At 40.2% G+C, this 144,179-nt stretch overlaps 4 protein-coding genes and 4 non-coding genes across 12 annotated transcripts in view; 2 read left to right on the forward strand and 6 right to left on the reverse strand.

The window, feature by feature from the left end:
• Positions 1-5,799: 5,799 nt before the first annotated feature.
• LOC115375795 (D-beta-hydroxybutyrate dehydrogenase, mitochondrial-like) lies at positions 5,800-8,678 on the reverse strand. The gene is made up of 4 exons (XM_030075342.1): positions 8,324-8,678; positions 7,930-8,082; positions 7,661-7,794; positions 5,800-6,235 (listed from the first exon to the last, which is right to left on the reverse strand). Exons 1-4 carry the CDS (start codon positions 8,676-8,678, stop codon positions 5,870-5,872), a joined length of 1,008 nt encoding a protein of 335 aa, XP_029931202.1. The 3' UTR covers positions 5,800-5,869.
• Positions 8,679-10,663: 1,985 nt separating this feature from the next.
• Positions 10,664-81,068, reverse strand: LOC115371394 (type I inositol 3,4-bisphosphate 4-phosphatase-like). Of its 5 annotated transcripts, none has more exons than XM_030068750.1 (27): positions 80,967-81,068; positions 66,147-66,255; positions 49,011-49,324; positions 47,881-47,925; positions 47,576-47,694; positions 46,880-46,996; positions 46,433-46,512; positions 45,340-45,451; positions 44,518-44,608; positions 42,475-42,622; positions 41,059-41,189; positions 40,149-40,253; positions 39,034-39,142; positions 38,210-38,227; positions 36,454-36,640; positions 35,350-35,565; positions 34,664-34,805; positions 33,860-34,033; positions 31,966-31,998; positions 30,930-31,102; positions 29,271-29,394; positions 28,972-29,039; positions 28,034-28,233; positions 27,204-27,301; positions 26,275-26,387; positions 25,950-26,104; positions 10,664-13,392 (listed from the first exon to the last, which is right to left on the reverse strand). In XM_030068750.1, exons 3-27 carry the CDS (start codon positions 49,114-49,116, stop codon positions 13,260-13,262), a joined length of 2,997 nt encoding a protein of 998 aa, XP_029924610.1. In that variant the 5' UTR covers positions 49,117-49,324; positions 66,147-66,255; positions 80,967-81,068; the 3' UTR covers positions 10,664-13,259. The 5 variants fall into 5 exon arrangements, with proteins under 5 accessions (XP_029924610.1, XP_029924627.1, XP_029924618.1 ...); XM_030068785.1 differs by lacking the exon at positions 10,664-13,392 and adding an exon at positions 14,716-21,750; XM_030068767.1 differs by lacking the exon at positions 38,210-38,227 and having other exon boundaries at positions 36,454-36,637.
• Positions 81,069-82,412: 1,344 nt separating this feature from the next.
• Positions 82,413-98,576, forward strand: LOC115375309 (sodium/hydrogen exchanger 2-like). Its single transcript, XM_030074729.1, has 13 exons — positions 82,413-82,893; positions 83,175-83,500; positions 84,154-84,291; positions 85,723-85,973; positions 87,743-87,960; positions 88,653-88,852; positions 89,384-89,473; positions 92,942-93,012; positions 93,485-93,652; positions 94,708-94,813; positions 95,656-95,772; positions 96,035-96,119; positions 96,708-98,576. The coding sequence occupies exons 1-13, from the start codon at positions 82,611-82,613 to the stop codon at positions 97,121-97,123; spliced, it is 2,469 nt and encodes an 822-aa protein (XP_029930589.1). The 5' UTR covers positions 82,413-82,610; the 3' UTR covers positions 97,124-98,576.
• Positions 89,759-89,832, reverse strand: trnat-agu (transfer RNA threonine (anticodon AGU)). Its single transcript has one exon. It is a non-coding gene; the product is annotated as a tRNA-Thr (tRNA).
• On the reverse strand, positions 90,387-90,460 carry trnat-agu (transfer RNA threonine (anticodon AGU)). The gene has a single exon. It is a non-coding gene; the product is annotated as a tRNA-Thr (tRNA).
• On the reverse strand, positions 92,364-92,437 carry trnat-agu (transfer RNA threonine (anticodon AGU)). Its single transcript has one exon. It is a non-coding gene; the product is annotated as a tRNA-Thr (tRNA).
• trnat-agu (transfer RNA threonine (anticodon AGU)) lies at positions 92,802-92,875 on the reverse strand. The gene has a single exon. It is a non-coding gene; the product is annotated as a tRNA-Thr (tRNA).
• A 36,308-nt stretch (positions 98,577-134,884) lies between the features above and the next one.
• The window catches only part of LOC115374305 (inactive dipeptidyl peptidase 10-like), a 54,046-nt gene continuing 44,751 nt past the window's right edge, over positions 134,885-144,179 (forward strand). Inside the window, exons 1-3 of the mRNA XM_030073164.1 lie at positions 134,885-135,000; positions 140,119-140,233; positions 141,635-141,730. Of these exons, the coding sequence (XP_029929024.1) occupies positions 134,944-135,000; positions 140,119-140,233; positions 141,635-141,730 (268 nt within the window). The 5' untranslated portion in view covers positions 134,885-134,943. The remainder of the gene's footprint in view (positions 135,001-140,118; positions 140,234-141,634; positions 141,731-144,179) is intronic.

The raw sequence follows: 144,179 nt of genomic DNA on the forward strand, positions 1-144,179 counted from the left end.
AAAACACCACCCCCATGTAAGCAGAAGACGGAAACACAGCCGTCCTCACAGTGAGCACTGTTGTTGCTTTTTCACAGACAAATTTATTGGGTAATCTTTGGAGTTGTGATTCTTGGAAAGTGCACCAACATGGCCAGAGATCTCTCCGTCAGAACTATCAATCCTGTATAGCAAGGAGCATTTCCTCTCTGGCAGCCAGTGCTGGTCGGGGGGTGAAGCTGTATCACCTGGAGAGTTGCTAGGGCTCTGGCCAGGGCTAGCTTCCTCGCCAGTGTCACCAGACTCAGGTTGGGTGCATTTAAAACATCAATATTTTGGCCTGAGTATCAAATGTTTGGGGTTATCGTGTGTCCATCTTTGGTTTTAGGCGTAGTGTCATAAATCAATCCCTTGTTCTCTGTTCAGGCCTGTGGGCAGTTGTGAACAATGCCGACATCTCTGATTGGGCAGAGATAGCACGGAGCAACACAGACACCATTAATTTTAACAATTTTTATGGCCCATGTCAACATTTTTGGCTGCACCAGGTCAAACTGGTCAAATGTGATTGATTTTCATATATGTATTCATAATAATTTTCCATGTAAAATCACTTATTTTCTGTTGGCACTGAGCTTGAAATTACTGATATTCTATATTTCCTGAACGCCACAGGGCAGATGGATTGCATTTGTGGGCACATAGTAGAAACTCTTGTGTTTAATAAGATGAAGAGATAAAACTTTATTGACCCCAGCCGTGGGGAAAATGGATTATTGCAGCAACAAATTAACATGAGGAAAATGTTTGAAACTGAAATAATACTTTGAAAAGTTTGTGCCATACTGTTTTTTTGTTTTATTTATTTATTTTTTTTGTTCCTCTTGCTGCCGTCTCAACAAAGTCAGTGCATTTAGAGATTACTGGTCTCGTTTTCCTCCCTTCAGAGGAGGCCATTTGCTGAGATCATTCTTGTAATGTGAGAAAAAGCTTCCACAGAGCAAGATAATCCACCACAATAAACAAAAAAGGCCTCATTTGGTTTGGCCAAAGTCTCCAGCTCACTGTCAATCAGCTGACAGCCACAGGAAGAAATGAAGTGGAATAATCCCTCAAAAGCATGTCACCTTACAACCTGAATGGTCACATCTGAGTCTTTTCATCCCCAACAAGTGAAAATCAGGGAGAGGACCTTGGATTGTTCATCTAACCGTCCCTCTATCCATTACAGTCAATTTCTGAACCTCTGCTGGCCTGTTCTGGAGGAAATTTGGGGAAAAATGGATTGTGACATTGGGGTTGGGTATTTTGAATGATGCAGGTTTACACTGATATCCAATATCTTCAGAACAAAAAGTCCCCGACCTTCAAGAAGCAATATTTCTAACATACAAAAAAAAGTGATTTACCAATTGCTGGGGACATCATGGTCTCTATGACATGTTATTTAGAGCTAAAAGTATTATAATACTGTGAATACACAGTTTCAAAGAGGTTTCCTGGTTTGTACAAAATCACTGCATAAACCTGCGGGTTCTCCTCGGGTCCTCCTGAAGGCTGATCCAGTGCTGAGGTGCATAGCAGGTGCAAATGATGTGGATGTACTAAAGATTTCACAACCTCAGGGGTTTCCCAGAATAGTCGCCTGTCTACAATTTTAGCTCTGTGCAGAAATGAACTGCCTGGATTGCCACTGTTTTAAAAAATCCGATAAATTCATTAACTTTATGCAACATGTGGACATTAATGTTTACTGGCCGGTGCTCACAATCGAAATCCAATCTTGTATTTCCAAAGTTTGATTCGATGGAGCCATAACGCACATACTAGGCTTAATGTCCATTAGCGTCATGAATAGCTCTATGGCTATACATGATAAATACATTTTTTAGCTATTACTCTAAACATGTAGAATAACTGATATGGTCCTTCAGGTTTTTTGCATTTTGGCCACTATCAAAACAGGAATAATTATTCAAGGATGCATGAAGCAAACAGTCCATTAGCTGCTTTTATGACCATAACATAAAAAATGCAAAAACAGTTAGGCCACACAACACTTCCTCTGCCGTTTACCTTTTTTGATTCTTTTAAGTTCTTTTAGGCATGACATCCGGCCTTTAGAGCTCTGAAATGGAGGGTGTGATATGTATGCCTAAATAAATAAATGCAGACATATTAGAGGTCAGGAGCAAAGCCTCAGATTTACAGTAATTATGAAACATTCCTTCTTCATGCCTTCATTATATCGTGCATAGATTACTGTAAGGCCTTCTGTTACTGGAAAAAGCCCCTTGCCTGCCTCCAGCTTCAAAGTGCCGCTACTAGAGTTTTACATCAGACATTTGTTGGATGGTCCGTTATGGATATTCTCTGATTATTTCCATTTTAGATTGGCTATATATATATATGTGTGTGTATGTATAATCTCCACCAGCAACACATGATCTCTGAAAAAAAGGAGGAGAGGAGGAAAAAGAGGATATACATGTCATGAATAAAGCCAATACATTTCATTCTTTATAGAAAACACACATTAAAAGCTTCAACAGAGTTACAATAAGGTTACACATTTTTAAACAACAATTCAATAAGTTGGATTACTTATAGGTACATTCTCTACAAACACAAACTCAAGTCCAATTCATCATTGAGACAAAAGTTGGTCCCAAAAGTTTGGAGTTCTGTGATCCAAAAGGCTTCTCGCCTAAGAAGTGCCTCCTTTAGATCACCCCCGCGTCTAGGCAGGGCTATTTTTTCTATACCACAGCAGCTAAAGGCGGTAATTGGATGATTAGTCTGTTTAAAGTGGACTGCTACTGGGTTGTCTGGATTGTTGTTGCGGATGGCTGAACGGTGTTCTGCTATTCATACTTTTAATGCTCTTGTTGTCATTCCAACGTATACTTTAGAGCAGCTACATTTAATCAAATAAACAACTCCTGTAGTAGAGCATGTGATTACTCCTCTGATTTTATATTTCTTACCAGTTGATGGGTGCGAGAAGGCATCACACCTCGTTGTATAGTTACACTGTGCGCACCACCCACATTTACATTCAATTTTTAACTTTCTGTAATCAACATTACAAACACTCATAAGGAGTTCAGTGTCAGAGCCTCAGCACCCAGACAACAAAACAGATCTTCTTTAAACAGGATTAATATCAGTTATAGAGATGTGGAAAAATAAGAGTAAAAGGAGAAAAAAAAAAGGTTGATTTTTTTTTTCAACCGAACAGAACATTTTATGTGCAAGTAGAGATGAAAGTAGAGGACAAGGTTATAGTTTGTTGGGAAAGCACACCCATCCAATCAAACAATCAAACAAAAGTGTTTCTGATAGTTGCTAACATAAATAACATAGATCAGGGGTGTCAAACTCATGCCATGGAGGGCCAAGAGGCTGCAGGTTTTCATTCCAACCAACAACTCCACCAGGGGGCTATTCCATGAAAGCAGCTAAAGAAAGCTGCGCTTACGTGATATAGCCTGGCTTGAATTAGCGTCAACTTTCACTAAAGCCTAAACCCGTTCCACTAACGCGATTCAGCCGCGTCTAGTCAGCGCTAATTCTAGCCACGTGTGAACAAGCCTCAAGTGCGCGCGTTCACGGGGCACATAAGCAGCCCAGAACAGTCGAGTGTCAAAACGAAGATACAACTGTCTCAAAAGGAGGGGAAAAGGAGAGCCTCGACATTTTCAGCGGCGGAGCAGACACTGCTGATGGAACTATATGAAGAATATAGAGAAATCATCACAAACAGGGCCGGTTTTTGGCATAGGCGATATAGGCAATTGCCTAGGGCGCCATCTGCTGGAGGGGCGCCGCTAGTGGCCAGGGGGGCGCCGGAAGCAGAATTGTTGACCGGCGCGACACCGTCGGGATATGGAAATCAAAAAACTGGAGAAGGAAGTAGGCTAAGTAGCCTATAAATTTAAACACAACAGAAAGCCATGGTTTGGACTGTATTTAATGCTTTCATTCTTTGTCTTCACAGCTTGAACAAAATGACGATTATTGAGTTTGTTTTGTTGTTTTTTTAATGGTTAATAGGCTAAATGATTTCAAAACTTAGGAATTTACATTACATATGAAATTATAGGTAGGCTGCATGTAAAAATCCAAATATAAAGGGATCATTCAAAAAGTGGGATGACCATGAATCCAATTGGGATTAACTGAAATATGTGTCCTTACGTCCCTCACCTGTGTCAACTAATCTATTGGCTTCGGGCAGAATAGAGGCGGGTCATCGCAAATTGCGGGTGGGAAATAAAATAAGACGTCTTTTTTATTTAACCTCATGTTCTTTTCAACCCTTTTATGTTCAACGCTTGTTGTTGCATTTGATGTATGACTTGTGCTATATGAATAAAATTTGATTGAGTAATTGATTGTTTATTCGGTTGATTTCGGAGACTGACAGTGATAACACATGATTTTCATTAGGTTTATTTTTATTAAGTAAACACGTACATTCATGCTTGGTCACATTGTGGGAAATAGGCTAAGTCTGAATTTATATTTCCGAACACGGACATGGTGTTACATAATTAAATTTGAATTTAATTAAATTGAATATGTGATGCCGCGGCAACAATATAGACGTGACGGAGCCGTCATTTGGGGGTCTGTTTGCGTCCGTCGGACATTCTCTGACAGCAGCTGAGCTAAGCCTGGCTGTAAGCCGCCACGGAGCAGGCTAGTTCTGCTGACTAAGTTGCCATGGTTATTGAGCTGCAACTCATATAAGCCACTTTGATGGAACGGAACTCCCACTTAAATTAGCGAGACTCATCGAAATAAGCCAGGCTATCCCGTTAGCCAGCTTGATGGAATAGGCCCCAGGTGATTTCACTGATCACCCTACCTCCAAACAGAGAGGCGGGACTAATCAGTGAAATCACATGGTGGAGTTGTTGGTTGGAATGAAAACCTGCAGCCTCTTGGCCCTCCATGGCACGAGTTTGACACCCCTGACATAGATCCTCCTTTTATTGGCCCATACTGAAGAGGCAGTGTCTAAAAGTTTCACACATGCCAGCAAAATGTTTTGTTTTATCGTCATTTCAAATGGTGCAGAACAAAGACACGGCAAAGACTTTGAGTACACCTCAATCTTTATTTGGTTTAGTCGACTTCCACCGTCATTGTATTTATACACCACTTTTCTAAAACAAGGTTTAGGATGCCGATTTTGACTCTTTTTCACTGATTGAAACAATGGTGAACAAGAGAAGAACTGGGCAGTTATCATGACTCCAGATAATCCAATTCCCGCCCACTGTGTTTGATTGACAGTAGAGCTCTGGGAAGTGCAGCACGAAAACACCACTGTGACGGGCAGCTCACTAAATTTCAGTTTAGTACCCCAGTGCCGTTTTTTTTTTTTTTTTTTTCCTTTATCAGATGTAGACTGCAGTTTCTCCCTTCAAGTGAAATAGTCTTTTCTCAAAAGACACAAGGCTTTTTGTCCCTATTACTGCTGCTTGGTTGATACACCACTTAAATACAAAATATAAGTAACAGTCAGGGTGTGGCTGTAATGCGTGATAATGAGAAAAAGAATGACGTGATTTGTTAACAGTTCACAGTTTAGTCAAGTAACAGTTAAGCATTAGGCTCAAATCTATGAGGCAATATTAATCTTTAATTTTTAGTAGCACTACAGTAGGAGAAGTAGTAACATGTATTTATTATCTCCACCAAATTTCAAAATGTGTGCTTGTAAAATAATCACAGAAGTCACAGGATAGTAACAAATGCACAAACAAAAAACACTTGGTTTCTCAAACTGTTCACTCCAATAAAATGCTCTCATTATGCTATTGCAATGGCCCAGAGTCATAAAATAATAAAAGGCTTGCTGGTGACTGAAGTAGTTTTTCTACTGAGAATAAAGCATTGCTTTTCTTTTGTTGTACATGGGGCTGAGGGAAAACACAGCATCAGCGAGAAAGGTGGGAAGATAAGGAAAGGCCTTAAAGAAAAACATATCAGTTGTGGAGACAAGCAGGTATCTGTATTTAGGTCGTGGTGATGTGATGGCATGTACCATCGCATCAACAACCGAGTCAGCATTTTTGAAGCCGGCCTTGCACGTTGAAGTGAAGTAGTCATTGGCCAGCTCAATGTAACTCTGGTTGAACATTTGCTTGTGCTCTTCATCAAGTTTTGTCCAGATGTCCTGAGCCATTTTCATCCTCACAATATTGGTAGCTTGGCCAAAATTACCTGGCTGGATGATGCTGACCTGAAAGGAAAGACAAGAACAAAAAGGCACTCAGTACAGTACAGGCTTAGTCTGACCACTAAGTTCGCTGCTGGAAGTGATGGCCCTGTTTATGCTAAGCCACGCCCCACATCCCCGCCAGCTTTCATCATGTTACATGAATGTGTTTAGATATGATGATCCTGTTTGTGTTTAGCCCCACCCCTTTTAGGCAATAATGTTGTCATAGGACACGCCCCTTTTGGCCAATGAGTGGGGAAAGCTGGTTATTGTTTTGTGATGTTATGTGGATATGGTTGCTATATTTGTCTGTGCTAAGCCCCGCCTCCTGCCCCCTGGAAGCTGATTGGTCTGAAAGGATAATCATTTCTTCTTTGACTCATGACTAGCTTCCCCACTGGAATTTTTCATCAAATAAATATGACGGCTACACTTTAAAACTAGCTTAACATGGACAGATTTTTTTTTTTAGCAAACAATGACACTCTAAATAACTAGTCAAAGAAACTACGAAGTCCCTAACAAATGGTAAATCACCTTTTTTTCGGTTTATGTTTGAAACATTACTTCTTGAAGCTCAGGGACTTTTTGTCCTTTTGGAGTTGCTGGGGTTTCAGTTTAATTTTAGGATATTGGCTATCAATAAAAAAATGCATCATTCCCCAAATGTTCGTCAGATTTGACATTGCAGTGTCTGAGATATTGAGCATGAAGCTTAGGGCCCTGATGGCCTGGTGGTGGCGTAGTTCTGGGCCAATCAGGTTTATATTCAAAATGCCCAACCTTAATGTCACAATCAATTACTCCCCAAAAGACTTCCTCCAGAACAGGCCAGCAGAGGTTCAGAAATTGACTGTAATGGATAGAGGGACGGTTAGATGAACAATCCAAGGTCCTCTCCCTGATTTTCACTTGCTGGGGATGAAAAGACTCAGATGTGACCATTCAGGTTGTAAGGCGACATGGTTTTGAGGGATTACTCCATTTCATTTCTTCCTGTGGCTGTCAGCTGATTGACAGTGAGCTGGAGACTTTGGCCAAACCAAATGAGGCCTTTTTTGTTTATTGTGGTGGATTATCTTGCTCTGTGGAAGCTTTTTCTCATATTACAAGAATGATCTCAGCAAATGGCCTCCTCTGAAGGGAGGAAAACGAGACCAGTAATCTCTAAATACACTGACTTTGTTCAGACGGCAGCAAGGAGGAACAACAAAAAAAAAAAACAGTATGGCACAAACTTATCAAAGTATAATTTCAGCTTCAAACATTTTCTTCATGTTAATTTGTTGCTCCAATAATCCATTTTCCCCACGGCTGGGGTCAATAAAGTTTTATCTCTTCATCTTATTAAACACAAGAGTTTCCACTATGTTCCCACAAATGCTTATTCAGTCACTACCAGGATTTGTGTGTGCCCTCTGATTTGTATACTTTGTGTCACATTACCTCAACACCAAAACTGGCCATTTCAACCCTTAAGCAATCTGCAAATGCCTCCAGTCCTCTCTTTGACACACTGTAGGCTCCCATGTTCAGGCAGCTGAAAAATGCAAAGATGCTTGACACATAAACCATCCGCCCTGTGGTATTTGGGAAATACAAGATATATTAATTTCAAGCTCACTACCAGAACAGAAGATCAGTGGTTTTACATGGAAAATTACTATAAAAACATATACAAAAATCAGTGACATTTGACTTGGTTGTAGGCTTACCTTTGGAGGCTCGAACCATCGGTAGAAAAGCAATTGAAGTCCTGATGCAGCCAAAAAGGTTGACATCAACCATATGGCGAAAATCTTCAATGGTGCTCCATTCTATCTCTGCCCAATCAGAAATGCCGGCATTGTTCACAACTGCCCACAGGCCTGAACAGAGAACAAGGGATTCATTTATGACACAGCCTCACAAGTGAATTAATTTAATTGAGGATTTTTTTTGTTTGTTTGTTTGTTTTGCTTTGTTTTGTTTGTTTAATAAATGGAAAAGTTAAACTAACTGCACCTCACTGATCAATTTCTAACTGGCTTCAAGAGAAATATTTTGAGGCTCAGTACAACAGAAACTGTTTTAAGGACGGATATATTTCGCAGACAGTAAATCTCTCACCCTTCTCTGGTAGATTGTCCTGGACTATCCTCTTCGCCTGCTGCACATCGTCATCACTGGTGACGTCCAGCTTGAGGATCTTCAGGTTGCTGGAGCTTTCTCTTGACAGGCTCTGGGCTCCGGCACCTTCTGGAAACAGGCAACCAGCAAAGACAACAAACCCTTGGGTGTCCAGATGCCGAGCGAGGTGGTGTCCGAAGCCACTGTCACAGCCCGTTATCAAGACTGCGCGGCCAGAACCATCCTGTATCTGGCCTCTACGACGGCGGGAAACAAGGTTGGCAATGACCAAGAGAAAGACGGCAGATGTGGAAATGATGCCGATGATTTCGCTGATGGAGAGATCTCTGGCCATGTTGGTGCACTTTCTAAGAATCACTGTGGAAGCAGTATGGATTACCACCACAATTTATATGTGAAAAACAATTGTGAGGGTGGCTGTGCTTTCTTTTGCTTATGTGGGGGTTGGTTTTCATATTCTACGGTTGCATGTGACTTAAAAAGCCACCTCCTTCTCTTAAAAAAGGCTTGCCCATGTAATTTTGTTTTTAGGAGGATGCAAAAACCAGGACAGTTAGTCCATTAATGGTACTGTGAATATCCTTGTGTTGAGCAATAAAAAACCGCCAAAGTGGAACATGACTAAATCAAATTGGTTGCAGGATTGCAAACTCACTAACATCAGAGATGCCTTTCAGCCCCAATGTCATGCCTTTGAAAGATGTGAAAGCAGGGCCAGCCCTGGTCTTTTTGGAGCCCTAGGCAAGATCCGGACATCCCCGGATGTCCCCGCCCCACATCAACCCATTTAGTGCTCCACAAGATCCCTCAGTGCCTTACCCACAGACAGTTCTCCATTTCATAGCTTACGCCACACCACTATGTCATGCAACACAGCATAACAATATTTGGATGGCCTTATAAAGTTGGATATTTTTAATTAGGCTGGTGACGTTTTCAGCTTCTAATAGTCTGTGTCAGCTTGAACCCTGGAGATGCCACTTCCAGCTATATTCTTAAATGAACTTTATAATAGCCACCCAAATAATGTTATAATTATCTTATTTATAATTATAAATATATTAATTATAGATGGTTTACAATATATTTGTGAACCATGTAACAAGGTATCATAATTCATATAACAATCTATAGACAGTTTATAAACCGAGCATTAACCATTAAGGATTTTCAGTGTTTGACAAAATTTTGGAGGAAGGACCCCTTAGACCACCCCACATAATGGCATGCTGCATCACAATGTGGCTTGGCAGCCTGAATGCTCAGGACTGTACCCTGCTTCTAAGGACTGTAAAGGCAGCAGAAAAAAAAAAAAAAAAATCACTGGTATGGAAATTACCACTACTTTGTAACATTTACACCACTTGCTGCAAAAGGAAAGCCCAGTACATCGTTAAGGACACCAGCCACCCTGCTCAGGCTCTGTTCTTGTTCCTTCCATCTAAAAAACCTTACCAGAGCATCAAGTCACACTCCACCCGTCACAGTAACAGTTTCTTTCCACATGCAGTCAGGTCGCTGAACAGCTGAAGCCCCAATATGTACCTCACATTGTTAACTTGTACTGGATATTGTGTATAACATATGAATTCATTGGGCACATAGCCTATATAGGTCTGTAGTGTTTTTGGGATGGTGTGGCCATTGTGTTAAGGCAGTGGAAGCCATAGCACAAGATTTTCATTGTATCACGGGGGACCTCCAGAAGCCATGACCAGGGGGCCCAGACCCCAGACTGATAACTGCTGCCCTATGTAGCCTTTTTGTGTTTTTACTGCAAAACCTACTGCCCTTAAATTTGAAAGCTGAAGGCTGAAATGAAGCCAGCAGTGTAGCGTTTGCCAAAGCTGATGTGAAATGGCTGCTTGGATTACAGAGAAAATGGAATCTGATCCAAATTGTGTCAGCTGTTTTTTCGGTCCAGTTCTCCAAATGCCATAATGTGTGTTTCTGTTTACCTGGAAAGCATATATCTGTTACCCCTGACATGCCCTACAAGTAACTTGAAAATCACATTAGGATGAGAAAGACTCATGACCCTGTTTCTCACACTGCGTAATGGCTTAAACAGATTTATTTGCTTGTGTGGTTTACATAAAGACAGCATTTCATAAACTGGAGGAAGAAGGCAGAAGGAAATCATCCTTCATGAGGAATCATGAGGAATCATCCTCATGAAGTAGGTTTTTGGTAAGAAAGTGAACAAAAGTTGATCTCTTTTGCCAGTTCAGTCCAACAGATGAGATGTTGTGACAGTATTTTAGCAAACTTTCATTTTAAAAGCCTTAAAACAACAACAACAACAACACAGAAGAGTGATTAGCCCACAATTTATGCATTTATTTCAGCATCAGATATTGATGAGAAGTATAATTTGGACCTTCATGGTCCAAATTAGAAAGCAATACAAACCCAATTAAAATGCCATGTGTACTATATGTTGACAGATTATAATGTACATAAATAAAGAATACAACTTACAGATACAGCGATAAATGTATTTTTCTGTCACTTGCGGTAGGATTGCCATCAACATTGAGTCTGACGGTGAGGTTGCATTTCACTGAGGACACGTTACAAATGATGCTGCTCAATCTACAGCAAATGTCTTTATCTCTCTCTCTCTCTTACACACACACACACACACACACACACACAAACAAAATAGAAGTGAACTTGACTTTCATTTGTATGAAATTCCCTGTAAGAACAGTAATGTAGTTGTTAAAAGCACTTGTTGCTTTCTTTTGTGTTAATATCTGACATTACAGTGCAGTGGTACCAGGAACACAGTTCAATAAGGGCCTCACTGGAAAGGAGAGGAGTAATGCTCCCCCTTTGTGGTACAAATACATCATTACAGAAACAATGTGTACACAATGAAGGGTGAGGAAAAATTATGTTATTAAGTTGCCTGTGTTTCAGAACCTAAAAACATTGTGCCTCTGCCCTCAGTGAATTAAATTCCTTTGTATGAATTTCCATAAGAATTTCTCAGCAGGACTTGGTCAAGCAGAGCTGGCTATAACTCAAATTTTGCAATGCTAATACCGCTCCTGCTAGGTCAGAACTGATACTGGTCCAAAAAAATCCACATTTCCAATAGCCCTCTGGTTTAAGTGAAAGTATACTGACCATCTACAGTGGTATTTTCTGTACATATTATCTGCTTTAATTACAATCAGGTTATATTTCAAGTGATCCTCCTCAACAGTAAAATAAAATAGCCATAATAACACATAAAAAAAAAAAAAAAAAATCATTAATTTCTGATGTCATAAAAATGAATTTTGGTGCGAAAAACTCAACACGGCAGTAACACAGTGTGCTGTAGTTGCAGTTTGTTAATTTCCAGCCCTAATCTTGTGTGTAAAAATAACAAGTGGTTTTCATCAGAAGCAATGAACCCAAACTGTATAGAAACAGCAGAATATGAAAGTATAGACGGTAGGTTTCATCATGGAAATGCTCAGCATAAACTAAATGCCTGTGGACACACACTGCAAATATTTCTGCTACAGTTTTATTTTATTGCAGTTTCAATTACGTCTCATTCGTTGCTGACGCAATGATCGTGCTAACATGAATGCATATGTATTTTTTATGTTTGATAACTGCTTGTGTTCGATCATCTATGTTTGTATGCAATATAAATATCCACATACTTAAGTTTTGTAAAACAAAACTGTCATGTGGATGTGTAATAAACTAGAAACTTGAAATCAATTTCCACTTAAGTTTATCTCATCTTGAGCATTTCTCTCCATAATTCTTTCCATTTTTGCAGAGCAGCTAAGTTGGGGTGCATTCTTGCAGCTCACAGTAAAGTTTTTAAAGGGATACCTTTAAAATTTCAGACTGCTTTCAGGTGTGGGTCGTGGAGGAATGGAGAACCCCTCCATCCTTTCTCTCAATGTGTTGTAATGCTTTAATGATCACCCAAGGGAGCGCCTCTTTTCGCTAACGCCACTCCACAGATGAAATCTATACGCTCAGCTACGGAGCAGAGCAGCAGCTGGTAGGCATTCAGTGTCTTGCTTAAGGGCACTTCAGCGAGGCGAACGTTTGAGGACATGGGGGCTCCTTTTGAGGGACAGTCTAAAAAAATGACTTGGCAGCGTTCCTGAAGCTCACCTGCCAGCTGAAGGCTGGTGGTGCTACTTTGTTTCAGTCTGCACTTCATTTCTAATACTAATGATTAATTTTGAGGAAAACTGAAGAATACATGAAAATTATCATAAACAATGTCTCATCCCTCTTCAGTTCAATATTTCTAATAAACAGAGGTTTCAGTCGAATAATTGAACCGTGCTTCAAAAGGCATTCACGCCTCATTTCAACAACAACTCAAACGTACAAAACTTTTTTGTGAACATTTCAACAACTAAAAACTAAAGATTTGATATAAGGCCTCTTAACAAAACAGCCTATATGCATAAACATAAACTGGTTGACATGGTGTGAAAGCAGGGAGGTCCCCAAACCACAAGATGAGTTTTTGTTTTACATTTTAGCCCATTTTCCCCTGCTGTACACACTTGTTATATTGTCATTTTAAGCTCTGATTTTATTCAAGTCTGACCTGAAGGATTTATCTCACTGACTACTTATTTTTCATAGCACTTCATTATTTTCTGATTGTACAGTAGAACTTGTCTGTTTTTAATGAGGTTTGGGTGAGTTGATACCAAACTGGCTGAATCTGTCACTCGACCAGGAGTGAGGATGCCATCTTCCATTTCTGGAAAACTACTCAATCTGTCCTTATCAAAGCGCAGCCATCCAGAACACAGCATCAAACTTTATCCAGTCAGATCTCGACCTTTCAAAAACAGAGCAGTCGCGCTGTCCAACGCGCTGTCCAACGCGCTGTCCAACGCTGCAACCTTCTCACAAGGCGCTCTACGCGGCCCAATCAGGTTTCCACCTTCCCGTAGGTTCCGTCGGGTGGCCGGTAGTGTTTGGGGAAGGCCTTGAGCTGCAGGGAGTTAAAAGCGTACTTTCGACAGCCGACGTTCTTCATGGTGTTTTCACGTCTGCAGCCCTCGCTGGAGACAGGACAGAAGGGGTGGGGGTGGGGGTGGCATTCAGCAAAATGAGAGCAGTAAAATAAACAAATAAATAAATAAAAGAATAAATGATGGTTGGTGTTAAAGAGGCAAAGGCTAAGATTTTGTTTGCCCATTTCCACAAAATTACAGTGTGTGGGAGTTTAATGCTGTTCTTGATCAATGATTCATCCATATGGAAAATAAAATGTCAGCATGCACAATCTGATTACCGCACACTGGGGCACAAACTAAGGGCAGGGCAGCAAACATGAGAGCATGGAGCTTTGAGGAAGGCCAGCAGGGCTTTAGGAAAAGCACAGTCGTCAGAATACAATCAATTATTAAAAAGTATATGAAATAAATAAATAACATATGAAAAATTGTGTTGACAGTCTTTTTTCTTGGCAGTTTTCTGTTTTGTGATGTTTTGGAAAAAGAACTCCCTTAAAACTCTTTCAAGACTCTCCCAACCCCTGGACAACTTCTCAGCCTGAAGCATTCATTGCATTCATTTGCTAGCTCACTTCTCTCTGTTGTGAAAATGTGACTTTACTGTTTCTGTCAAATACAGGCCACTTTAGCTCAAGAGGAGGGGTGGAGGGGGCCATGCAAGAGGATATTGGCTCCTCTTGTCATTTCTCAATTTGTACATCGTCAATTCCTTTACTCACGTCTCTTCCAGCAGCGATTTAATAAAATGGTATTCGCTCCCTCAAGTCTCATTTCAAAGTGCCATCAATTACTAATCTGCAGTTGTCATGTTGTTTGCCAGACTGTATGAGTGTTTTTTATTTTTAGCTTTCACTCTTTGAAAAGCAATCTAGATGTCATGAGGTATTCTAAATAAAGGAATACAAGGTGAAGGTGACTTCTCTGGGTGACAATTACAAGTAGTGGAAGCCGGTGCTCTGCTGGTGTTGGAGTGCGTCATTAACATCCTGTGTGTTCCTGGCCTGCCACATATTACACCTAACACACATGAGCAGCCCGAAAATATTTGCTTACTAACATCTAAAAATAGTTCAATGATCATGCTGATGGAAAAAGCCTTTTTTCAAGTGTCAGTGAAAAGTAAGAGTAATTAAAAGTGAATTATTGCCTGGGGGGTGAAGTTAAAAATTGGATTGGGCTACTGCTATGCTTAGTCAGGGTATGGTCACAGCGACGGCCATTTTAACATGCTTCGTAAAAATGCCTTCGCAAAAGCCTGTGGCAGCTACACCGGGTTAACTTCCATATTCCAGTTTGTGGTACTGCAGCTATTAACACTGATAACATCACCACTTTTAGCAAGCAGCAACAACACAAAATATCCTCAAGTTCTGCAAGCTACAGGGTTATTTTGTTTCAAATGTAACAATGCCAATGGAGGATGGAGGAACGAGGAGACGAGGAGGCACAAAACAGAGAAATGAGAAGTTCTGCTGATGTTGACAAAAGTTAGTAAGGGTCAAGAAGAGTAAATGAAGAAAAAGATGCCAGATGAAACAATGACGGAAAACAAGCCCTGCTGGTTCAAACATGCAAAACCAATCATACAGATGGAAGGATAGATGGACCAATGGATGGATGTAAATGGACGAGAAGAGAAAGGGAGAAAAGAAGGAAGGAAAGATGGGGTACAGATCCAGATTTTGGATACCTGCTGGGTAATAACCACTGATTTCTCCTGGCTGAAAAACAGATCATTTTTATGTGCGTCGTAACATACAGTTTGCAATTTAGTGAATTTCTATCTAAAGCACCTTGAAGCATTGGTTGCTCCATCGGAAAACCGATGTAACCCAATTTCAGCAATGCATTTCCTTGAAAATAATCTTCATTTATCACCACAGAACTTAAGAGGCAAAAGTGAAGAGAGCAATTTTGTGTTTTATGCAAGTCAGTGACACACTTGCACAGATGTGGGAAATGTTTGACGATGAAGAAATGAACTTTAAAAACCCATCAGATATTATTTCACTGTGTTTTTATATTCTGCAGGTGGAAACAAAACAAACCAAAAATAAACATTTATTTAATAGCACGAGCCTGGCGATCACGACACACAGAGTGTTGGTTTTTCTTGGGTTTGTGATACATTTAGTGCAACATGTAATACACAAGATGACATGACACGGCTACAGCTCATTCTTTTGGGACATCGATCGCTATTGAGTCTCAGAGGAAAAGCACTGATTACCAAGGGCTGCACAGGATCACATTTTAGAGCCGAGTCGACTTCATGGAGAAGGATGTGGCCCGCTGGATGCTGACCAAGCTGAAATCCATCTTTAGAACTTAAGTATCTCCACTTCATTGTTTTGTCCTATAAAGTCACTTTCTGTAAAAAGCAAAGCTGTTCAATTTACAAACTCACCAAAGGAAACTGGAGTTGCAACTATATTTATCCACCAGACTGACAAGTTATCGATCTCCTCTTTGACCCCCAGAACCCACAGACCTGGTCAGCACCAAGGGCAGCCTCCCTCCAGAGCCTCAAAACTGTTCATTTACTGAAACAACGTCCCATTAATGTAATAAACCTTTAGCAAAACAGCAATTTGCAGTTAATACAGTAGCATAATAAGTGTTACAATTAACAGAATATCTATTTTTCCAGCAAATAATATTTCTTATATTATTGGGTTTGTTACATTAGGAAGGTTAAAAAAAAAAAAAAAAAAATCAAACTTTTCCATCACTTTTTCATCAGCTTGTAAAAACAAAAAGACTCAATCTACAAATTGAGAAGAAAAACAACAACAATAGTAACATGATTATTGTGTTATTAACTGCAGATTGCTGTTATGTAGATGTTTGTGTTAATGGGAAGTTCAATACAGTAATAGCCACGGGTTCACAATTGTTATGAAATAAAATTGAGATTTATATGAACACAGAGAAATCACACAGACACATTTAGCTGAAATCACACCTGCTATGATATAAAGTGACAACAGCATGGCAATTTATGGCAAAGGCATAATCACATATAGATATATTATTCTCTGCTTTCGAATAATTAAAGACAAAATTTAGCAAACATTAGTGTTTAGGCATACAAGCATTTAAATACAATTTATGTACAGCAATATAAATATATTCTTTGATCCATTTTGATTCTTGGGAATACACCTTTGTATAGAAAAAATAGGATTAAAAACTAAAGTAACACTGGTATAACTGACATTGGGTATTTCTCTGTTAATGGGGTGGTATAAGGACGCTTGATAAATCATTCGGGAAGCACTTTAGTGTAATTACTTACCTAAGGATAATTACCTCTTAAATAATTACTAATGAAATCATCAAGAATTAATAGAAATCATATCATAAACTGAAAAATGTCACCCTAAGTGGATTTATTCTTGAAATAATAGAGTGTTTTTAACATTTGACAGAGTAAATCTCATTTACTCCTATCACTCTGGCTAAATGTTTTTGACTATTTTACGACAGCAGGTGGCGCCACTGATAGATTACATATTATAAACGAACATAACATCCCTGTGCCCCCGCCCCCTCTTGTCATATCAGGTAAAACAGCGTCAAATAAAGTGGAAAGGATATCTTCTGTCTTACAGAGGTAGTTCTAAACAGGAGCGCTCATTAATAGAATAGACGAGATACACAATAATTCCTAATACAAAATCAAATCTCAATATTTACACAAAAGATACACAACAGTCAAACAAAGGTTTATAGTGCTGACCAATAAAATCCTGCAAGTAGCCAAGAAGGAGGGTTGCAAAACGTTATATATTATATATTAATATTTATCATCAAGGAGGATAAAAAAGGATATGGAATATTATTTCTGCCCCTCATCACTCCAGCGGCTGTGACGATGTGTGTGTGAGTGTGTGTATGTGTGTTTAGGGGTCACAAAGAAGCATGGTAGATTCCCAGAGGAAGTTATTTTGGTCTGATCCATTTCCTTACTGGGTCAGTCTAAATGAGACGGAGCCTCTATGTTCACAGGAGGTGCCTGGTGTGTTCATTTAGTTTCACAGATGTAGGTAAAAATATTGATTTCTGGAAGGCAGGTTTCCAGAGTGCGAAGCGAACTGAGGGCCTCTTGTTGTCCAAACACTGGACTGTAACATATTTTCCATTTCCAAATTTCATCTTCCATTTCCAAATCCACCATCTCTGATTTGTAAAATTGTTTTATTTATTCATTTTTTGGTGAGCCCATTTTCACTCCACTATCTACTTCTACTCCAGTTAGTGATAAATTTTCTAAAACGGTTGTTGACAACTTCTGGAGATGTTTTCACTTTCTAATGGTGAGCGTTGAGGCATATGAATCTTTAGAAAGCTATCAATCAGCTCAATCAGCTCTTAGATTGTGAGGGACTGACACCAAAACCTGACGTTTTAGATTGCTGAGAATTTGTCTGCTATCTGGATGATGAGCCACATCATCTACATTTAGCCAGTTATCTCTAGAAAGAAGAAAAATACACCAAAAAATTTAACAGCCTGACGCAATAGCTGTTATTTTAAGTGTGTAAAAATGTTTTAGGGTGGGTTTTCCCATTAATTTTGTCACTGAATTGAAAATTTTGGATGGTGTTTAAGATAAATGTTGATGGTGGCTAGGTAATACGACTGTGAGCTGGTCCATACATTTTTAAATTTTAAAATTAATGTACTGTAGTGTATCATATTTGAAATGACAGTTGGTGCAAATGATGGCAACTGCACAAAATGACCCTGCTGCATTAGAAGTAAAGTGCATGGTTTGGAAGCAATGTGTCTGCATGTATATTATGTGTCCTTATTTCCTAGTGTAGTTACACTACGTTCACTTATAACAAACAATTTGCCATTGGTGTGAGAAATATTCACCCTATTTCGCTGTACTGCCACTTGAAAGCTCCTGAACCAAGTCAAACTGTATTAAGGAAAAATGAATTTTCACACCCTACTGGTGGATTTATTCTCTTATTTTAAGGGCAGAAAAGGATTAAACAGATTAAATGCATTGAGGTGAATATTTTTTAGTAGTATATCCTTATTCCCAGGGCACATACATGACTGAGAAGTGAACTGGATTCAGACTAGGATGTCACATCCATCCTGGTCTAACCTCTTTGGAAAGAGAGATCCTCCAAAAGCAGATTCATCTGACAGAAACCTGACTGAAGCATTTGGCACAAGCATAAATACATTCCTCATTCACTCATCCTACAGCTTAACTGCAAACACAGTGGACTAGCCACACAATCTATCAAATAATATCACTTCCTTCAATCTAAGAAACACAACTCTATAAAGCTAATAAGTGAAAAGTTTACTGGCTGGCCTTTGAGTATCTAGTCACATCAACTTATTACAACCACAAAATCAATGTCTGAGTAAATGTAAACAGATACTGATCATTGATAAATGCTCTATAGTGTGAAGAACCTACAGTGCTACACTGCATAATCAAACACATTTCCCCTGAATATCCTACTAGCATACATTCCAAAATTAGCCAATTAGAAATTGCATCCTAAAAAACACAAAGATTGAACTTTGTCAATTGGCGAGACAGAGTTAATCTTCACTGCATTGGCAAAAGAGATGGAGAGCAGATTTGGGTTGAGCTACTGCTTCGAATGGGTTCAGATGCTTTTCAGAGGTCGACTCATCTGGTCTGGCTGGCACACTGGGACCAATTAAACTGCCCCAAAGGTGCCAGCCGGGCCCCGTTCTGCCCTCATGGCAGATGAAAGCAAACTCTCAACTGGAAGTATTACGGCACTGACAACATTAAACATATTACTGCTATTACCAATGAACTGAACTCATATAACAGGACCTTTTTTATAACATCTGCAGCCCCAAGGCATCTGACACTTTAATTATGTATTTATTTTTTCCCCCAAACATAAAATAGCTAATCCAGTGCAACCATGTTTGACTAAATCAGGGCTTTACATGAACTGCCTGAGGACAAATCAACAGCAAAGCTTTGTATCCTTCTGAGGCAGAATCTAAAATGACCACCAAAAAAAAAAATAAATAAAAAAATAAAAAAAATCACTGAAATTATTTATAAACTTTAATTTAATTGATGACTTTATTTATTTATTTGTTTGTTTATTTTGAGGTTATGCTACAGTAGCAGTACTGTAGTCACTTGTTGGTAGTCCAACTGCATCTTCCAAGCGTATTAAAGCTGAGCATTTGTCATGCTCTTTTTACTGTAAATAACTTTATAAAAGACAAAGCCCTACACATTGCTCTCCAGTTGGGTTATTTAGATGATCCTGTGACCATCCTTGCAGAAGTGATTCAGTACTGATCCCTGACAGATCAATACAAAATCTTGCCATGTTCCTTCAGGGAACAGTTTATTTATTATTATAAGACAATCACAACTTCATTAGAATGGGCTGAATTTAGTTATATAGGTCCAGTTGATGTGTCTATATGAGATCAGCTCATTTTAAGTTAAAGTAAATAGGGTTGTAAATGCAAGCAATATGCAGAACTTAATTTTATCAGTTTATCCATTAAAGACACATTGTGTGCACATAAAACAAATCAGAGCTACTTCCAAAATAAAACATGTATCAAATCCAAACTTCTCCGAAAAATCTCAGTAAAGGGGGGGGTTTGTTCAGTTTTACAGCCCTCTTTGTAACGGATGTATCAGGCTGCATATAAACACAGTCAGTGATAATTACCAGTAATATCTGACCCAGATCTGCTGCAAAGTGCATTGGCTAAAGTAGAAGCAAAATGTCTCCCTCTGCTGTCTACAAAAGTAGGAAGACCTAAAGAAACACAAGCAAATTTGGCCTTAAAAACGTAGCAAAATATAAACTAAAATATGTTCTATTGATTTTGGCACCAAATAAAATAGATTTCTTTCTCTTTGCTCTAGCTTGTAAGGTAAGTGCAGCTGCACATGGAAGACAAATCAAGCAAGCTAAAACATGAAGCACAAATAAAAGAGGCTGATCTTTCATGCACAGCTTATGATATAAATTCAATTTTCATCCATTATAGTGGCTACTATTAATAATAACCCTTTTCTGAAAACACAATATATGTAATCTGCTTATTTATACATATTCACAACTGAGACACAACTTCTGCTCTAAGTTTCACAAATTTACAGCTTTGTAGTTCACACAATATTGATGTTGTTGGTGAATCACAGGGTGTCATATTATTACAGTGAGAAGTAAGGCAGGAAACTCGCTGACAAGGTCAAGTCACAAGTGATGGTAACTGCACATCTGAGACCTCAACGCCACTTTGTTGGTTAAAATCCAGGAGATCACAGATCATAGAGCATGGGACGGACTCTAGAGAGGGTGTCGATCAAGAAGGTCTGACATGCAAAAAGTCGAGTATCACCAGTGTTTTTTCTTTTTCCAATTCCCATCTGACCAATATTTTTTTTAATATATCGACATAAACCACTTGTACACACAGGGTTCCTACATGTTTTCTGTTTGAAAACTTTTCCTAGACCTCAGCTTCACAAATGGATTTGAAGATTTTGGTCCGATGCATGCGGATAACAGGATAAATAGTGAATATGACTGTTAATTAGCCACATACTGTATATAGCTGAAGATTATTCATGTGAAATGACTCACAATATAAAGTGACAGCAGGTTTAGAGCCTCATGACGTGTCATAAAATGTGTCATATGTGTGATGAGACGTAACTATTCTACCTTCCTTTTCCGAGTTTTTTGTTCCTGTGCAATTCCCAAACTTTTCAACCCTTTTTCTAAAAAACTTCTAGACCTGTGCAGGAACCCTGGAAATACAAATGAATGACTGTCTGGCTCACTGCCAGACAATCTCTCTGTCTCTACCTCTATCTCTCGCTCTCTCTAACCATGCATCTTCCTGCCTGTCAACAGGAAAACAAAAGCATAGTCAATAATCAGTAATCATGATCCATGAAAGAGCTTTGCCTTGGATTTTGGGGACCAGAAGGTGTGTACAGCCCTTAGTTTGGGTGGGATGGCGTGCACATGCTGTACAGTAGTGTGTGCACGCATTACAAACACATTGACAGGATGATTGACCGCACATCTTCAGAAACACCCTTGGGGGATCCATGTGGACTATTCTGTCCCTGGTGTATACTGTCCACACACTCGCTGGATGTGCGCTTCATTTGCGCTTTTTGTCCGTTTTCTCCACCGAGTTGTGTGAAGAGCGGCGGACATTCAGCTGCAGCGGAGCTTGGCCAGGAAATAGGCCACGCTGAGGAAGATCCACACCACCAGGAGGTTGGGGCTGAGGGCCAGCAGGGGCAGCGAGTAAAGCAGGCTGGGGTCCAGCCGGAAGTCGCGCACCGGCAGCAAGCCACTCAGGTTCTTCTGGATCACCCCCTCCCTCGTCCCAATGCTGCCGAGTTGGGGAGGAGGAGGGCGCAAAAAAGATGATGGGAGCGGAAGAAGGAAGGTGAAGGGGGATTGTGGAAAAGAAAGAAATGAGGAACAAGGATGGAATTGGAGATGGAGAGGGGGAATAAGGAAGGGGAGGAGGGGTGGGAGAGAGAAAGGAGAATGAAAAGGAGGGAAGAAAAAGGATGCAGGAGAGAGGAAGGGGGAATGAAATGTAGGTGAAGAGGGAAGGAAAAGAGAACAGAGTGAGGTGAAGAAAATGGGGCAGAAAATAAGGAGGGAGAGGAAGGGAGGAGGGGAGAGATTAGAGAAGGAGGGAGGGAAGGACAAGAGAAGAGAAAGAGTGTGGGAGGAAAAAGCAAAGCAGGGTGTGTCGCAGCAAAGCCAAAACAGACAGATGGCATGTATCCGTGCATGGACATGGATGACATGGCAAATCATGAAGCAATAGCAACAAAACACAACGGCAAAGAAGCCACAGCCATAATGACAGTCACAAAGGAGGGGTGTTTTCATGGAAGCGGTATAAAGGAATACATCAAAGAAAATGATAATAATAAATGATATATCCAAGTCACAAAGTGGAAAAATAGAAATCAGATGCGACCGAATGGAAATGAATCATGAACGAACCAAATGGACGCAATCCCAAATCAACGAGCCAATTGTACAAATGAAAAAAGTCAACACACGGGAAACAGAGGAAGAGGAAGAGAGAGAGAAAAAGAGAAAAAAGAGAAAATTAAGAAAGATGCTTACATCTTTGTGAAAAGGAAAGAAGGTAAGAAAACACAGCAATGGCTCTCCATGTTTCATTATCTAAGACATGGGGTGAGGGGGGAGGAAGAAGAGATGGAGGGGAAGAGGGTGGGAAGAGCCTCTTGGTTTCAGTTGTGACAAATGAGAGAGAACTAAAACCCAGCTCATTAGCATCTAGCGTTCCCCATCAAAACCAATGGGTAGCACCAGCTGCAAGCTAACCATAGAGCTTATGGTTATAAGTACTTATTAATTGCAAGGTTAAATGCTAGTAAATCTAACATATGCCTTCTTGGATTCTGCACAGCGCCTGGCACAGAAAAATGACAGACTAAACTACAAAAAGTACTTTGCAGGCAGACACTTCAATTCACAATTTACTATAAGGGCTCAACCCAAAAGGGACAAAAGGGTTGAAATAAGGGTCACGTGGAAGGAAGGGGAATCCCCTACAAGCATACAGCTTGGTAGCGTGGCACCGAGCCTCTTCCCAGCATGCATCACAGTTCCAACTCATTCCAAACTGGAATTAAATTCCGCAAAGTTGTCAAAAAGGGCGCTTCATGCTCAAGAGTCAGCTGATGAGGGAGGGGAGGGTGAAGGAGGGATGCAAGAGGAAAAGAGGAGAGGAAGGGTGAAGAGATACGGTGTCATGCGAGGATCTGTGGAATCTGTGTTTATCTTTATTGAGCACAAGTGCAGCAAAACAGTTCCTATTACATCTTATACATACAACATTAAGTCACATAAAAATCCAGCTTTAATGACATATAGTGGTGCTTCACACCTACACATGACACAAAAGATTACAAACACTTGAACAAAGACTCGTACACTTGGCAGTACATGTATGGCAATGCCAGCTTGCCTCTGACACACAGTATTGCAGGGTTTCTTTAAGGGGCAAGAGTAAAAAAAGGATCGATCACAAATATAGAACAAATACCACTGATTCAATGATACGTGGTCAGGTAAGATTTCTGGCTTTTTGCCCAGTGACACATGTATTATGTCAGTATTTTGTATCATGATATATTAACTCTTCCGATGTTTCTTCTGCATCTGTACTCTAACTAGCTGGCTTCCTCTGGTGTGAAAATGTGACTGTATTGTTTGTGTCAGTTACAGGCCACCGTAGCTCAACAGCATGAGTTGGGTTGGGTGAAGTCTGAGTCGGAGACGTGTGTAGGAGGGGATGATTACGATTAGTGTAGAAATTCATACTGGCTACCAACAGATGCCAGTAAAGATCATAGTAATTAATGCATCCATGAACTTTTTTGACCAAACTTTTTCACATACCCTGGGAAAAGCTTCCTAAATATTTGTTCAAATCTAAGGCTTTTTGTAAACCCATAGCAAAGCCCTTAATATGTTCGAAGGATGAATTTCCAGGAACAAAAGTTTTTTTTTTTTTTTTAAATTCAAGCACAAGACAAACCTGCCCCGATTTATGTTGTTGTTTCTCTCTGAAACAGACAACTGAATGAATCTGAACTGCAGCAGTCTGAATGCATTAAACCACACTTCTCTACACACAGTATGCAGTTTTTTTTTCAACTTTTTAAGTATGACTTCTATTCTTGTTTCCTAATTCTTGTTAACTTTTATGTTGTTTGTTTCTGTTTCTTGAACCTGAACTGCTTTGTAAACCACAGATTTGATAAATGTATCAAATCAGATTTGATAAATGTATCAAATCTGTAAAGTTTTTTTATGCTGAACTTCGTCAGTGTACTCTTTCCTTCTTCATCTGCAATCGTTGGTGAACATGACTTGAAGACTTTCTGAATTGTTAGGATCCAGTCCTAATTTTGGTATACATCTGATCCACCAAGCAGCTCAGTGTGAGGTGGTAGTAAGCAGTGCAAGCCAACTTTAAAAGTCAATATTGCACTGAAACCCTCTAAACTCCATATAGACGCACCTTTCTAAGAAATTAATACCTTCCATGAACATTTCTGTATTCCCTCTCAGCAGGCAGGGTCAGAGGACATTGGGAAGAGGATTGAGTAGAGGAAAAAGTAGGAAGGGATGAAGGAGGATGTGTAAAAAGCAAAGGTGATGGTGGGTCAAGTGCTCCAATGATTCAAATAAAGAAAACATTCTCTGCCAGCTGGCTAGCAACTCAGACAGACTCTCAAACAGCGTAGGCTAGCTGCAGGTATACAGACAGAATAAACAAGAAAAGACAAGGCAGCTAGCCATCGACAGACAGACAAGACACAGCACTGACTCATAGACAGACAGACAGGCAGATGTTAGACAGACACACGGACAGACCAACAAGCAATATTGCTGGTGACGGACATTAGTGGTTTATGGGCATCTTCACATTTGAATTCCAGCTGGTTACTTTTCTCCACAAGCTCCTTGTCACATTTTGGGGTGGACACAAGTTTCAGCATTTCACCGGAGCTCGTAAAAAAAATGAGTTTTACTGAGCCAAGCTGTGTAGCTACTGTAGCTACAAGCCAGAGGAAGAGAAAAAAAAACAAACCAGGAATGCATACAATGCAAACAGGACTTGATTAGCAAAGGTAGATTTCTCCTCAATGTGACAAGAGTCGAGACAAGAAAAATAACCAACTGAATTTCATAATGTTAATGTGCTCCTTTAAGATGAAGGAGGCAGTTCCAGATGTGTCGCCACAGAAGAAGCAGGCCGTGTGATAAATTTTCAAACCAAACCTGGGCAACACAGTGAAGATTTCTACATGTCTTCTGTTTCGAATTTTATACATGTTAATACATATCTTCTTCAAGATTTTGGTCTGTGTTGCAGCTAATGCAAGCTGACTAAGCAAATGTTAAGCTTAAAGACAATCTGGCAGTCTGGGGGTTGCAAGAGAAATTTTGAGATTGTTAGATGATTTATGGAATAGTCAGAGAAACATGCTTCTACCATAAAAAACATATAACTGTTATTTTTTCTTTTTGTAAATTTAGTCTTTATTGTGCAGTACTGAACACAGATTTCCTTGGAAAATCAAATAAAATGACCTGAAAAGGGAAATTCACATCTGAGCTAGACTTTTCACTGGCAAAAACCACCTGAAACGGGACACTAACATTACAGCGACAAATACCACAATATGTGAAGTAAAAGTGGATTTACTGTTTCATGTGTCATATCTGGAGTAGACTTTTTGGCACATTTCTTTGACTTTTCCAGATAGGGGAATTTTATTGACCTTATGTATTCATTTAATTTGTATTAACTATGAAGACTTTCCAGACTTGTTCTGGAACCCAGACAGTGAATGAAAGCATTTTGAATAGTTATGTTTTCCACGTGAAACATTTTGTATACTGCGTTCTGAAGAGGACATGTAAAGACATGTGGCAGCCCTGATGAAACAAAGTTGAAATCTTTTTTGATGCCCAGGTCTGGTTTTAATGATTTGTACTTTTGACTCAGACAGTACGATGGCCTCCTACCTGCGCATACAGTCGAGGGCCTGCGTGAAGACCTGCGGCGCCATGCCATGTTCGTGCTGCAGGATCAGGCATTGCTCCAGCGTCACCGACATGGCCGTTCGGTCCTTAGCACTTTTGCAGCTGGTAAAGCGCACACCGTTCAGCCGGCGACAGATCTGACAGGGACGTTAAAACATGTTGACAGATGAATATCAGGCTGAGGGAGACCACAAAGTCACATTCAGCAAGTCTTTCCCTGCGGAAATATTCTTGAGAAAGACAATGAACTCATATCTATTTACGTTTTTTTGCCCCAAATGTTTTTAAGTAAATAAGATCCTTTTACCTCGGCGGCTTGCCAGAGGATGTCCACATTCTTATTTTTCCTGGCGTGGACGTTCTGCCCCAGAAACCTCAGCAGCTCAGGCAGACAAGTCTGAGAACGAGACCTTGGGAGGCCTGAGGGATGGGAAACAGGTGATGTGAGAAGAGAGGAGGAGAAGAGGGAAGGACAGAGAGAACAGAAGATTGGGGGAGAGTGAGACAGCTGTGCTTACCATTCAAACAAACTGAGGATAAACATTGTGGCTTTGTTGAAAAATCACAGAGAAGGTCAATTACTTGCAGCACTGATCTTACTGGGGTACACTGGAGTTAATATTTAATATCCACAGGTAACAGACCCTTTTTCACAGCAGCCATCTGACATGAACAGCAGGGTAAACACAGGTGTTACTGATGACATTAATGAAGGTTCAGGTCTTGCAGAGCCAGGGTCCTGGTAGGAAAGGCTCTGCTTCACTTAATGCAGCGGAGCCTTAATTAACATCATTAGTAAAACCTGTGTTTACCCTGCTGTTCATGTCAAGCAAAAACAAGTGACTGCAATTTTCATGTATTTCCTTTCATCTTAAGTTCAAGTTACGTGCCTGTTGACTGTGTATTTTAATTGTATTTCGGGCTGGGTAATAATTCAATGCTATCGTGATACACACTCAATGAGAATTCAATGAGAATAACATTAATATAGTAATTTAATATGTGATTTTGCACACATGAATTTACATTGTGATATATATTGAAAACAATCCATATGAGTGCATTGATACTATTACTTAACTATTCTCCCACTCCATTGTAAAATTACCTTAATAACAGACATACTTTTTTACTTGTTCATGACAAATGAACTTCTTGGAAGTGTATGTTTTTTTTCTACAACATCAGGAATATAACTACAAGTAGATAAAAACAGATATCCATTTTTATACTTACAGTCCTCAGGTAGGACTTCTTTAAACTGCTCATAATAAGAATTCAGTCTCGCCAAGCTCTCCAAGTTAATGATCTCCTGGAGGGAGGTGTCTCCAAACCTGAGTGACACACACAGAAACACACATTAAAACGGCTTAAATTCCCCAACTGAGGCTGTGACAGAGAAAGTTGAACCTGCTGCCAGTTTTTTTGGTTTGTTTGTTTTTTCACCCACATCACCTCTTCAAGGGCCAGAAGAAATAGAACAACAACAACAACAAAAAATAAAATAAAATTTGGTCCATGGAATGCACAATCTAGCGACTTCAATGATTTGTGGATAGTGACATCACCTCAACTTTCAAAGATTCAAACAGCTCTCTCCTGCTGCCACTTGGGGTCACCCAAGTGCAAAGTTGCCTAGTGGAGCTTTAAAGGACCCTGATGGCACATTTTAGCCTATTCACAGCAATTTAAACATACTTTGTTTTGTTGTAGATCATTTGCCAAAACATATGTTGGTGATTTATTTGTCTAAATGTGTTTTTTCCTTCCAGACAGACAATAATTTCCACTCATTTCAGTGCTGTACAAAAAGATGCTTTCTTGAGAGAGATAATCCATCACGTTGAACATCCTCCTCAGGCTTATTTTCTTATTAACAAACAATAGGGAACTGAATATTCTAAAAAGGTATGGTATGGTTTGGAAAACGGTTGTTTGGGATGTTAGGAATGCATGTATTGTCGTAAATAACACTAAAGCAAAGACACCAGTATGGTCCTCTAACATCCATCCCATCTTTCCTCCAGCTCTCTCTCTCTCTCTCTCTCCCCTCCTCCCTTGCTCACTTCTCAGCCAGAGTCTGCTGCTCATTGATGCCGACGTTGAAGTGCACCGGTTGCACCCGGAGAAGCATGCCGTTCTGGATCTCCCGCGGCAACGCATCGAACATGGTTCCTGGCAGCGGGATGCGAACGTTGAAGCCGTCCCGGTTCCCTGTGATGACGGGCAGCATGTCGGGGGCGGAGCTGCCAGTCGCTTGGGTGACCTGAGAGAGACGACCAAACGAGCAGACATATTGTGCCTTACTATACATTGAGTGTTGAGTTTGTTTTTTTTTTTTTTATCATTATTTTGAAAGACGTGTAGACAGTTTTATCATTTTGTTATTTTTAATATTTCTTCATGTTTTCGTAAGGCATAAATCTCAAGTTGTTCTACTGTTATGTTTCAGTAGGTTTTGCTGATAGATAGTACTGCTGCTATTTTGCACATCTTCTTTAGAATCCATACTTTTTATCCCTGCCTGTGTGTGTCTGTGTGTCTATCTGGGGCTGCTCTCAGAACCTGGGCATATCAGCCACAGTTTTGATTGTGTGATGAAGACCCTCTTGTGGTTGCAGTGATTCAAAACCTTTGACAAACATTTGTTTTCACTACTTTCTACAACTGGCAGATATCTGCACACCTCTAGTTTTGCATGACTTCATTTGCTATATTTTTCTTTATATCCTTTACAGCAGTATATTTATACTTTTATGATGTATTCTCATACCTTTCACTGCTGCAATGGCCCAATTTCCCCAGAGAGCTCCTGCAACTTTTATCCAATCTAATCTAATGTAATCCACATTTTAGCATCAGTGGCCTAAATGGGCTCAATGGGAATGTCAATGCAGTGTTTATCCAAAAGACTCATTATTTCACAATTAACTCAATAGAGTAATTGTGTTTATGTAGAATGCAACATACAATGCAACAGTTTTCTCATTTTGCCTGCTCTTACTTTAAAGGTGACATTGCGGAGATCCATGATGCCGATACTCATATCCTCCAGCATGGCCAGCTCCTCCCCTGGAAGCACACACACATCCATGTGCACACAAGCACACACACACACACACACACACACACACACACACACACACACACACACACACACACACACACACACACACACACACACACACACACAAACAAAACAACAGGTATAAGTCCCATAAAGGCTAGAGGAGACATGGGTGATTGTATTTGATTAGATGGACCCGTATGTGTGTGTGTGTGTGTGTGTGTGTGTGTGTGTACCGTAGGTGCTTAGCAGGGATTCGAATTGTGCCAGCAAGCCGATGGTGTAGAGCTGCCGAAGGAATCCGTCGTCACGGAGACAGTTCCTCAGCTTGATGATGAAGCCGCAGATGAGGGCGGTGAGCTGCAACAGCACACACACGTCAGCGTTAACAATACACACATCAGTATCACTAATGACAACATGCATCATCATCAGCGTTTCACACAGACAAAATATTTTGATTCAAAGTCTCTTGCAATAAAATTAATACGTTTGGATACAAGATAAAATCACTTGCAAGTTTGTCACTGTTTACAGGATAAAATACATATCATCAACATGCAATAGTGCTATGAATGCTTGTTTGCTGTGTGATGGAACACAGTCACACGCAAGACATTATGGTGTTGTTGTTCACACTGTGTATCTGCATGTGTGCCTAATTCAAATCAACATAAGCTTTTATATTTAGCTGCTGTCAGGCCAGGCTGCTCATGACATTATGTAAGTGATTGCATGTTGTGGGTTTCTATGCATCCATGTGAGAGGGATGTCTAACAAACAAGTTTTTGCAAATCACATTGACATACCTTATGTAACAGGCTGATATTATAATAATTGCATCAGGTACAGTATGTGTGGGCACAGACTTCTTTATGTTATTTCTTCCAGTACTTAAAAAATGTGTACTTAAAAACAATATGTGAGAGAAGGAATGAGTTGCTAACACTTAGGAGTTTGTCAGTACATAAATGAATGAGTGAATGAATGAATAAATAAATAAATAAATAAATTCATAAATCTCTGATATGCACCTTGATTTGTAGCAAAGGAATGCATCCCAATTCCAAAATATCGGAGGTTTATTAGTCTATATTGTGATATGCATTTTTTTTTTTTTTAGAATTATGTCTATGTACTGAATAAGTGTGAAGTGCAGCATCATATATGATGACTACTTTTTTGGTAAGGTGAGTAGGTAATCCACTGACCCTCAGTATTTTTTTAGACAAAGAGTAGAGTCCCAGAGGTAAAAGAAAAGATCTGGGCCAACAGGAGAACAAGTGTGGCTCAAGTACTACTCGGCTCCCTCTGAGCTTACATCCTCTTTTTAACATTGGCCTATAGAACTGCGGTGTTCCTGCCAGGCAGCACTGGAGTGTAGGAGTGTGTGTTTTAGAGCGGAAAAAAGACTCCTCTTTCTATAGCGTTTATACTATTTCTTAGTAATTCACTCTTGTCTCATTACTCCGACAGTGGTCATGTGCACATTGTAAGGCTCAAACATTTGCACTTGTTATTTTTGTTCACTTGTAATTTTTGATGATTTGAGGCAGAAATGCACATCCAACTAATGATGCATATATTAAAAAAATCTAATTTGCACTGATAAACACATAGAATAAGTCACAATACAATACATTGCCCTTACAGTGCTAAAGTGCGTTGATAGTGACGCTTCAAATGTCCCATCTGTTGTACATGATGGATCCTTCAAATGATGCATCTGGAAAGTTTGGGCCTCTAGAGACTGACACTCATTATTCTTATGCACTCGCTATGGATTGCTCAAGGTAAGAGCGCCGTCTAATTGCTTAAAATGCAAATATAAAGTTATATTAGTCAGTATGTGCGTGTGTGTGCGTGTGTGTGTGTGTGTGTGTGTATGTGCTGACCGTCTGGCAGAAGACGACGTCGCGGCGGTACTGCAGTGACAGGTCCATGGCTATCGTCGGGGCGCTGTCCTGCATCAGAAGGAACACCATGGACTTCTTGGCTTTGTCACTCATCATGGCGACACACTCGGTAAGCGTGGTGAGGAGAGGGTACAGGGCCTCACTCCATTCACCTGGGAAACACACACACACACACACACACACACACACATACACATTTGTATACTTGTAGAAACATGTATACAGAAACACATACAGATATATTTTGATGAACACAGACAGGGACTGGATAGAAGATTAGGGCACTAAATAGGGGAACATACAGAGATACATAAGGGCACACACACAAAAACATGTCCAACAGTGACACACATGCACACGCAAACAGATGGAATTCATGCCTCTTCTGCATCTCATCAACCCACAATCCAGTCAAAATGCTTCTTCGATTTATAACTCTGGGTGCCATTAAGACTACTGGAACTGAATGGAAAAATGAAAGCGAAACTGTATTGATAAAGTTTAATATGTTATGAGTTGGTATGAAAACACTGATGCCATGACAGCAAACAGGTGAAACAGAGGCTGATCATTTAGCAACAGGGAAAGCAGAAGCGCTGGGGTTTAAGGCTGATGTGAGAGAGGGAGAAAAAAGTAGTGCACTGGGGTAAAGATTCATTAATTAGAGCTTAAGCAGTATCTTCAGTTTATGCCCAACAATTTTACAGATACAAGAGTGTTTGCAAATTTGACTAAGTATTAAGGTCTGCTTGGGGTGCATGATTGCAGAGGTTTTTTGAGTGGGCTAAATAAAAACTTTTGGAATAGTTTTGCCTGCGGTATGCCAAAGTATCTGGTGAGGAAAAACAGACTGAAATCAAAAGTATTAAATCATCATCTTAACTTTTTAATCCAAGCCTTTATCTCTCCCCGACACTGATCCTTTCAATTAATCTGACAGTACTTTTGACCCAGGGAACCAGAGTCCCAGAGAGAGGAGAGAAGCATGGTGAGGGTGGAGGGGGGCAGCTCTTACCTGGGTATGCCTCCTCAGTGCTGGGGCTTCCATCTGGAAGAGGGGATGGAGGTGCAACATGCATGATTAGGGGGCGCTAGAAGCCACAGGGCAGCAAAGACACACAGAAATACACTGCAGACCTGGGTCAAAGCTCTATCCGAGAAACTTCAAACACAAATCACATGACTTTAGGACAGACTGAGCATGACTGGCACAGCGGGACCTAAACACCACAAGATACTGGACAATATACTGGTGCTTAAAAGAAACAGTTCACCCAAAAACAAACACTTTGCCATCATACACTCATGTTAACCGAAACACTGGTGAGGCTTATTTGTCAATGTAACACACATTGATTTGAAGGCAACATCTACTTACTTCTATGGTGACAGATGATTTGGTGCATCAGAAGAGAGGAAGATGTAGCAGCTTCAAAAAATTTGGATTACCCTGTCTGGAGTAATTTTATGGAAATTTTTACGTTTTTTTTTTGGAAATGGTCTCTATTCACTCCAGTTGTTTTGGAGAAGGCAGAAATTAAGGTGTACTGGCCAACTGGCTGTGTGTTAAAGTGAAACAAACTTCACCAGTGCTTCAACTGACATGAAGGTGAGTGGTACTTATTTTCAGGTGAATTATTCCTTAACTGGTGACTTGTCTTTCAGTGTCTGAATGAATTTAGCTGATCTTCTTTGGCCACTATTTTCTCCTGCTCAGCAGTGAGCATCAACAGCTAACAGTGAGAACAGGGGCTCAAAAGCTGCACTACATCATTCGTGTTGCTCAGCAACACAAAGTTTGACAACAGCCTCCGGGTTGCCTTATGAGCGTTAGCTGTTTATCCTGTAGTAACAGAGGTTGTTGTTAAAAAATTAACATGGGCAGGCATGTGATTGCGATGAAGAAGAGGACGAGGAGTGTTTTTTGAAATGGACGATGTGGCTGCACGACTTCCTGCTGGGAAAACAGAGCGCTGAGAGGTTTATCGCTGCCTGTGTAGTGTCTGTTTGGAAAGCTGACACTGGAATAGTTTGATGTGCTTGTTCAGCTTGTGAATACCCTCTGTCCACCAGAGGGTGACACTGATAAAGTGCAGGGCTTGCCTCAAGTCAGAGTGCTGCAAATGCACCAAGTTCAATATGCAAAGCACATAATTTGGAGATGAGCATGACACAACCAAACAACTGAAAATAAAAATAATTTAAAAAAGGTCTGGGTGTGTGCAGAAAGTGTCCTTCATATGTCTTTTCCAGAACAAATCACAATTATGGAGGCAGGTGTTCAGTGTCTTGCTCAAGGACACTTTGACAGCACGCACTAATAGATTCTGATTGGCTGTTATGAGGTTCCACCCCGTGACCTGCTGGTTAAAGGACACCCTACACACTGGAGCTGCCACCAAAAGGCAGCTTCAGTGAAAGGGTGAAAGGAAGTGTTTTGATAGAAATTTAATCCAGGTCCAGCACCATGTACAGTAAGCACAAATCTCAGATACAATAGCTGGCTGACAGGCCGGCTACATTCAGCCCAAAAGCAACACAGCAGCACGTTGCTGGCGAAGCTACAGGATAAAATGCTCTTTTGTCATTTTCTGGTCACAGCTACAGTTTGTGATATCATGGACTTTAGACAGGGCAAAAAGACAGCAACGAAGACTCTACACAAAGCAAAATGCTTAATAAAAGACAGTTTTTCTATAGTTGATGAGGATGAGTCACTTAAAAAAATACCTGTCTTGTTTGGAATAAGAAAAACTATCAAGAGGTGAAGGAAAATAGGTTTCTCATGTCAACATGACTCAAAATTATACAAGACTGAACTGAATTAAATAGAAAAAACAGAAAGAGAAGTAGGGTACAAAATGATGAGGAAGAAGAAAAAGAAGAAGAAGAAATAAAATTAAACCTACAGGCTTCTTGTTCAGGGTCGGGACGGCATGCAGAGGAGAGAGCGGGCACAGAGGATGAGGATGGAAAGGAAGGTGATGATGATGGTAGCGGTGGGAGGATTGATGATGATGGTGATGAAGATTCCTGTTGTATACTTCCTGGGTTGATCCAGAAGGCTCGTGTTCTCCCGTTACCTTTCACAGCCGTATACAGCAGCATTATTTACAGAGCTTAAAATGTCCTATGTCAGTTGATTTATGAATCTAAATTGAATCTATTTTCATTCATTGCTATAATTTGGACTTTATTTTTCATTCAGTTCATACAAAATGTATTCCATCTGCTATGTCAGGTCATCATTGAACTGTATATAATGTTAATAACTTCTATATTTATTCACTTTTTATTTCAGTTACTGTATCTAAATTAAAATTAATTATAATAAATTATTAAAATTGCATACTGTCAATCCATCATATAAAACTGAATTTCCTTCACATAACTTCTTATACTGTTAAAGTGTAAGTAAGTATTCTAAAAACCACTAAAGAAAAATCTTCATACTACTAGTATAAAAAACATAATGCCAATGAAATATATTTTGTTACTGGAGGGGGTAGGGAGGGGAAAAATAAATGCATCACACGTTTATTACACAAACAGTATAATAAACACTAAATAAATGAACAATTTCGCTACAAAAAAGAACTGTGTGTTGCCTTACTGATCGAGCAAACAGTATAATGCCTAGTTAGAAAAAAAAACTGTATCTTGCAAAATAACTAAAAAGCTTTTATTTTTACATGTGTGTGCTTGTGTATCACCTTTCTTACTGACGCCGCCCTGCTGGTCAGGCTGGGTACTGTCCACACAGCTGTCAATGGGTCTCCTCTCCTTCTGCAGCAGCTTGTCGACGCGCTGGATGATGCACTCCAGAGATTTGTCCACATTCAGCCACACTTTCTCCTGAGGAGAGGAGAGGAGCAGAGAAATTTACATTGTTGCATTCATCTTTGTGCCTCAGGCTCACATTCATACATGACATAATGCCAAAAATAATACCATAATACCATACCAAAGACAAAATAGCTATTCAGAAAGGGAAAGCAGAGGAGAGAAGAGACATACAAAAGATAAGACAAACAGTATCTTTATGCAAACCAGGCAGCATACCACATTTTTGTTTAACAAAGATTTACATAATCTAGGCAAATGTAAAAGTCAAGCTTGATTATACAACTGCAAACTCCTGCCTAAGACTGCCTGAAGCGTGGAGCCACACATGCAAGGCACCAATATTTTTGACTAGTTCTGGCATAGCACAGGAATTTTATTCAAAGTCTGCCTTTAAAATAAAACACAAAAAAAACAGTTATTCAATCAGTAAAATAAAATGATTTATGACCATTTCTACACTTTATTTCACTCCTCTCATGGCCCCCGTGAAGACCTGAGGTGAAACAGGGGTTAGAGGAAAACTGAACCTGAAGAGTCCAGGTTCTATACTGACCCACTCCTCCTCATGCCAGTCTGCATGAAGCGAGGATCGGCTGTTGCGGCCACTCCACTTGGCCAGCAGTGTGTCCTGGTCGTTACGAAGGACTACTTGCTCTGAGTCGGCAGAGGGAGACGCTTTGGAGGCAATGTACTCGGGTCGCGCTGCGTTCAGGGCCTGGATGGCTGACGCCAGGAGCTTACAGTCACACACTGTCACCAGCTGACGAGTCTGATGGGGAGAGAGGCAGCTCCATGTTTTTATGTGTATGAATCATCGCAAAACAAGTCATCCAACATTATATTCATCATTTCATGAAATCAACACCTACTTAACAAATAAATGACCACTGGGATTAAAATAAAACACATTATGAGTTTTCTATCATAGCGCTTCATTTAAGTACAAGGATTCCATACATTCTTCGTCATGTTGACATTATTCTCCTGTTGTATTCATTCCAGGTCTGTTTCTACATTGATTTGCCAATTAAATTCCAAAACTTTTCCATGACTTTCCATGATTGTTTTTATGTATTGTAACGAGTCAACTGTAAAGGACACCTTACAACTAGAGGGTGGAATTGCAAGAAAAAATAAATATGCCTCACAGAAACCTCCTGACTCTCATTGGCTGATTGGCTACAAGAGCTGATTTCGAGGAAACAAAGATATCTTAATTGTTCTCTAGCTCCACTTGTCACAATTTAATAATTTTTGAAAATCTCCATGACTTTTTCAAAACTTTAGGGACAGTTCATCGTTTTTCCAACATATTTCCAGGCCTGGCAACTACATTTTCAAATTGTAAGCCATTTCCCGGATTTCCATGACCATAGAAAGCCTGTGGATAAGACCAACAAAACCCACTAAATTTTTATTAAAATTAAGTTTTATTTACAAAAAAAGTGAAAACAAAACTGAGAAAACAGAAAGGGAAGGACATTGACAAGAACTATCTTAAGATTCTGTTCTGTTCTATTCTATGCTATTCTGTTCAGCTCCATTTCTATCTTATTCTATCCTATCCAATCCTAGCCTATCCCTGCACCCCTCCCTTCTCTATTCTATTTATTATATTCTGTTCTATTCCCTTGTATTCTATTCCCCAATCCCTCACCTTATCTGCCAGAATGGCAAGCGTCCTCTCCAGCCCGTTGGCGGATCGCTCCTTGGCGGCTCTGGAGAGCCTCTCGGCGTAGTAGCTGACCTGCGTCTTCAGCGTGTTGATGTGGGCGATGATCTCTTTGGCTCGCACGATGTCCTGCGGGATGTAGACGATGGACTGCGAGCTAGACAGAGCGCTGCTGCAGAGGAGGACGAGATACAGTGTCAGGATGAGAACATATGACAGCGACCGACGTGTGTGTCTTAGTAATGTGACATTTGACTGTTGTGTCTTAAAGCCTCCAATTGAGAGCCATGTCAAATGTTATTTTACTGGGGGGGAATTATATTTATCATTCAATGTTTCTATTTTGTTGTGTGGAGAGCAACAACACACAAGAGTCAAACGTTGAAGTGATACCTTGACAGTTTGAATTTCTGCAGTATCTTTCTTCACCAGACACCTACAGGATGATATTTTTTGACTTGGCATGCTAATTAAAAATCACCTCACTAGAATTTCATCTCGAAATCGTTGACAACCAATGTGCACAAGCAAGCCCAGTGGCTTACTGGGGTTATTGGTTCCCATTGGTGTCAACAAGGTGCTGCTAGCCACAAGCTACTGTAGATTATTAGCTTAATAGTAATAATAACATTGTTTATATAGCAACAGGTACAGGTTACAAGTTCTGAACATAAACTAGAGACTGAAATGAAATGTCAATTAGCAAGACAAGTATAATGGGGCAATAACATATATGAACATACAGTAAAAACAACAGAATGACTGAAATAAATAAATAAATAAATAAATAAATAAGAGATAAAAGCATCAGAGTCAAGAATTAATGACTGATTAATCGATTGACAATAATATGACCACATGGTTGTTTCTTAGCTTGTGGGGACTAGCAGCACTGATTAGTTTCAAAGTGAATTGTTAATAATGCTAATGAGCTGATTCAAGCAAGCTGAAAGATGTAGATATTTTTTTTCAGTAGAATATATAGTACCCGACAGGAGGAAAAACACCACAGTTCAAAATGTCATGGTACTCCTTGAACAGTGCCTGTTTCTGCAGCTCATTGTGCATTGCTATACAGTAGTTAGCTTCAACATGCACATGCCTGATCTTAACCAACAGTCCTACACAGTGAGTCAGGAAACACGACAGGTAAAAGACAAAGACAGCAACAAGACTGACCTGCATCAACAGAAATACATGAAGATACCATTTATTTTGAAAAATCATAAAAGTTATTCTGCATGTCTAGGAAAGTCTTATAAATGCTTTAACTTAATCACGTCTTTGCAAAAGGCAGAAAAAAAGAAGTAGGACTTGTTATATTGTTACAATGTTATTTATGAGTAGTTTAATAGCTCCTGATCCTTGAGTGGCATTTGGCAAACTTAGTGCTGCATAATAAAAAGGATGTTTTTCAACACATGATTGTGTCTAGTTTTGGGCCACACACATATAGGTTACTTTAAAAAACAACACATAGTTAATACACAGACATCATGTGATCATAAGCTGTGGAAGGTCTGGTATGTGCAACCACTCAGCTCAAATGTTACCTAAATACATGAAGTCACTCCAAACCTACTAAGCCGTCCATCAACAATGCATGAGATTTGGAAAACAGCTGACTGACACTGACACAACCAAGACAGAGTGACAGTAAAAGTTTTTGTGGGTGGGGCAAAGGTGAGAGGCAAACAGTGAGGGTAAAAACAAAGAAATGAACAGCAGGACAACAACTCACCATCCCTCCTCATATATGCTGACCAGAAAAGTAACAAAAACAAAATTAAGAAAAAAGCCAGAAAACTGAAATTCAGAATCAATGCAGTAGTTTAAGAAACAATGCATTTGGTTTATGTGAGAATGACTGCAGGAGCAGCCAAATCAAAATGGAACAGTCTCATATGTGAAATCATTCCCTCTGAGGAGAAATTAAACACCTGTCAGAAAGGAAACTTGACAAAAAAAATAAGACTTAAACTCAGGAATGGAAAACTTTGCTTGCAATATTTGAAACAACAGCAGTCAAATGAAGAATGAAGAAACGAATATGACAAAGTTCTAACAGGAGCAAAATATTAAAAAACACATGCAATGCAATTTTTTTTCTTCTGTCACTTGAGTTGAGAGATCACAGTTTCCTTTATGTGTCAAGTTTCAGGACTCTTGGGCCAAAGAAACCTGTTAGCTGTTTGGAAGGGGGCAGCAGGGAAACTACTAAGCAACAAGAGAATATATTAAATCTCATGTGCTGGTGAGCATCAGTCCTGCTGAAGTGCCTTTGAGCTGGGCATTGAATCCCTACCAGCTCCAGGTCTGTTGCTGTCTGACCTCTGACTAAAACTGAAAAGCCAAATCACCCCACAGGGATCCATGAAGAGTCATACTAAAGTTTCACAGGAAGCAATGCCAAAATAAGGATTTAATTTCCTTGTTTTATATTTGACAAACAGACTTTGCTCCAAATTTGTGGACTTTATGGAGCAGCAGTGATTTGCAACTTCATTTTCCTAATCCTATTCCCCGCAGTCTCACTCTCCAAACCCCCGTTCCCTCTCAACTTACTGTTTCTTCGCCTCCTCAAACTTCTGAATGAGTTTCCTCAGGCCGCTGTTTTTAAAGCCCTGGCAGTGAGCCGCTGGTGCTCCAATCGTGATCACGTCATATGTGTGATCTGGACAGGGAGGGTTCAGACAGAGAAGCAACGAAATGGAGTGAGAGAGTGTTTTCAAATAAAAGTATGTATGTGTGTTAGTGTCAGAAACTACCAGGGGATGGAGGATAAAAAGGCTTGGGAAATTCATAAAATGCCCTAAAGACTGGGGGAGGGGGTGGCTTAATTGATTTTTTTTTTGCAATTCACCCTATTCATATTTTGTGTGGAGAATTTTACTGTGAATATTTAAAGCATTCATGTTTGAATACAACAACTCCTCCATGTATGTGATTCATGGGAGCAATTGGCAGGTGATTCTTTCCAAAGAAAAGAAAACGATCAGAAAACAACAGCCTGACGGGGTAGAAGATATTGGCAATACACAGTCAGCAGAGGAAAATGCTGATTCCACAGAAGCTGCTGCGTTAGAAATAAATAAAAAAAAATAAATCATACACCAAAAAACAAGGCCATTTATTTGCCAGTATGCAATGCCAATTTCATCATTCAACGAAATTGCATAAAACACTCATAAAAACAAATCTGAAGGAGAAAAAATGTCCTCTTACAGGAATGTGTGCACGTGTGTATGTACAGCATATACACGTGTATGGGTGGTTTGTAAATCACTAACAAGTCTGTGCATGTGTGCGTGTGTGTGTGTGTGTGTGTGTGTGTGTGTGTGTGTGCGTGGGCAGTAAATTGCTCTCAATTTGATGTGTGTGTGTGCAGCTGTAGAGAGCAGGGGGAAATGAAGTGTGATGAGTGGATGTGAATGTGAGAGAAATCTAATTTTACAGGATGGCAGTCTGCGTATGTGCTTTGTGTAAATGCTTAAAAATCAGTGTGTGGTCACTAAATTGCTCACAGGTGGGTCTGTGCTCATGAATGCATACTGTCAGTGCATCTGCATACATGCATGTGTGAGAGTGTATCTTGCCATGTTTCTGAAGATAACAAATTGCTCACAAGTCAGTGTGTGTGTGTGTGTGTGTGTGTGTGTGTGTGTGAGCAGGCGTCTCACCAAAGCCCAGGGCGTCCTGTACTCTCATTCTCTGCACATGCAGGTTGGTTGACATAAACTCCAGCTTCCTCTCTGCCTTCAGGTTACTGGCCTTGAACGATGGACCTGAGAGAGAAGAGACGGAAAATAAAAGATGTCTCTCCTTTTACATGGAAGGTCAAACTTTACTTTGTGTGGTTGTAGCCTAAATTTTAGGTTAAACTGGATTTCTTCACGCTGCAAACACATCCTTAGGATTTGGAGTACAGTAGTGTCAGGGTTAGTTTCATACTTATGGCAAAAAGATAACAATCTTCTAATCCGGATCACGGCTTAAATGTAATCAATTACTTCTTGGCTCAAGACCAATCTGTCTGCTAAATTTCATGGAAATCCACTCACACATGTTCCAGATATGCTGCTAACAGACAGAAAAAAGCAATCAAAGCTAGATTTTAAGGGGTTTCCACGTTACATGACTTTTCCAATAATTTTCCACAACTAAGTCAAAGTGCATCGACCTAAAAATGTTCTTCCTTCCTGCTTTGATAATGCCTCTGGAAAAAGCTCCCAGTGCAGTTGGGCTTGCCTTGATCAAGCGGCCAGAAAAGTATAACAACATCTAATCTTCAATCTCCAGCAGTTGACGTGTGACAAAACATACAGTAAAATAAATACATTCTTGTAGATTCCTGTGACCTGACCCGTTACCTTTGAATTCTTTCGCTTTCCATGCCTGGAAATGCCTCCTATTTCCCATGATATCCCACAAAATTTCAAAAGTGCAGGAACGCTGCTTTAACAGTACAACGGAGTGCCTGTTTGGTTGCCAGCATAGCTGGCAAAGTCAATAAACCTCCCTGCCACAGTCAACATTGACCAGCTCTTGGCTGGTGCGAGGTGTTAATTTCCCACGGTGATCAGGACTAACCTCTGTAGTCGTTAAGGTCAGACAGTGTTTCCTGGTACGCGAGTATTGTGGTCTGGTACTGCGAGACAATCTGTCGCCGTAGATTCTCCCAGCAGGGGGATAACTCTCCCAGCTCCTCCAGCTCACACACCCTGGACGATGGTAATGAAGAAGAAACAGAGGGGGGAAAAGGGGGAGGTAGAAAGAGAGCAACAGAGAGAAAAACAAGCAGAGTGAGAATTACAGAGATGGACAGAGAGAGAGAGAGAAAGACATAAACAGTGAGATCTGAAAAAGCCTTAATGAGCAAAAACGTGTGCATATGACTCATCTTTTGTCACTAAATCAGAGCTTTGTTTCATTGCAAATATATTTGAAATAAACTGTAAAACTTTTCAAATCTAAATGCTTAAAAAGACTATCCCATGTCTCAAAATGGTAAAATGCTGCCTGCTGAGTTGCCTCCATTTGGCCAGTTTTAGAAGGTAGTCTAGATGTATCCTATGTTAGGTAGGACATCGCATGATCCTTTGTGTCCCACAGACAATTACGTCACACACCTGAGGAGTTTCTGTATGAATGTAAGCTATTATAACGTCAATTTTACTTTTCTATCAAGAAAGAAGTAGTGAAGTCACTGAATATTTACTTGCTTAAAAATCTAAGTTTTATTTGAGATTCACTCTCTCAAACTCCTTTGGGTGCATTAACGTGTTTGACCAACTCACAAAAATAAACAGCTGCACAATTTCTTTGGCGGCTGGTCAGACGCAGGAAATCTCAAAAATGCCCAAGACAAAAAGTCTTGCCGCACACCAACAAAGCTGCAGACCCACTCAGTAAATAAACTATTCATTTAGACAAGTTTTGCACGTGATAGACAATAAGGCAAGCCACATGTTTCACATATTGCGTCATCAGGCTTGATCTTGTATTTGATCAGCTGTTAGTTTAATTATGACTTTTTTATTTTCCATTTTGGCATTGTTTTTTTAATCTCGAACAGAAAAAAAAAGAGAACAGACCAGGTGTTTGTAATGAAGCAGCTGTCAAATGTGGTGTCCTAGCAACAGCGTGACATCTTCTGCCTCGGTGGCCTGTCTAAAGCCAGAGTCCTTCAGAGGAACCTTGTGTGCAAACTGGGCAGCAGGTAGCTGTCTTGTGCCTGGGACACAGCCATTATCTTAACTACACTGATATATTACCATGCTGGTATGGCAGTGCTGCAATCAGAAAAGCGATTACTGAAAACTGACATCACCTGTGCCAATTTGGGAAATAATGCCAGGAAAGTCTGAAAAGTCTCAAAATATAGCAGCAGTCGCCATGGTGCCACCAGCAGACAAAGTCGCCCCAACACCTTATCCATTCTACAGTAATTTGACTAAGAGAATGACCAGCATGTGTGTGTGTGTGTGTGTGTGTGTGTGCACGCACCTGGCAGCATCCTCCTCCAGCAGCAGCTTGACGAACTGTCTGGGGACGTTGAGCGACAAGACACTCTCGGCCATCTGCTCCAGCACCCGAAGATGATTCCCATCCGTGGTGGGGAAGCGGTACATCCTGGACATGGTGCCTCCAAACACTGAGGGAACACAACATACATTTAACTTTGCTTTGCTCAGCTTAATGTAGCTTGGTTCAGAATAGTTACACTGAATAAACTTTGAAAAATGTCTTTGCATAGATTAGATCAGCATACCTTTTTGTTTACTTTAGTGTTGTATAGTTTATCTCTGCTGAGTCAAGATTAGTTCTTTATCTGATCTTGTTTAGGCTTTGTTTAGTCTATTTTGGCTTGGCTTAGTTAAGGATATTTAGTTTAGCTACTTTGGTTTTGATAGTTTTCCTTTAGTTTAGTTTAGTTTTTTGTTTAGATGATTACTTTGGTTTGGCTGACCGTAGCTTTGCTTCTAACAAAATAAATCATGACAACCAAAAAAACAATCCAACAACCAGCCAGACTGAATCAGATGATCAGATGAGAATAAATAACAAAAGAATACAACATTGTGGAAAAGGTATAAGTACAGCAGGCAAGAAATACTAAGGATATAAAAGATATACAACCTTATAAATTGCCTGGACTACTTATGGTGTATGGACTGAAACCTGCACTGCGCAAAGTTTCTGACTGGGAAGGAAGCCAGCTGCTTCCTGAAATGTCTTGTGTACAGCATTCAACATCCACTTAGCATAAAAGAAAAAAAAAAAAAAACATCTGGGGAGGGGAGGTTATTGTGCCCTCTCAAACATTTCACATGACTGTTATTTCTGGATCAGCTATCCCTCACCAAGGTAAACAGATCTCTCTCACACCACACCCCCGAGACCCAGAGACTCAGGACAGCAATCAATATATTCCCCCTGATAATAGGATTTATGGCTGGATTTACCTACATGGGGTCATGGAGGAGAGAGAAATGGAGGGAGGGAAGAGGGGCGAAAAAATGAATAGGTGGAAATGTGGATGACGGAAATAGTATTATGCAAGAGAAATATGAGAAGTTGAGTAGGGTCAAGTTCAATTTGGCAGGCCATCTCTGGACTGTAAATGCAAATATTAAGCAGACCAAAGGGTGTGTAATATCAAGATCTGTGGCAGCTGAGGGTTTCGATGTGATAAGAGTTGCCCATGTGTGAATTGTCAGCATCTGAATGCAAAAACTTGAAAGCACTTGGTAGGACACAAAACTCCATCAGTGTTGAAGAATTTTCTGCTGTAGCCACTGTAAGGCTTCATGTTTTTTTTTTTTTATCATTTGTTTTCTGGGTTTGATTTTCCAATGAAACAGCATGCAAATGTAAAGCTAATGGTAGAAATCCCAGATATGGATCAACGTGAAAATCTAATGAACAGTGGGCAAAGAGTGATCGCTTCACCAAGTTTCATCCAAATCTGTCAGTTTTTGAGATATCTTACGTACGTACACAGAGACAGGTATGAAAACATAACCGCCCAGTTTTGCTGGAAAACTTCACCAACCCACATGCAAAAAGTCACAATGAATTCAATGCATGTGGAAAGCACATGCTAGGGCTAGGAAATGTTTTTTGCCAATATTTCTTTATTCTTTTATAGAGAAAACGGTCCACAATAGACAAAAAAAGAGATAGTAGATCATTGTGGTTGTTTTTTTTACCTTGTATCCCCCTCACTGCATTTGTTGCTAGGGTTGGGCAATATGTTAAAATTTTCTTATCAGCTAATGTCACCCCAAAATTTCAATTTCATTCTCATAGCTGAGAGCACATTAGTCTGCTGGTTATGCATTAACCAACGTTTTATTTTGTTGTGGCTGTGCCAATATTGTGGAGGTGCACCACAGACCAGCCTGACTCTGTAATGAAAACTTTTTTCCCCTCAGTATCATGAAACTCGTAGTAGAAATTGAAGTAGCAGGGAACTTTGACCTTTAAATAATAATAAAAAAAAAAAAAAAATCCACCAGCAGCTACTGATATGAAGGGATGTCGTACCTGAGCGCAGCAGGGTGTCTTTGCATAGTGAAGCGTACTTGGTTCTGACTCCCATCGACTCGGTCAGGCTCTCGTCAACAGGCAGCACCGTCTGCAGGACACATAAACACTGCATTAATATTACAAAGCCCAAACGATGAATTTTGATGTGCTCGATCCACCTCCACCTCCACCCACTCCGAGCGCTCGCTGGACTGGCTTCTCTCACCTACGCCACACTTGAACATGTGCACTGACGCCGACACTGCACCTACACCAGCCCAAATTCATTTTAATGAACCAATTCACTGGCAAGTTAACATGTGAGGCGCTGCAAAAGTGTTTTTCATGTGACATACTGTAGTTTAAATGGCTTTTGCTGATAATGCATTAATAGAAACAGACAGAGACAAGCAGGAATGAAGTGACACACACAAACATGCATTTTGGCTCTACATGATTTGAGCGGGGATGGCCATCTGCCTGACTGCATGTCACCCAGACTGATTAATTCCCAAACCAAGCACTAGGCCAGTGCAAACACTGTAAAATAATCCTAACCTAATAATATAAACAACCAAATTAGAACAATTTTTGGCACTTAAATTACCTGCTGAGCTCGAACTGGGATAATTAGTTTGTCTGAGACTGAAACTAAAGTTGGAATTCTGAATTTTGCTTGAAAATTGGATATCAGGCAGCTTTTTCAATTATGTACCTTATTTTACAATTACTTATAGATATAAAACTAAAACCATGTTTGGTAACTTGAGTCCTCCGTCTAGAAACTACTTCCTTTATACTTGGGAGACGGTGAATAAGAATGTCCCCCCGGCCTCGTACCCGGCCGTTGATGGTGTCCGGCAGGCGAGCAACTGGCGTCCTCTGATCTCTTTTCTCCTCCATCTGCCAGGCGACCACGTTGATGTTCCCCACCCGCTCGTTTTCTGCCGATCTGTCCGTCCAAACAAGATGAGAAGACGGGAGATAAAATGGCTCTTTCAACTGGTAGCCAGTTTCCACTTTTAACAGATATAATAGTGTTATTTCTTTATCTGCCAAATCTAATTCCTGCATAATCTCTTATATGAAGAGATTTTCATGAGTAAGTGCATAGTCTCTTAGTGTATAAAAAACCAAGAAGTTTCACAGCCTGCCTACTTTTCCACTACACAGCTGTCAACAAGTGCACTCTGAACCTCAGGTTTTATCATTTTTTATTTGCCAAATATATTAGATGCTGTTAATTTCATTGGAAACTAAAATACTATTTATTGCAAGTGGAGTCCTGGTTTCACTGTGATATTTCCTGCAAACTACGCCATTTTATTTCACAATAAATGCATGTAAGGAGAAGGTAGGAACAGGCCGTGTGATGAAAAGGGTGACTATCAAGACAGATGTCACAGATGTTTACGGTGGCCTTTTCCTGTCCTTACACAGTGTACTGTACGCAGGACCGTAGCAGACATGGAGGAAGGAGTGGCGGCGGGGGGTGACCATTGTTATGATTAGTCCAGTCACTAAATAGTTAACCCCTACTGCATTGTTCATCCCTATGTGGGTTTCCCAATGTGGATTTTGTGGCTTGTTATACTATGTCACGTCACCTCAATTCCCAACACAACACAGAGTTGTTGTTTTTTTTACAGGACCACTTGAGGTTGCTTAACTCTAAATCATAACTATAGGTAACAACCTGCAGTACAAATGACCTGTGGGGTCTTTTCTGGCGGAGGATGGTCTCAATTACAACAATTATAAAATTCCTTTTGTCCTGGAGGCAAGCCTCAGGTGATGTTTCTCCATTGCAAATACACTTTGGACAGTCTTAGTCTCAAGCTATGTACTGATATGAAACCAATATATGTATGTATTGATATGTGTGTGTGTGTGTGTGTGTGTGTGTGTGCGTGTGTGTGAGTGTGTGTGTTACCTCAATACCAGTTGTAACCTGTGGTTCTTGTCCTGCAACAGTTCCTTCACAGGAAAGAGCGCTGAGCCCAACATGTACATCTGGAGAGGGAGAGAAACAAACAAATAAAGAAAGAATGCTAGTAAATTTCGCTAAGTCCAGTCTGTTCTTGGCAACTAAGAAATTAAATTATTTGGTGAATTTCTCTCAACTTGCTAAAAAAAAAAAAAAAAAAAGTGAGAACCTAAATAAACCAAATGCAAAAATGCTGCAAAGAAGAATTTGCACTATGGGTCACAATGAGTCTTGCCAAAGGAGTATGTTTTTCCAGTGTTTGTTTCAGAGCACTAAAATGTTCTAGACTCTCATAGCTTTTAGGATAATGCAACAATATATCCATTTTACTGGAATCAATGAGAATAAGTGTCAACAGTATTTATTTTTTTTTTTTTTATCTCTGCATCGTACCGTGCCCTGCGAGCGGTCCTTGACATCGTAGACAGCCAGTTTAACTTGTGTCTGCTGGTTGATGTTGGACTCCTGGAAGAAGGCGATGCTGCTGAGGAAGATGGGATTACTGGTGCCCTGTGACAGACCGGTGAGCACACTGAATTAATATCATTATAGTCATTAGTGAAAATGAACCAATTTGCATGTTTGATGAACAAATTTACATGTTTGATGCTTTATATCCATTTTGGAAAATTCAAGTTCATCATTCAGCACTGTATCTCTGCAGTCTCTCTGAGTGCTGTAATTTTGTCAGCTGAGAACTTAAGTTACCTCTTGTGCAATACAAACAACCGCTATATATTTAAGCAGTATGCTATCAATTGTTTTGTAAGAACAAAGAATACCCACCATTTTCCAAATGGTGTATATCTCTTAACAAAACTATCTGTGGTAATATAGCCTATGGAAACATAATCACATGCTGCTGAATAAATAAATGCCTAATCAAATCATAGTTAAACTTATTCTGACATGTTACACAAGTCAGTACATATCTTAGGACCATTGCTTACAAAGTGGCCACATTTTAAAAGGATCTGGTCATTTGTATTTTTGAAAAATGAGTAAATACTAGCTATGAGTGAATGAGGGAAGCAATGAGGGAAAAAATAAATGACTGTGTGTGTGTGTGTGTGTGTGTGTGTGTCTAACCTCTATGACCTCGGTCTGGGCGTGTTTGGTCCAAAAGGCCTGCGGTGGCGTGGTGCAGCTCGCTGCTACAAAGCTGTTGGGTTTTCGATCCAGCGCCGGAGTCACCAGCTCTGTGCAGGCTGGCCAGGAAACACACACACACACACAAAACACACAAAGTCTTGAATAACATAACAAGGAAATCCCATGCTGTTTTTTGAAGGTGTTATGCTGAGGTTTGCCAGCAGTATGACTTGGTACTCTGACAGACTGTCTTGTAAAAACCCCAAAAAGGCTTTAAATATTATAAACAATGCGTCACTTACACACACTGAACTCCAGCACGGGTTCATCTGGGTCCTGACTGTTTCCTGTAGAAGAAAAACAACATGTTGTATCTGCTGATCTCTTTAAAAGGCAAAAAACTGAAAAATGAGCTACATGCTTATTCTTTTAAGATTCAAATAAAAGAACTGATTACAAAAACATCTGCGGAGCAGAAAGGAGTAAGAAAGAGGTGTGAGCATGTCAAATGCCCAAAAGTGAAAGCAAACTTCAGTGAAGCTGAACAAACAATAAGTACTGCCTCATTACGCCCACCTGGAGGGCAACAGTGGCCTGAACTGCTTTGGGTTCAAAACAGAAGGATCTGAAACTACTGTAACTTTCTGTTCACTGTCACTGTGTCTCATGGATAAAAAAAAAAAAGACTTATAAGACACTTGGACATTTTACCAGACATTATTTTAGCCACTCACAATATGAAAATAAAAATCACAGAAGTGCATGAACATGCTTTGTGGAACATTTTCTCATTTTTTTTTTTTTTTTTTTTTTTTCTGAGACACAGATTTCAAAATATTCTTAAATGAACAAGCAATAGTAGTTGCAGCATTTTATTTTCTATTTTACGAAGGTAGAACTGCCAAAGTTAGCTGTTAGTTATTTGTTATTATCAGCTGACTTCCTGTTTTTGACTTTTTTTTTTTACCCCTGTAATGTGTTGCCACATCATTTTGGACAGCTGAGATGTTAGATTAATGTTGCCTTTGTCTAACTTTGCCTTGTTGATTTTCACAGAAACGCTATTGTCACGGGATTAGCCCACACCCTGTAGAGTGAGATGCACACACACTGATACACACCTGCATGGGTATTCACTTCTACTTGTATTGTACTGTACTCTGTAATCACTCTTTAGAAGCGTGAATTTGCATGTATATTTGGGGCATCTTTTTCAGCAGCTTGCCTTCTACATGCTTAGGTCCTGTAAATCAGTTCTTTTTATCCACCACTGACATAATCTACCAACACATGTGAGTAGACTACCACCCTGAAACACTATCAGCAGAGGTGTATGTGGTTTAAGCCTGACCTCCACTACAGAGCAGACATGCTAATCCCAGTATTTAAACCCCATGCAAAACAATAAACCACATTCTGACGTTTCCCTCACCTGCAAGGGCTAAGCCAATCATCTCATCGGAGAGTTCAAAGGTGTTGGCCCGGTAGACAGACCACGGCCTCTGCAGCCGAGAGCCGCGCTCTCTGCCCCCCGCCATGCCTGTCCGGGAACAGAGGGCCACGGCAGGAGGCCTGAGCACACCCACACCCACACACACACACACACACACACACACACACACACACACACACACTCACACACACATACACAGACAAACTCACACACACATACAGTCACACACTCCCATGTGACGCGCCCCTCTTTCTGCACAGATCCACGGCTGCTCTACAAAGTGGCTCGCCTCTCTAAATGGAAAAAGACAGGAGAGGAGAGAGGGGTGGAGATACTAAATTAGATGGAGGGATGCATTTTTCAAGGAGAATGTTAGAAAAGCCCCACTTTTTACATTTATTTTGAAATGGTTTTGAAAGAATTTCATCAACCTAAGAGGTCGGAAAATTTTCCAATACCAGAGGCGAGTGAAATCCCTCAGCTCAAGTTGAAAATCACCAAATTTGGAGTAGAGAGCTGTTCACGCTGCAACAGCAATAACTCTTCAATGCCAGTAAGTGCCGTCAGTGACAATATTATCAGGGCCATTCCTCTGTCTGTACTTTCACTTTGCATAGTTTCAAGAGGCAAAGAAATACAATGTGTACAAGTGAGACATCATCCAACAGGAAAATACGATAGACACCAAAACTCAACAGGGAGGAGGGCATTTCTTTGTCTTGGGAGAGGACATTTTAGTCCATATTCACAAGAAGGAGGCAAGGAATTAAAACAGGAATAGAGAGAAAGAGACAAATGAGACAACGAAAACAGCAGTGACAGAAAGAAGCACAGGGAAAAGCTGAGAAAGACAGAACGAACAAGATACAGAAACCAAGAATGAGTACAAAATTGGCAAGAGAGAAAGAGAAAGCAGACAAGAGAAAGAAATAGAGAAAATAATCAATTCAGCCATCCAAATTTAATGCAGCAGTTGTGCTTAATATAATCTTGAAGTAATTTATATTCTTTCCCTATATTTTCTACCCACACACTCTATGAAACTGTCTTTCAGAAGCACAGGCTTATGCAATCCCCCTGAAGTTTATATTGTAATTACTCATTTATTATACTTTTCATTTATGAAGTTTTTATTGCTTATGTAATATTCTATTTTTCTGCTCTTATCATACTACTCTTATTTTCATTACTGAATCCTATTATTTTGGTTGCTACAACAACCTAAATTTCCCATGTTTTATTTTGGAATCAATCTGGCAAAGAGGAAGACAATAAGAAAGAGAGGTGGCCAAAAGGCAGGTAGGAAAAAAAAGAGATGCAGTGAAAGGTTTTATAGGGCAAGGAAGAAAGGCGAAATGTCTGGGAGATGAAAGATGTTACGGGATAGAGTGAGTGAGGGAAGAGACATCAGAAAAAGAGCACAAAAGAGAGAGACAGAGCTGGGGGAAGAGTTAAAGAGAGCAAGATAGAGAGCTAGAGTAGTACAAAGATATATATAGAGAGCTAAAGACAGACAGAGACAGAGAGAGAGAGAGAAAGAGAGAGAGAGAGAGAGGGAGGCACGTGTCTGTCAGCATGCAACTGAGCATCATCTCTGCCTCCTGAGGCTCTGCAAGCTCAACATGCTCTGTGTGTGTATGAGTGTACGTGTACGAGTACGTGTGTGTGTGTGTGTGTGTGTGAAAATGTATACTGTCATTTGCTTGACAAATGAACTTTACATTTACACTGCAGATTTGGATTTGTTTGTGATGTGGCGAAGAGACTGCAGGATTTTCACAGGGTCCTTGTAGAGCTGCCCTGTCTGAAATGTCTGTGGTGGTGACCTTTACAGACCAACTGTTGAGTTTCCACTGCAGATGCACAAAGATTCCTTTGCCCTTTTCACATTTCTCTACCATTCAAAGTGCTTGTGCAGGTTTTACAATAGCTAGCAGAACATTCATGTTACCTTCCTTGGTTTCCTAGTGAGGTAAGTTGTGCCATTTTATAACATGAAATTAGTTTTAGTTTTGCATGCTATTTGTTGGATTATGGCACTGTAAGTGGGCTTAATCCTTTGTTGAGGCTGTAAAGTTAGCACAGTAGGAGCTGTTAAGTCTATGTTAGCAGCAACGTTGGCTGTTGAATTGCAGTGGTGAGCTGTGACTGGTGGTTAGAGCTGCCCACAGCTAACCGAATTCTCTCCTACATTCCCACTGATCAATGCCACCGCCGGTTGAATGAAACAGAACGGACTTAATGAAACACTTAATCAATCACTCACATGAAGGCCTGTGAGTGTTTGATATAAAAATTAAGCCTTATGGGTGAAGTATTTCTTCAAATAAAATTGGCATAAATAAAACCATCTGTGTGTACATTGCTACCTTGCAGTATTAAATGAATTCAGGCTCCTTTCACGAGTCCCCCAGCAGTGCTGGGTGACAAATGTCGAACAGACCAAAATGTTGAACGACCATGGGTAGGGTAAGCCCTATTGGTGATCTGATATTATTGTTACATCATTTGCCAAGACACTCATGTTTCGAAAGCAATTTAACTAAACTAGCTTTCACTTTTTCATCTGTATGAGCAGAGGATTCACATCAGCTCCTTGTCCAGGTATTTCAATTCTAAAAATGTTCCTATTCTACTTACTCATCCTCCCTTTCTTCTTCTCCTCTGCCTCATTGCCATGCAGCATGAAACTGACACTCTCATCCACACAGACAAGAGATGACAAAATGTGACATGGCTTGTTCAAGGACATGTTGACTGGAAGGCCACATCACTGTCAAAGCTGTTGTCACACACTGATTTTCCACTGGCAAACCTCTCGGCTGCCCGGCATCATTCCCAAACTTGTTCTACTCTCCTCCTGCTGAGCTTCTCTTTTTAGTCCCTTCTCCTCCAACACCCTCTGATCTTCCACACTGCAAAAACTCAAAATCTCACCAAAAATATTTGTCTTATTTCAAGTCAAAAATGTCTTATTACTAGTCAAAATATCTCATTATACTTAAAATAAGACATGATCACCTCAGAAGTAACTTGTTTTTAGACAACTGTCTCTTGTTTCAAGTGAAAATTTGCTTGAAACAAGTGAAAATTTGCTTGTTTCATTGGCAAAATTTGTTTCTTGTTTCAAGCTAATTTTCACTTATTTCAAGTGAATTTTCACTTTTTCCACTGGCAAATTTTGCCAATGAAACAAGCAAATTTTCACTTGTTTCAAGTGAATTTTCACTTGAAACAAGTGAAAATTGTCTCAAAACAATTTACTTCTGAGGTGATCATGTCTTATTTTAAGTGTAATGAGATATTTTGACTAGAATTAAGACATTTTTGACTTGAAATAAGACAAATAATCTTGGTAAGATTTTGCGTTTTTGCAGTGCACCTCATTTCTTTCATCTCCTGTTTCTCTTCATCCTGTCATCATTTTCCTCTTCTCCTCTTTCTCCCCCCATCCATTTCTATTCGTCACCATCCTTCCCTTCCTCATTTTGCTCCTACTCTTTTTCCTCCTCCTCCATCTCCCTCTTTCCTTCCCAGTTTAGGAAATTCTCTCCTCGTTGCCTGCTCTTGTGCTGTCCCAAATTACTATTTTTTACCCCATCTTCTCCGTTTTTCTTTCACACCTCCTCCCCATCTATCTCTTCCAGGAGTCGTTTCCCTGAAGGCTTTAGCCTGCGGATGAGTGTCCCAATAAGTCTCTCCTTCTTTTTCTTCTGTCCCATTTTGCTAAAGAGCAATTAGCCTATTTACAGGCAGGCTGCAAGTGCAGGGGACAATAACTGGCTCATACGGAGAAGCACCGTGGTCTAGTTCAGGAATACACAGATGGAGATCTCTGTGGTCTATTTTGGTAGAGTTGTGCTCTATTTTATGTGAAAAAAATGTATTTGATCAAGGTTTAGGTCAAAGCAATACACAACATATCCCTGTGACAGAAAAGTGCATCTGCGAGTGTTTTTGTGACTGAAATTCAAAGTTGTTGCTATCATTTATGTGTTGATGGAGCTTGAAGGCCCTTGAAGCCTTTTAAGTCATACTGTTTAATTTCAACAGTATATAAGCAAAAAGAAAATACCTGTTCTTTTTGCAGATGTTTTTGTCAAACAGCAGGATATGGTGCATGCACCATTTAAAGACTGAATAAGTCAATCAAATACTCCATTTACTCTTCCAACAAAATGTGGCACTTCACATATAAAAGAGATAGACAGACAGACAGACAGATAGATAGATAGATAGATAATTATTGCCATTAGTGTTATGATTATTACTGCTGTTGCACTCAGTATTATTGCCATTACTGCTATTATCACAACTAGTGTTACTATCACATTCACAAGAATATGATGGACACATGGACGAATGGATGACAACCCAAAAACATAAAGATAGCATCAATGAGTCCTCTCAACATGCACTTCATTGGCACTTCAGCTGATACTGTTCCGAAGCAGTCTTGGGCCAAGTGTGTTGCTTCTGTTACAGTGTGGTCGTTCCCACCTGCATCTCAGATGGCAAAACAAAACAAAAGCAAAGAAGTGTGTTCCTCAGTCAAGGCACAACAAACAGTGTGAAACAGTGTGAGTTAAGTTGCTTGAATAAATATTGCCTTATTTTGTTCTCAAACTGTCTTTTCCCAAACAGTCTGCTGATGGGGACTTCTGAGCAAACACTGATTTTTATTAAAGCTTGGGCAGACAACATGAACCTTTTTACAGGCCAAGCATTTGATACATTGCCATTGCTCTAAAATTTCTTTGTACCAGTACCATTGTGTTAAGCATTTCTCTGTGGCATCATCAAAGTGTGTGACTATCCCAATCATTTTGTTGTCATCAGAAGACAGTGAATGAAAGCATGATCCTAAACACATCTTAATAATCATGGAAACACAGACATTGAAGTACTTGAGTGCAAAAGAGCAAAGGTGGTTAAATGGAATTAGGCACCTGAAAACTGCTGCTCTTTACCTTGCCTATGACCTTTGACCCCCCTGCAGCAGAAGCAGTTGACCTGTGAAAAGCCTTCTCAGTATATAAAATACTAGAGCCAGTGATGAGGTGCACCATTTTCCCAGAAAGAATATCACCTGACACATGACTAAATAAACAAGTGACTCACTGGACAGTGACTCATATATATTCCTGAGTTGTGGACTCAGTGATATATCAATATGTTATCTCTATCATAACATGAGACTGGAATGCAGGGAATGCAATTTTCTGAAACTAACTCAAAACATGCACGACCATATAAGCACTTAAAAGAAAGAAGCAACCTTGAGCTAATTGGTTTCTCTTTTAGTAACTTCTCTCTTTAGTCTGAGCTTCCTTAGTCGGAAAAGAAATGCTGCAGCTCCTACAAACAGGCCCAACTGATCTCATTTCATTGTGATTCTGGGTTAATAGTTGGTGGCCTAATTCCCGATATGTGGTCCACCACTGATCTCCGTGCAGTGCCTGCTGTTCCCCACTTTGGTCAAGCTCAGATGCAAGTGGCCTATATCTGTCACTGCAAACATCCCGAGTGCTATCTATAGACCTATCTGGATGTAGGGGAAGCTAGTTGATTTACCTGCATATTTGAATACTGATTTGCATTTACACACGTGTAAGCCCCAGTGCAGCAATTACATGAGCTGGAAAACTCCTTTGCAGGTCTGATGTGTGTGTTTCAAATGTCAGGAATCACTTCTTATTCTTCTTTGGTTGGAACTCTACATTTACCAGTAAAGAGGATGTGACCTCTCTGCTCAACCTATGCAGAAGTATGTATTTTCCTTCAAATATATTTAGCAAATTAGGCTGACAAATTCTTACATAACTCTTTGCAAATAAAACATGTTAATCATCAAGGGCTTTTCTTTGAGAGCATAATGTTCAAGGGCTAGTGTAGCCAGAGAAAGAATCTCCTAATTAGAAAAGGAAAATTTGAAAAGTACTAATGTGCTGGTTCCAAATGTCAGGAATTCACCATGTTGAACCCGGACATTGTAACTTCTCAATGTAATGCAACTTGTGCTATTAAAGGAAAGGGAGAGTGGGTGTCACCGGGGTGACGCAACGCCTCTTATCACAGTTTCAATTAATTGGGTGCACAATACATCAGGGGAGCTTTTTAATAAAACTTGTAATTCGTCTCTGAGGTCATTTGATCAAAGCTTTGAGCTGCAGAAGAGAGAGTACAATTACTTTACATTCATAGTTAAGGACTTTTCTACTCGTTGGTGCATGTTGGTAAAAGAAATTTACACTTTAAATTCATGAGAACAAAATTCCACATTTTGCAATCATCATGCATGGCCATGCAGGCTGGTGGGATGCTGTAATATTCAACCAAATGTGCTAAAAATGGCCACCATGCTCCAGATGCTTTCAACAGATGGACTGCCAAAAAATACATCAAATCCAACTTAATGCTTCTCTCTTTTTTCAAAAGAAGAGAGAGTGGTCAACCCAGTTCTACAAATTTTCTCATAAAACTGAACGTACGATGTATGGTGGTTTACTAATTACAAAGACAAGATAACACGCTGAATATCTAAAGCAAGTGTGTCCGTCAGCAGACTGGTGTCCTTGAGCTCCTATCTACCAACTGAATCTGAAGGTGCACTATACAAAGAGCCAAGGGTTATGAGAACCTTTTAGACTAAACTGACAAAAAATGGGGAATATGCACATAATTTGATGGTTGAGTTTCTCATTGGGCAGACTCAGAGACAGATTATGGGTTTCTTCCACGCTTTTTTTGTCAATTGAATCTAAAAGGTTCCCACTTGAGTCGACCTTTTGCAATTTTGCATAGAGTACCTAAGTAAGTCACTTTGACAAGAGCATCAGCTAAACCAGAGAGCACTTAGAGAGTACAAAACAATGCTGACGCTTAACACTTCTACAACTTGCTGTTTGTGACACCCAAAGATGTAATTCCTATCACTCCTAAATTTTAGGTTAAAGGGTTGTTCCACCCATAATGTACTATATTTGTATCAAGTACTCACTGTGTAGTGCTTTAATTCCCTGATGAAGAAAGTTTTACTTGCAAACCTTCATGGTGAAGTCATATTCCAAACAACGCTAGCCATCATTGAGCCAATAGAAAAAACAGCAGTTTTACAACACAAAAATTGAATACAAGTTTAAAAATCCCACACACATCATGCTGCATAATTAAAGTCTCTGGTATCTAGTTGTATGCTCAGCAGTTCTCAAACAGATTTTCGAATCCACAAATTTTCACTCAAATCTTCCTGCCAAATCAACTTCTGCAAAATGCTCTCATGCGTGGTCGTGTAGCATCCCTCTGCTCTGATCACCCATACTTTTGAAAACCTGCCCCAGGCTTGTTCACTGGACAGGAAGTCTGCTTGCTCAGAGCTCCCTGATTGGCTGTCCTGGCACTTTAGCCTATTCAAGGGAGCACACAGTGAGTACTTGATGCAGATATGACCCATTATGGATGAAGTATCCCTTAAAGTTCATCGCCAGAAACTACAAAGATAAGCTTAGTCTCTGCTAAACTCAACATCTTAATAACAACAATTTTCTATGAAATGACCATCATCAAATGGCAGACTTAATGGCAAACATTAACATGCAAGGTAATGACTAAAATGTAAATGAACAGGAGAAAAAAAATAAAAATGAGGAGACAGAGAATTGGAAGAATGGGAAGAAGAATATGGACCATAGGAAAATGTTTAAAATGCAAGAATAAACAGGACAGTTAAATACCCAAAATGTGTAAAATCAAGCAGATGCTTCAAAATGTCCTGACAGCAGCTGTTTGTAGCCGATCCAGTCTGAACCTGCGTGAGAGTCGACTTGTTTCAGCTATTATGTAATGTTGCTTTAACAACATGAGGCATAACAGTGGAGTCGGAGGCAGGGACACACACACACCACATATATCCACACATTCATGATTAGATGGAACTGGGCTGGACTGAGCCACATCATGATGTGCATGCGGGTGCAAACACACACGCACGCACGCACGCACGCACGCACACACACACACACACACACAATTAGTCATCAGACTATAGGCTCTATTAGCTGAGCTGCCTGAAGTTGTGGTTATGAGTTAAGACACTAGACAGTAAACAGAGTGTGTGTTTGTGTGTGTGTCTTTGAGACCTTCAAGGTGAGATTATTTTTCTGACATAAGGTCATTTGTCTGGAATACACTTTTTCATTAAGGCATGGGTTTAGATTTAAAACTAGAATTCGTACTAACATTAGGTTAGAGCAGGAATTTTCAAACTTTTTCATGTCCAGGATTCCCAAACTAACTCATTATAAGTGACTTTACCCTTGATATGAAGATATTTTAGTTTGAGTATTAAATTGTTATCAAAAAGATATCATCTGACTATAGATTCAAAGTACGCTAACAATTTTTGTATCATAACAATTACTGCATTAGTGCATTAGAGTGCATTAAATTACAGTGAAATTAAACTATTTCTTACTGTGCTAAGGAGACTCTGAAGACCCCTCATGGACCCCTGAAGGTCACAAGCACTGGGTTAGGGAAATGGTTCATGTTAGTTGTGAGTTAAAAGAAAAATTCACCCCTTCATACTTCCAACTCTGTTATATATATATGAGAGAGAGAGAGAGAGAGAGAGAGAGAGAGCTTTATCTAATCAGGTAGAAAGGCTGAATTGTGGGCTGTACAGTGAGTTACGTCAAGTCAAATTTAATTATAAAGTGCTTTTAACAAACAAGTTTGTCAGGAAGTGCGTCATAGTGAACGGATTAATATTATTTTTAAGTGTTCTTAGACCTGTATGTGCACAGGCCTCTGTACGTACGTGTGTGTGTGGCCAATCACTCAGTGAGGCTCAAGCGCCAGCTATAGATAGACACACACACACACACACAAACACACACACACCCACAGCAGATAAAAACTACAGCTCTCAGTCATCATGGCTCCAGCTCCTTTGCGTCGATACATCAGCAGCAATTTCCTGATAAATTAATTACAGGTCACAGGTTCAATTCCAACAGCAGCCAATGTGTCCTATCAAAGTGCTCCTGAGCAAAACCAGCTGAGAACTTAATAGTAGCCTAGGAATGCCTAAAATGATACAATGACAAGACAGCATCATGATGATGCTGAGTGCAGGCCCACAATATCATACTATGATACACTGCGTTATAGAGTATTTGTCTACATGTCCACAATTTGACCAAAATGGAGGTGGAAAATATATTTAAAATAAGTTAAGTTCAGGCTTTAAATATAATATACTGTTATCCTTGGTCAGTTATTGTGCATGCTAACTATACTTTCTGCTATTGAGTTGCAGTCCCTTTTGAATCTAATTTGTCTCAAAGCTTAAAGATCACTCTGCTAACCCTTCTGCTTTTATTTAACTGCATCTCTTTCTTTATGACTGGTGGAGATATAAATAAAGGATAATGGCTTGTACCTGGATTCACCTCACCAGCGTCCTTTATGAAAAGAGGAAGTTCAGACCCTGCAACTAAATGTTAACTAGTGTTTCCCATAGGCATAAACAAAGACTGAGAGTCCAATTAGTCATTTTTTCAATTTGTTTTAAATGAAGAACAGCTTCAGGCTGTATATCGTTACAAAAACAGACTTAGCATCTGATTTTTTTGTTTTTTCTTTCTTCTTTCTTTAGCTTTGGAAATCTTAATAGTATTTAGTTTTCTAATTTCAATTAATGAGGCATTTTTAAAATGCAAATGTATAAGTGCAAAATACAGGTGTAACATACACATTTTATTATAACAAACATATGACTATACCATCCTTAATATTGCTCCTTGATGCACAACCTTTTTCAAACTACGAACTAGCAAACATTTGTGTTCAAAGTCAAATTACAAAAGTGAATGCACCTCTGAACTGAACTTTTTTTTTTTTTTTTTTTTAAACAAAACGCAGAAGAAGATTTCCAGTCCTTGAGTCAACCGGACTCACATTTTCCACTCCCAAAGCCAAAAACATCATGGTTTGACAGCTCTTGAGACAAATTTAGCACTTTTCCAACTCTGTGGGTCAAAAATGAGTTCCTACACATTTCCGGTTACAGAAATTCCACACAGTCCTAGATCTTGATTAATTAATTTCCTAACTACATTTGCAAATATTGGTTTCCCCCAACTTTTTCAGACCTTTTATGCAACTGTCAAAACTGTTCAGTAGCCCAAAATGGTCTAGTTCATTCCTCGGTTCCATTATTATGAAATGAAGGAGGAACTCTTGTTCAACCAGTGCATCTGTGAATTTGTGTTGGTGACAATGGCAGAGAAGCACTTCAACAGCTATCAGCGTTTACAGTATTGAGTCAATAATCTGGAAGGGAAAGCTGTGTGTAACTTGTCATAAATCACGGCCTTTTATCATGCACAGTCACACACAACAACAGGACCTCATGCAGTGCAAAGGGACAAAGCAAGACCTGCAACAGATGGTAGATTTTGCACCTTCATGTAATCAAGTGATTTGGTAAGCCCAGGGAGTTAATGCCTTGCCAAAAACGTTACGAGTCCAAGTCAATCTCTCTAAATCCGTGGCTGCATGGAAACTTCACTGAGGGAAAAAGCTGCCATATAAGGGCGCTCTACATTTAGCCTGGTATGTGTGTGTGTGTGTGTGTGTGTGTGTGTGTGTGTGTGTGTGCGTAGATTTGTGAGTCACATGAATTGGGGCACACACAAACGCTGTATAGGCCGAGGCTAATCCCGGCCAGAGCTCCTGACACATAAAGCCACAAATCCAGGATTCCCAAAGCGGATTTTTGGTTTATTAGGAATATAAACATGCCTACAAATTCATGAACAAGAGCAATTATGAGGAGTTTTTAAAGAATTTCATTCCAAAATGCTATGTCTCCATTTTGGGAATAGAGAATAGAATCACATCCTCAAATTCACCATTCAATGCCTCTTAGAATACCAAAGAAACAGGATCATGATCAAGAAATAATCACTTTTTTGTTTAGTTATGCTGTGGCCATGTTGATCCATTAGGTCCATCACTCAATGGACCTAATGGATTATTTTTTTTCTGAGAGGAGTGTCCATTTGATGACACATCCATCTCCAATGGATTCGTGTCAGTTTTGATGTACATAACAAAGGCTAAACTGTTGGGAACTGATGGAGATGTCATTGTCAATTACGCCTGTGGCTAAAAGTGTATTCCTTTCGTCATCCATATTGGTGCATTATGTCTGTGCTTTTTCAATTATAACACATATATAGACTTTACATGTCCAATTTATCTTTCCCATACAAGTTATGAGATCTAAGACAAAATCCTCATGTTGGGCCTGTCTTGTTTCAAGTAACCATCATGGAAGTCTTTGAACCAGAAAAGCTGAGCAAAATAACCAATGAGAGGCTGCAAGTAAATCTAGACAAAGAGATAGGAAAAAAAAAAAAAAAAAACATCAGGATGGCTGGATAATTTCCTTCCAACTCTGTCAAACCATAGTGCCTGTGTGTCTTCAAGTGTTTTCTCCCCTAAATTTGGCATTGACCCCTCTTTCTTCTGTTTTTCAGCAAAAATAACTGCTTACACTTATTTGCTTACGCAGCTTGCTGCAAGCTGTTCTTCTTTCTCAAGCTCCATTTTAGCGCTACGAGGTGAGAAACAAAGTCATGCTTCGTGTTTGATTTCATGAGACAGGTGTGGCATTCAGACTGTCTCACAACCAGATCCAAGTGAAGAAACATGTAAAGTGTGACCAGTCACCTTCACCTGTGTGACAAGCCAAGAAGAGAAAGTTTTTGTTTTTCAAGAGTTATGTAGTTTGTGCTCAGCATTACCGAACGGTGTGTTAACTTTCAGGCCTCCCTGTTGCCACAACTAATGCTGATTTGTGGAGGAGGCAGGGCCTTGTTTGAGCCATCCAAAAGTTACAACCGAGTTTAGTTTCTAAACACTCATCTGTTTATGTTTGGTTCAAACCTCCCTCGAGATGAGCCTGTGCTCATCTTGTCTGTGTGTGTGTGGGTGTGTGTGTGTGTCTGAGGGGTTGTCTTAGCTTCACCTTCTGGCAAGACAGAAAGAGAGAATAAAACAGACTCTGAGAGAGAGTCCAGTTGACCATACATGGTGAAACCCCATTTTACAGCTACTGTCTGCCAAGAAGCCTCTCACACACTGGAGACGAGGCATCACACCACCCCAGTCGGTGAATATTTGTGTGTGTTTGTGTCTCGTCTCAGATCAGACAATGGGTCTTCTTCAGTTTGTGTTCTTGTAAATTCTTGTATCCTCCATGATGCGTTTGACGTCACACGTAATGATGTATGATCCAAAACAATAACAGAAGGATGGAGGATGGATAGAAATGCTCAAAGAGAGAAGAGAGAAGTTTACTTGCCAAAGAAAGATGCATCAGATGGTGACTTGGTGGTGAGAAGAAATGGTGAGTCCCAAAGTTCATTGGAAAAATGCTGCATCAAGTCCAACCAAGACAACAGGTCATAGTAAAATACCAGTATAAGCAGCTGGGAAAATGACCAACCCTGCTTAATTAATCATAACATTACCTCGAGCAGGCAGCCCATCCCAAACTGTGTTCACACGTTTGAGAAGTTGATTGCCTCCAGCGTATCTTAGGAAGACTGTTCTCCGCATAGACACACAGTACTCACTTCACATTCTTGGATTTAGATTTGATATTCACTGGTAGGACTAGAAATGAGCAGGGATTCCCCGATACGATATGATTCACAATACCTGGCTGCTGATTTGATATGTACTATGATTCTGTAATTATTGCGATTCAATGTAAAATGTGCAGTTTTGGATTTAAAAAAAAAAAAAAAACATTGTACTATGGAAAACAGCTGAATCATGCTTCCGAGGACAATTATCATGAGCTCCTTTAACATTTCATGCAGAACTAAAGAAAGCAAGCAGAAAAACAAAATGTGGTGTTTTTTTTTTTGTTTTTGTTTTTTTCCCACAGTAACCTGTACTTGATATGGGCAATACGGGCTGAATGGCAGTATACTACCTCTATAGTTGACTTTTCATACAGCAGCTCTCATGTCAAAACCTTCTGAATAATTATAGCCAAAGTTCTTCCCAACTTTTGATTTAAAATGTGGAGATTTTTTTGGTTCAGTCTTTATTCCTGTGATGTTTGATTTGATTCCCATGAGACACAGGCGTAAAAGAACAGGTCCCACCACCATGTTGTATTCTAAGCAGCAACGTTTTTTTGTTAATAACATAAAAAATATGTCTAAAGTAATGACAACTTAATATGTTGAGATAAAAACAAAAAACCTTGATCTGTAACCAAATAGATTTTTGTTCCCCTCTTCCCTATTCACTGTTATACAGCATTCATTCTCAGCTGTGTGCCGTAAAGGCACAAACAGCCTGCAGGAATTCAGGCCAGCTAAAAACCACAGCAGTTAAGAGTAATTTCACTGATTAGCAGCTTAAACCAGAGGGAAAGAGCTCATCAGTGTAATGAGTGGTTACACTGTTTGATTGGCATGAAAACCTGCAGACTCCTGGACCACCACTTTGAACAGTTGTCCACACCAGTCTTTAAGGAAAGGATGGCCCTCCAGTAACCCTTAAGATACAGAGGGGGATTAGGTTTGCGATAAACTTTTGCTCAACAAACCAAGCACTGCATAGGAAGCAAGCATGTCGTCAGTGTTTATTTCTTAATCCTCTTTCAGCCCATCTCAGTCTTAGGTAAGACTTCAAGATGTGGTGCAATAAACTAAAATGTGCTTCTATGAGGTCTCTATCTCCAATGTAACAAATAGTAGAGTATGTACTTTTCAATTCATGTTCAGTATGGTTATTTTATTTGATACAGGTTCACTTGTAAACATAAGAGCTGGCAAGACGTTTTCCAGGAGTAAAAAACACTGGTGATTTTTTTTTTTTGGATGATGAGAGCGTGATTGTTTTTTTTTTTTTGCTTGTTTGTTTGTTTTTTTAAATCAATATGATAGGTGTTCATCTTTTACAGCTTCAGTGGAAGGTTTACAAGGTCCTTTAGGGAATGTTTTATTACAGCATGTTCCAGGAAGCCTCCTCAAAATCTATGATAATGTATAAACAAATACATGGTTTTCAACATGAAATCCAACTTGTTCTGATTTTCAAAACTCCTCAAAACTTGACACAAGATACAAAGTTTTCATTTGATACCAGCCAAATCCTATGATCCAACTCAGCAGGTGAACTCAGAGTTAAAACACTCACACTTGGCCTGTACAGGAGAAAGTTTCCATTACGCTGCTTGGTCATAATAAATCTACAGTGAATTATGGCCTGACGAAATCAGGCCCTACTACAAGGTCAGTTCTGGTTTTACGAGGTTCTTACAGGGGATTAGGGATGAAATTCAATAATCTTTATGTCTTAGAGATAGTTCAAAATGTAAACTAATTCAAAAGTAACTTCTCTCATGAGAAGGAATTTGAGTTAGTCTGTAAGCCTTCAGCTGACAGAAAACCCAGAGCAACATCAGAGTAGATGTCACATTTTGATGAATATCTTATTCTGGAACAAAACTCACTGATTACAGTTCTGAATAGTTAGGAGCATTCTGGAACTGAGGAGAAAGAAAAATAAATGAATTAGGTATTAATACAGTAGTTTAAAAAAAATATAGCATCTGTAAATATAATTCACAAACCTTTAAACATCCTCTCTCATTTACCTATTCCCTCAAATAAAACTGTGTTTCTCTCCCAAACTGATATCCTATTGAGTTAAGGTTAGGGTTTGGTCTGTCCTATTGGTTTGCACTTGTGAATGATCCCTCACTGCTCTGGCCCAAAAATCCTGTTTCAACAGGAAAAACATCAAATCAACAAATTAAAAGTGTATTTCATGGGGTCTTTAACCTCAGTGGAGTGGGTGTTTCTTGAACTGACACTAGAGGGCATTTCTTGATTTGGCTGGGGGTATACCTATATAAATCAGTAAAGATACATAGATACAGAAAGAAACTAAATGCCTAAAAGTCCTAAAGGGCTTGAACATAGCATTCTCCAGAATTATTCAAGGTCATATAAAATTTACATCAAATGTGTTGAATACAAGAGATAAAAGGATTCTTTCTGAAATCCTTATTATTCCCATTCACACACATACTTTGTTGATTATGGCATTATGGCAATGAATCATGTCAAGATACGTTTACAAGGTGGTTTACGCAACCTCTAGTGCCCCAAGCATCACTGTGATTTCAGATCGCAGCAGCAATTGCTCCCTCGCTGATATTTTTAGGGATGTTTTACATCTCCGTCCAGCTTAAAGAAGCCTGTATTAAAACTATTTTTTGTACATCTGCAATAACGATTACCCTCTTGATCCCCCTTTGCTGATCTTTTGTTTAAGATGGAAGAGGCTTAAGCCAAATTATTTTAGCTGATTGACCGCCTGCAGGACAAGAGAACAAGCTTCTGTAAACTCACAGATCTTAAAAAAAACTCTTTTTCCATTTGTCCACTGGGCAATGATTTATCCCCTAGATGAGGCTATTTTAGGGTTGCAATGGTACCAACTCTGGCACCAGATATCCACCCAACACTAGGCAAAAATGGCTTTGTCAGAGGCTTTGTTATTGTTTCCTCAATACTAAAATTGCATGGATAAATCAAAGCAAACCAACTTGCATTTTGTGCCTTTTTGACAGATTGAAAAATGTTCAATCTCCCATCTGGAAGAAACAGGATTAGACCTCAGTCTCCTTTTTTCCAGCAACCCCAAACTAATGATCTAAAATATCATTTAAAATCTAAATAAGTAGTAAATCACATCAGTGCTTGGTATAGGATGTTACATAATTCGTTCAGTACATGAAATTAGTATCAGCAGTGGAAAAAAACAGTATGAGAACAAAATCAGTGCCCTGCCTCTGCTCTGGTCAGACTGACATGAAAAACATGAAAAACAAAACTACAGCGACTGAACCAACTGGTTTCAACCAATAATATCATGACATCCACCTGTCAACCAATCCACTTTTCAACATTCAAATCAAATTCCGTCTGACTATTCTGTTTCACTCGAAAATACGTCACCATATGGAAGTTAGATACTCTCAAAATGCCATTTCATCTAGACTTTAATAGTATAAGATAAAAAAGACTTATTTCTCGCCAAAGTGCTTTATAATGCGTTACAACATTGAGAAATGACTAATCAGAACAAGCAATATTTGATTTATTACAGTAATGATTAATCATGGCCTTCTCTGGCTCTCAGTCTGATCGCCTGTTTTTTTTTTTTTTTTGTTTGTTTGTTTTTTCGCTCCTGTTTTTGTGTCTATGCTTCTGAGAAATCAGCACAGGCCTCCTGTTTAATTCATCAGCAGTGCTGGTGCACATAAATGGGAAATGAAAAAATTACTGACAGTAAGTCCCTTCAAACAATTGCCTGTTGCATGAAAATACTGAGCAAAAACGTTTATAATACACTACAAAAAATCCAACAAAACAATTTACTCTAATATTTAACCTTAAATTTGTGTTTTTCTTCAATCAAGTGAACTATTCTGCCCAAAAAGTAAGATAATTCCAACTCTTTCTAAATCAGGTTTCTGTTGTTTTTCAGCATTTTCAAGAAAGCATTTTCAAGAGTCAGTACCTTAAAACAAGCCAGAAAAGGGCAGATTTCACCACTACAAACTATTAAAATATTGATACTAGTTCATTTAGGATGAATTAAGTTTATTTGAAGATTTTAGGACATAACATTGATTGATTTATATTTTTGCAATAACTAATGTCTTATGGTCCGTCTTAAATGGTTTTTTATTACAGCAAGAGAAAAAAATAAGCCATAGGGTTAGGAAAGTTGCACTTCTTTCTAATATAACTCAGCCTGTTTCAAGAATTTCATGAAACAAGTGTTATTCAGACAAAGGAATTTAGGAAAATCCTGGGAAAAAAGTGAAATTTGCTTCAAATTTTCAGGACAGAATCCAAATCCAATGACTTTCCTTGACCTGTATTGCAGTCTAGCCAAAACTGACTCACAGGAAATACTGAGCTTTTCCTCGGACAGTAGTGATATTATATTCTGAGGGCATCACAGCTGTGAGCTCATGAGATCTGAGGTCAGTTTATATCTACTCACTGTCTGCTGCTGGGCCGGGGGGGACGGGAGGGACAGCTGATCCAGGCCAGTGAAGACAGGCGTCCAGAAAGGACAGGGAATCTGGTGAGAGCAGCCTCTTCTTCACAGTCTGACAAGAAACAAGAAGCAAAACAATGATACCTTCACTTAATGTAGATGTTATTTTCATTATGCATTTCATTGTGTGTTTTTTTTTTCCTTCCTGTAACTGTTGAGTGTCCATTTCCTTGTTCAAAACATGTGTTGGCAACAGTGTTATGCCATGCTAAGAAAGAGGGGGGGGGGGGGGGGGGGGGGGGGGGGGGGGGGGGGACAGAGAGGGAGAGAGCGAGACAGAGCGGGAGAGCGAGACAGAGAGAGAGAGACATAGAGAGAGACAGAGAAAGAGAGAAAGAGAGAGAGGGAGAGAGAGAGAGAGAGAGAGAGAGAGAGAGAGAGAGAGAGCCCAGAGTACCCTCTGGGCTCCACATCAGAATGGAGCATGAATAATTTCTTCAGAGGGAGCAGCTGTAGCCTTTTCACATGAAAATGAGTGTCACCCATCACACACACGCACGCACGCACGCACGCACGCACGCACACACACACACACACACACACACACACACAGGTTGTCTCTCCTCGCTCTCAGCCATGCAGCCTCACTATGACCACCCTCCATTTGTTTGAATTATTTGGGTTTCATCTCAATATAAGAAATGTGCCACTTGAGAAAACGACCCCTGCTCTACAATATGACTGCTGTCCAAAAAATCAGTTCCCAATGTGGGAAAAATTTGTAAAATTCGATGACCTCTCCTTCAATAACTAAATTGGAGTGTTCACATAACCTAAAAAACAAAAAAAGGATACTCCTTTGTGGTTTGTCAGTGTTGTTTTCCCATCTGCTTTCCACTCCAGTTGGACTGAAAATGATTTTAATGCAAGATATTTGCGAGTTGGGAAAACACCTTCTGTCCTGTAAACTGAAAAGGATTTCCCCAGAGAGCTGATTTATTTCCTGTCTGGATTACACCTACATTATTATTATTTTTTTTTTTTTTCGCATTATGTCACTAAATACTGTTATGGGAACAGGCTCCAGTACACAGTAATACTGGCATGCTTCAACAAAAAAATAGTTCCAATTTAAGGAGTCCGGTGCACAGCAGAGCAGGGAAATAAAAACATATGGTGTATTCTGGTTTGGATACAGATTTTTTTGTTTGTTTGTTTCATGATTAAAAAGGTTTTTTTTATCAGCTGACCTGCTTACTGCTGTTGTTAATGCCCCCCAAAGCTGGACCAATATTGATTGATAACTCATACTGGAAAAATACCAGACTATCCCTTTCAGTTCTTGGTTGACACATGGTAACCTTTAATCACAGAAGATGTAAGCTACATTTACAAGTGAACTCAACCAAACTGTGTTCAAAGCATCATGGAAAATCATGCAAGAGCAAGGCGGTGCAAGTCCAAGTTTAAAGAGGACAAACTGAGATACATTATCTGTTTGTACAAGAGAACTCCATAACATCTCATGCTGCAGGATCGATTCGTGCAAAATAAACCATGCAACTGTAGGCAGCTGCGGGGAAAAAAAAAAAAAAAAAAACTTTAGTGTGGTGTGTGTGTATTTCATGTCTGTGCTAAAACTAGGTGTTCCTAAAGTTTGCAACACTTCCTTCTCTCGTTTCGACAAGTTCTTCAAAGTGTCTGTTTCAGTGTTAACAGAGACGAGCTGCACCACGGTCACTAACACAGTAAGAAGCTCTATAAGGCAGTTTGCATGACATGAGCACGAAACACAGATAAAGCAGCACAAATCACTAACCACCTCCTTGGTGAAAATAAGTTTGCTAAATAATACACAGCTTGCCATGTATTATTGGAAATATCACTGTGGCTGGGGTGTGTCTTTGACCAGCCATAAAATCATCATCTCCCTCTTTTTCTCTTTCTATCTTTGTGCCACTTCTGTTTCTCTCTCACGAACATGCAAAAACACAAACACATACTGGTTTCCAAATGAAGGCAAACTCAAGTTAGAATAGTCAAACCAAACAGGTGAGGCTTGTACTTGACAGTAGTCAATATGCCAAAACCAGAAATTTCCACAGCACACTTCCTGCAAAGCATTAAAAACATTGTTCCTACAACAGCTGAGACACACATGTAGCCCATTTAATAAAGGCTTTTTAAATGCTTTGTCTTGGTAATTTTTGGTTTTGGCTTACTGAGCACCAGTCCTAAAGCGGTTAAGAGCACTGTTAATACCAACAAGTAAATTAGTGCTCCTCAGCTGATGTAGCCTACTGCTAGTTTTCTCTCCTTTAAGACTAGTTTTGAGACTTAACTTGTATTTTTCCTAAAATAAGTGAGATAAATTCAGTTGTTTTGAGCCTCGATGAAAATACTGTGTCACACAAACAGATGCTATTTGAGGCATATTTAGGGTTGAAAAGGGTCTTGCAAGCTCATAAGCATAGGCTACTTGTTCATGAATTTAAACTTTGTGTTGTCTCAAGGTGAAGACACACCCTGACTTGTTGATCATATGGGAATATCTGTGTAGGAATTAAACTGCATGCACATTATTACAGAACTACAAAACCTTAAATGAAACATTGTTCATTATGTTGAACTCCAAAATGAACTTTAAACTGAGAAGACCAACATTAAAAAATGATGTGGCGCAGGTTCAAGACTCAATCCCAATTTAAATTAGTTTAGGTGTACATTTTTTTGCAGTGCAGCATGTAGCCTAACAGGATTAAAATAAACAAACAGAATAGTCGGAAGAGTTTGCAGAGACATGGTGAAAGCAGAAGTGGCCTGGTGTGGGATGTCAAAAGTGGCAAGTCTCTGTTTGACTCTTTGGCACAGTTCCCACAAATATAAGGAAGTAATCACTAAGGACCTGCTTTTAAAGAAAAAAAAAAAGTGAATTAAAGAAGTTAGGAATTCTTTGATCAACATTTATGAAAAAACTGGGCCATACTCTCACTACTGAATTTGAGGGGTCCTGGGGCCTAATCACTAAAACATGAGTGATGGGATGTTCACGTTTGGCATACTGAAAGACAAAACCGATCTCACCCACTTCATTTCATCCTCAAACTGCCAAATCTCTACACAGACGCTCACCCTGGATTTATACTATGAAGGATAGGGTAATAGCAAAGGTCTTCTCCATTTCCCTTACTGATGCAATTAATGGAAACCCATCATAAATCAGCCTGGCTGACTGAATTAATGCTAATGAGGTTGGATGAAGAGCTGTTTTGGATGATGATGAGTGTTGGTTTTCAGCCTGAGTGACATCTATGTTTTTTTTTTTTCTTTTCTTTTTTTTTTTTTTTCCCTTGCAGGCTCTTTTTTTCTGTTGTGTTTGTCTGTTTGATTGGTACAGGTTTACTTAAAGTGCGCTGATGAGGCACCCTGATGTAAATTGAATCACGGCTGCCTTTCAGAGGGCGCTGGCAGGGAAGCCTCTGCTATACAAACAAGTGCGGTCTGTTCAGCATTCAAATGGAGAACTTAAGGGTACTGCTGATGCCATCCCCACAGAACGTTCAGGGTATTGCAAAAATGTCCATCTTAATAAGTCATTTAATCTAGTAGAGAGTCAGAAAATCTTTAAGAAACTCTGGTTTGACTCGAGCCAATAAGCTAAAGGGAATTTCACTGGTTTCTTGTGCGAATCAGCTTGGTTATAGACTTGTTTTGGCATGAATCATTTGACCTGATCTGAAAAATAGCTGACTGATTTGCCTTGCTTCCAGATATTACCACTTGATTGACAATAAAATTCTCAAAACAAGTAAAATTATCTTGAAAAAAGTGATTAGCAGATTCCTTCTTGTTTCGAGACCAAATACATGACTAACTGTCTTATTGTAACAAACATTTTTTTGCAGTGTGCGAGTACAATAATACGGTTCTTTTTCTGAATATTACTAGACAGATCAACACTACCCTCATCCAGTCTGAAAAGATGTGAGCAGCAGCAAATGAATCATCAAAATCAGGCGACAAAACCCAAAGTGCAGCACATGCCAGTGAGTCAGTTTCATGAAGTGACATAATCTTATTAGCAACACAAAAGATATTCAGTGCAAGCCAGGCCTCTCACTTTGATTGCTTAAAATATCAATTTACTACTGCAGGATTATAAGGAAACAGGATAGCATACTCCAAATGAAATATCTGTCCATTTCTGAACTATGGCTTTCACATGAAAATGATCTCAATTCAATGTGTTCAATTGTAGGGCTTACAGGATACTAGATTTGTTGGAAATACAAACTCCCCTGATTTCTGGAAATGGCAATTAAATAAAGTAAGTTTTAAAAAAATTAACCAGAATAATAATTGCCTTTATTAACCAACAGAGGAAGTTGGCTTCTCTTCTGCGCTCTTTTTCCATTCAGAGAGCTAGCATTCCTTATTCAGCAGACACGTGTCGCTTTGTAATGACATGGACAGTAATCTCAATTTCTGATAAAATTAGTAACTGGTAAACAATACATCAAAACTGGTAGCAAAAGGAAAATAAAATGCAAAGACAAGGTATAAAATACCACGCAAGATATATATATATACATATTTGGTGTTTGTGCCATAAAGCAATATGATGGATTGCTTTGTGGCAAAAATCCTCTCAGTATGAGCAAAACTATTTTATAAACTTAAGGACTTTAAACTTAAGTTGCTTACTTTTCCTTACTCTCATTCCTACTTTAAAAAGTACCATAACTTGTTTGATTATCATTATTTTAATTAAAGAGTACTTCCCACTACTTTCCAGTGATGGATCTCTCATTTTGAAATCAAACGAAAATGTACAAATTTTAAACTCTGACAGCAGAAATGTAGGATATCCATCATGGCTGCTTCAGGCCCTGTAGGTCTCCAGCACGCTGTGAGCAGATCTGCTCATGGGTTGTATGAGATGTCGGTGATTTAGTGTCCAACCATCTGCGCCATGGTGATACTGTTTGCCAGGAACAGACATTTGTCTGCCTCATTTGACAGAAGCGTCACATCTAACATCAGAAGGCTGCAGGGGCCCTCTCACTAAAAAGAGCAGTGCTGTGTGCCTTCCCCCCATACACACACACATTCATTTACTGTACACAAACAAACACATGCACACATTCAATTATGAAGAAAAAACACTGCTTATACATCTTGCACACATATGGTGTCTCTTCCCAGCACATTCAAATGCACTGGCAGAGAGCAAACAGGATATACAGCATGTTTGCACAGCTACTTTTAAGAATATCGAAGACTGTGGCTCTTGGGATGAGGTCTACACCTCCATATCCCCGACTTGGCAAAATCACCAAACAGTGTGACACAGCCTTCTGTGCTCCTGCAGCCCTGCTACACTTGGCAGTCACTGGTTTACATTTGTATTTTACAGTATAAACATTTCTCTGATGCTCCTACCCAGAGACTTACAATGAGTTCAGCAACAAAATAAGGTTCAGTTCCTAGATTACCAACATCACCAGTGGCTAATAGTGATACAAGGGTCAGAGGTCGTGGTGACAAGAGATTCCACAAATAATTTTCCTAGAATTTTCTAGAATGCCCATATATAGAAGTGATAACATATCATCACCAAAAAAAAAAGTCACATTAAGAAAATAAGGTTTCCTATCTCTTCATTAACTGTAGGTTGCTCCAGATGTTACCATCAGCTCAACAAAAAAGTGCCAAATTAATGCTTTATCATTTTTCTTAATTTCCTCCACATGCAGTCATCCTTCTTCTAGCCAATGTCCTCCTTCTCCTTCAACCTTCCTGTCTGTTACCAAACAACATACTTTAATGCAAGAAAAGCAGCATGTTTAATATTTTCCATCCTGCATCTGCCTTCATTAGCTCTGTAAATTATGGTAACCATGGAAGGAGTCCCTTCGCCCAGTCCTGAAATAGTACTAAAGTGGTAACCATGGTAGAAATGCACCAATATGCACCTGCTTTATATCACCAAGGCATACATTAAAAAAAAAGAAATCTTCTTGTAGAATAGCAAAAGTGCAGTAAAGCTTAAAAACGATGAGCTAAAATGAGAACCTGTTAGCAAACACAGCATGATTGTGCATTTTCGCCCTCCTGCCTAAACAGTGGGCAGTGCAGACACAAACCTCGACACGTTAACACGAACAGCGCGATCATAATCTGCAGTCAAGTGTGTTTGTGTTGTTTCTGGGTTGATGGTGGTTGAAATGCCTGCTGAGCGGTTGCCAGCCTGAGTTTCCACACGTACCCGAGGATGTCTGCTCCACTCTGTCTGCCGGCCGTGGATGTAAACAAACGTCACGAGGCAAAGAGACTGCAGCTGCCACTAGCCCTCGCTCTCCTAGTCCTCCTCCTCTCCATCTATCTCTCCTTCGCTCTCTCTCGCTCTGTCTCTCTCTCTCTCTCTCTCTCAGCTCACTGCTTCCCCAGCATGTTGGAGCCAGTTAACTCTTTCTCTACCTAAACTGCAGCATCACTGACCATACTGATGTTCTTTCAGCCTCTCTTTATACCTCCTGCTTCACTATTTCACATTCAGTACTGATGCAGGACATTTACTGTACACTATGCGCATGTATTAGAGTTCAACCAATAAGGACTTTTGAAAGCTGATCGGAAATGTTTACACTAAAGTTACAGTTAAAATCAGTCTATTGCATGCTGATATTCACTATTTTTTGGACCATTTCCATGCTGAAAAATTGCAAGTATTCAAAGTTTTCCCCTAAACTGTATGTTTGTCAAGGTGGAAAAGCCTCTGAAACAGCATTTAGACCAAGATGGGACACTGAAACTCTTTTAAAGTGACTCACCACACCCACTCAGTGGTAGGGGAACTCTCGGCTACATTTGGCCTTTAAATGAAAAATTAAGTCAGAAAGCGTTAAATTGAGTACATGAGTAGATAAAGCCAGAGTGAGTGTTACATCAGAAATGGGTGTTGGCAGTATTAGGCTATTTCTTCTACCAATATAAGAGCAGAAGGCTTTGTTTGAGCAACAGTTTTGAAAGAGTTTTCACCTCTGTTTGTCTGTTTTTGTTTATTGTCTATCTGTTAGCAAGGTAACTCAAAAACACTAATGGAGGTATTTGGATGAAACTTCATGCAGGGACTGGTAATCTAGGGCAAAGGTCAACTTCAAGGTCAACCCAAGGCCAAAATTCACATACTTGTCAACCTCTGGAACGCAGCATCATAGAAAGATGCAGCTAGGTGCATTATGTTGATATGTGAGGTTGTGCAGTGTGACAGAAGTTGTTATCTATTACTGGCCGTGTTAGAATTGTTTTTTTTTTTAGCATCTTTTGCGTTCAATATGATTATGTGTGATATTTAAATGGTGGCTTAGACCAGTTATGGATAAAAATTTTTGGTGCAAAAATTTGTATTTGGTTTGAATAGTCCAGCCATCAGTTTTCAAAGCATGTGGTATTTGCTTTTCCTGTTATCAACACACAGTACAGAAGTATGCACAGAGAATGAATAGCTAACATTAGCTTAATTCTTGTGGTGTACTATGAGAAACAGTCCTCTTCATAACCTCAGCGACCTCTGCTCTCACCAACCAACATCCAAACCAGGCTTTTATGTGGCCGTTCACCCTGATTTAAGAGCACAGTGGACATTACATCAGGCCCCTTCTCCTTCTTACCCTCTCCTCTCTTTTCCCTGTTTTTTTTTTTTTTTTTTTTTTTTTTTACTTCAGTTTCATATTCTGTCCCACTGCAGCATTACACAAGCCAAAGATCGATCAAGTTCTGCTGTGGCTAAAAAGCGAATACATGAGTTACAAGCAGAACAAGACCACAAGAAGTAATTTTATCTCATATCGACTGTTCAAGTCGTATTTTTAACATTTGTTCATTTTTCTGGAGAGAAAAAAAATGTCATTTAACACTTGAGAAGGGCAGCAAGACATGATCTTGGGTTGAAAAATAAAATTTGAATTCCTCGCTTATTTTTAAACTTCATGTAAATTTAGCACTATGTATCTTATAATTATTTTTTTCTGATCTAATTATATAATTTAAAACTATATGGAATTATGATAGATGACCTCATCAACCAATCTATTTTTCACAGAACTTAAATGCTTAAAATCAGGGATGGGCCGCACACAGAACTGATAGGGAGACAAATCACGTTTTCAGCCAGGCCCCATCTGTCCCTCCGGGGGTCCTATCCTGGTGGTACAATCTGTACGGCCAAGAGTGCACACACACACACACACACACACACACACAGCAAGAGAGCCAGGTTTCGCTTTTCTTTTTGATGCTTCTCCATTTACCCAGACATTTATCAATAATTCATCAGGCTGTTGCATAAGGGCGCCGCACATCAGCAGACAAGACTTTTCGTGTGTGTGTTTCAAACCATCTCAACTTCATACGCCTCAGCAAAGTGTGTGTACGTGGTAAAGACTGCATGTGAGCAAGCATCAAAGACACACAGCATTCCTGTGTGCCTGAGAGAACGTGTGTCTGTGTGTGTGTATGCATGTGGGTGTGCAATGTACAAGGAGGCAAGGAATAACAAAACAAAAGATGTCTGGGCAAGCTGTTATGCAAAAGAGCCTCTAGTAGCAAGATTATCAGCAAGTGTCTCCGGTTATTAATTAAGAGTGAAGTTACTGGATGGGAAAGCAGAGAAAAGCTCTGAGGAGAAACTGTGACGAAGGATGTTCACCCACAAGGTTTCTAATCTGAGTCCAGCAGCATTCTCAGCTCCTGTTTATGAGATTGCAATTCTCTGATACAGCAGCACAGTGGACCGGTGATTACAGACACGGCTCAATAGCTGAAAGGTCACAGCAAATGTGTCCACTAACAGCCCTGTGTCAAGGAAAAGTGTGGCTAAGCATTTCACAGAACCACCAAGAGCTAAACATTCATAAAGCTAAATATAAAATGTAGGGGTGATACAATGTACTTATCTCACAAAATGATTTGATGCACAATATGATTCAACATGACAACAACGCCTGACTGTGCAGAATGTCTGAACCACAAATCTGTCTAGTTATGGCGACAACTTGCTAGAATTTAAAAATGCTGTCATTACAAATGTGAAATTAATGCTATTCATTATGCAAACTAGTGAAATTGCAGTGGGCAAACCAGCTCACTTGTGAATACTGCAGCAAAACAAAATTTAGCCTATACCAGGACTCATTTTTCTGCCCCACGATGCACACCGCCAGATTTTTGTGTTCAGCTACTTTCAATGTATCATCCCATAATATGCAAATTTTCAGGCACCAAGTGTATTAGTTTCATGCCCTAAAAACATCCCAAACTTTGAGTGTATGTTATTGTAGAACTCCAACTAACACCATTACTTTTTAAAGTACATAAAGTATCAAAATGACAGCTTACTTCCATGACTTGATGTATTTCTTGTTGTAAAAGGATGTTAGGGCAGGGAATAATGCAGGAAAGGATCGTTCAAAAGTGTAAACCAATGGGATATCACTTACTAGGACAGAAAGCTTTATTGGGACCATATTCTCTCAATAAAATATAAAATGTTGGACCTATTACACCATTTTCCAGGAAGTAAAAGCAGTCAGGGCTCCAATACTCCAATACCAAGTGATTTATTTTGTAGGATTTCATGTCATATTATTAAACCTGCATCAGCCTGTGTGAACTTCACATTAACAAACATAAATCCTTGTAAAGGGATTATGCAGTGGCACAGAGTCCTGAACCTGGAATCACTTCTGTGCAGAAACTCAAGGCAAGTGAAAGGCACCCTGCTGAAGTGTCTTTGAGCAAGATGTCGAGTCCCTGCCAGCTCAATAAAGAGTGGCACACAGAGCTGCAATATGAAACTTTTCATTTTAAGGCAGGAAGTAGATTGTCAGTCCTGCGCTCTCCCACTCATTTTGGGTGCAACCTTCACTTTTAACACTGACTCAATCTCTCTGTACCTGGCTGCAGTAAAAAAAAAAGAAATGAAAGACATAGAAACAGATGTAAATATACAGCGTGCAAAAATGAAAAAAAATAATAGTTCTAGTTTGACTGTTGCCCAATGAGACATGAAATAGGACATTTATCGTTCAGTGTCTCATTAGCCTAAACCTTTTCTTTTGTTTACTCTTAGCCTGTATCATATTATGCAACCTTATTATTTCTAGTGCAATAGCTAACATTTAGTACATTTATTTATCTTGTATTTATCTACAGATTTTTATATTCGCTTGTTTCTACTTATGGACAGATATCCTATCATGTAGGCTATGTACATCTAGTTTCTGTACTTCTAGTTTCTATCTCTTCCAGTGTTCTTCGTCCTCTGTAAAGCACTTAGTGACGAGCCTTTTCGCTTTATGATAAATATGACCTGACTAGAGCGATCCGTTTAGGTGAATGGGGTGATACAGCTCATTAAGGGCCCACTGAGTGTATCTCCCCTCTTCCCTTCATTATGGAGGCTACACTTCACTGCCACAGTAAAAAAAAAAAAAAATGGTAATAGGGCAGCAGCACACAGATCACACCAATCCACATGCACACAGTGAGCAGATGTGTGATGTTTGATGAAGAGAGAGAGGTACGTAAATGAGGATGAACAACAGGCTGCTGTTCAGCCCTCCTGAGTGGGAGAGTAAAGAAGAGTCACGTCACACACACACACACACACACTTAAACAGTTGTGACGGAAACAAGGTGGAGTACTAACCACTTGAATTAAAATCAAATCACACTCTGTCAACATGGCCCTGACAGTGTGAAGGGCCTATTTGAATAAATAGCCTTCACCTCTCGTAAGAAATGCCTGCTTATCAAACTGAATGGGAGCAAAAAGCCATCCAAACTGCAATGTTTACATGTAACAAGATGTATGATTAAGGTTTGACTTACGTGGAGTTCTGCCAGCCAACACAGATATTGCTTTCTTTACATAAAAAGGACCATATTAGTGATTTTATGTCTACAAAATAAAATCTACAAAATGTTTACTTCACATTTAACCTAATCTTTTCCCAAGCAGTAGTTTTTTTAAAAGTCCAATTAAATTTTTCCTTCCTTTTATCCAGCCATTGGTTTCCTTTCACTCCACTACAATATGAAAATTAACTTTATTAGTTTTCCTAAAAGCAGCAGCAGTGTTGTGTTTTAATGACTTGAAATCGGGCGGAGTGAAATGCACCCACTGCTGTAAAATAGTCCCCAGGGAAACGTTTGCTTTCCACAGCCAATTAATAGCACTGTGGTTTATGAATGTTGACGACGTCTTTAGCTGCAGAAACAGAACACTGTAAAGTGTTTGTTTTACAGGAATGCACTGGACTGGACTTTACGGATTTGACCACAGGAGTAGTAGCAATCAGCAGATTGTGTTTGATAGCATTTATTCGCTTTTGGCATTTCAGTCAGTGTCAGGTGCAGCTGAGTGGTTTCTACAATCAAAAGAAAGTATACATACAAATTAAATTCTATTCTACAACATCTTGAATACAGAAATCAATGAACAACTCTGAGTGATGCCTATCAGTACATCAATACATCCCTATAACAGATCATAATAATGCAAGGATTAACTAGAGTGATTAGATACACAGCTGTACAATGACAAAGAAAGTGTGACTTGGAACATCAAATCAAATGGAATAAACTAATCACTCAACACACTCAGGAACAAAGAATAAAAGGGAACCTCCTCAGCTGAAGTGCCAACAGTGAATGAACTCAGGACACTTCATGCACCTTTTCCAGCTTCCAGAGCGTGTACTCCCCAGTCCAGCAGTCATGTGACCTCCACTGTCAACCAAAAATCAGCATAAAAAAAAAAAAAAAAAATCAAGAAATTTTGATTATATGTTTTAAGATCTTTAGCACCCCTGCAGGATTTGGAAAATGGTTTGGTGCAATGTAAAATGGGGATAAATAGTAGAAAATGGGCCAAACATCAAAATCACTGGTATGATCATACGGAATAAAGCAACTCTACAATGAGTCATAATAGTCATAATTAGTAAAAACAGACATCAGTACATCAACTCCATCTACGCATTGCTGTCACACCAAACATGTGCTATGCATCTTACGCAGTTTTTGGTATTCCATTAGTTATGTAATACAATCATTACTAAAACAATTACAACAATTCATACATGTGCAGTTAGACTATTCAATCACAGTCAGTCCTACTGTAGCCAACTATGCAGATAATAAGCCTACAGCCTACTACAGAAAATGATCTCACCTGAAGCAGGTGCAAGTGTCATCCCTCTGACCAGTTGATTGACATTTGAACGTCTTTTGTTGGATGTGATTTTCTGTCTAAAGTTGGATAATAATTATGCCATGAACTTGGGCCGTGAATCTCCATGAGTGCCTCCTTCATTAGCAAAAGACCCCAAACAAAAAATAACATATACCGGAAAACGTTATTTTCTGACAGGACGTGGCACAATATTTTACAAGGATTTGAATTTCCACAGGATTAGTGTTACCTGGGGTTATTTTTACGGGGCATTAGTGTCTTTCTCAGAGACGTTTAAACATGACGGACAGACAAGGTATTGCTGAAATTAATATGTACTTCCTGTTAAGCTCTCTCTCACCACTACAACCTCCTGCTGCCTCTTCCTTGCTGAAGCAAAACTGGCCTCAGCTCTGTGCTGTGTTTCTGTTGAAGTCTCATCATCCCTCCTCTGCAGCTGCAGCCGTGCTGCATGCAATGCTGCCTGAATGCAAATACTGCCTGAATGCTGCATGGGAGCCTGCTGAGGGATATGTATGAGGAGCCATATGGGACAAAATTCAAACTTTACCTAATCACATTGTATCTCCCACGGCAAAAGAAGAGACACACTTTTGCCCACTGCACTTTCATAAATAACACTAAAATGCACTTTACAACACTGAAACCTTCTTCTACACTACTGAATAAGCTAATGAAACCCTCACATTCACATTACTCAAAAATTTTCACGCATGCCTTCAAAGCACTCTTGCATGTGATGCATCATGCTTGTAAACAAATGCAGTGTTTCCTGTTGGCTGCTGCTTATTGGATTATAGTCTCTGAATCTTGTCAAAGCAAATTAAAGGAACAGCTCACCCAAAACACAAATATATATATATATATATATGTATTTCCTCACTTCCCTCTTGTGCAATCTGTCCATTTAAATTGTATCTGTTTTTTTGGAGAAGTTTCCAAACCATCCAAACTGTCAGTATCCTTACGCATAACATCCGCAAACTACAATCTATGCACAAGGGCAAACAGACACAGATTGACAGGAAATAGTTCCCAACAAAACCTGACACCACCAAGGGTAGTGGGTTTTCTCGGGTGTGTCAGGAGGGCCAGTAAACAGGGAAGATCTGAGTGGATAAGCTGCACTAAGGTCTGGATTTTAAATGAACTGCTCTTTCAACTGACTCTTCTACTTTCATCGTTTTATCGAAGCTACATTTCAAACTCTGGCTCCGTTCAGTTTGTGAATTATTGTCATTGTAGTTCGCTGATATATGTTCAGAACATCCCAGGTTAAGTCTTGTCTGGCAGCTAGAGCCACTTCATGCAACGAGACACCCGAAACGAATCCAAAACAAAATTGTACCACTAAAATATTAACACAGCTTGACAAACACAGGAAAGATACTGAGATGTGTTAAGGTTTGACACAGTAGAGAAACGCTCTTGCTTGAGCATACAAGAGCATGTTGTCACGTTTGAATGTGGAAGTATCAAATGTGCAAGGTAAAATTTGAATGAGAACTTAGAGGGCACCAAGCACACACACACGCACACACACAGGAGCAAAGCAAAGGCCTCGTTTTGAAGCAGGTCACTCTCCTCTTCGTCTGAGCATCATCAGTTTTTCAAATTGATGTGTGTGTCCAGTTGACCTTGAGTCTCACACAGCGAAACTTGAGACCACAGAAGTCTGATACACTGCGATAAACCTTATGGATATATATGCACACATGCACACACACACACACACACACACACACACACACATTGCAAGCAATGCACTTACACTTAAGTACTGCACTAGCATTGACACATGCAAGGCTGCACACACCATCTTTGACCAATACACACACCTGACAGGAGATGGCACGTAGGGTGGTTACAGCTCGTGCACGGGACTATGCGCGTGCGCGATTATTGTCATACCACACACAAACCAACAGCATGATCACCTTGTACCCATCTGACCCTCTGTGGCAACGCTGGCACAAAGCCTTTTTCATGTTTCCAACCACAGGGGAATAAATACATACGCACACACACCAAGACACACACACACACACACACACACACACACACACACACACACAGCCTAGGAGGAATAATGCACCGTTTCCTAACTAAGTTACGTAATAGCAGTAGCAGTGTTTTCCAGGCTGTGACCTGCCATACTCAAGGAAGCTGCTGATATCTGACAAACCTGCTCTATTATACTCCAACATACTCTATTCTACCGCACTCTGACTCTATTATTGTACTCTATCTTGCATTTTTGTATTCTAGTCAACCGTTTTCTACGCTTTTCTGTTCGCCTGTATCCACTCCTTCTCCTACGTCTGTTTAAATGTTTCCGCAAGCCACAGTTATTTTGACCTATTTTACACGAATGTCAGTCAATTCTGTGTTGTTTGTGAAAATATTTAGATGCTAAACGAACTGTCCGACCCCTGCGTTTCCTAACTTGCGGCTCACAGTAAACAATGAACCGGTAAACGGCGCGTTTAGGCTGCTCGAGTCGTCAAGTCGTGCTTTGGCTCTGTGGTTTACATTCAAATACACGGTAAACAGATGTTTCTTACCGGTTTGTGTTGTTGTTGTTAAATATCCATTTTGAAGCCAGACAACTGTTGTAATGCGGGCGTCAGTTAACTGCTCTCCCTCTCTCCCTCCCTCTCTCGCTCTCTTTCACGCGCTGTAGCTGCAGTGACTGGCCCCGCCCCCTCGGTGGCACGCCGGTTGCGTCACCGCGCCGGCACGCCTGCGTACGTAAACCCCCGCTGCAGACATGTAACCACCTCTGTCATATCAGTTGTTTCGCGACAATACAGTAAGAATTTAGCTAAAGCAAGATGTGCAAGATGTAAGTAGAAAAAAATGCCCACACACGTCATCTCATTTTCAGTTTATTTTTAGTTTTCACACAAAAATACAGTTAAGATGTGTAGAAAATATACTTTTGACACGCACATGTGCATATGTATGACTGTGCGAACGCGTACGTGTGCGTGTGCGTGTGTCTGTCTCTCTGTCTTTCTGTAAATGCTCAAATGGTAAACACCATAGGGGTATTTGATTATTACTTGTTTTTCATTCAAATTATATGCAAAGGCCTGTGCAAATAAATTAATGTAATGTCATTTCCCCCCTCTAATAAAAATACAAATTGAAAACGCATGCAGAAATTGTGTCATTATTATTAAGGGTGCCAGATTCATGTCTAGATTGCAGGCTTAATTGTGCAGAACGTTGATTGTACAATAATTAGTTCATTTCTACTACAACTACAACAACTGTTATTTCAAGTCCAACTACTACTGATACTACCATTACCACTTCAGACTGTTAAAGCTACTGTCAGTACTGCTGCTGCTGCTATAGGTTACTATTGGCTACAGTATGACTATTACTACTATTGCAATTATTTGCTCTAGGATGCTACAACTGCTGTGACTAATGCTAACAATAATAATGATAATAAACACTTGTATTATTATTTTCTTTAAAAAAAAAAAAAATAGTCCTCACTTGGGCACGTCTGTCGGATAAGGCCCTCTGCTCAGGGAAAGTGCACCTGTTTCCTCCAACTAACAGGGTCACAAGTTAAATGGCCGCTTGTCGCCATCATGTGGCTGTTGTTTGTAATCGCAGGTTTAATTCAGGCGCTGTTGTGGCTCCAAACTTGCAGATCCAACATGACAAATTCCACTGGGTGTCCGTGTCTGATATGGTTGACTTTGGCAGTTATCTATTTAATGCAGCAGTAGAATTAGTTTTAATAAACAAGAACAACACAGTCAAGTGGTTTTCTTCGTTACCTCTGGACTTACTTGACATTTACTGTTGAAATTCCAGTTGGGCTCCACCCAGTAGGCAAGGCACAGAGGTGATGTGACAAGCAGGTTAAGCAACAGTCAAAACCTGAATTGCATTGCACATATAGGAACTAGTAAAGACTGATGAGTAGAAGGAGCACTCCTATTTGTATTTACGGCAACAAACAAATAATATGTGAAACTGTGTGACATTGCGGTGCTTTTGAAATGGATTAGGAGCAAACATGGAGCAAACAACATCAGACTCAAATCAGGTGTATTTCATTTTATGATTATTGCTGCAACCCACTGAAGCTGTACAAAGAACATTTTTCAATTTTTTAGGAGTCGTATTTTTAATTTTTTATGACTTCCACTGCAAATACCTGAGACAGAGGTTGACCTGCGGACATGAGGAACTTGATTTTGTCTCAGCTAAAGATGGGGAGTGCAGCTTTTTGTGCCCTTTTACTCCTCTTGTTTTTCTGCACTGGAGGGAAATGTGAGATTCAGTCATCAAACCCTGCTAGCCCATCAGCTAACCCTCCCGTTGTAAAACCTTTCGATCATGAACCCCAACCTTTCCCCGAAGAGGAAAAGGCCAACCTACCAGTTTTTACTATGGATTACCCTCGGATACAGGTTCCTTTTGAGTTTACACTGTGGGTACTGCTGGCCTCCTTTGCCAAAATTGGTATGTTTGCATTAACCCTAAATCTGTGATTACTGTTGGAATGTGACCAGAGGTGTGTGTGTGAGTGTGTGTCTGTGTGTGAAGTGCAGATATACAGTGACACTGGCAGGGGATAGTATTGAAGGCAAAAACCCAAGCCTAGAATTGCATCCCCTATTTTCCTCTTCTCCTCTTTGCTTTCCTTTCTAATTTCATCTTTTCTTCTCTCTACTCATTCCTTTGTCTCCTTTTCTCTTGTACTATTCCCTCTTTCTTCTCTCCTCCTCTGTCCTCTCCAACAGGCTTCCACGTTTCTCACAAAATCACCATCTGGATCCCAGAGTCTTGCCTCCTGATCAGCATCGGCCTCATTGTTGGCGCCATCATGCACTCAGTCAAGGAGGAGCCTCCTGCTGTCCTCAGCTCAAACGTCTTCTTCCTCTACATGCTCCCACCAATCGTCCTGGAAAACGGCTACTTCATGCCCACGCGTCCGTTCTTCGAGAACATAGGGACAGTGGTGTGGTACGCCGTGGTAGGAACTTTGTGGAACAGCATCGGTATCGGGCTTTCTCTCTTCGCCATCTGCCAGATTGAGGCGTTTGGGGTTCAAGATATCAACCTGCAGGTCAGTTTTGCACAACAGGAGGCAGAGGGATGGCAGAGTAGCTTCATGGTCTGAGAGATGTCTTCTAATATAAAGGTCAAATGTTTGAGCCTTGCAAAGAGCTGAATTGAGTCTTTCAGGAATGATGTTTCTTGTCAAAAGAACATTGAACAAGGCACCAAACCCACTATTTTATGCTCACTGATTTGATTATGACACCAGCATTGCCAGATTAGGGGCCTGATTCCTGATCTGGCAAGCCAATGTGTTAAAAAAAAAAAAAAAACGTAGTCATGGTTCTGTAAGATGCTTTGAATTAAAGGAGTTCACCAAATGGCATATGTTGTGTGACGTTCACCACAAGGTGCTCTGGATGAAAGCATCAGCCAAAATGTAAGTGCCTGAAATGAAAATGAGTGAATATGAGTTATGGAACTGGACAACATAACATTCAAAATGCTTAATTCTGATATGAGAACTATATAGAAGTTAAATAACCAGATTTTCTGCATTTTTCACATGTGGAGGGATGTTAAAGTGGCCTAAATGTTGAGAAACTGATTAAATCCTAATCCTTTTATAAGTTTGCTGCTTGATTAAGGCAAATAATTTAACTTTCTTTCTTTCTTTCTTTCTTTCTTTCTTTCTTTCTTTCTTTCTTTCTTTCTTTTCAGGAGAACTTGCTGTTTGCCTCCATCATATCAGCAGTGGACCCTGTAGCTGCGCTGAATGTGTTTGAGGACATCGGGGTCAATGAGCAGCTTTATATAGTCATATTTGGAGAAGGGCTTTTCAATGATGCTGTCACTGTGGTGAGTGGAGGGGGCAGTGAGTGTGTGTGTATGTGTGTGTATTCCTCACACTTGCCTGTCATACTACATCTAGTCATAAACTGCGAATGCTAAATGCTAACTGTCCCACCACAGCGAATCAGGAGCCACTGAAGCCAGAATTGGCCTTGTGATACTGCAGAATCTGACATGGCACGGTTCGATCTGTACATTTCATCCCCACAGCATTCCCCTCAAGTTTAATGATAAATGTTTTATAAATGAGTGGTTGATGGTTGATGCAGTGAGTTTGAACACTGTCCTTCAATTGGAAGATCCCGGTTAAAGCAATAGTATCCATTGTGAGCAAGTAACAGGGAACAAGAAAAGAGATTTATCCCTCCACTTCTAATAAACAATAAAACATTTTTGCAGCCCTAGTGAAAAAAAAATAGCATTATACCCAGAAATTATGTTACACAACATCAGTAGACTGCATACTCTTCAGGCCCAAATATCTTCTTTTTCATTTGTCAGAGAGAGAGAGAGAGAGAGAGAGAGAGAGAGAGACATGGCAGGCTCTTATGTAGGGACAAGCTCTTTTAAGCTTTGCAGTTTTTTTTTTCCCTCAGTCCAGTTTGTCCAGTTTCCCAGAGCTGACAGGAAGTGGCGCTTAGGTAAACCTGCATTTGCTGCAGGGTGGTTTCACTCGCGAGGCAAGTTTCACTCAAGAGTGACTAACACTGATTGTCCTCAGTAACATCCATTGTCCAAGTTGTGAAAAAGGAATTGTGTATAAAAGCTGTGCCAAATGTTAGAATGTATCACTTTTATGCATCCAAAAAAAATTGAAACAATAATATGATTTTTTTTTTTTCATAAACACAGTGTAGACTCAGTATTTACTACCGAGCACATGAACTAGATTTACTTTGAGCTGAATCAATTGAATAAAGAAATTGCGCAATGACACTTTAGGCAGGTGAATAGTTGCATTTGATTTGTAAGTATAGAAAAAAAATGCATGTTGATCTAAACATCCTCCATTCCATGCTGCTTTCAAAATCTTGCAAATGTAACAGAGTTCGCATTTGTTTTGAAGGTCTCTAATGTGGATTACAGTTTGACAGTATCAACAGCTTGTGGGATAAGAGTTTCTGCAGTAGATGTATTAGGTCAGATGCTTAGGATTGTTTGACTCTAGTCTAACCTGCTTCATAAGAAAGTAAAACAGGTTTGCAGGAGGTGAGCTCTTTCAAGGCTTATGGTCTACCTGTGTGTGTTATGGTGTAAATGGGAGACATACTATTCATAAATATGTTATTACAGTTTGATCCTAGTATAAACGCTGACCTGCATATATTATATGCTGGATTGGACTTAATGTTTGACAAAGCCCAGTATTATTGTTTTTCATTTATCTATGTCCATCACTCATTGTCTCTCTCTGTATTTTTTTTTCTCTTTTCCCAGGTACTCTATAACATGTTCAGCTTTGTGGCTGACATGCCCGTTGTCGAATCCACAGATGTGTTTCTGGGCGTGGCCAGGTTTTTTGTGGTTGGGATTGGCGGTGTCCTCTTTGGCTTCCTGTTTGGCTTTGTGGCGGCTTTTACCACCCGCTTCACCTACAACGTCCGCCAAATCGAGCCCCTCTTCGTCTTCATGTACAGCTACCTGGCCTACTTGGTGGCTGAGCTGTTTGCCATTTCCAGCATCATGGCGTGAGTGGAAATGTCGGATGTAGCCTAAACACAGAAAGAATGACCTGACCGTGACCCAATGAGGATCACTGGGTCATGGTCAGGTCATTGGTTTTGCATCCATTGGAATGGGTCAGTGGGCTTTAGGTTGGATAACTAAAATGGAAAGGGCTGAGAGACTGGGATGACAAAATGCCAGCTGACCTTATTACCACATCGGCCAAATCAGTTCACATGCAGGATGGGAAATATACCTGGAAAATTGGAAAATATAAAACCAGAATTAACAACAACAACATGCGTAGGACTTTAGACAGACCTAACAAGTATAAAAATCACCAGTGATCTCAGGAGCTGCTGTTTCAATTTAGCGAGGAAGAAGAAGCTAGTTAACTTCTAGGCTATCTAACCTGCTAGGCAAGACTCCACTGGCCACGTATATTAGTTTATGAAGTTATAATTAAGATGAATGTCATATTGGCATCATTTGATTGTATGTGTTCCATTGGATTTAATGTGAACAATTCCAAGTTATAACGATTAGACCACCAATTTTTTTACGGCTCTTCCAAAATGACATAAATGCAGCATAAAAGCCAAAGTAGAACTGTTGAATGTGAAATGTTGAGCTGCTGAAAACGCATGCATCCTCACTCAGCAAAATATGTTTTTTAAAAAATGGTGAAAAGTATGGTGCCTAGTCCTTGGTACCAGGTGATGTCAGCATAACGAACAACAGATGGCGACATCACCTACCACCAAAGACCAGGCACCCTGCTTTCACCATTAGTGGACACACTTCACACACATTTGAATTTGGGGTTTAGTTAATCTTTAATACTCAGTTTAAAAAAAATAATTTCTTTTGGCAGTGGGATGACATTCAAAAGACAGCGTATTTTCTTCCAAGTCCAAATACTGAAAAACATTTGAGAGAAAAGTTGACTTTTTTGTGAGAATGGTGTCATATCAAACCTTTTGGGAAATAGCAATGACAGAACGCTCTGCGGAAAGAGCAACAAGAGAAATCAAAAGGCAGCTGTAGGCCTACTGACACTGACGGGAGGAAATATTCCAGCTGAGACTGAAACATAGAGGGTGGCATGTATTACACCTACCATACCGCCGTCGTTTGAAGTGCCCTTGGGCAGTTTCCTCCGTTTAGTTTACTTTTACAAATAATGAGGGAGCCAGAAAAACGGAGTCGAAAAGAAATGTGAGCTGTCAAGGTGTAACAAAACACCCCAGAAGGCCCGAGAGTCACAACAAAACAGGGAAGTATAAAAAATGGATTAGGATGACAAACGCTGACAGGAAAGACATCAAAACTCAACAAGGAGGTAAAAAGTTCAAAGCAACCAAACATATAAATAACAAGCAAGGCAAATGAGACGCAGCAACAATAAACACATCATCCCTTATGAATGATTGAGGAGCAGAACGCCCAAGTATGAAGTGAATACGTCACCGTGTTTCGAGCTGTGACTGTCATTCCGCCTTGGGCCAATCAGTATCCCCCTTTGGATTAAACACACATTGACTCCAACCAATAAAATTTATTTCTGCCTCCAGAGCAGTTCTGCTTCCAAAAAATGTCTGTCAAACTCCAATCTGCATGTTGTGTGCATACTTTGTTTTCATGCACTTTTGGGTATGCAATCAGTGTCTGCAGGTCCATTTTCAGTCGGTTGCAGGAAAGAAGCATTAAATGTATTATTCGAAGGGAAAAACAAAGGAGAATACAACACAATTCATACGATATTCTTTAAAGTCTTGCCTCCTTCCCACAGCATTGTAATGTGTGCCATAACCATGAAGTACTACGTGGAGGAGAATGTGTCCCAGCGATCCTGCACCACCATCCGCCACGTTGTCAAGATGCTGGCCACCATCTCAGAGACCCTCATCTTCTTCTTCCTGGGGGTCGTCACCATAACGACCGAGCACGAGTGGAACTGGGCCTACATCCTGTTCACGCTGCTGTTTGCCTTCGTCTGGAGAGGACTGGGTGAGAATATGGGGCTGATGTACACCGAAGTGTGTGTGTGTGTATGCACAGATCCCATTGGGCTCACACTAACCTCATTCCCAGGCTTTCTCCTTTACACAGAGTAGAAAAGCCTCCAAGAAGATTCCTGATCATCATCATTATTATTATTATTATTATTTAATTGGTCTCCGAAGTCATACATCTGAATTTGAACAGGAAAGCGTAGTTGGTTAATCATCCAAAAGATTTGTCCAAGTCTTCATTAGCATGACTGAATATTGCCTCCGAGAGCTCCGTATTTTCTTGACCACTCATTTTTTGCCTTTGCTATTTCTCTGGGGAAAGTAATACTGCAGAGTGGGCGGATGCAGAAATGGAAACCCAAAAATCCTCTCTATCTGTTTCTTCTTCTCTGACGTATTCTTCTTCATAACTCAAGGGTTTTGGCACTAATTGACATTACGAGGTGCAGGGGTTCAGATTATACAGACCGGACATTGTTAGACAAATTTCTAAGAGGCAGAGCTTGCCGGCAGAAATAATCTAATTGGTTGACTTACACCTTAATGGTTGGACCAATAGCATTAATTCTGATCACAGAGCAACTTTAAAATACACAAAAATACACATAAGTCTTCACCAAAATGAATACACTTGTTATATTGATTTTATTTTTTTGTTGTGGTTCTAATCTCTTCTCCTTCTTGCAGGTATTCTGGTGCTGACCCAGATTGTCAACCCCTTCCGGACCATCCAGTTCAATTACAAGGACCAGTTTGGCCTGGCCTACGGAGGCCTGCGAGGGGCAATCTGCTTCGCCCTGGTCTTCACCTTGCCTGATAACATCAACAGAAAGAATTTGTTTGTCACCGCCTCGGTTGCCATCATCATATTCACCGTCTTCATACAGGTGAGTCGTTTTGCCGGTTTGTCTTGAGTGTGTATTGCTTGAATGACAGCACGTAAGCCACCTTTGCTACAAGGAATGTGACACGCAGGTTTCAAAAGTGTCAAAATTTTAAAACATTCAAACACATACTTACAGCTCTTTGTTGAACTTTATTGCTCTTTATTGAATCAAAACTCATAAAAGTGTCCAGAGAACACAGCGCCATAAATGAATTTATCTGTGCAAAATGGACATCTGATTTTTGAGACTGAAGCAAACCTCTTTCTTAAAACACATTTTGTATGTTGTTATTCATATATTGAATCCACCACTGTCTGTAAAAGTTTATTTTACAGGAGAATAGATTATAATAGAATCATCAGCTTGTCAGTTTCTCATTGAATGAACTGAACTGCTCTGAGTTTTTGTTTGGTTTTGACTGCATTGTCTTTCCTTTTGATGTGCAGTCAAGGTAATCCAAAGACAATCACGTTCAACCCTTTTTCAATATACAGAATAATGCTTTAATTTGTTTTTAAATGAACTTTTCAGGGCATCAGTATCCGTCCTATATTGGAATACATAAACATCAGAAGAACCAACAAAGATCTGAACACTATCAACGTTGAGGTTCACAGCAGGGTAGGTATCACGTTTTCTTGCATTTTGCAGTAATCTAAATTGTAGAACAGAAGTTTAAATGAGGATAATGTAAGTGTTTAGGTGCTCATCATCAAGCTGAGACCCTACAGTATTTAGTTCGACTTTTATTCCACATTGTTGCCACTTTGATCTCACTTTTATCATTTGTCAGCAAATTTGCTTTAACCAGTAACCCACCATATTTTGGAAGGATATGGTTTCTGACAACTGGCATGCATAACAAAGTGCAGCAAATGATTCCCAGGTGGAACAGGCAGGTAATAAAGGCACTGCTGGGATTCGAACCCAGGATCTCCTGTTTACTAGACAGGCGCTTTAACCAACTAAGCCACAGCGCCTCTGACAGGGCCTCTCTCACCTTTACTTTTCACACTGCTTTTACACCAAATATAGTGATTTCACACAGGATTTCTTTGCCTGGAACAGGTGATGTCACTGATTAGTTCTTCTTCTCTGCTTGAAAGTGAGGTGATCGGTGAAATCACCTGGTGGAGTTTTTGGTTGGAATGAAAACCGGCAGCCTTCTGCCTCCATAGCACATGGTTTCCTACCCCTGGCCTGGAACTACCAGCCAAAAAAGCATTTGACATCAATAGAGGCCCTGCCCAGAAAGACTGAAATGCAATGTTTTCTCGAATGTTCCATTATTAGTACTTAGTACTTGTTGGTGCCTCTTCTTATCAGAGCTGAGGTTGATTATCACCCAGAACTACTTTAGGATTCAAAATGGGTCGCCCTCTCACAACGAGCTCCATCCCGTTTCCGGGATGGAGTGGGATCTTAGTTGTGTGAGGATTTCTTTGCTTTACTATGAATATTCCCTGTTTTACTGGTCTTTATTTCTCTGGCTCAAATGATACCGTCCCAACAGATCAAGAAAGTTCTTGGGTCAAGGCACTGCTGGGATTCGAACCCAGGATCTCCTGTTTACTAGACAGGCGCTTTAACCAACTAAGCCACAGCGCCTCTGACTGATGCGAATCTATCACTTTTACACCAAATATACAGATTATACACAGAGTTTTGTTAGCTGTGAGGTCACACACTGATGTTGGTCGAGAAGGCCTGGCTCTCAGTCTCCGCTCTAATTCATCCCAAAGGTGTTCTATCGGGTTCAGGCCAGGACTCTGTGCAGGCCAGTCAAGTTCATCCACACCAGACTCTGTCATCCATGTCTTTATGGACCTTGCTTTGTGCACTGGTGCACAGTCATGTTGGAAGGAGGAAGGGGCCCGCTCCAAACTGTTCCCACAAGGTTGGGAGCATGGAATTGTCCAAATGTTTTGGTATCCTGAAGCATTCAAAGTTCCTTTCACTGGAACTAAGGGGCCAAGCCCAGCTCCTGAAAAACAACCCCACACCATAATTCCTCCTCCACCAAATTTCACAGTCGGCACAATGCAGTCTGAAATGTACCGTTCTCCTGGCAACCTCCAAACCCAGACTCGTCCATCAGATTGCCAGATGGAAAAGTGTGATTCATCACTCCAGAGAACGCGTCTCCACTGCTCTAGAGGCCAGTGGCGGCGTGCTTTACACCATTGCATCCGACGCTTTGCATTGCACTTGGTGATGTGTGGCTTGGCTGCAGCTGCTCGGCCATGGAAACCCATTCCATGAAGCTCTCTGAGTACTGTACTTGGGCTAATCTGAAGGTCACATGAAGTTTGTAGCTCTGTAGCAATTGACTGTGCAGAAAGTCGGCGACCTCTTTGCACTATGCGCTTCAGCATCCGCTGATCCCTCTCCGTCACTTTACGTGGCCTACCACTTCGTGGCTGAGTTGCTGTTGTTCCCAAACGCTTCCATTTTGTTATAATAGAGCTGACAGTTGACTGTGGAATATTTAGGAGCGAGGAAATTTCACGACTGGATTTGTTGCACAGGTGGCATCCTATGACAGTTCCACGCTGGAATTCACTGAGCTCCTGAGAGCGGCCCATTCTTTCACAAATGTCTTGTTTCACAGTCTGCATGCCTGAGTGCTTGATTTTATACACCTGTGGCCAGGCCAAGTGATTAGGACACCTGAGTACCTGCTAAAAAAAGCAGGTGACTCTGTTCACATCAGCAGAGGCTGCGCGCCTGTCCAACCAGACTGCTTTCTGCAACCTTCCACCTCAGCGGTCTCTAATGCAACAACACTATGAAGTCCAGAGTCCACACCAAATGATGGTTTATTATTATTATCAACATGCCTCTTTGCCCCTTTGGTGGTCGGAGCTGAGGCCGATAATTACCCAAGAGCACTGCAGGATTCAGAATGGATAACCCTTCTACACTGAGTTCAAGCAACAAATGTCAGTGGGACTTTAGTTGTGTGAAAAGGATATTAGCTTGCTTTCCTATGATACGGGCTGTATTTTTATATAGTTCCTACACTTTGCTGGTCTTACTTTGAAATGATAGTTTTCAATTTGTACATGAAGGACCAACAGAGTCAAGGCACTGCTGGGATTTGAACCCAGAATCTCCTGTTTACAAGAACAACTAAGCCACAGTGCCTACAAGAGAGGTGCTCTCGCCTGTATCTTTCACACCCAATATATACATTATTCACTGGGTTTCTTCAGCTGGAACTACTGACTGAAAAAAGCAGGCGGCACTCTTTGCAGCCAAACCGAAATGCAGCGTTTTATGCAACATTACACCTCATCAGTCTCTAATGCATCAAGATTATGAACACAAGTCAGAGCTAACACCAAAAGTAAATTATTACTAAGTAGTGGACCTGTTTGTGCTGATAATTACCCAGAAGTAAGAATGGATTTTCAGGATTCAGAACAGATAACGCTTCTATGAACATTATTTTGCTTTCACTTTCTCGCATATGAAGACCAACAGAACTCTCCACATTAAAGCTGGGTTAAGGCACTGCTGGGATTCGAACCCAGGATCTCCTGTTTACTAGACAGGCGCTTTAACCAACTAAGCCACAGCGCCTGCAAAAGAGGTTTTCTCACCTTTACCTTTCAGGCCAGATATATAGATTATTCACTGGGCTTCTTCAGCTGAAACTACTGACTAAAAAAAAGCAAGCGGGAGTCTTTGCAACCAAACCGAAACACAGTGTTTTCTGCAACATTACACTAATATAGCAACAATATGAGACAAGTCAGAGTGAACACAAAACTATGGTGATTTATTACTAAGCAGTGGACCTGTTTGTGCTGATAATTACCCAGAACTGTGAATGGATACTCAGGATTCAGAGCAGATAAACCCTTGTATGAACAACTTTCACTTTTCAGTGTCACTTTTTTGTATGTGACGACCAATAGAAGACCCCAGATTAAAGCTGGGGTCTAGGCACTGCTGGGATTCGAACCCAGGATCTCCTGTTTACTAGACAGGCGCTTTAACCAACTAAGCCACAGCGCCTCTGATAGCAAAATGTCACTTGACTCTCACTGCATGCGCTCACTGAGTCTTCTTGTGTTTCACCAGCTGATGGAGCATGTGGTTTGTGGCATTGAGGATCTGTGTGGACAGTGGAGCCACTACTACTGGAAAGACAAGTAGGACTTATTGAATTCATACAGCAGAATGCTGCGACGTTACACAAAAAATGTCAGATGAGCAGTCATTCATCTACCTATTTATGTAAACATGTGCTTATTTATGCATTTATTTGATTATTTATGTTTGCATTAGTGATAGTGTATATGTTAATATGTTTGCATTAGTGAATGCATTGCATTATTAATTTATCAAACAAAGGCATATTAATAACTGTGTTTATCAAGAAAAGTGGAAACTCCCATTGCCCTTTCATTACTCTTATTATTGTATCATTTTCAGAAATTTTATGTATTTGAGTTTCCACTGATCAAATTAAATTGGTGTGTTTTTCTATTTGCCATTCTCTCATATGAAAATAAATGTATTTCTTCCTGTAGATTCAGACTAATTCACTTTTATTTACTCATCACTTTCCATTATCCAGGCACAAAGAGCATCCAATGCAATTTTTTTGTCTTTGTGTCTCAGGTTTAAAAAGTTCAACGATCGTGTTCTGCGGCGGATCCTGATCCGGGACAGCAGGGCTGAGTCCAGCATCGTGGCTTTGTACAAGAAACTGGAGCTGCAGAACGCCATGGAGCTGCTGGACACGCCTATGGGAGACATCAGCGCAGCGCCATCTATCGTTTCTCTCCAGTAAGTCCTACAGAGTGGTCATTTTCAAGTACATATCTGCAGCCCAAGACATTCTAAAAGGGAGGCAGGGTCTTCACAAATCTGTAGGTCCTCTACTGTCACAATTCCATTCAAATAAAAGCGCTTCATTTCCAAATTGGAAGGACATCCACCAGAAATCCATTGATATTCCTTAATTTTGCATATTAACGACTCCACATGCCAGTAATTATTTAAATATATTGCAAAAAATCTCCATCTTAACAAGTCATTCAGTCTCATATTCAGTCCTGAAATCTTGTTTTTCTTCAAAGAAATTTAAAATGGTAGCACTTTATAATAAGAGTACAACAGTTAACGTTAGTTAATGCCGTAATAAACATTAAGTAACAGGTAATAAACATTAAGTAACAGTTAACTAACCATGCTAAGGTATTAATTTATATGTTATTTAAGGGTTATTGCAGATGCTATTAACATTAGTAAATGCCATAATAATCATTAACTAACAGTTAATTAACCATTACGGCATTAACTAACGTTCACTAACATTAATTGTTGTACTCTTATTGTAAAGTGTTACCGTAAAAATAAATAAATAATAATCCCACTTGTAATTTTCTTGATCTTAGTGAGCTGATCTGCCTTATAATAAGTGAAACTTCTGTGGAAATAAGTGGGATTATCTCATGCTTTATCCTCTACATGTGATTTAGGTTACAGTAAAGGACATATTTTTACACCAACAGTTTCATACTTCACCCTGGATTCTCATATTTAATTTACCAGTATCATCTCAGAGCTTTACCTAATATACAGTAATTAACCAGAGCAACTTACTGTGAGTCAGCTGGAGGATGTTCAGCAAGACTGAGCCCTCCTGCCTGCTCTGTCACAGTGAATCTGGATGAAAGAGCCAGCGAAACGCATACAATGTTTATGCAAAATTTAATTTGGTCATGGCTGGCTGATACCATTCGCCACCAGATCTCCATCCTAATTGCAACACATATCTCAATGGTCATGCATTAGATTCCATCTCCTGCTCAATGTTTATTGCTCTCATCTCCTGTCAGCGATGAGAAGTTGGCCGCCTCCAGACCAAAGAAGAAGTTCCTGGCTGCCGATGTGAAAAAGATGCACGACATTCTGTCAAAGAACATGTACCAGATCCGACAGAAGGTAACGCAAAGAACACACTGCAAAAATACCCTTCTGAACAATTATTTTTTATGCAAGACAAGTAAAAAAAAAAAAAAAAATCAGGATGAAAAGTACATTTTTGTGAAAAATCTTAACATACAGCCTCACTTTATGTCTATCATAATGTGAAAAGAAAAGAAAAATTCATTTGTTTAGAGAAGACTAAACAACAATAATTTCTAATAATTTATACCTGTAGGGCTTTTCAATAATTCAGCAGTGCAATATTCCTGTGTATATATGGTGTATATGGGTATACTTTACAAATGCTCAGTTTCTTCTTTCTGTTATTATAATTGTAATATTTTTTGTAGGATTAATGCATATATTTATAGATAAAGCTCATAATGCACAATTAGGATTAACGCACAAGTAGGATTAATGCACACACACACACATACACAGACACACACACACATACACATATAAATTGTAATGCACATATTTTTCTATTTCTTTTTTTATTTCTTATAATTTCACTTATGCTTACATATATCTTTCTCTTGAGAATTTGAGCAACTGCAGCTGACCCAATTTCTTCTCAGGGATCAATAAAGCATTTCTGATTCTGATTCTGACTCTGAAATGATTTACAGATTAAATGACTTTTTTTTGCAGAGACATTCCCACATTAGAAAAACATTTCTTGCTAAACTGGAGCAACAAGCCAGAAGTACAATAACTAAAATCATTTATTTATTTATTCATTTCTGTTAATCAAATGTTAACTTCCTCTTGCTGCAGTGCTAGTTTTACAAGTCTTCCCCTCATTTAAGCTGATTTTTTTTCCAGCCCTCACTGCGTCTCTTTATGTTATCCAGACAATTGCCTTCACCAGCAAACACAATCTGCCCAACAACAGCCAAGCCCAGGAGATTCTGATTCGCCGACACCAGAGCATCAGGCGAAGCATCCGCCCTGGAAGTTTCCGTGACCCGGTGGGTGACTTTTTAACCAGGAGAAAAATAGTTCCTCCAGATTTCCCTTGAAAACATAAACCTTTTTTTTTTATTATTATTTTTCTCCTCTTGTCTTACATGTGCTGTTGTCATGTTCATGCTCCGCCTCTGCTTTTCTCTTTCCTTTCCCCCTTTTTCATAGCAACCTTGTTTTAATAAATTCTTTGACACAAATTTATTGAGCTTTGCAGTGCTATATAAATAGATGCAATTAACCTGACCGTCTCTGCCTTGTTACCAGGTTGTGCATAAGTCTCAGAAATACTACTCCCTGCAGCCTGGTGGGAACCTGGAGTCGGCTTTTACCCTGAGAAGACGAAGTCATGGTGAGTTTGTTTTCGTTTAATTTTGTTTGCTCATATTAATGGAACACAAAGACCTGAGAGAAATAAAAGTGAATTTGTGCACGTGAGATAGAATAGGCCTTCTTAAAACAAAAGAAACATAAATCAGACAAATAAATCCAGATGGCATGCAAAAAAGACTCGCCTAATTTGTGTGCAAGTGGGAAAGTGGCAAACAGGGATGTCCAGCAGTTTCATTTAAACAAATATTAGCAATGACGGCTAATTACAAACAAGAAGGTGGCCAGTCATTCTTTGTTTATGCACTTTATTTTGTCATCAGCATGTCCCTTCTACTTTTGCAATACTGCGGAAAGATAATATATAATCATGTCTTTCTGCAACTTTTTTTTTTTTTTTTTTTTGGTATTTTGACACATTTTCAGTTGTTCGAGAAGATTGTAAGACCACTAAGTTTACTTTTACTTAAGTAACATGTGAGTAAAGTGACAGTATTTCAACTTGAGTATGATATTTTGGTATTTGTTCCACCATAGACTAACTAAACTAAACTAAACTCTGCTTTAATTCAGTTAAATAAAATTAAATTAAATGAACTCCTTGTCTCAGTCCTCCAGTCCACCTCTGGCCAGTCACCTCGCTCCTCTTCCCGCTCCCTGGTTCCTCTGAGCCGACTCGGCACTCTGAGGGAGTCGGATCCACGGCAGCAGCCCGGTGCTCCTGGGGTAGACACGGTGGACGAGAGGGGCCTTGGAAGTCTTAAAGGCTCAAGCCTCAGAGGCAGGAAAGCTCCACTTCCTGCCCCGAGGAAGCGCCTCTCGTCTCAGGCAGAGGGAGACGGAGACCCTGATGACTTCAAGGAGGCGGGGGAGGCAGGAGAGAGGGAGGAGGCAGCAGCTCGTCCTCCTCCTCTACCACCACCTCGAGGCTGGGTGCCAGACAATCAGGACTCCCAGGAAGAAGGAACAGGGAGACCCCTAATTAGGCACTCCTCACAGGGGTCCCGTGGTTCTTGGAGACCCTGAGAGACTGTGTGTGTGTGTACAAGTACAATAAGCAGTATGAGGAATCTGGCAGGGGGATGACTGAACTGCCAGTTGGACTTTTAGCTCTACAGTTTTTTCTCTAACCTCACAAACTAGCTGGCCATGCTCCAAAAGAAACGGAATTGGAGGCGACAAAACAGCCGGACCAGTTAGTGTCCTTTGAGGAACCGCAAGTGTGGATGACGCCACAAGAAGCTGCAGTGCAGTCGAAACAACAAGACTTCAGTGTAGCCTCAGCTGTTTGTGTAGCTTCAGCTGCCTCACAGTACCATTATGGTTTGTTTGTCGGATTGGGCGGCTTATGATCGACAGATGGTTGATCTAATCACCTGTTATGTATTTTTTATAAATGCCTGTTGCTGCTGCTCCTTTTGCAAACAGTTTGAACCCCACAGTCCAGATTCTGTTACGTGAATGAAATGAAATCAGAGTACAACTGTGCCAGGCAGGAGCTGGTTTGAATGTAGAAATTATATTATTTGTTGACTTAAAACTCAAAGAAGGAGTTTTTCATAGTGCAAGTTAAGTAACTGGCAAGCATCATGAGCAAGACAGGAACTGGAGTGCACTCAGATCTCCGCCGGGTGTATCTCCTCTTCTCTGGTGCTCAGATTTAGGTGACAAACCAGCTGCTGGGAAAAGGGAAAATACGGAGGCAGTGCCTGCGTTTCTCCTGTTCTCCACTCTCCGCTTGTCACTTAGGTGAATAACTTCCTGAGGAGTTAGCACTGATCATGTAGTCATAACTGTGCACAAAAAATATTAGGCCAGTAGTATGGGAGATTAGGTGGAGACAGATACACACACATACACACACACATCACCAAACTCAATATCCCCTCCAGGCTGCCTTCTGCCTTCTGCCAGAGACAATAACAATGTTCTCTATTCATCCATGATCATGGCTAGATTGTATTCTTTCAGTTAGCAGAGGGGCACTTGGTTTCATCACACTAAACAACTCCCCTCTTACCTCTTGTCTGTCTGTTTGTGCTTCAGTTTAAAGTTACGTAGAAAAGCAGTGGTTCTTTGGCTCCGCCCAGTGATGTTTACCTCAGCCAATGAGATCATTTCTGCTTCAATTCTGCCTCAGAGAGATTAAAGTGTCTTTATACTCAAATGTAATGTACATGTAGTGTAAAGTGTGAATATAAAGAACATTCCTGTACAGAGATATCCCCCTTATAATCAGCCAATCAGAGTGCATTGCCTTGCCGAGGCTTGACGTGAAGTTGAGGTTCTTGGGCAGGGGCGCAACACCTACACTACACATTAAATAGTGCCAGTTTACACGCAGAGAGGCTTTTCACATGTAAGTATAAAAATATGCTTAAAATTACAATCCTCAATAACAGGCCCCTCGGATACATACTGTACTGTGAGTGCGCACACACACACACACACACACACACACACACACACACACACACACACACACACACACACAGACATGAGCAAACACACAGTGGAATAGTGTGTGTGTGTGTGTGTGTGTGTGTGTTGGTTGGGGGGTGGGGGGGGTGGGGGGGGGGTTGATATTATGTATTATATGTTTTTTTTTTTCTATTTAGATTTTATCCATTTTTAGATTTTTATCTATGTCTGACCTAATATTATACATACTTGTACAGCCAAACAATCTTTTCCAATTTGATATAATTTGTAATTATGTTATAAATGATTTTACGCAGATTGCAACTTTTGAGGCCAGCCTCCAGCCTCTGCATGTCATTTCATCTTTGTAGAAATAAATAGTCCCAATCTCATACTTGGCATTGATTTCTAGTGCTATCTTTAACAGACAGAAAATGCAGCATATTGCTGCTGCCATAGAAAAAAGAACATTTAATTGATTTCATTGGATTTTTTTTTTTTTTTTTTTTTTTCAAACTTTTTAGTTGATTTGCCGTGAAAGTTTTGGGACCTCTGGCCTCTAAAAGTTGTGAAACTCTCATCGTGCAGTCTCAAAAATCTGTGGGTGTATGTGAGAAACGTTTTCTATTTTTTTTATTATTGAAAATGTGCTTTTTTTGGCCAATAACAGTGATGGCCAACACAATATTCTGTGAAGTTATTTTTGCCTAAATTCAATAAAATAAAACTTCTTTGCTTTGCCTTCAGTCTGATTTAATTTTTTGAGGCACTCTCACTCTTTTTCCTCTTATTTCTTCCCTTTTTGCTCCTGTTGCTGGCACCCAAGAGGGATGTGATATTGTAAATGCAACTGTCATTGTGTGTGTATGTATATATATATATATATATATATTTGTGTTCAACCAATGACAAATTACATTCTGAAAATAAACTGTTATAACATCAATCTTTATGTAATCCTGTCCTCTGGCTTGAATTTGTGTTTTTCCTCAATCAAGGGAAGCGATCTGCCAGTGGAGCGAGATATCACTACCTCTTTTTGATACAGTTTCAACTTTTTCGTAATCAAAGGACATGCGCTTGCGGCAAGAAGTTTAATCACTTTATTTCAAGATGTCACTGGAAAATCCCTGAATGTAGCAAAATGTGAATGTGCTACTGACACTCATCTTTCAGGCAGGATCAAAATATTATTGGGCATTCCCATGATGTCTTCAGTTTTTCCTGGTTTTGGCTTTTGTCTTGACCACTGTGGGGACAGAGAGGGTTGTTTTTTTCTATAAACTGTGGACCTGTGAAGCCATTTGAGATTGGAATAACTAACCCACACCAGAAATGAATGAGCAACTACCCAATGACATTGCCTTGGAAAGTGTCCCGACATGATCCAACAGCATCGGAGCCACAAAACCGGGAACCGGTCATCTTCCAGAGTGGGGGTTTAATTATTTTTGCAAACTTTTCCTGTTTTTTCCCAACAAAAATGACTGAGCACTTACCTAACATGGGTAACTTCACTGTAGGTGAATTTAAAATCTTTGAAATTTCCATCCTCTTTTTTGTTCAAGTGCTTGCAACTTGTGCTGGAAACACAGAGAGGCAGACACTTCTCTTTTTCCAGGATCAGCCGCTCCTCATCCATCTCCACCCTCCCCACTGTGATCAACATGGAAATTCAATGCAGTTTCCGGACAACAGCAGATGTTTTGATGCTTGGTACACCCGCCTCATCCTGGAAATAGAGGCAAAGTCAGTGATTTCTTTTTTTTTTTTTTTTTTTTTTAAACTCAAAGTGGCCATGCTCTCTGTAAGTTTGGATATCTTATCATCATGATTAGGGGTGCTATATAAACTTGAACTTGAGCTCAAGAAAATTGTAAAAACTGGTTGATTTGTGCAAGGAGTGCACAAATGTCATTTTGTCCTTTTATTTTAAGAAAAAGAATTTAAAGCGACACTCAAGCTGCTGGTCTGACTCCAGTTCACCATAACAAACTATGGAACAAACAATCAGCTTTACATTTGATGTTGAGGTAACCAACTTATGCTGCATGTGGCTCCTCTTAGCCAAACTGTTAGCCAAGCCCTGCTATTGTTACTACCTCCTCCTTCATTCTCATGCTATTTATTGCTGCACTAGGAAAGCATCACACTCTTTTAAACATTTCTAACCTCAACCTAACTTGTGTTGTGATGAACTGGATGTAATAATAATAAATGAATTGGCCCGTAACTCCTGACCACATTAATCTGTACACAGAAGAGGATGGTGATGGCCACTAGATGGTGCTAAAGTATCATAAAATTACATATAGTTTCAGAAATAGTACAGTAGGAGTCAGTTTCTGTCCCCCAAGGTACAATCTACACAAATGTTTACTGGATCTCAAAATAATTATGTGAACCTTTGTCAGAACCAAAAGGTGTAGCCTGCAAGGTGCAATTCTAAGCTTTATTTTCAGAGAGTGCACCTTTAAGATTTAATGGTACAGTGCATAAAATATGTTAAGATGGAGATTTACACTCAACCAGATGCCTCCTCCATCAAACCAGGGTGTGTAACGGAGGATATAGAAGTGCTATTAAACCCAAAAGATAAGGGGGAAAGTTTAGTATCACTTTTTCCCTCTTGTGCTCTCATGCTCTCCTCTCCTCATCTGTCTGACCTCCTGACTGCGTCTCGTTATCTTGTCTCTTCCCCACCTAAAGTCATTTTTCAGCAAACATTTGCCCACATGGCAAGTTCATATCAAAGTATTACACAGAGAGCAACATCCATAAACACCCTTGTTTTCTTTGTGACAAGTCTCTTTTTTTTTTGTTTGTTTGTTTTTCCAAAAGCTCCTCACAGCTAAACATGATTTGACTTGAGCTGCAGATAAAAAGGAGATGGACCAAACAAGCCCGGCCGCAGTGTTTCCAGATAAGGTAGGTAGCTGTGGTTTCCTGCAGCCCCGACTGTAAATCCTCCCTGTGGGCTGGCAGGCTAATAACACATCCAGCCTGGTTTGGGAAAGTGTTTGTCTTGATTACGCTCGGCTTCCCTGCCTCCTGCACAGCCTGCGCTCTGCTGTAATTAAAGATGTTCCACCGTGATTAGTAGGATTTCATTATTTACCCAAAATCACCACAGTATGAAATTAACTATTTTTATTAGAGGGAAAAAGTAAAAAGAAGTATGATAAATGTACAAATGTGGGATATTATGATTATAGAAACTCATGAATATTGTTAAAATGGGCTGATAAATATGAGGAGAGTGGCGTTTATGTTTAAAGTTTAAATGCAAAGCTGATAATGGAGTTACACTGAGGCAGTGTGTGTGCTCTCTCTGCTTTTCCAGGGTGTTTTTTTTTTTATAAAGTTTGTCTGAATGGAAAAACAATAAATGTCCATATACTTACCACAGCATCCCAGACACTAGCCTACTTGTACATTTATGCTTTTGTTTTTTAATAAGATTTCTTTGATTGGAAAAATGCCTGGTGACCTCGTAGCTTGAGACATCATCCGATAGTAGAAAGGCCACAGGTTCAAGTCTCTCAGTGTCTTGATTTTCGTTTTGTGGGGTAATACGGACGATGGAAAAGCTCACTAGTGACATTTCGTGACATTTCAATCTAATATATGCACGTTTAAACATTTATGCCGTCTTTGATTCGGCAAAAGGGTGGTGGGGTGATTTTGTCACTTCGGGGTTGCCGTCGCACAAAGGTCACAGGTTGAATTCTCACAACAAAGTGCCTTTGAGCCGCACGCTGAACCCCCAACCTGCCTGCCTCCAGTGCCATTGTAATTCACCGCAGATAAAAAAAAAACGGCAGCTCCGTTCCTAAAATGCAAAACAACGAGTGTGTTTTGAGCGAGTCCTATGCCTTTACCTTTTTTTTTTTCCGGAGCAATTACCCTTTAATTAGCCTTTCCGTCGAATGCATCTGAGGTAATTAGAGTAGTAGAATAGAGTCATGCAAAGGCCCTTTTCTTGCACGTATAGAGCTCTCTGCTTTTAGATGGACGGAGGCATTCCCAGGTTTCCAGGCATCACATAACACCCATTGTGCTGGTTCACAGAGAAGTGGAGATAATGAGCATTATTATCATCATGTATACTTATGTGCATTAGCCTGATCTAACTGGTCCCAAGACTCAAAATGAGTAATGTGTCTCTTTTTTTTCAGTATTGTATGTATTATGTATTAATCCAGGGTTAGATTAATACAGCAGGCCGATTGTTGGCTTTCATCAAAGAATGGGTGTGGTATTCCTCAAGCCGCGCCACATTCAGGCCATGTTAAAATATTGATAGCCATCATTTGTAATCAGACAGCACAGCCTCACTTGCGAGCCTCACTGAGTTTATTGGCCTTGGCTTTCCTCTTCGGCCAGGTGGTTTCCCAGAACGGCGGCCCCCGCTCCAGCGCTATTTTCCTGTGAACAAGCCAGAGTTTTTTTCTGAGATGATATTTCTAATCTTTTCCCTGGAGTCAGACCATTTCTCCTGATCAGTAAGTTTCCGACCTGATTCAACATGGCGTTCACAGTGTCCACTCGGGCCAAATGAATGCTCAGAAAAAGATGAATCTTCCACGGCGAACACCAACAGTAAACAGCATCCATTTTCCCTGAGGTTTACATAAAAATATAAAGAATTTATTGATCAAATCATGCACCATTAATGGTTTTGAGGCTGAAAATGGAAGGCTGGCAAGAAGCTGCAGCGGAGTGGCGAGTTCCTCATGCTGTATCTAGTTAAAAATGATAGCAATCCACATTTTGATGTGGCCTGGGCTGAAAAATACCAAAGTTGTCCTCTCCTTGTCCCATTCACCGCAACACAGTTTCGAAAAGGAATTAGTATTGATTTCAATGGCGTGATTTATATTCAACAAAGCTTTTCCATCTTGCCAAAGGTTTCCAACACTGAATACGAGTAATTTCTGGGCAAAGCAGTGGTCAAGTTAAAATATATCGGTGCATTGGTTTCGGTATTGACTCTTAATTAAAAACCTCCATCAAAAAAATCCCAACAGACCGTTTTCACTGCAACCATTGTGACGTGTGTTGACATTTGACGGGTGTTACTAATGATATTAATTAAGGTTCTGGTCCATTCAGGTCGAACAGAGCCGGCGTCCTGCTGTTGTTCATGCTGGCTCAAAAGGAAAGACTCTGCTACACTGAAATGGAACTGAGCCTTAATTAATGTTATTAGTAAGACCTGTGTTTACTTATTTCATGACAAAATAGCGCAGAATGAAGAGGGTTTATTGAGAACTGCTACCTCAAAGGCACTGCCTTACAAAACAGTCCCATATTTAATGAATCGTTTGCATTCATATGAAGCAGCTGAAGCAATACGAATCCCAAATAAAGTATCTGAACTGGACACCGACCTTTTATATGGACTGAGAACTTTTTATTACCTTCAAAGCCTATAGATATCGAATGCAAATTGACAGGAAACTGTGCCAATTAGAGTTCATGCGGTTAAAAGCAGCATGTGCTCAATGAAAGTGATCATATGCTACAATAAATATGATTAGTGGTATGGAAAATGGCCGGTTCATCAAATATGTATCACAGAGCTCTTACATTTTTAATGGGAAAAACAACTTACTGTAATGTGTGCAACAAATCTGGGAAGAGGTGATGCAGATTCAACACATGCATATGAACACGAGGCCCGTTCACATGCACATTTATAAATCTTTCACATGATGTCAAGAAGTGATATATGACCAGCGAATGAGGCATTTCGTAGGGATATCCACCGTTTGTAAAAATATCTCATTGGTTCATCACTGAGTGCTTGAAATGAGAGCAACTTGTACTAGCTGTGCTGAATGATAGCTCCTAAGTGCATGGCAGAGAAAAAATATCAACACTCTCACACACTGCATGTTCTATATTTTAAAGCTGCACCATGTTGCATTTCAAAATCCACAAGTGAAGATGTCTGCGCTCTTTTTCAAGTCCAGAAGATTGCACACAGTCAGGTATGGAAGTTCAAAAACTGAAATGAGGTCAGTGCAAAAGCTGCAAAATGACCCCCAAAAATTAAGAAAACCGGTACACTTTACAATAAGAGTCCAACAATTAACGTTAGTTAACGTTAGTTAATGACGTAACGGTTAATTAACTGTTAGTTAATGATTATTATGGCATTTACTAATGTTAATATCTACAGTAACCCTTAAATAACATATAAATTAATACCTTAGCATGAACAGCATTAGTACATGATTCTTAGAGGCCACTCACACTGGCAAGTTTGATCCGCGCCCAAGCACGATTGCCCTTAAAATCCGGATTCTTTGACCAGTGTGATCGCTCCGTATCGTGCTTGAATACAGTACACTTCCCCCCCTCTGGCACGGTTGGAAGGGGTGTGCTTCAGCGCGGTACGGGCGCATACACGAGCACATGCACGGTCACGCACGCAGTGCGCGGATGTAAATCATGCAACTTTCCTCCTGCCTCTGCAAAACTGTTTAATGTGCGCAGCGCGATTACCGGCGAATGGCCGCGTTGCGCAATCAATAATCAACCATGTTGTCTGTGTCATTGTCCGTTGTGCTGCTGCAACCGCGTATAAACAAAAGTCGGTTTATAATGAAAGTACAGCAGTCTGTGTGCGGAGATCCGGCAGACCTGGTGCTGGCCGGCACCGCGTCGGCACCGGCCGTCACTGGCCGCGGCACTGCACGGTGCGCGGCCATCCGGTCACCCGGTCTGCCGGATCTGACAGGTGCCGCTCCGGCTGTCAGTTGGACCTTTCTGAAGAAGGAGGAAGTTACCTCCGAAACTGTCAAGGTAAATAAACATCCCATGTCTGATTAAAAGGACCAAAAACGTTTTTTAGTTAAAAGGAAGACATGATGTATTTGAACTACATTGATTTATAATGACGTCGGGCCATGCCTGTTGTCGTATTTCAATGTGATGACGTGCACACCGGGGGCAATCGTGCTTGGGCGCGTTTGGGAAAAAGGTAATGTGAGTGCAGGCCAGCCGGGGACTGGGGAGGGGGGGATTTTGGCTTTAGCACGATACGGGCTCAATCTTGCCAATGTGAGTGGGCCCTTAGACACATTAGTTAACGGTTAGTTAACTGTTACTTAATGTTTATTACCTGTTACTTAATGTTTATTACGGCATTAACTAACGTTAATTGTTGTACGCTTATTGTAAAGTGTTACCAGAAAACCTTTATCGATATAGTGTACAAACAGAAAATATGATCAAGAGACAATAAATCATTACCACATTGATGATTTTGGACATTAAGTAAATAAATTCCAGTAACAAAGGAGACCATTAGCTGAGAGGACTGTCTGCCTTTAGCGGCCTCTACAATTACATTGTGTGTTACCGGGTTAGATTCGGAGGGAAATCTGCTGGATTGCTTTATGGCACAAAACAGGAAGAGGGCGCTATTCTTCCAGTGGAGATGGAACTAAAGATTCTTGCAGTGTTTCTCGCAATGGCAGCTGGTGGAAGAACTTGGACGATCTGATGCCGTATTACAACAATGTTTATTGCTAAGCGCTTGCCAGACTCATGCCAGATCATTACATTGTAAATCTGAGCTTCCTGTTCAGAAAAAAATACATCTTTTTTGTCATATTTTCTACTTTGAAACTCCATATTTGCTACTCACATATGATTTCTCCCACTTTGCAACACAATGTCATCAAAACGGAAGATTTTTACAAGCATGGAGTTAATCATGAAGGCATAAATTACCAGTTTTAGTACTCGGGTCCTGGGTAGTTTGTATAAGCTTCTCTGCAATTTTATGCACATTTATTCAATTCATTCATACGACATTAACTTTAGCATTTGCCATTGGTTGTGACGATTTATTTGAATGAACATGTGTACTCTCTCAAGTTGTTAATGAGTGGTCAAGTTGGACTTCCAGTCTCCTTGTTTTGATATGAAAGCAGCATTAGAGCTTTATGAACTGGATACAGGCTGCATCACTGATGTGTTCAAGCTACCAGGGACAGAGTAGAAAACATATTTATGCATGAAAGCATCGCAAATCATCACTTCAATGCACAGTTTCAAGTACAATGAAGTGCACACTTCAATTTTGACAACTCCGATTAAATCCACAATTCATTGCAAGAGTGCTCGCAGGTTTTGAGGCAAACAACAGCCGGTGTGTGTCCATCAAAAGCCTTGTGTCCTAACAAAATGCCTTTGATTAAAACAGTGAACCCCTTCCTACTCACTGACTGTAAGTCAGCCTTGAAAAGAGCATCAGAGAAAAGCCTAACAAACCAAACCAAACGCCTGCAACATCCCTGCCTCGAGGAAAATTTGCATTCTGACCAAGAAACGTCTTCATGTGGGAGGCTCTGGCAAACATCCTGTTTTACAAACTGTCTATCAGCCGCTGCTGTGGCATGACGCTCCATATGAAGCAGCATATGAAGGAAACACCACCTAGACTTGTTATAGCAGAGAGAGAGAAAGAGAGAGGGACAGGGGGAGAGAGAGAGAGAGTGAGAGAGAGGGGGGTAAAGAGGGAGGGAGAGAGAGACTGCATTCAGACGTGGTTTTTTAAATCATTTACTGACTCAAACAGAAGCAGGGGGAAAGAGAGAGAAGGCAGGAAAAAAAACAACAGATCCTGTTTGTGCAAATGTGCTGTTGCTGCTGGTGGTGAAGCTCCAGTGATGAAGTGAAGCTGCGACACAGACGAGGAGGACGATCTCAGCCTGAGACTTACAGTAGCACTGCGGTCTGCACTTCACAGTATTATTATTATCATCACCAAGAGTTTCTGCTTCAGTCAGCTCCGAGCCCAGATGCTGCCGGCGAAGTCAGAGGAAACTTAAAAAAAAAAAAAAAAAAAAAACCTGAGCTGTTGACAAGTCTGCAACTACCTGCGTCTGTGCGCTTCGCCGCCAGGACTGTCAGGTGTTTCATTTTTACCTTAAAGGAACCTGAGATAAAGGGACATTCTGCGAAACTGAAGAGCCTCGTCCAACATGAACCAGACAGCGTCTGTTTCTCATCAGATCGAGTGTCAGCCGGTTAAGGATGACAAGGTAGAATTGTTTTTATTATCCTTCATGGCTTTATTCATTGTCACTTTAATTCTTATTCAGGCTCATTATTCTCATTGCAGTGCACTCATCTCAGTTGATTGACAGCCCTCAAGGCCAGTATATGAATATTAAACAGTTGGCTAAGTTTTAATATACTTCACAGTAAGCAGTCTGTGTAAAATTACCTCTCTCCTCTCTTAAAGTGCTATTTTTGTGCCCTAAAGGGTTTGGTTCCAAAATGCTAATGTAATTCCATAGTTAGTATTAGATGAATAATGCTGACTTCAGAGTGAAAAGTGTTTTGTGGGCAAAAGTCTCTGGCTGCTTGGCAACTTATCTGCGAGCATCAAAGATTAAGGCATTTGCATCAAACAGTGGGCATTTTTCTTTTGGGATTAAAGTCGCCGTGTCTGCGTTTCATCCTCAGACTGCTTCATTTTCAAATTGCATCTGTGTAGTCTCTCAGACTCCGGCGGCAGAATTGCCCTTTTGACTTCGATAAAACAGGCAATTATCCCGAGTCTCTGAGCGCCGCGCTCCTTATGGTTGTTTTGCCTGTAATGTTGGTGATCAAGGAGCGCAAATGGATAAGAGCACCGGCTAAATGCTTTAAAGTGAATGTTAATGTGAGTCGTGACTAACTGTGCATCTCACTGTTCAAGAACCTTGGTTTGACTCTACTCTGTGTGTGTGTGTGTGTGTGTGTGTGTGTGTGTGTGTGATGGGAGATAGGAGGCATTGCACCTAAAAAACCCCTTAATGCTGTCAGCAGTGATGTACAGATACTGATATTGGTACTGGATATCAGTGTTATAGCATAATATCAGTATATTATAGTTGATATCAGACCATAATAAAATATCAGTATAGAGAAGTTGCAGAACATTACTTGACATCATACGTTTTTTTTGGCGCAAAGATATCTTTATAAGCCACTTTTGAGGATTTCTTTCTTCTTCTTTTTGATGCTTTATCATTTCTAAATGCTCCCAAGAAAATAAGAAAAAAAGTTAAATGAAGCTGTTTCAATCATTTTTTCCCAGTGATTGCAAATGAAAGCTCTCCATCTTTAAAGCATGGATGGCAAAGTAATGGATTGAAACCCTAAAGCAGAGGTTTGACTGATGTGCCACTATCCAACAACCCCCACCCCCACCAGATGAAGCATCAACCTTTTGGAGATAACTGAAGTCCTCATATGATAACAGTGACACCACTTCCACACTCTGGGTCCTTTGTATTTTAGTTCATTTCATTTCATTTCATTTCCGAGTGACCAACTTTTTAAAAAAAATTTACACATCAAGTGCAGTTTTTTTTTTTTTTTTAGAATGGACCTCTTCATGTTTTTCCACTGATTTCCACAGTAAAACACACCGCAGAGGCAGGCCAACAGAGCCGAGCGAAAGAAAGGATCCAACATTAAAGAACTTCATTATTGCTCACAATTTATGCAAAGCAGTTCCTTGCTGCAAGCGGATCCTTAAGACAGCCCGAGTATAATCCCACACAATCCTATGCTGTTGTAGCACCATGGCGGGATGATAGGAATAATCTGGCAGGAGGGAGCTGCGACATTAGGCTCAATTTATGCAGAGATGGAGCCACATTCGGCTTTAACACATCTCGGCGGGACAGCCAACACACTTTTTTTTGTGGTCGAAAAACTTTCATATTGTTGCGACGTGGTGAAACTCTATCTCCAAAATGTCAATTTTTCAGGAAATGAGAAGAGCAGGTTTGTTTGACCACCATGATTTTTTTTTTTTTTAGTTTATCCAGCAGGATTTGAAAGGGATTCATACGCCTGAGGGTGCTACTGTTTCCCCAGCCCGCAGAGCAGCAACTATTCCTTCAACTGACTTTAAAACCTGAAAATCACCAAGACTGGAAACAAAAGGTTTTCCTAAACGCTATACATAAAACAAAGAGGATAATTTTGTTGCTCTTTATTTGTATGATCCATTAAAGGACATTTGAATTATGTAGCACTGTAAATGATAGCTCAGTGATCCACCCTCCTCTCTCCACCTTTTAATAAGTTGGCCGTGGTACAGATACAGTTGCTGTACATTCAGATTCACCCACCACTAAGCTAGTGATGTCTATATTAAGATTCATGTTCTGCACTTGATTTGCATTGTAGATAATATGCTTGTGTATATTTGTGCCCCCGTAAGGAACTGAGTGTAATACATCCCAGCTTATGCCAATAGCAGGGTGCAGCCAAAGGTGCAATACTTATGCTTTCTTATATATAATATGACCATTTTGTAAAATTACAGGTAATCTTGAGACTAAGATGAGTGAGATGATTCAGGAGTTGTAGCTCTTTTATGGGCAGGGTGACCCAAAACACCTATTTAATAGCAAGGGAAATTTTTGGAAATATTAGTCAATTGGCTGCTGTTTTGATTTCAAAATGTGTTCTCAAGATTTTGCTAAAACACCTGAGGCGCTCACCAGATAAGAGCGTGTGCCACTTGTTAAGGCTGAGTCCTGATCGCAGCGTCCTGAGTTTGAATCTGACCTCGGGCAATTTTCTGCATGTTGTCGCCTCTCTCTCTCCCTTGGTTGCCCTGTCTCTTTCTGCTGTGGCTGTCAAATAAAGCAGGAATGCCAAAATAAAATAAAATGAAATGAAATAAAGATTTCACTACACCCACATTCTGCACAAAGAGGCATTGTTGGATTTTCAGAGGTGGACAATAGAGCAAGGAAATAGAAATTATATCTGTAATTACCCCCCTTCAGTTTCTATGACAATATTTGTGATGATACTGAAATTCTTTAAAGTGGCAACTGATTTTTTTTTTTTTTTTTCATGGCAGATTGGGATATCTGATGGTGTTACCACAACATTTTCATTAACAAATTCTACTTTTTCATTGCAAAAAAAGTAGCGAGCGGACATTCCTTTCATGATTACATGGGCTGCTGTTTATGTTTAGCTCCCATGAAAACTATTTTTGAATGTGCTGGAAATGTCTTCTAATTAGCTGGCAGGTTGGAAAAGCCTCTGAAGCAGAATTTACACCATAATTGGACACTAAAACTCTCTGCTGAAGCCCATGCCGACTTATTTACTAAGTTCTTTAAGACATAGCAGCGCCTAAAAGCACTGTTTTGATTAAATAACAGCAAATACTGCCTTAAAATAGAAGAAAAAATAATAGCTTAAAGGGGTGGTAAACTGCAATGTGCAGTTTTTAATTAAAATGTTTTTTTATTGTCATCAGAGAGGCCTGTTGTTTTCTCCTGACTCAAAAAAAAAAAAAAAAAAAAAAAAAAAAAACTTCTGGGGATTTAAAAGGCACTCTCACACATAAAAGCGGGGGCAAGCCAATCAGAAACAACCTCAGTTTTTATTCCTCCCGCCCCCTTTTGGTTGATTCTTCAACTGCAGCTGCTGGGCCTATCCTGTGTGGGCCTCCCCCTACCCTTCCTGGGGGTGAGTAGATGGCACTTGCCGTGCTGCAGGGTCTTTCAATCTATCCATTACCCCCTCACCCCATCCATCCCACTCCCAACCCCAACCTCAGCCCCACTCCTCTTCCTCTGGTTGCCCCTTCCACCACATGCACATTTGCACCATCACACCTGTATATTTAGACTCATCAATGCTTCTACAGACTGTTTTTATGTAGCTGCGGGCACAGAGGCACCCCCACCATGTAAGAGATGGGCAGAATTACCAGCCATCTGATGTTCTGCAAAAGACTCCTATCAGCCTGATATAATAGTTTAGTTTACAGCAATACAAATGAGAACAGCACACTGTGATGTATGTCTTATGCTGTCTGCACACAGAGGGTGATGGAATGTGTGTGGAATGCCTTTGAATGGTGGAAACTGAAATTTAATACTGAGATCACACAAGACAATTTAGAGGCTAAGCCCAGTCTGAATCTCAGGTAGTTCAGGCTGGAGGGGCCAAGGGCCAGCGCACAGTGGCCTGTAGAGTGAAAAGGCTGAAGATGGCTGATTCTCACCACTCAGTTTCTTCAAATGTTTGACTGTGTCTGGGTGGACTCGTGTAGCATGAGGCGGACCAAAACTCACTAAGACAGAAATCTGAGAGAAATAGTGTCAGCAGCAAATGGGAGTTATAATACAGGACAATAAAGGAGGGGACACTAAAGGAAATTCACTGGAAGAGAGGCTCTGCTCGTGTAGATACTTTATATCAGCAAGACTGCCAACTCCACTTGTTCCACTTTTGATGGCCTAAATTCATTTTGAGGAATAACTCTCAGTATATCAAATACAATATAACATTGCAGCCAGTCTGGATCAGATCACATAAGTGCACAATTACAAATTAGGTGATATGAGTCCCATATGAAAGTCCTTACCAGCATCACTTAAATGATGACAGTTTAAAATACATTTTAATGATATTTACAGTGTAAATGTTGGAATTATATTTACCCTGAACACTGCCAGAGGAAAAATAACAGATTCAGGCAGCAACCATGGCAATAGTAATTTAATTAGTCATTTTATTTTGGCGAGTAAAACATGAATTGCTGACATTATGTCCACTGTCAAACTCCTGTCTGAAACTGTGGCAGGTTAAAACATAATTTCCTTCAAATGTGGCACTCTTGAGGGGAATTAGGGTTAAGTTTATATTACAACTATCCACAAAATGAGTCATATGATCACAAGTTTAGGATGAATAATTAATTTCCCTTAATGTGTGATGGAGGAGAGCACATAGGGAAAATGATAAGTCAGCTAGATTGGAAAATATATATTTTACGATGTCAAGTGATTTCATCATGGTGGGGATTGTGGTATCTAAATGGAAGTATATATGCTGGAGGCTTTATTAATTTTTAATATAAATCTTTATATGGAAAAGCAACACACTTTGAGGTCGATGAGCTGTGTGAATCAGTTTTAGTGAAAGGTGGTTGCAGGGTAAAACACACCGTTAGCTCAGGGGCAAGTTGGGCCAAAAGATGGACTTTTAAAATGTCCTATTGTTTGAAATAAATATGCTTTTATCCCCCCCACCACACCCCAACCCTCATTTGTGCCCATTTTCCATAATATTGTCATTTTTCATGTGTTGCATAGTTAGCGCATATTTTAAATTTAGGAGGACAAGTTTCTCTCACTTTTTCTTTGTCATTTCAAAGAAATCTTGCTCTGTCTCCTCCTCTCTCTCTCTCTCTCTCTCTCTCTCTCTCTCTCTCTCTCTCTCTCTCTCTCTCACTCCTCATTTTCAGTTGCTGCTATGAAAATTCATCATGCTGGTTGTTGCTAAGTAACTTGATATTCCAAGACGTGTTATCATATACATCATTCACATCCCATTTGCACAAGGTCAGAGGAGTGGGCGTGTGTTCATACGTCGGAGTTTGCAATGAGTCAGTTCCAGGAGGGCCGAGCAGCCTTTCCCTATGAAATTTATGACATTTTCATCTTTTAAAACTTATATTGACTTCCATGACAGTGACCTCGGCTATGACATTGAAGGCTAAGAGTGTATTCTAAGTGTGTGAGTTCAGCATTTTCCTTTATTCCCTCAATTCTCTTAATCAATAACTGAAAACAGACAAAGTTGTGTTTAAAAAGTCTGACCTCGAACCCAGGGGGAGAAAAACGAAACAAGAAAAGTTAAGATTTAAAGTCTTTCAGGTGGAAGAAAGAGCTCTCTAACAGCCAGTGTGTCCATCCATCTGATGTTCCCATGAGCAAGGCACTGGACTTACACCTGCTTACCCATTACATTAAAGATTTAGCTGACAATCTGATAATGTAAAAACTAAAATGTCCGAGCATTTACAAAAGTATTGCGCCATTTTTAACTTATTACTGCACCAATTTGAGGATGTTCTTAAACTCTCTGGCGATTACATTTACAGTTTATTACATTATGTTTATTTATTACTTTAGGAGGAATACAGCATGCTTTTGCATTACCGTGTCAGGGTCTGGAGTTATGAAGGTATAGGGCTGGACTTTTGTATTGAGGAAAATTAATGGTGTTTCACAATTGTCCTTGTCAGTGTGTGATTTAAACTGGTTTTAAACAGAGTCATCTCTATGTTCCCAAGTTCCTATATTCTCAAGATTTAGATGACACATAAAGGCAACATGACAAAGGGTCCTATGTTCCCAGGATCCTATGTTCCCCTTTCCTACATATGTGCTCCCCCAGGGTCCTATATTCCCAAGGTCCTATGTTCCCAAGGTCCAATGTTCCCAGGGTCCTATGTTCCCAGGGTCCTATGTTCCCAAGGTCCTATGTTCCCAAGGTCCTATGTTCCCAGGGTCCTATGTTCCCAAGGTCCTATGTTTCTTCCTAGGACCTTGGACACGTAGGACCCTGGGGACATAGATATGCTCCCATTGTAAACTTGTACTCATTTACGTGTACACATTTCCCTGCTGCTTTTGAATCAAAGGACCTCTTTCGCTAACAGCAAGCGAACATTGCTGTGCTTTTTATGTAGATTACATAACGTCTGTAGCACAGAGAAGGCTAAACATGTCTGTTTCCCTTTACGTGTGTAATTACTCTATTATGGTAAGCAGGTGTGGGCTTATCTAACTGCTCGAAAAACAGCAGCTGGTGGCAACCCACTTAGACACATGCAAGCTTCCTTTTAAAATAATAGTGAAAGATTTGTAACATATAAAAACGTAAAAAAAAAAAAAAAAAAAAGTTATTTGTCCATGTACAAACATACAAATATCTTTTTTTATTCTCCATGAAAAACAAACAAACATTTATTTCTCCCAAACACCAGACTGGCATTTTTCTTCAGTGTGTTTGTCTGTTTGGACCATCACACTGCACCCCTAACACTCATACACACCTTCACTTGAGAGATAGCATGCTAGACAGAGTATTTGGGTTATTGGTTTTTCATTTGAACATTGAAACTGAATAAAAGCATAACAACAGAACAATTACGATTCAAATTACTGTGTTTTAAGATAATGCCTCTAAACGTTTGGGTGTCATCTGAAAAACTAGGAATGGAAGAATCACATGCAGTTTAGCTTCTATTTTGCTCTCACCACCCTGTTCTGGCTGTTTGATAGACATCACACCACAAAATGTATCCAGACAGGTTAAGGTTGACTTCCAGCACTTAAATCTTCTTTATGTAACTTATTCTTTAGATGGATGTTGAGCAGAAAGTGCAGCAAGGCCGATATAAACAAAGTGTTGTGAATGCAGCAGTGGCTTTGAGGAGCCGGTGCTTGTCCTCAACAACGACCAGCTATTGTAGAACACTTTGAGGCTGACACTGCCAGGTTAGCACGTCTTTGTAAATGTTTCCTGGCTACCATGCAAGATGACATTTTTATGAGAAGCCTTTATCATTTTGTAGTATGCAGGGTGCTGAGGGTGTGCAGTTTCATATCTGTCTAGTGCACACATTGCATTATACCTGTCATGATTCAGACAATAAGAAAGGTGACACTAATAACACTGCACACTGTGGCTGAAATTTGGAATAATTATATCACACCATGTTTACTAAGCTGGCTTGCTTGATTGATTTTTTCTATGTGTTTTCTCCAGAGTGAATGATAATGAACGTGGGCGGCATGGCTTAGGAGGTAGATTGGTCTTAGGCGGTTCTTGGTTCAATCTCCGGGTTCTCGTGGTGGCATGTTGAAGGGAGACACTGAGCCCCTAACCACTCCTTATGGGTAGGGTGGCACCTTGCATGGCAGCCTCCACCATCAGGGTATGACTGTTTGTATCAATGGCTGAATGTGATGCATACACTGTAAGGCATGGTGAGTCACCAGTAAACTAGAAATGCAGCCCATTTACCATGAGTGACACTGTATGTAAGCTGTGTAGCAGCCTTGTACATCGTACACAATAAACACTGATACCGTTATTGTTCATTTGTCAGTGCATCACTCTCAGGCATAATATTTAAATAAATTATTTTGGACATACTGTTTAGTGTGGCATCAAAAACCCTTCAAATACAAGATTTGTATGAACCTGTTTGTACTATACACAATATGCTATAGATTTAGACTGTACTTAATGTATTTATACATCAGTTAAATGTATAACCAATGTATGTCTGTGCTATATAATGCTAAAATAATGATAATAACAATAATAATAATAATAATAATAATAATAATAATAATAATAATAATAAACTCTGGTCCCTGCAATTTAAAAAAAGGCTGTAAAACTGTGGTTAAAGTGGTTCCCTACATTCAGAAACGTAATTGCTATGAAATGTGAAATAGGAATCAGAGCTTCTCTCTCACTTTTTTTTTTTTTTTTTTTTTTTTTTTTTGCATTTGCTCATGCTGCAGTATCATAATGTTAACAAGTTGCTGACCCGAGCTTTAATAAATATAGTCGCACGCTGCCAATAGATGTTTCTCACAGCAGAAACAGCGGGGTAAACACAGGTGTCATGTCTAATGATAATGATTAATGAAGGTTCTGCTCTGTTTAGGTCGAGCTCAGGCTGAGTATTCTAAAGTCATGCACCATTTCCATCACCATTTCTGTTGCCACTGCTTATATTGCAACTACTGTTAGTACTACAACCACAACCACTACCACTGATAGTGCTGTGAATATTAATGATAGCATAAATGAGCCCAGAGCAAAGTCTAGAGGCATTATCACTGCAGTTAGTTATGGGTGCAGGTTCATTTTTTGTCACTAGAGTGCAGCATCACACAAGCCACATTAGCTGCACTGCATGAACACTATCAGGGCTGTTGGCTTTGCTGTACACGGGGATGCAGGGATGCAGTGGGGAAACAAAACAGTGGGTGAACTTTGACCTCTGGTTGGTGATTATTTTAACATTATCAGTTTGAGAGAGCTTAATATGATGCATGTGTGATAGGCCTTGAGGATTCATGTCAGCTGAAAGATATAATCACTATTCTGCAGATGAGCAGGTGAGTTACGATGAGTTTACCCTACAGAACATCAAGTAGAGTAGAAAACATTTTACTCCATTCAGGTTCTGTGATGTACCCGGGGCCATCCAAAGAGTTTGCTCTCTTGACGCTGTTTGACAAAACAAAGCCTGAGGAGGTAGCTTAATATCAGCTGAATTTCTGCTTGAAATTTCCCTGCCCTATTTCCAATCTGTTTTGGTGTGTTTTATTGGGGAGCCCGAAGTGGGCAATGAGTCAGACTCTGGCTCATGGCGTGCCTCGTACCGCAAGGAATCGTTTCATGTCAAACTGCCCCAAAATATAATTGGCCAAACTAAGTTCAGCGCCAAGAAGACTTTAGAGCCCTGAAGCTAGAAAATGTTCAAATCCCACACTGACAGGGGAGATCTCAAGCTCAAGGCGACTGAAACTGTCTTTTAGCAAGACATTTTCCTGAACAATACCACAATACCTGAATGTTTTTTTGTGTGGTATGTGTGCAGGTCAGTTCAGAAATGTCATAAATAAAACCGGATCCATAAGGTATAGTTGTTTCCAATTGTAGATTACGCACTGTTTTGTCTTTGTTTCGCCATTCCCCAGTTGAAAACACTGTTGGAGAAAAGTTAGCTCAGGCTAATTCTGCAAAACAACTCAGTATTACCCACTATGGTATCTTCTACCACATGTTTTTGCTTGAAATAAAGTGTTTACAACTCAGTAATGGTGAGCTAATCAGATATGGTTAGGTAGACATTATTTAAAAAAAAAAAATGTAGGTAGTCATCGTTGTTATTAATTAATAGCCACTATGGTAAGCCATCTGGATATATTAGCTGGGGTGTAAATCATTCGTTTTGAAATTAGCAAGGCATATTGATGCTTGTTGGAGATGTTGACCTCCAATATGGCCGCCAGAGCATGCTACATCATGAATGCCATGGTGAGCAGGCATGCTGAACAATTTGTGTTCGGTGAACTTTGTGGGAATGGGCCTACACTTCTATTAGAAACATGCTGCAGTATGTTTTGCCTGTGTTTGATGAGTTCTTTCGACTTTTTCTCAGCCAGAGGTGACAGGGCGGCTCAGCGGTTAGAGAGGCTGCAGGTTGAACTCCCACACCAGCCAGCGAGTATCCACCAGGGGCCTCCACTGCTGCGGAAATGTCCTTGAGCTAAACGTCTAAAATGTAAATGTCAGTGTAGCTTTATATGCTGATGATTTGCACTTTTGTTTCGGATGCCTTCGTCTTTCAAGCTCACCTGACCTTGAGGGATACACTGACATTTTGATTTTTGGTCTTCGCCAGCAATTACCGCCACAGGGAGGGAAAAGTTTTAAGGAGCAAAGTTTCCACATTTGAGGAGACTTGAAGAAATACTGTATAAACATTTTGGAAAAGTTTTGGCCCCTGAAATTCATTGCTCGGTATTTCAAATCTGGATGTGCTTTTCTTTAAGGCCAGGAATCATTTTGCCAGCATAATAGTGCTATTATTGATACAGTATCGAGTTTCGGGAGTTTTCATCTGTGCCTTGGCTCTGTCAGCGTGGCTCGTTAGCACCATCACCAAACCAAATTCATGGTCTCCTACTCAGTGCTTCAAACTGACACATCCAGCATGTGAAAAGAAAGACCTGGTGTCTTAAAAATTATTATAGGATTAAATCAAAATCGAATTAATCATATTATATTGCAAATTTGAACATTGAGTTTCACATGAGATTTTCCTTCCCTAAATGGATTTGTAATATCTTTCCGTCAGCTGTTCTACCATGGTTTGTTAGCATCGTTAAAGTTCATCACTGAAACCAACTCTTACCTCCAATTTGTCCCATGTGTCAGTCCCCATCTCTGCTGCAGTCAGTGTTGCGTAACACCACCGACTTCAAAATTTGTGCGATGCCTAATCGTTCCAACAATGCGACCTGCTCCTCTAGCCACATACCAGCAAGTAATGGTTGGTCCCTCCTCATTAATGAATGTCAAACTTAAAGTATCATCATTTTGGCAATTGTCAATCATGGCTGCTGTTCACATCAGCAAGTCAGAAAATCCAGAATGAGGATGAGTTAAACACGTTCATGGGGATGGATTGGTATTTTGCCCAGTTTTTTCCTGAGTTTGCCACAAAATAACTCCTGGAACGCATTGTGCACAATGATATAGTGTGTATAAGGACAGAAACATGGAAAATAACAAGAAAGAACAAGCAAATCTCAAGGTAATGGCCACTGGTTGCCAGCAATGGTAAATCGAGCATGGTTGTGAATGGGAAAACTTGGGGGAGAGAGAGAGAGAGGAGGGGGAGAGGGATGAGGAAGGGCAGAGTGTCTCTGTGACGTCGCGGACTAATAAAGCTTTTGTCTTAATCAGAAATGAACTCTGTGATCCATGGCTGCTCCCCAGGTGGCAATATGGGAAGGTTACAGAGAGTGAAAGGAGAAAAGTGTGTGTGTGTGTGTGTGTGTGTGTGTGTGGGTGGGTGAGTATAGGAGAAGGACAAGGAAAGGAGGAGGAAGAGGAGAGAGAGTAGCCAGCTCTTTCCTTCAATAACACACTTTTAAAGACATTGTTTTAGAGCCTGGGCAGTGTGGAGTTACAAAATTTGAACCCATTTGGGCCAGAAAAAAACCTCACGAAACATCACTCTTCAAACCCAAGCCCGAACCTGACCCAACTCTATAAGAAATTCAACTCTAGCCGAGCCCACTGGGACAGCTGGGTCTCACTGGGTTTTGGATATAAATGTCAATTTATGTCCAAACCCAGAGTCCACCCTTCACCCTTCAGATTGATGTGTCTAGACTAAAAATCAGCAGCAAAGTCAATGCAAGTAAAATTGCCTCTAAAATTGTTTTTGGCCACCAAAAATGCATGAACAAGTGGCTTTTATGCCACAGGTGTAGGGCTTGTATGTGTACTGGTGCATTTTCAACTGCCAACAGGTGATATTTTCAAACACGGCATCCAAAGTTGATGAATTGTAATATTCCAGTCTCGTGTTGGAGTGTTGACATGATAAATGGAAAATTTTGAAAGACTTTGTGTGTGATTGCCATGCAAGCAAGAAGCCAGACTGGGAAATGAGCTGTATACATCACTTTCAAGGGAAATTGTGTTTTGTTTCTTGATTTTAACATCCTGCTGGCGCTTTATCTATCACTATCTTCCATCCATCCAAGGGTGCTGCTTTCACAGGCCATGCAGCTATGGTGGTGTCGGGTTTATTGCATCTTCCAGTTTCCCAACAGGAAGCGCACGTGAACGCCCCACCAAGTCACATGTTCACATTGGATAAATCTTGATTCTAGATGTAACACGAACTTGTCCACTTGTGTCGTTTTCAAAGTGACTGACCACAGCACGGAATCTTCTGTTAATCATGATTAATTTGATCTGATAATACCTCAATAAGCCACAAAAAATGTAACCATTCCTGATACATTTAGTCTTCAAATATTTTGCCTTTCTGCTATGGCTTCCGTATGTTCCCATACAACTAACCTGCATTCTTAATTACACTTACGGGGAAGCGTATTTTCCCACGGATTATATTTGTGTCTGACGCATCAGAAATATGTTTCTATTCAACATATCTTGTGTATAATATTGGGATGCTTTTTAGAGTTTGGTTACTTTAGCCACCAAAACGTCTTGGTTAAGGCTATTGGAAGGTTAGGTAAGACATAAAAACCAGTGGAAAATGTGATGTAACATAATGTGACATATTTAATGTTCGCAACAAATGAACACCACCGTCACTTCATGGTGGACTCCAACTCATGTCGCCTGGGTCAAAGTCAGTTTTTTGACCCCCTCATATGTAACCTAATTGAGAAATACATTCCCTTGAACCTTAATTGAGAATGCAGTTTGGTTGTATGAGAATGTAATTTTTATGCCCAATTGCATTTGGACATAAAACAACAGAAACACCAAGTTTTGGGGTCTTGGTGCATTTAATTGAGGATGGGAAACTTCAAAGCTGCAAAGCAAGAGTGCCATGCCACAACAGGCTGCAATGGCTCGCAATACAGATCATACGCTTCACAAAAATGAGCGTGTCAGGACTCTGGTTCCGAGACAGCGCCTGGTTCTCTGACATTGCCAGACTCAACCGCACAACAGACACGAGCGCATGTCTCTCCCCGAGCCATGGCAGCAGCAGCAGCACTTCCTTTAATTTCTGTAATCTCTCTAAGCAGGGCAGGTTGACTTTGAACTCCTGCTGTTCGGGATCCAGAGACGGCGTAGCGGGTAAGACGCCTCACTCTGGATCGAAACCTCTCCACCCAGTCGCCCCCTGCTGCTGTAATCGTGCCCTAATGTACAGATGTGAGCAATTTGCAACTTTTAATCTTCTTAGACTAAGCGCTGGTACATGTGAGGGCTTTGAACGGCAGACTTGCTTGGTGGGGAATTTTTGGCCTCTTTAAAGGGAAAAGTCAAAACTCTTTAACCCCTTGAACTGAAACTTAAATTTCACCTTAAGTAGCTCCAAAGTTTGAAACCAACTTTATTAACTTTATTAACTTAATTTGGAATTCTGGTGGCGAACCAAAGATCCTACATATGTCCTGCAGAACTCAGGGAAATGTGTGTAAAATAATGCACAAGATATTTTCTATTTCAGAATCAGAATCAGAAATACTTTATTGATCCCAGAGGGGAAACAGGGTTTGAATATTTAACTCAAATCTATTGGAGCTTCAAGCAAGTGTTGCAACCAGCAGATACACAATATGGAAGGGACTTTGTACAATATAGGAAAAAATCTGACTTTGAAGCTCCTTAAGTGGAGATTTGAGCACAAATCAGAATTTAAGGGATTAGAGAATCTGAGGTATTTGTTTTTTCTTTGCAACCCAAATAAGAGGAAAAGTCAAGAAACTACTCTGATGAATCACAACACTGTTTAAATTGTATTTTATGATTAAAAATGTAAAAGCTGGGGAAGTTTTTTGTGAATATGGCTGTGGTCTGACTGCCCTTCTAACACAGAGACCGAGTGAATTGAGCTCATCGGGCCACAGTGTCACACCAGACAAGTTCCCCCTGACACATAATTAGATCGGCACACTAACGATGTGGGATGATGCCTCTGTCAAGCAAAACTGGGTTGACTGGTTGACACCGTTTTTTACGTGAAAGCGGAACAGAAGGGTCTTTTTTTCCTTTCTTTTCTTTTTTTTTTTCTTTTTGCCTTGCCAGATAGCTGTTTACTCTGAAGAGAAAAGGCGGTCAGACACAAGCCCGCCAACAGCAGAATAGTCCCGACTTTGTTTTGTGACTGTGGTTTGTCTTTTCCTCCTTTTGCATGCATTTTCCCCCCGACTTTTTTCGGGCACCCCACCCCTCCCCCACACACACTTTTTGAACTCGTGCGCCTCGCTCAGAGAGTTGGATGTGACACAGTCTGGCTGTTGCTGGGGTTTGCTGCTGTGATGTCGCGTCGCTCAGAGTCGGAAGGCGGTGTGTTTTGACTGCGGAGACGTCTGGCTGTCAGGATGATGGAACCAGAGCTCAGGTTCCTGGAGGTGAGATGTCAATACGCCGTTATTTATAGAAACCACATCACTGCCGTTTCGCCGCGTTCCTCCCTTCTCCCTCCTGAGCGTGGCTCTGTGTCGGGGTGAGTGTCGTGACATTTGGGCCCCTGGAAACGGTTACAGCCAAAGATGTGAATGTTCTTCCTGGAAAGCCCACTTCTTGTGCGTTTGCAGTTTTGGTTTGACACTAATATGAATGAAGAATAATCTGACACACAGTTTATAATCTGAGAAGTGTAATCTGGCCATGTTGCAGGTTGGGAAAACACCAACAAAATATATTATGATACATTTTCTTGACTTTTACTCTTCCATACTGCCATACCCCTGACAACTCTATTCTATTCTATTCTATTTTATTCTATTCTGTGCAGAGCATTGCTGTTGCATTGCATTTTATTCCATTGTTTTGCACTTTATTCTATTCTATTACATTCTTCTGTTATAGTACTGTATGTTATGTCATGTCATGTTGCTCTATTCTAATACAGCATGGTATGTTATGTCATCTTCTGTTCTGTTCTAGTCTATATTCTATGTTGTTTTGCATTTTATTCTATTCTATTTCAATTCTTTATAGTACTGTATTTTATGTCATGTCATTTTATTCTATTATGTTCCATTCTATTCAATGCTTTACAGTGCACCGCTGTTGCATTGTATCTTATTCTTTTGTTTTGCACTTTATTCTGTTCTATTACATTCTATTCTATTATAGTAATGAATGTTATTTCATGTCATGGTGTTCTATTCTATCACAGTACTGTATGTTATGTCATCTTCTGTTCTGTTCTAGTCTACTCTGTTCTATTCTATTTTCTATATTGTTCTGCACTTTATTCTATGCTATCACATTATTTGATTCTTTTATAGTGCTGCATGTTATGTCATGTCATGCTATTCTATTCTAATTCTATTCTATTCTACACTATTACAGCACTGTATGTTATGTCATGTTCTACTCTGTTCTAATCTATTATATTCTGTTCTACGCTGTGCAGTGCATTGCTGTTGCACTATTGCATTGTATTTTACTCTATTGTTTTGCACTTTATCCTTTTCTATTATACTATGGTATGTCATGTCATATCATGTCATGTCATGTTGTGTTGTTCTATTCTATTCTATTCTATTCTATTCTATTCTATTCTATTCTATTCTGTTACTGTGCTGTATGTTATGTCATATCATGTTGTGCTGTTCTGTTCTATTCTGTGCAGTTCATTGTTGTTCCATTGCATTTTACTGTATGCTCTTTTACTTTCCTCTCTTCTACTCTATTTCAAAGTCTGGTGTTGAACAGTTAGAAGAGTATTTTAGTTCCATCTCTCTCTCTCTCTCTCTTTTTTTTTTTAGCATATTCTGAAAATGAAAATATTTTCGATCCAACTTATTAAGCACCTCCTTCTTCCAATGCATTAAATAGTGTATGTAATTACAAATAATGATGTTACAGCATGTTTTAATGTGTTATTGAATTTTCATTACTTTAAAAGTGTTGCACTAGCAACCGTTGTGCACGGATGTTGGCGAACCATAAATTTCCTGAGTGCTAAGTCTGACTACTCTAAAACATCCAACTCAACTCGCACAGAAACACATAACAGAGGAATTTGATGAAATGCATTGACATCACTTCACATGTCCATTCATTTCCATGCTCAGCTGAAAGGGGGCGGGGCCAGAGTCCTTATTTGGGCCAAAGAAAGATATCATACTTGACCGGACAAGGACCCCTGCCAAACACACAGACACACACACACACACACACACACACTTTTTCCTTTTAACTCCATCACCTGCTGATAGCCTTCACTCACTCTCTCACACACAAACATGCACACACTCTCAGACCAACACTGTGCTCCCTCTATGGTGTGAGTGTGTGTGTGAGGTAAGAGCAGCAGACAGTGTGTTTTATCGGGGAGTCCCATGTGTCTCTGCTGACTCCTCAGGGAGTCGAGGCTCTGAGAAACAGAAACACTTCCTGTGGGACGCAAAGTGTGTCAGGACAGACTGTCGCTGTGTGTGTGTGTGTGTGCATGTCTATTAGGGTTAGCTGATATATATTGGTTGGCTGATACATCAGGCTAATATTGGCATTTCAATAAAGACATGTCAGCCAGTCTGTATGTCTGTATTTTTATTTGTAAGATGATGTGTGGGGCATTTTGCCTTTAATATTTTGAGCGGAAGATGGCCTGTTCTAACATTTGTCATGTGCCTCCTTGGCTAAGTAACATAAAATCACGTTAAAACACCCTTTTCCTCAACTTTAGTGGCTTTTCAGGCTGATGCACCCCCACTGTAATTTGCAGTTGTGTGCAGTGAAATACGCTGATTGTGCCTTTAATAGACTGCAGTGAAGAGAGGGACGTACAGATTCAGGGGAGCAAAAGATGAAATAGCTCAAATGTCAGTCTTGTGGTTTTAGTCACTGCATAGCTTAGCAGAGACAAAAATACATGAATCAGGGCAGATATGAAAGGTAATGAAAAGCATGCATTTATTCTACCAACTTTTTTTTTTTTTTTTTTTTGTTAAGCTGGAGATGTTTTATTGATGGGGCCATAATCTAACGTAAATCCCTAATCCATAATGAAGCGAAACTACCTCAGCAAATCCAGCCAAAACAATGAATCGGCAGTCTTTAGAGATTTGTGTGACAGACCTCAGGTCAGTGGGATAAAAACAGCCTAACCCCCTGAGAGCACATGATGTCAGCATATTCAGATGAAGCCGCGAGTGTCGACAGAGTGGCAGTGTCCCATGATGCTCTGCATGCTGAGTCAGAGGCTTTCCCAAGCAATGGTGAAAAATGCCGCAGATGCAGACAGAGCTGGCAGTGCGGTTACACCGAGGCCCGAGGGATGGGGGCCCCATGAGAGAACAGTGTGTCAGGCCCTTGCCACCTCAGAGACACACTTGTGTTCAAAGACCTCACATTAAATTTAATCTGATACCATTTGCTATATATGCACTAGAAGAGGCAAACTCACATTTACATTTTCAACAAAATTATATGCTTATTCTACATAAACTATCACAAGAAAAACGAGTCAATTAAATAAATAATTTCCTATGTTCTTTGGTATTTTTGTCATGAACAGATATACAATGATGATTGCTGGGTAATATATATGTTGTTGATTAGGAAAGCAACTTTAAATAAATCACTTCATTAATGTACTGGAAATACTGTAGACACCATGCCACATGTGCAACAGAGGATTTGGAATTGCGGTGCATCTTATGATTTTTGCTTCTTTTAAAGTTCACATTGTCAGCAAAAACAGTTTCTCCAGATATTTCAGACAAAGAGATCAGCTGATGAGCGCAACTCTGTTCTGTGAGGCCGACAGCAGCAGGCAGCTGGTTGAACTGGCGGCAGAAACACTTCATGGCTATCAGATATTAGCAGTTTCAATCCAAAACTATGACTCGGTGGTCTCTGCTCCACTGACCAGAGGAGCTCTCTCCTCGTTCTCCTGGCGTCTCGCTCTCGGAGCAGACAGAGCTGCTGGTGTGAAGTGTGTTACTGTGTCAGACGCTTAAAGTGACTCGCTTTTTTTCTGGGTCAAGGTCACACATTCAGTTTTGCTCCGCGGCCCCGCTGAGCGATCTGGATTTTATTTCATGGCTCTGACTTCAGTGGATGTGAAAATATGTTGGTGTCCGGCCAGTTTGTACAGCACAAGCAGGCCTGTTTTTATTTGTTTGTTGTGTGTTTTTGTTTATTGTCAATATTAATATTGTAACATTTGAGGATATGATACTGGTCAAATAGATAGCCACCATAGGAAGTTTTGTGTGATAAGAATACCTTCATAATAAAACAACAACAACAACAATAACAATAATAATGATAATAACATTAATAATAATCTTTGTAAAGTTCTTCACAATACAAAAAAGGTAAAATGACAGTTTGTGCAAAGTATGGAATGGGTTTAATTACGATAAAATAAAATAAAAATGTTTAACTTATGTTTAATTAATTTAATCTAAATTAGAAGTTGAACCCTAAAAAAAAAAAAAAAAAAAAAAAAACATAAAAAAAGATGCAATATGTTAAAACAGATACAAGATAAAACCCTGGACTGATTTTTTTTAATAAATATTTTTATACTTTTTGTTGCCATTTTTTAAAATAATGCAGCTGACTGTCATTTGGCTTTTAAATGTGAAGTCTGGGGATGGGAGTAAATGTATATTAGTAACAGCATTAAAGGGCATGTTTACGACAAAATGTTTTTATTAATATAGATCTCAGAACAGCAACACAAATGCGTCGGTAATGACTCGTCATTTTCCATAGTGCATATTGGAGAGTGTGAACAGGCTGTTTAGCTGAATCCATCCACTAAATTGACCATCTGACAACATCACAGCCTCATAAAGCCGCCCGGGTCCCCTGACACTGATTCACTCTGCGCCTCACTGTTGCTGTGTTTACATAACTCTTAGTCATATACCTTTTAGTCATATTCATGTTTGACTGAGATTACTGCAGCTGTCAGGGAAAACAACTGCAATTTGGGTATTTTTTCCAAATCTTGAAAGCCTACACAGTCATTTGGGTGCCTGCGGGTCCGTGATACCTGTTAAAATCCTCTCGTGTGGCTTCAAAAATCCACGTGCGGCTGTGATGAAATGGCCAATCTTTTCCTCATTCCTGACACTCTTGCTTTTTGCAGATGCATGGCTTTCATCTGACAGCAGCATTATACATCCACTCATACATTCTCTTCATGTCTGTGCCCGCCGGCTATGTTGTGTTCCTATAAATGTCCGGTTAGGCACTGAGGAGATCTACAGCTTTGCAACAAACACTTGAGCATTTAAAGCTACTGACAGCAAAGTTGGGAAAAACCTTTGAAAAGCAGAAGAGGGTCAGAGATGTAAACGAAATGCAAAGAAACAGAAGAGCATGAGCAACATTTTAAGTTTTTATCATCGTTACGACCTCTGACAGGTTGGGTTTGTGCTTTGTACGGTGGCATGACGGTGGAGAGGGACTGGGATGATTTGAGAGAGATGGAAGATGACTAAGGAGAATTATTACCAGCACTCATGAATATGTCCATGTAGAGAGAGGTCGGCATGTGCATGAGCAATGCAACAAACATGTGTCAGCATATGGACTCATTCATTCATTCATCTTCTGAACCGCTTATCCTCACAAGGGTCGCGGGGGGTTGCTGGAGCCTATCCCAGCGCACATAGGGCGGAAGGCAGTGAAACACCCTGGACAGGTCTCAGCATATGGGCTGAAAAATGAATATGAAAAATTAATATAGTCTTGAGAACATTTTTTCTCTTGGATAGCCTCAATGACTAGTCAATGACTGGGCAAATTTTGTGTGGATTTTGGGTGCCAGGTGACATCACTGATTCTCTGAGGAGGGTTGGTTTGACACTGATGTGCAAATGTATTGCACTTCCCATGCATTAAAAGACCATTCTACCTTTACATAATTCATGAGTGCTAGATATAATTACCTACTGATGGTGCACCTGAACCTGTTTACCTTGCTAGAGCTGGACGTGTGCCATCGTCATTATAGGCACAAGAATCAACAGGTGATGAGTGCAGTGCCCATTTTAGCTCGCGGCCACCAGATTTCCAAACATCACGGTCATTTCTTTATTGTGATACAATCGCAAACCCACATCTGTGTGCAGCCTGACCTCTAGTGATCAAATGTAGGGTGTGGTCTTTGCCACCACCTGTTGAAAACAACAGGCAGTGACATCACCTGCCACCAAACACCAGGCAACTGAGATTTCACCATTAGAGGTCAGATTCAGATATTTGAGTTTGGGGGTTTAGTTACTCTTAAATTTTTTTTTAGCATAGGTGGTGAAGAGCTTATGCTGTCTGAGGTGAGTTCAGGTTTCTTTGGATGCTTAATTTGGGCAAATAGGACAAATTCACAGTTTTGCAGTCCGTGTGGGCGGGATGCCCATCTCTGTTAAAGCCAGATGTTGCTATAAGGCAACAGATTTTGACATAAAAATCTTGCCTATAGTGCAGCTTTAAGACATTTTGTTAGTTGTTGTTACTTTAAAACACCCCGGCCTGGATACAAGAGTCCACCGTCTATATTTTACTGTTGACGTTCTCTCTATTCCACTTTGCAAAGGTGACTCAATTTCCCGTGAAACCCACAAGTCTTGGCCTGTCCTAAACACAAACACACACACACACACACACACACACACACAAATTTGATTATTTTATTTATAACCACGTGGAAACAATACCTCACCAAGGGAATAATAGCACGAAAGCAGAACAATACCTTGGCCTCAACATGGACGCCGAGCAGCATCACACATCAACAAGACAAATGGCTGCACAAAAAAAAAAGCACTTTTTCCATATACGGTGACTGTCATAAACCGCTGACAGAGAGCAAAACCTGGCCAACAGCCTCGCCCTGCACCTGCAGCCTGGGCACATTACTCAGGCTGTTAAATATGGACGGTAATAGCCGACAACTGTAGCCAAGCTGTGAGATGGAGGCCTCAGGAGAGAGATATGACTTCCTGTAAACCAGTGAGTTCATCAGCCCTCAACACCTGTTCCTGACAGAATGCAGTGCTTTGGTCAGTCTCAGAGACGCTCAATTTGAAAAGTTAGCCTTGTGGAGATCCTGAGGTTTCCAAAGATCCCATATATGTCCTGGCAAATGTGTATAAAATGCACAAGACATGTTGATATTTTGTATTTGATGCTGCAGCCATAGCACAATGGCATCTTGGCTTTGAATTGTCCACTTAATATAAGTGTGGTGCAGCTTCAATAAAACTGCAGATACACAACAGCAGATACACGTGGATGTGACGTATAATATTCATTTTCATCAGGAGAAAAATGGGAAAAGGTGGGAAAAGTCCACAACATGAGTTCTAACCTTGCTCCACATTCTTCACTCCTAAAGCCTGGAAGACAGTCATGGATTATTGTGGAAAATGGGAGGAGGCTAATAAGACTCCCCCACCGTTATCAGTCTCTTGAGTTCTGAATTTGAGCAGGAAAGTGCAACTTGTTGAACATCCCAGTGATTTAGTCTCTTAAACTGCATGATTGAAAATTGCCTCCAAGAGCTGTATATTTCACCAACCACTCATTTCCCACCCTCACACTTTCCCTGGGGAAATTTATTCTGCAGGACAGGCGGAAATGGAAACCCAAAAATTCTTTCCATGTAGCAAAACTGTAAATCCAAGGAAATAGGGGAGCTTCGTCAAAGCTAGTGAAGTCCCACTCTGCAAGATGACTGCTGCCCATTTTTGCGGTGCTGTCGGATCCTATCTTGATAACTTCCCAGGGCAATGTCATCAGGCTTGCTCGTTTCTGGTGTGGGTTAGGTGTAAAATGAAGCAATATCTACTTGTGAACCCCCATGTCGAAGGCTGCGGACGCAGAGTGGCGGGCCGTTCACCCAAAGAATAATTTTCCCCTTTTCACCTTATTGAATTTGATTGTTAGAGGACGCCAAGAGCCTGAGAACTATTCCATGTAAAAAAAAACCCAGGAAAATCAACAAGAGTAGACATGATAATACATTTGTACAGTAATCTCATCTTGCGACATACTCACACTCACATATTTAAGTATAAATCATGCAAACAGTTTTTGACAAGAGCAGCAACACAGACAAAACTAGATGTACACTGGTATGCCTGCATGCAAATACAAATATATGAATAAAGGTAACAAGGCATGTAAGCAACAAAAGACACGTGTTTTTGCATGAATGCATAAACACACACACACTAGCTTGTGCAGGCAGGACAGATCTGATGCCTTGGGGACATCAGTGAACTTCCTAAACACCAGCAGAGGTCACAGAGAGAGAGAGAGAGAGAGAGTGTGTGTGTGTGTGTGTGAGAGAGAGAGAGATCATTTCCATGGGGTCTCTGATTCCACCTGTTAAATATTTAATGTTTTCTGTGTTACTAACCCTTTCTCCTCTGTCTGTGTGTCGCTGCATGGATGTGGCTCCGGCATCTTCAGGTCGGCTGCTGTTCCTGGTGCTCCCCTTGCACCTTCCACGGCCATTGGCTTTGCCTCATTCATTCATTTTTGCACCATATTTTCTCCTTCTCCACTACGTTTTGGTACCTCACAAATGCCCCCGCCCTCCTCCATTCCCCCATCCTTATCATCTCTCCTCTCCTGTGCTGCTGTGGCTTGCTGCCTGACCCTGCTGCTTTTGACATCTTCATTTTGTCTCCTTGTGTGCCTTCTTTGCCGGTTCATTTCACTTTTATGTGTATAGCGTCAAATCATAACAAAAGTTATCTCAAGGCATTTAAGAGAGACACAAGAGATTTAGGCTCAACCCATGAACCAAAATCTTTCTGACAGGGAAAAAAAAAACCTCAAGGAGAACCCGGCTCTGGGTGGGTGGCTGTTTTTTGATCACTGGGTCGGCACCCTTTGTGCACCTCTCTGGCCGTGAAGGGGTCTCCTTTCTCTCTTGTCCTGTTCAAGATTCCATGTGTTTTTCCTTGTTCCACCTCTGGGTTTTTGGGGAGTTTTTCCTTCCCAGATATGAGGATTAAGTCAGGGAGTGCCATCCTGTCTGTCTTGGTGCAAACTTGTGAAGCCCCTTGAGACTGTAAACAGTGATTTGGGGCTCTACATAAACTTGAACTTGAACTTTTGAGCGAAGCTTTGAGGCTCCACGCTCTCCCTCTCTCTCCTCTTGCCCTTTTCTCTTTCTTCTCCTGTCCTTTCCCCCACATCCTCCGCCTCTCTCTCTCTCTCTCTCTCCCTCCTCTGCTATTTTCCACCATCTTCCTTCATCTCTGTCCGCCCAGCAGTCCCCTCCGTCTGTTCTCTCTCTTTTCCATTTGCTTGTTACTGCGCTCTCTTCTCTCTCTCTCCCTCATTTGCTTTAAATTTTTGGCGATTTCATTTGCCATTTCCTCCCCTCTTCCTCCACCTTCTGACCCCCATCTTTCCTTCCTTCTCTATTGCTGCGCTAACAGTGCCCACTCTCTGTCCATCAAGCACACACACACACACACACACACACACACACACACGTCCTTGTATTACTATACTTGTGAGGACCTTCACTGACTCCATTCATTCTAATCTTAAAGCTGCACAAGGGAATTTTGCACATAGCTCCAAATCCAAACTGTTTGTGCAATTAGAGCCTCAATGCAGAGAAATATTAAAAATTGACATCAATAAACTGCACACAGCTTGGTCATTTATACTGACAACACTATCAAGACTAGTATACATAAAACTACAGCCTAGTGCGGCTTTAGGAAACTATGACACTGCAATTCAATATCAATATCAACTGCTCCATCACGGACTCGGCTCCTTCTAGCTTATGTTTGGAAAGGTTTACCAACAAGTGGCTTGAGAACTTCAACTTGAGCTGCCAGTCTAGATGTTGCGGATAACCGAAAGGCCAGCTAAACAGCGGACAATAGAAGCAGATCTGACAATTTTGATTGGTCAAGTTACACTGAAGTGACACTGATGAGCACAGTGTTTCAATTCAAAGCGTTGAGAAACCACTACGCTGCTCTCAGGTCTGGCGCAGAAGGCTTATGAGATCTGGCATCCAAACCAGAAAATGGAAATTTCTCAGCTGCTGCTTCATCTACTCTTGTCTCCTCTATATTCATTATGAGCTGAGCCAAAATCCTCTCTTAAACATGCAGTGATTCTGTGTCATTAAAAAGCTCAATATAGACCCAAGAGTTATCTAATATTTGGCCCATTTCCATACTTTCATTTTTATCTTTAAGTTCTGGAAAAAGTTGTTTCTCCTCGCCCTTTAATGCTTTTTAAGTGGTGCTTCTGTGTTGTCTTTTTAGTGTTTTTTTTTTTTTTTTTTTTTTAGAAGTTTAGAAAGCACTTTGCTCAAGTTAGTGTTCTAACCCTACTCCTTTATCTGGGTTTTAGCCATTTTTTGTGAGCTCTCTTTTTATTTTTTTATTATTTGATGTTTCTCCTGGTGAAGTTTTAAAAGGTCTTTGGGTTTTTAAATGTGCCATTGAAATGAATTCGACTTGACATAACTTGTCTTGATCGCCCTTTTAACCCTAATCTGAATCTAACCCCCGTGAGGAAGATTTTTGTCATTTTTCTGACCTGGTGTAGGGCGTTTGGTCCTCACAAGTACAGGCACACAGAGAGGCACTTACACGCTGACGAGGGGAGACAAATATCCGCAGGCTGTTTGGTCTTTTGCCTCAGCTCTGCTGCTGCTCTCTCACTGTCTTCATCTGGGTTTTTTGTTCCCCACTTTCTCCCCTCCCGTTCTCCTTGTTATTTATAGACGGGACAGTGGGGACGGAAGGGGAGAAGTCGTGTCTTGAGGGCTTTCTCGGTGACACCTATCGGTTTGCATTCAGTCACTGTGCTGCTGTGCACTCGGGCGGGCCAGCTGGTTACTGATCTGACTCAGTGTTTTGCTTTTATTCCCCTCGGAGATATAGCCCCATAATTTATTTAAGAGGGATCCTCCAACACTAAATATCACAGAACAACTCCAAGTCTTTACAGGAATAATATAAGAATACTGTAGTGATACACTGGGAAATAAAATCTCACTGAATACAGTAAGGTTACTATAAACTCAGTATTGAGAAGGACCTATACTCCCTAAAGGAAGTGAAATCAATAGTGATATCATAGGAGATAAAAAGACCACAATGGACCATAAAATCATTAAAAAGTCATTATTGAGCAGCACAGACACATTATTAGTCCCTATTGGGATATAACAATGACTTTATAGTGACATTATTGTGCTGCTTTATTCTGACTCAGCAGGCAAAAACAGGTTAAGAAGATCATATGAGAGTGTAAAAGTGAACCTCTGCACCACCTGGTGAGCCAGATAGAAGACAGTGAAGTTAAATAGCGGCACAGTTTCTATATAGGTAGTTCTGTATGCACTGTTAGGACCATCAAAGAGCAAACACAGCATGTACAGTACATAACTTCAGTAGCCAGCAGAGCATAGAAGTGGTAACATAGAGACTGAAAATGAAGAAAATATGAAACCACTGAATGAGAGTCTATGGAGCACAGCTGTATAGTTGCTGGACCCTGATCAGAGCTGGCTGATGCTGCACTATGATTGGGCAGTTTGCTTTCAAGGGTGGGATATAGCAATGGGCTAATTGGGCAATTGTGAATTGCTGTATACTGTAGTATACTGCAGAATACTGTCACTGGTAATCAACACTGGGTTTCTATAGTGACCTTATGTTACTTTATGGCATTTATTTTATCTGTGGTATCACATTAGCATCGGGACATCAATAGTGAGCTCAATAGTGAGATTATAGTGACCATATCCTACCTTATGGTATTTTTTGGATTCTCATGGTATCACTTTAATATTCCTATGATATTAACATAGTGACTCATATTGTTTTGTGGGTCTCAGCACTGAGATTAGTGAAGTTATTAGACTTTATGGTGTTTCATCACCTTTAATATCACTATAATTAGTCAAATAGTGATTGTTTGTGTGTCTGCAGCACCTAGTAGTGAGTTTATAGTCATTTTATTGTACTTTACATAACTGTTTATTGCATATAGTATGACTAAAATATTCCTGTTTCTATAATACTGCAATCGTTTTGTTTAGTTCATAAAGTAGCTGTGACTTTTTCAACAGTGCAAACTTAACACAGAAGGTGATAGTGTATTTTCAGCACCAGGGACAGCGCTACAGACAGGTATCTCTCTCTCTCTCTCTCTCTCTCTCTCTCTCTCTCTCTATATATATATATAGATATATATATATCTATATATAGATATATATATAGATATATATAGATAGATAGATAGATAGATAGATAGATAGATAGATAGACAAAGTGTTGACTACAGCAGTTGACTCATTTAATAATAAACAGCTACGCAATAAATCATTACTGTCGACGTTTGATGAAAATCGAACAGAGCAGCGAAGTTCTGACAAATCACTGTAATATTCCTGTAATATTCCTGTAATATCCCAGTAATATTCCTCTGGGGATTTACAGTGTGTCTGTACTACTGAAAAATGAGTTTATCCTGACCTCATTGCACTTGATGGCATTTTATTTATCTCTCTTGGCAGGCTTACATTGCATAGCGCATATGACAGATACAGTTTGTAGCTCTGCAGCGATATTTGTACAGTATTTTCTAAAATAGTTGACGCTCCGATGGGTTTCTTGTTGCTGCGTCTCTCTCTTGGGTGAAATGTGGGTTTGTCAATTTGCTTAGTAACAAGCGGAATTACACGAGAAGTTGGCCTTCACAATTAAAGCACACATGAGACCGGCATCAAAATAATGGAATCGTAACATGTACAGTAATATCAAATTCCACCTTTAACAGACACTGCGTACATTTTCCTCCCACAATATGGATCTTTAACACAAAATTCTGTCTTCGTTGTGTTATTGTACAGCTTTGGGCTGCTACAATTATTTCCCCTTATGTTATGTGTTTCATGCAGCAATAGGGAGAAGAAACATGCTCAAAACATGCTCAAAACAAACGAAACAAAACAAAACAAAACAAAAAAAAATAATAAATAAATAAATAAAAGGGGCAAACAGGAATAAAGGCTTATAAATGTATTATGAAATTAGGAATACAAATAATGAAAACAATAAAACACATGTAACCGTTGCTATATAAGGCCTACTGAAAAGGGGGATCTAAATGCGACAATTATTTTTTTATTTCAGCGTACCTTTTGTAGTTTATTTTGAAATCTGAAGCCGGAAGTCGCACTTGCCCTCATTCTGCAGGGCTTGACTCCGCTGCTAAATCCCCCGCCTGTGCAGGTCTGGCTGTCTAACGCCGGGAGAGCCTCTGGATTCAGTCGCAAAATAAAACACTGAGGTTTTGGGAAGATGACAGCCTCCAAAGATCCCACGAAGAAGAAACCCAAAGAGGCTCTGCAAGAGGAGGTAAAAACAAGAAATGAATTATTCATTTTTTCATTCACTTCTTACGAAAAAAAAAAAACCTGCTCTGTGTGGAATCATATGTATGTCCAGGCGCACGAAGAGCTATAGTAATCCTATGATCCTGCTCAAAATGATATTATAGAAAATATCACAGGGAAACAAGCCTTTACATCTCCGCGGAGATTATTATAGGACCATTACAGGTATGTATCACATCACATCAGAAACTACAAGGTCATGACAACTCATTACTGAGCGCCACACACACATTATAAGTCATGGCAGATATTTTAGAGGATTATTATAAGGGGGTATTTTTTGCTGGGACAGGTTTGTTGCGCGTCTGTTTCGGACGTGTTGCATGTAAACAGAGTGAGAGTGAGTGTGAGCGAGTTGAACTGGGATGATCTGTGACGCGATGAAAACAGTGCATTCTGGAGTAAAAGTGCAATAAAATAGAGCTGGAGAGTTTGATGCAGATTCAAACCAACAGGCAAAGCCAGGTCCATCACTTAATGCCTCTGAAATGTAGAGGATAACAGTGATGTTTTTTTTTTTTTTTTTTTTTTTTTTTTTTCATTTTTTTGCTTGACTGTACCAGATTATGCTCACACTAGTTTTGAAAGGATGGATTTTTTTTTTTTTTTTTTTTTTTTGGAGCATAAGTCTTTGGAGTGCTTTATTTTTTTGTCCAATCCAGAGAACAAGGGGACAAAATGAAGCCGCTTGTCAGTGGAATGAGGTGACTGTTGTTGTCATTTCCCATGAATGAATCCTCAACAAACTTGTGATTTATTTATTTATTTATTTTTTTGAAACATGAGCTTGTTGCTGAAAAAGTGTGCTGCTCTGATCCACTCTGGTGTGAAGCAGCTTACATAACCGCAGTGTGAAGAATGAGAAGAAGAAGAAAAGGAAGGAGAAAAGGAAGAAGAAGAGGAAGAAGAAGGAGAAGGAGAAGAAGAAACGCCTGTCTGGACACCGTGAAGCATGAAAGCCTGACATGAGAGAAGAAACGGGGATTTTATCAGCCTCAGTGATCTGTCTACCTCTCGCGACCACTATCTTCTCTCTCTCTCTCACACACACACACACACGCACACACACACATACACACACATACACACACCACGTGAATCCTTGTTCGCCTTATTTTCCACTAATGTCGGTCTGATCAACAGAGCAGTCAACTGTGGCTGCTAATGCTTGCTTTCACACACTCATGCACGCATACACACACCGATGCACGCTCTCTCATACACACACACAAACACACACATACACACCACACAGACACACATGGTGCTCTAACAGCATGTAGAGAATTAGCTGTGAGATGTTGAACTAATACTTAGAGAGCCGCTGATGGCCCAGTGGTGTGCAATGAATGCTCTGCCCACTGCTGTGTGTGTGTGTGTGTGTGTGTGTGTGTGTATGTGTGTGTATGTGAGAGAGAGAGAGAGAGAGAGAGGGCAGGAGAGTAGGTCTTGCAAGCATGAGTGTGTCTACTTGTGTGTAAAGTCAGATCGGAAGCACAAAAGAGGGGTTTTCAAGCCAAATTGGAGTGTGTGTGTATGTGTGTGTGTGTGTGTGTTTGTGTGCGTGTGCGTGTTTCAAATGGTTTATATTTCATTTTGGAATACAACACGTCACCCATTCATCTAACAAGGTGAATGACAGTGAATGCACCTTGAGGTGGCAAATCAGTTTAATCTTTCAGATGTTTTAAGAAGAAACGGCCATGATAAAATAATACAAATGTCCTTTGATGAAAAACATAGGGATGGTGAAAATAGTTTGAACTGTACTGTGAAATGTATTTCAGTCTCATGTCCACTAGGGATTAAAGCCGCTCTGCAGGTGTGTTATGAAGCTCCCTGTTGAAACACTGTCACCTCACCGCTGGCTTTGTTCGCCAGCACATTTGGACGGTTTTCACCTCAACCCGTTTGTCTGTCTGTCTGTCTGCGTGTGTGTTTGTTAGCAGGAACGTTATGAACAAATTTGCAGTGTTGGTGGAGAAATGCTTTCTAGTATTGATATTGTGAGGGATGCAGCAACGGCATTTTTCGATTTTTCTTTAAGCCTGACCCGCCGATACCGATCCCGGCTGATTCCGGTTCGCTTTAGTTCAGTATAATCAACAGCCGACACAAACAAGGTTGCACCTGTTCTGTAATGATCAGCTTAATGGTCTGCATATTATTAAACCGTAACTATTTGCAGAAAGCCAGTATGCTCAGCGCGGTGATGGATCCACAGGTGTGAAGTGGTTGGGATGAGGATCAGCACCTCCAGGTTTAACCTTAGAGTTACTCCTCAAGTGAGGAATTCAAGTATTTTCGTGGTCTTGTTCACGAGGGAGGGTAAAATTGAGCGGCAGATTGACCGGCAGATCGGGGCGGTGGTGGCAGTCATGTGGTTGCTGCACTGGACCGTCGTGGTGAAGAGAGATTTGAGCCAGAATTTCAGTTTACTGGACCGTCACGTGTCTTTTGTCAACAATAATAAGACTTGGCTCCTACTCCCACCTGATCTCACAAAAATACATGCCGCAGAATGAGTTCAAATCACATGCCGGCACCATGGAAACAATGCCAATGCAAAGTCAGTCGGGAAAAATTACGTGCCACCACCATGTGCACAAACATCAAGCTAATGGCATCAGCTTTACATGCTTTTTGGTTAGGTTTAGGCACCAGAACCACTTGGTTAAGGTTAGGGAACAGTCATGGTTGATGTTAGCAAGCCGATGTAAACAAGACACAAACACTGGTCTCGCCTCGTAGTGGATACAAACTTGAGTTATGGTGAAGGTTGACGTCCTAACAGAGGCTTTTTCTCTCTTTTTATTGCTGATAATTCATGTGTCCACCATGACTAAGCATAATAATTGACTTTGGTTGTAATTTTTACCCATTCCATGACCACACCACGTAATGCGTTGTTCAGAAAGTCATGTTCATTGCACATATTCCTGTGAAGCCAGTCTAGAAGCATGTTTGGTCCAGCTGAGGCACTTGTGTTGACCTGAAACCTTGATGAAGACCTGTAGAAATGGAAACCATGTCATTTTTTTAAAAGACTTGGAGTGCACTCATGCTGTGCTACCTGAGCTCCTCGCTCCTATATTCCGCGTTTCAATGCCTGAAGTTGAGATTTTCCAACTGTTGAGCCTCAACCACTGCACCTATCTTGTGTAAAACCATCAATCAATCTCGGGCTGATGGATCAGTGCACCCCCGGATACTGGGATATTAGACTAGATGTAGTCTGGGATTGCGGATATTGTAATATTGTAATATGGTAAAGTTTTAAAGGCTGCATTAGAGTAAAATGATAAGATTTTCCAAACTTATTTGGCTGTTTTAGGCTGTTTTGTGATTTGCTTCTCCCTGCCTGATCATCATATCAGTCTCTTGTGTGTAAATATCTTATGAAAGCACTGATAGACACAATATCATTGTACTGTCACAATATCATTATCAAGGTATCCGTTCAAAGACATTGTGATATTTGAGTTTGTCCATCTTACAGTGGAGTTTGAATTTCTGTTTTCTTTGTCTGCTCTTGCTTACTACCCAGTTCTTCTTCTGTTTTTTTCCAAACAAACCAGGAAACATAAATTGCATCACTTCCAGTGGAGCTGGAAAGAGCGGCCAGACACTTAGTGTTTGGAACAGCTGATGGAAAAGCCTTATGAGCTGAATATAGGCTGAATCACTGCTGTGGTATAGCAAACAGGGCTAAAAAAAAAAAAAAAGTAGAAAATAGACTTTTATTTGGCCTGTATAAAATTCTGCACATTGTTTCTTTTAACTTTGTTGTCATTGAAGTAAGCACAGACAGGATTTCTGCAATGCTGATGCTGCGTAGATTTGCTGTATATGGGATTTCTACAAGGATTACTGTTGAATAAAGTAATGATACTGGGATAATACAGTATAATACCCAAAAGACAAGCTTCTAACTATCTCTCTTTCACTTTCTGTGAATCTTTCCTTCTTAATCTTTCTTCTTTGTCCCTCTCTTTCTCTCGTCTCAGTATGAATAAAGCTGAATTAAATGCAGTGTAATTGCGGGGAATATCAAAGCAAGTCTCCGCCAATTATTTTGGGGGCGTCAAAATCTGACTTTGCAAAAAGCCTCGTTGCATCATTTCCTTTTTTTTTTTTTTTTTTATTCTCTTCCTCGTCTTAAAGTCTCGCCTGTGAGCGACTTTGATCATCTGAGCTGGGTATCCAGAGCGAACGGTCCAGAGAACTGATGTAATCTGGTGTTGTCTCTGCGCTCGGAGAGGTCATCATCATCGCACAAATACAAAGTCACAGAGTGGTTCAGATTAAAACCAAAAAAAACCCAAAAACAACAGAACAAAACAACAGCTGATATCACATTTTTCATGTCAGGCTCAAGTACAAGCAGGATTTTATTTATTTATTTTTTGCCTGACACTTCAGTTGTGAAAAAGCTTTTGTCTGCTGCTCTCCCAGTGACTAATCACTGATCTCTGCAGCTGGGGTAAGTGTAAATTGTTTAAAAAAAAAAAAAGTATTTTCTATCACCATCCGGTCATGATTCCCAAATGATTATCAAGTATACTGGTATGAAAATATTCTTAACCCCTTGAAATTAAATTTTCCTTTAGAAAAAGCATGTTTTGCCATTGTTGCCACTGTTTTATGGCTGCAGCATCACATCAAACCGACAATATCTCCATGCCTTGTGTATCATCTTACACAGATTTCTCTGGAATTCAGCAGGGCATGTTTGGGATCTTTGGACACCTCGGGATCTCCACTGAAATTTCAAATAAAGTTCTGTGGGTGTGAACAAAGCCTGGCCGTGCAGCATGCATTTGTAATGACGAACCCACCCATGGGACTGAATGCTGCTGTAGGAATCGCAGCATATTTTGGTCAATATTGCATTTTCTCTTTTTCTTTAGAATTGTTGACTTGAACAGTTCTTTACATTTGAATAAGCAACAAACCGGATTAACTACCTCGACAGCGCTGCTTCCGTGGGTGCATCTTGTTGCTGATTGGACCAAAAGGCCGCTTGCATCACTTTTGGGTGACGGCGTGTTTATGTTCCCCTGTGTTTGTGTGTTTCCAGGAGTTTGTGGACGTCAGCCCTCCGCAGAGGAACTGGAAGGGCATCGCCATCTCCCTGCTGGTGATCGTGGTCGTCTGTTCACTCATCACCATGTCTGTGGTCGTCCTCACACCAGGTAACTGTGCGTGTGTGTGTGTGTGTGAGAGAGAGAGAGAGAGAGCAAGAGAGAGAGAGACAGATGACGACATGAAACAACAGAGAGACTAAAATAAATCACACCGCCGTGCAAACTGCTCTGCTGTCAATCCCTCGACAGGAGAAACACAACTTCAGATTGAAATTTAAAATCATGGAGACTGACAGAGGAGTGTGTGTGTGTGTGTGTGCGTGTGTGTGTGTCCACCTGACAACAGAGGCACATTCCTCATGCTCTTGTCCCAAATGCAAGGACGAAGGAATGAAATATTCCAGCGTTTTTGAGCAGCTATTGGAGGCCTCAGGGCCTTGCCAAATAATGAGAAAAGTTTCTTTTTTGTTGGAGGAAAATAAAACATTTCTCCTGCTGCACCTACCAACCGTATACAGATTATATTTATTTAAAGTCAAAAATCACTGAGAGCAGACCCCATCATTTACAATGATAAAGTAAATCAAATTTTATTAATCTATATTTACTACTCTACTGTGTAGTTTCTCACACAAACTGGCTTAGAATGCATACAGTAGCAGACCACTGGGCACATATTTAAGTCTTTTACATTCAATTTCATATTTTTTTTCGTCTCTTTGCAATTTCTACAGCTTCTCTTTGTTTTTCTTTCATCTATCTATTATTTCCCCCTGTACACTGTAAAAAAAAATCCATCTTTCCAGTGCAATTCCACTTGTTTGAGGAACTATAAAGGTGTTGAAACAAGGCAGAATAAGGCAGACAAGCCTGCCAGAGTCGAGAAAATGATGGACAATGTTGATCAGCACACGTGGGATTAACTCATCCCGCTGGCAGATTTTTTTTTACAGGGCAGATTTTAGCTCTGAGGATGCGAGGGAATGATTCAAGATTGAGATTTTTTGCGGTGTGTTTACTTATTTATCGTCCACTGTCATGCCACTGAAGCAAGCTGAATTCGAAAGTTGACATTGCGCAACCTGCAGCCACAGAGAGAGATCGGGTCTAGATGAAGCGAGACGGAGTGTGTGTGTGTGTCTGTGTTTGTGTTTATGTCTCGGTCATGTGTGCATGCATGCATGACTTAATAGGTTAACATGCGCCCCACAGTAGATCCTGCATGTTTTCCACGGAGGTTCCCCGCCTTGGAAAAACAAAGCGCTCCTCCGCGTTCCTGCCAGAAAGCATCTCGTTGAGTTTCATTAGGAAAAAGCACATTTTCAAAATGTGGGACCAAAGCTTTATTTTTATTTTTATTATTATTTTTGGTTTGTACTGTTTCCTTGTGATGGTTTCTGCTGATTGCATCTCTCTTTGTCCTTTGCTCGCCGCCAAGCTCTTTGTGACGGGATTGAAAGCGCTGTAAGAGCAAATGTGACTTGACTTGAGTTCACTGTGTTTTCCCAGCGGAGATCCCGGGCAGCAGCAAGTCCCGACTGACTGTGGCAGATCTGTACAAACCAGATTTTAGCCTGCATGACCCCGAGGCCAAGTGGATCAGCGGTGAGTGCCGTCTGTTTATTGCATTGACTTCTTCTTCTTTCTTTCTTTTTTTTTTTTTTTTCAAATTAAAGGCAAAATCCACCTTGGGATACTCTTACTCTGCTGTATTTCATCAGTCTGCGATGCTTGCTGTGTTCCAGGAGTTACTTTGTGATGAAGTGCTGGGATGTTTTTTTTTTTGTTGTTGTTGTGCTCACTTTCCCTCAACCTGCCTCGTCTACTTCACTGACTGATTTACCACGTCGCCCAGAATGACTTTTGACAAGCGAAAGGGAGCGGGAGTCAAATCGCTGCATTCGGGTGTGAGTTATACTCGCAACTGTTGCGATAGTGACAGCATGGCAAGTAAGAGGAGGAGAATGGACAAAGACTTGCTTTCTTGCAGGCTTGAGAAGTGAGGAAGACCGTCCCAAGCCTGAACATGGTCAAATGTACGTGCGCTTTATTCTCAGGTGTCAATATGACGCTTAAGGGTGCCCCCTTCCCCTCCATGGAGGAGCTGCACACTTCCTGCTGCCTCCAAAACGCCCACAACACTCTCAGGGAGCCATCCCACCCTGCGGCCCTCGGGCAGGAGATACAGGGCGATCAAAACAAGGACAAATACATACACACGGAGCTAGACAGGAACGCCCACAAATGTCACATCCGGTTTTAGCCTGGGTGGAAAACAAAGCCTTAGCGACCATTGAAAACAACGAGCGGACAATGGTTAAGAGCTGCTGTTTTACATTTTGAACATCGAATTTTGCTAAATATCCGGAATTAAAGTTTATACATTTGCCAAATATTTGTCCATTAGAAGGACAAAGTAGTTGCAAGCCATCCGCCGAGAGGATAAGTCTGACCGCCAGTTCTTCATGGTGCCTTCTGTATAAATCCCTGCAAGATAACAAATAGCTCACAGTTATATATTCATTACTATAACCTTTATTTAACCAGTAAAACTAATTGAGACATGAGTCTTAGAAGAAAAAACTGACTAAGAGGTGGTCATTGGCAAACATCTGTATTGGTCAGCTCATGTGTCAAAACAACTACCTGTAATTCACTCAAATGAGCTCCATAAACATGATTAATTCATTACTGGCTCTTGCTGTTTGATATTAAGGTAAGTTTAATTGAACACAGCTGTAGAAAATGTAATAGCGTCTCTTACCAGGCGACTCAATCAGATAGTTGTAGATATCTCCGTACGCGACCGGAGGCCATTGCGTTGGATCATCTGTCCGGTCCTTCATAAGATGCGGATAACAGTCGATTCCGATTTTGGTCAACTTTGACAGGTAACGTTCTTTGTCGGCTGGCAATAAAGAATCAATGTAAGCCATTGATATTAATTTGAAAATCTCTACTTTATTAGAAAATCGGATTCAAAAATCGCGCTGAATGCATGGGAATCAATGAGAGCAAACCAATGTTTTCCACCCAGGTGACTCCGCCCCCCAGCTATGACGCGCTGATGACACTACGCCGTGTGTATCTATTGGCTGAGAAACTACACTCGACACTAAAACAGGCACTATGGCTTGACTTTGGCAAGATGTTTGAGGTGCAGTATAAGAGACCTGGGACATTAGGCAGAGTGCCCTGCGTGTGTGCTTTCCAGTGTTTGCCCTGTCCTTTTTTTACTATTTATTTATTTATATTTGTTTACTGATCTTTATTAGCTTGGCCTTTGCACTGAGAAGGTTGCATTCAATTTCATTGTACATATGCAATGACAGTAAAGATTTCTCTTCTATTCTATTCTTCCATACTATTGGTCTTTCTTGCTTTTATCAAGTGTCAGGCATGAAAACCAGTTACGTTTAGGGAAAAGTTACGTTTAGGAAAAGTTACGTTTAGAGGAAATGCCAAAAGAGAATAATCTTTAAAGGTAAAAAAAAAAAAAAAAAAAAGACCTTATTTGATGGATGAATCTATATGGTTCTCATCACCGAGGAGAAGATTTATCCTCTTTATGTCGTTCTTGGCTCATGATGACTAAAAACTGCTGAAAGATCGTCCTATTTCCGGGTGCATCCTGGTGTGTGCTGACAAAAACTTCCAAGTCTTGTTGCTGCATTGCATTCTGGTCTGTGTGCGGCTCCTCTCTGTCTTTTCTCGTGGATTTCTTATTTCTTATTTCTTATTTATTTATTTAGAAGTCAGGACAATGCACATTAATGAACATGTACTAATGTACATGTAAATATGCCAAATTGTAGCCCAAGGGCTAATTTAAGAGACATTTAAACAGTGAATTAAAAGGTTACTATATATATAGTAACCTTTTAATTCACTGTTTAAATATCTGTTCTGGCATTTATTCCTTATATTCCAATTAGCGCATATCAAATCAGATAATGTGTGATATGCATGTGTAAACAGAATAATTCAAAGAACTTGTAATTGACTTTTTTTCTTGTCTTTGTGTGTGTAATCATCTTGTGAATTTTTATAGCGA

Source organism: Myripristis murdjan, chromosome 2, assembly GCF_902150065.1.
Source record: "Myripristis murdjan chromosome 2, fMyrMur1.1, whole genome shotgun sequence".
In the NCBI taxonomy this organism is placed as follows: Eukaryota; Metazoa; Chordata; class Actinopteri; order Holocentriformes; family Holocentridae; genus Myripristis; species Myripristis murdjan.

Bases quoted from the DNA above. Each gene is read 5' to 3' on its own strand.
- LOC115375795 (XM_030075342.1), bottom strand. From the start codon at position 8,678: ATGGCCAGAGATCTCTCCATCAGCGAAATCATCGGCATCATTTCCACA. The intron at 8,083-8,323 runs GTGAGAGATTTA...TTCTCTGTTCAG, and splicing joins GGACAATCTACCAGAGAAGG to GCCTGTGGGCAGTTGTGAAC. The intron at 7,795-7,929 runs GTAAGCCTACAA...CAAATACCACAG, and splicing joins GATGGTTCGAGCCTCCAAAG to GGCGGATGGTTTATGTGTCA.
- LOC115371394 (XM_030068785.1), bottom strand. From the start codon at position 49,116: ATGGCGGGGGGCAGAGAGCGCGGCTCTCGGCTGCAGAGGCCGTGGTCT. The intron at 46,513-46,879 runs GTACGATGCAGA...CTCCCTCTCCAG, and splicing joins AGGACCGCTCGCAGGGCACG to ATGTACATGTTGGGCTCAGC. The intron at 26,105-26,274 runs GTAAAAGGATCT...CGTCCCTGTCAG, and splicing joins TCCTCTGGCAAGCCGCCGAG to ATCTGTCGCCGGCTGAACGG.
- LOC115375309 (XM_030074729.1), top strand. From the start codon at position 82,611: ATGAGGAACTTGATTTTGTCTCAGCTAAAGATGGGGAGTGCAGCTTTT. The intron at 93,653-94,707 runs GTAAGTCCTACA...ATCTCCTGTCAG, and splicing joins CCATCTATCGTTTCTCTCCA to CGATGAGAAGTTGGCCGCCT. The intron at 94,814-95,655 runs GTAACGCAAAGA...TATGTTATCCAG, and splicing joins TGTACCAGATCCGACAGAAG to ACAATTGCCTTCACCAGCAA.